The sequence below is a fragment of the Cricetulus griseus genome, chromosome 2, assembly GCF_003668045.3.
Source record: "Cricetulus griseus strain 17A/GY chromosome 2, alternate assembly CriGri-PICRH-1.0, whole genome shotgun sequence".
NCBI lineage: Eukaryota > Metazoa > Chordata > Mammalia > Rodentia > Cricetidae > Cricetulus > Cricetulus griseus.
The window spans coordinates 99,256,515-99,400,693 of NC_048595.1; the positions used below are offsets into that span (position 1 = coordinate 99,256,515).

Sequence of the window (144,179 nt, forward strand, 5' to 3'; positions counted from 1 at the left end):
CCCTGTACCCACTGAACCATATTGTCACCCCTAAATGATTATCTTTGAAGAATTTATTCTTTTTTTTCTCCATTTTTTATTTAAATTAGAAACAGGATTGTTTTACATGTCAATCCCAGTTCCCTCTCCCCTCCTCCCTGCCCCCCACTAACACCCTACTTATCCCAGACCATCTCTGCTCTCAGGGAGAGTGAGGCCTTCCATGGGGGGGGGGGGTTCGGAGTCTGTCATATCTTTTGGGATAGGGCCTACGCCCTCTCCCGTGTGTCTAGGCTGAGGGAGTATCCTCCCTCTATGTGAAATGGGCTCCCAATGCCCATTCCTATGCTAGGGATAAGTACTGATCTACCACAAGAGGCCCATAGATTTCTGAGGCCTCCTCACTGACACCCACATTCATGGGGTCTGGATCAGTCCCATGCTGGTTTCCCAGTGATTGCTCTGGGGCCCAAGAGTTCCCCATTGTTCAAGTCAGCTGTTTCTGTGGGTTTCACCAGCCTGGTCTTGACCCCTTTGCTCATCACTCCTCCTTCTCTGCAACTGGATTTTCAGTTCAGTTCAGTGTTTAGCTGTGGGTATCTGCTTTTACATGCATCAGCTGCTGGATGAAGGCTTTAGGATGGCATATAAATTAGTCATCAATGTCATTATCAGGGGAGGGCATTTAAGGTAGCTTCTCCACTATTGCTTAGATAGTTAGTTGGTGTCATCTTTATAGCTCTCCAGACATTTCCCTAGTGCCCGGTTTTTCTTTAAACCTATACTGGCTCGCTCTCTGATGGTATCTCTTATTTTGCTCTCCTCTATTCTTCCCCCTACACAACCTTCCTGCTCCTTTATGTCCTCCTCTTCTCCCCTTCTCATTCTCCTAGCTGCCTCTCCCCTCCCCCAATGCTCCCAATTTGCTCAGGAGATCTCTCTTAGAGTCCCTCCTTGTTGCCTAGCTTCTCTAGTGGTGTGGACTGTAGGCTGGTAATCCTTTGCTTTATGTGTAAAATCCATATATGAATGATTGCATACCATGTTTGTCTTTTTGTGATTGGGTTACCTCGCTCAGAGTGGTTTCTTTTAGTTCCATCCATTTGCCTGCAAATTTCAAGATTCGATTGTTTTGTTTTTCCACTGAGTAGTACTCCATTGTGTAAATGTACCACATTTTCTCTGTCCATTCTTCAGCTGAGGAGCATTTAGGTTGCTTCCAGTTTCTGGCTATTACAAGAACAGATGTCATTGTTGTATGAATGTGCTTCCTTTTGGGTATATGTCTAAGAGTGGAATTGCTGGATCTTGTGGTATACTGATTCCCATTTTCCTGAGGAATCCCCATGCTGATTTCCAAAGTGGCTGTACAAGTTTGCACTCCCACCAGTAGTGGAGGAGTGTTCCCCTTTCTCCACATCCACTCCAGCATAAACTGTCATTGGTGTTTTTGATTTTAGCCATTCTGACAGGAGTAAGATGGTATCTCAAGAGTTGTTTTGATTTTCATTTCCCTGATGGCTAAGGATGTTGAGCACTTTCTTATGTGTCTTTCAGCCATTTTAGATTCCTGTATTGAGAAGTCTCTATTTAGTTCTGTACCCCACTTTTTAATTGGATTATTTGGTGTTTTGGAAACTAGCTTCTTGAGTTCTTTTTAAATTTTGGAGATCAGCCCTCTGTCGGATATGGGGTTGGTGAATATCTTTTCCCATTCTGTGGGCTGCCGTTTTGTCCTGCTGACTGTGTCCTTTGCCTTACAGAAGCTTCTCAGTTTCAGGAGGTCCCATTTATTAATTGTTGATTTCAGTGCCTATGATACAGGTGTAACGTTTAGGAAGCTGTCTCCTGTACTAATTTGTTCAAGGGTACTTCCCACTTTCTCTTCTAAGAGGTTCAGTGTGGCTGGATTTATATTGAGGTCTTTCATCCATTTGGACTTAAGTTTTGTGCATGGTGATAGATATGAATCTATCTGCAGTCTTCTACATGCCAACATCCAGTTATGCCAGCACCATTTGTTGAAGAAGCTTTCTTTATTCCATTGTATATCTTTAGCTTCTTTGTCAAAAATCAGGTGTTCGTAGGTGTGCAGGTCAATATCAGGGTTTTCAATTTGGTTCCATTGGTCTACCTGCCTATTTTTGTGCCAATACCAAGCTGTTTTCAGGACTCTAGCTCTATAATAGAATTTGAAGTCAGGGAGAGTGATGCCTCCGGAAGTTCCTGTATTGTACAGGCTTGTTTTGGCTATCCTGGGTCTTTTGTCTCTCCATATAAAGTTGAGTATTGTTCTTTCAAGGTCGGTGAAGAATTGTGCCGTATTTTGATGGGGATTGCATTGAATCTGTAGATTGCTTTTGGCAAGATTGCCATTTTTACTATGTTGAACTGACCTATCCAAGAGCATGGGAGTTCTTTACATTTTCTGGTATCTTCTTTAACTTCTTTCTTTTTTTTCTTTTAAAGATTTTATTTATTATTTATACAATCTTCTGCCTGCATGTATGCTTGTAGGCCAGAAGAGGGCGCCAGATATCATTATAGATGGTTGTAAGCGTGTGGTTGCTGGGAATTGAACTTAGGACCTTTGGAAGAGCAGTCAGTGCTCTTAACCTGTGAGCCATCTCTCCACCCCCTTAAATTCTTTCTTTAAAGACTCAAAGTTCTTGCTATACAGGTCTTTCACTTGTTTGGTTAGTATTACCCAAGATATTTTATGTTGTTTGTGCTATTGTAAAGAGTGATGTTCCTCTGATTTCTTTCTCAACCCTCTTATCGTCTGTATATAGTAGGGCTATTGATTTTTTGAATTAATCTTGTATCCCACCACTTTACTGAAGGTGTTTATCAGCTGTAGGAGCTCCCTGATAGAGTTTTTTGGTCACTTATGTAAACTATCATATTATCTACAGTGAAAGTTTGACTTCTTCCTTTCCAATTTGAATCCCCTTGATCTCCTTTTGTTGTCTTATTGCTCTAGCTAGAACTTCAAGGACAGTATTGAAGAGATGTGGAGAGAGTGGACAGCCTTGCCTTGTCCCTGATTTTAGAGGAATTGCATTGAGTTTCTCTCCATTTAGTTTGATGTTGGATGTTGGTTTACTGTTTTTATTATGTTCAGGTATGTTCCTGTTATCCCTAATCACTCCAGGACCTTTATTATGAAGGGGTGTTGGATTTTATCAAAGGCTTTTTCAGCATCTAGTGAGATGGATCATGTGGTTTTTCTTTTGCAGTTTGTTTATGTGGTGGATTACATTGATTGATTTTCATATGTTGAACCATCCCTGTATCCCTGGGATGAAGCCTACTTGATCATGGTGGATGATTTTTCTGATATGTTATTGGATTCAGTTTGCCAGTATTTTATTGAATATTTTTGCATCAATGTTCATGAGTGATATTGGTCTGTTGTTCTTTTTCTTAGTTGTTTCTTTGTGTGGCTTGGGTATCAAGGTAATTGTAGCCTCATTAAAAGAGTTTGGCAATGAACCTTCTGCTTCTATTGTGTGGAACAATTTGAGGAGTATTGGTATTAGCTCTTGTTTGAATTTCTGGTAGAATTCTGCAGTGAAGCCGTCTGGTCCTGGGCTTTTTTTGGTTGGGAGACTTTTGATGACTACTTCTATTTCCTTAGGGGTTATAGGTTGCTTATCTGTTCTTGATTCAACCTTGTTAAGTGATATCTGTTCAGAAAATTGTTCATTTCCTTTAAATTTTCCAATTTTGTGGAATACAGGTTTTCAAAGTATGACCTGAAGATTCTCTGGATATTCTCAGTGTCCATTGTTATGTCCCCCTTTTCATTTCTGATTTTATTAATTTGCATGTTCTCTGTCTGCCTTTTGGTTAGTTTGGATAAAGGTTTGTCTGTGTTGTTGATTTTCTCAAAGAACTAACTCTTTGTCACATTGATTCTTTGAATTCTTTATAGTCTTTCTTTATTCTATTTGTTTGGTGTTTTAATTATTATGTGACGAGGGGACTTTTTTTTGAGGTCCGCTCTATTTGGTGTTCTGTAGGCTTCTTGTACTTTCATTGGCATGTCTTTAGGTTGGGAAAGTTTTCTTCTATGATTTTGTTGAATATGTTTTCTGCACCTTTGAGTTGAGTTTCTTCACCTTCTTCTATACCTATTATCCTTACGTCTGGTCTTTTCACAGTGTCCCATATTTCCTGGATATTTTGTGTTAAAGATTTGTTGGACTTAAGATATTCTTTGGTTGATGAATCTATTTCCTCTAGTTTATCTTCAGTGTCTGAGATTCTCTTTTCCATCTTTTGTATTCTGTTGGTTATGCTTGCATCTGTGGTTCCTGATTGTTTACTCAGCTTTTCTATTTCCAGCATTCCTTCAGTTTGTATTTTCTTTATTGTATCTATTTCAGTTTTCAGGTCTTGAACTGTCTGTTCTTTCCTTCAGCTGTTTGATTGTATTTTCTTGGCTTTCCTTAAAAGATTTGTTGATTTCTTGAATCTTTTAGTTTGTCTTTTCTTCCATTTATCTGAAAGATTTTCTCATTTCCTCTCTTAGGGTCTCTATCATCTGCATGAAGTTATGAAGTTGTTTTTAAGGTTGCTGCCTTCTGCTTCATCTGTGTTGGGATATTCCGGTCTTGCTGGCGTAGAGTCCCTAGACTCTGGTGGCTTCATACTGTTTTTGTTGTTGTTGTTGGATGTGTTCTTATATTGTTGTCTTCCCTTCTCTTCTTCCAGTGGGTGCAGGTGGTGTCTCTTCCTTTCCTGGTGTGTACGGGTCCAAGGTTCTCTTATGGTGGGTGCAAGAGGGTCCGATACTCTGATGGGTCTCAAGGTGGGTGCAGGCGGGTCTGAGGTATTAGCTCTCCAGGTGGGTGGTAGCAGGACTAGCACAGAGATATCATATCAGCAGACTCTGGGTTGCTTGGTCCTCAGGGGCTGAGTCGACCTGCCCACAGACTCCAGGACAAGAATTCCCAGAGTGGCAGGCAGAAGTTGGACCCAAAGCAGGGCCCAAAGCAGCTCACCTCTGCCCTGAGTGGGGGCGGGAGTAGACCAGTGATCTCAGCAGACTCAGGGTTGCTTGGTCCTCAGGGGCTGAGTTGACCTACCTGCAGACCCCAGGACAGGAGTTGCCAGCAAGAATTTATTATTATGATGCACCCCATTAGTCCTAGCACTTGGGAGGCAGAGGCAGGCAGATCTCTGATTTCAGGCCAGCCAAGGCCACATAGTGAAATTGTTTCTCAAAAAATAAGAAAGAAGAGTCTGTTCTTGGCTGGGAGTATGGCTCAGTGGTAGAGTGAGTGATTGCCTGGAATGCACAAAGCCCTCCATTTATGCCCCATACAGCAAGACCAAACAAAATAACCCTCAAACAAAACCCAACCAAATGACAGAAACCTACTCTTGAATCATTTCTATATTTCTGTTTACTAATTCGTAACTTCTATTCTCATCCTTATTAAATTCACTGTGCCTTCTTAAAAGTTTATTAAAGCAGCACAACTTTAATTTTTAGCACTAGTAAGAGGAAAGCAGATCTCTGTGAATTTAAGGCCAGCCTAGTCTGTATAATTCCAGGGCAGCCAAGGCTACATAGTTAGACCCTGTCTCAAAAAAAAAAAAAAAAAAAAAAAAGTCTATTCATGGGGCTGGGGACATGGCTCAGTAGTAGAGGGCTTTGCTTGCTTGGAATACATGAGGGCTGGTGAGATGGTAGGTATATCAATTTTTCTTTTCTTTTGTGGTAAAACACTCTGACCTGCACACACATGCGTGTGCACACACATACATGAGTGCACAGTGGCATGCACACACCAGCAGCACTTACACACATCACACACATACTAATAATAAAGTAAAATTTTTAAAAAGCTTTAAAAATTTATTAAGATGTATACATTTGTTAAGCCAGGTATGGTGTCGTATTCCTTCATCCCAGTACTCAGGAAGCAGAGGCAAGAGAGCCTGGTCAATAAAGTAAGTTCCAGGACAGTCAGGGCTACACAGAAAGAAAAGCCCTGTTTCAAAACAAATAAAAGGTATACATTTGTTGTCTTCTGGCTATAAAAATTAACATTGTCAAAAATTCAGACATCTGTAACATGGAAAACAAAGGGCACCGTATTTGAATTCTGTAGCGATCAGTAAGAATGGTTTTGTGAATATTCATGTAGTGCTGTTTTTGTAAACTGTTTTTGTGTGTGCAAGTTTACAAAAAGTGGGGCCATACTATATTTGTTTGTGCTGAGGCTTGTGCTCAAGACCTTCTGTGTGCTAAGCAGGCATCATGCTATTGAGCTCAGCCTTGCATGTTGTTTTTAAACTCGTCATGTTTTTTTTTTTTTTTAATAGATCTTTTCCTAAGTTAATCTAGTTAACTGTCTAGTTACTCTTTTTTTTTTAATTGATCTATTTTTATTTTGTGTACATTAGTGTTTTGCCTTGGGTGTCAGTTCTCCTGGAACTGGAGTTATAAACAGTTATGAACTTCCGTGTTGGTGCTGGGAATTGAACCCAGGTTCTCTGGAAAAGCAGCCAGTGCTTTTAACCACTGAGACGTCTCTCTAGCCCCTCTAGTTGATCTTCATAAGAATCTTTGTTGCATGTATAATACATGCTTAGAAATATTGGCATTTTCCAAGTTTGCAGCTCAGTAAGTCACCATAATGTGTAACCAAGCAAGTGAACAAATGGAAGATTAAAAGTACCTTAGAAGCTTCCCACTGTGCCCACTGCCTCACTCTTAAAATACTTAATACTTTGGCCAGGTGTGGTGGCACATTTGTATAATCCCAGCACTCAGAGGTTGAGGCAGGAGGATCTTGGGTTCTAGGTATGCAAGGCCCTGTCTAAAAAAAGCAAGATAAAACAAAACAAAGCAAATGTGCAAACAGTAGACTTTACATTTAGCTTTAGGCTCCCACACCACACAGTTCACTTAGGTAGAGTATAATTCAGTGTTGGTGCACTTGAAGTTTCTACACCTATCACCCCTATCTAATTAGAACACATTTTCACTGCCCAAAGAAGCTCCTTACCCAATAGCTCTCACTTCCCACTCAGTGTAGTCCTAGGCTGTCCTTAGATTTGCCTATTGCATTTCTTCTGTGTAAATGGAATAGGAAAAATAAGCACTTTTATCAACAGTATCAGTGCTTTATTCCTTTTTTTAAATGACCAGACAGAATTCATTATATGTACAGACCATATTTTATCCAGCCACCTATCAGTTAACAGACATAAAGGTCTCAGTACTGTTGGACTCTTGTGAATAATGCTACAGCAAGCATTTATGTGGAAGGTTTACATGAATGTATGTTTTGTTTGTGTGCGTGTGTTCCTGTACAACCTACCTGGGAGTAAAATTACTAGGTCAAGGTAATTATATTTAACCCCAAGGAGCTGCCAAACTCTCCCAACACATTTGTGCAATTGTGCATTTCCTTTAGCAACACATGAAGGTTCTATTTCTTTTTCTTCACAGTTTTTAGAGATGGGGTTTTCTGTGTAGCCCTGGCTGTCCTGGAATTCACTCTGTAGACCAGGCTGGCCTTGAACTCAGAGATCCACCTGCTTCTGCCTCCCAAGTGCTGGATTAAAGGTGTGCACCACCACTGCCACCACTGTGCCTCCACCCCCACCCCACCACCTGGCTTTGTATTCTTTAATGACTAACGATGTTGAGGGTCTTGCCTGCTTTATTGGTTTACTTAGATGAAGGCTAAGTTTTTGTCATTGTTGGGAGCAGAGCTGAAAGTAATATTTCTATTCTTCATAATTTCAAGACAAGTGTTTTAGTGCCTCTCTATTTCTTTACTGTGTTTTATTTTTGTACCTTTGTAAATATCATTTGGAGTTTTTATCTATCTTGTTTTTTCATGTTACATATGCCTCTTTTGAAGATGAATTTTTAAATGCCTCATGACATTATATAGCCAGATTTACAAGTATTTGGATTCAAATGTATTTTAATTTGCTTTGATATTTCCTTTCATTCTTGTTTGTTTGTTTTTTTTCAAAACAGGGTTTCTCTGTGTAGCTCTGGCTGTTCTGCTACTCACTCTGTAGACCAGTCTGGCCTCAGACTCAGACATCCTCCTGCCTCTGTCTCTGGAGTGCTGGGACTAAAGATGTGCTCTTTCCTCCCCTTGCTTCCTTCCTCCCTTCCTCCCTTCCTCCCTTCTTCCTCCCTCCTCCCTCCCTCCCTCCCTCCCTTCCTCCCTCCTTCCCCTCCCCCCCTCCCTCCTCCTCTCCTCCCTCCCTTCCTTCCTTCCTTCCTTCCTTCCTTCCCTCTATCCTTCCCTCCTTCCTTCCTTCCTTCCTTCCTTCCTTCCTTCCTTCCTTCCTCCCTTTCTTCCTCCTTCCGTCCCTCCATCCCTCTCTCCCTTCTTCCAAATTAGAGCCAATACAAAGCAGTCCATTTGGTAAGTACTGCATTTTCCAGGATCTGGTTTTCACAGAATCTTTATTATGGGTTACATGAAGAGTGATCTGTATGACTCATAATCCAATGCAAACACAAATCCCTAAGATATGATTAAGGTTTGTATTTCAACCAGGTATGGTGGTGCCTACCTATCAGCCAGCACTCAGGAGGCAGAGGCAGGTGAATCTCTTGAGTTTTAGGCCAACCTGGTCTTCATATTGAGTACCAGGACATCCAGGTCTACACAAGACCGTATCTCAAACAAAAAGATTTGTGTTTCAGTGACATAATTGAAAACACCAATTTCTCATAATTTGTCTGGTATTACAAGTTAACATATTTTTGGTATGGTTGCCCTTGGAAGAACAGACCAAGAAAGGCCGTTTGTAGAGAATGACTATGTGTTTCTTGGTGATTGGAGGGAGAGCAAGGCTATGTAACTGGAAAGAACAGCCAATCCCAAAGCATTAGCACATTTGCTTTTGTTCTGAGAGAATGTGAATAAACCATGGCTCCGGATGCTGTACAGCCAGGGATAGGGCTTTTACCCAGCATAAATATGGCCCTGGATTGGAGAGTGCTGTTTGAAGCATGAGGCTTGGTAGAACATGGTGGAAGTGAGATGATCTATCTGCTTCATGGTAAATTTGGGGGGAAAATTGGCTAGGTCAGAAATAGGCTGTTCATAGTCTTCAGCCCATTATCTTGACCCTTTCTACTTCCCTGAAACTGCTCATTCAATGACTGTGAGTCAGCAACTGAGGGGCACTAGTCCACTTCTCACTGAATCTCCTGTCTGTCTGTCTGTCTGTCTGTCTGTCTGTCTGTCTGTCTGTCTGTCTGTCTGTCTGTGGTGTTTCAGAGTTCCTCTGTATAACAGCCCTGGCTGTCCTGGAACTTGATTTGTAGATCAGGCTGACCTAGAATTCACGGAGATGTACCTGCCTCTGTCCCACAAGTGATGGGATTAAAGGTGTGTGCCATCACGCCCAGCTTCATCTGTCTGTCTGTATGCACATCATGCACGTGCATGTGGAAATTAGATGAAGAGTTGCAGGAGTCAGAGCTTCCCACCACATAGGTTCTGGGAATTAAATTGAAGCCATGAGGCTTGGTGTAAGACAGCTACTACTCTTCCAACCCAACCTTCCTCCTCCCAAGTGCCGGTGATAGAGGTGTTTCCCGCCACATTCAGTTACTCTCTCACTTTTGTGTAAACTTTTTGATGGTCTCTTTCCCCCATTACTTTAGGACTTGGACCTGCGCCTTCATCTCTTTTCTATGTTCTTTTTCTAGAATATAGCATTTGTTTCCAGGGATATAAATACCACTTACATGCTGAGAATTTTCAAATTTGTATTTTATAAGAAATTCATACTTAACATGTCCCAAACTATTATTATCGAGGCAGACTACCTACTTCCTAGTGTTTTTCATCAGAAAATGGCACTCAATTGCTTAAGCTGGAAATCTGGGAATTGCTTTTGGCAACTACAATTTTCTTGTCCACCTCTCCTCATCATATCATTCTCCAAGTCCTTTTCATTACACTTCCAAAGTGCACCTCACAAGCCAGCAAGATAGCTCAGTGGGTAAAGAAGCCTGATGACTTCTGTTGGATACCTGGAACCCATAGTAGTAGGAGAGAACTGACTGCCAACAAGTTGTCCTTAGACCTTTATATGCAGCACACAAGAATATAAAAACTGAAGGGCTTGGTGATGTGTGCCTGTAATTCCAGCTCTGGGAATGCCAAGGCAGGAAGATAAGATCCAGGTCAGCCAGAACGCCATGGAGACACAAAGTATCTTGTGTCCTTCCATTTCTTCCTGTTGAAGCCATTCCATTTCTCTTTCTCTCTCTGAACTACTGTAGTCATCTTTTAACTGGTGCACATACCACTCTCTGGCCCCCTCCCTGTGTTCTCTCTATAGATAGCCAGGGAAAGCTTTTAAAAGAATGAGCCACATGCGTGCTTACGAGGCTCACCATTACATTTGAACTTACCTAGTATTTTTGTTTTCTGTTGTTGTTCTGAGTTGAGACCTTAGCTCCTGCTCATTCTTGAGCTCTTACCAGACCTCCCAAGCCTCCTTTTCTCTTGCCCCCTTGTCCATTTCCCCATTTCCCTCCTTGTGGTTCTGAGGATTGAATCCAGTGCCTTTTTGCCTGCTAGACTGTGCAATACCACTGCTCTATACCCCTAGTCCTCATTTTTTCCCTCTTTTTCTTCTTGAAGGAGCAGTACCTGCGAGAGAAGTATATACTCTTAAATACAGAGTCATTTCCCCAGGCCCGGATTTTGTTCACATTTGTAACTGTTGCATGGAAACGTGGTTTTTGTTAACCAGCATACATATAAATCCTCGTTTCCTTTTCTGTTTCTGTGGTAAAATACCTTGATAAGGCAACTTAAGGGAGAAAAAGTTTATTAGGCTCACAGTTCCAGGTTACAGCCTGTGGTCAAGGGGAAGTCAAGGCAGCAGGAACTGAAGATGCTGGTCACATCATAATGAGCATGTGCTTGCTCCCAATTCACTTTCCTCAATTACAAACTTCAAGATTCTTAGCCCCAGGGTATGGTGCTACTTACAGTGGACACATCTTCCCACTTAATAAACATAATCAAGAGAATCCCCCAGTCCCACAGGTCAGTCTGTCTCCACAGTCCCTTCTGAGATCCTCTTCCTAGTTTGTTTCAAGTTGACAAACAAAACATCACACTATGCAACCTTGGAAAACTGATGCGTAGATAGAGTATTTGAGATCAATACTAGCCAGAGGTGGGTAGCATATGTAATTGTAGGTTGAGGCAGAAGAATCCTGAACTGGCAGGAGAGCCCTTTCTCTCATCCTAAATTAGAAGGATAGAGCTCCCTCTCTTCCCCATATTCTCTCTCTCTCTCTCTCTCTCTCTCTCTCTCTCTCTCTCTCTCTCTCTCTCTCTCTCTCACACACACACACACACCAGTATTGATGCTTTTATAAGGCATAAAGTTTTCCCGAGAGGTTGGTGAAATGGCTGAAAGGGTGAAGCTGCCTGCTTTAAGCTGGACCCAAGTTAACCTCTGACCTGCACCCATGTCCCATGACATGCTCACCTACACTCACCCACATATAAGTACACATGCTATATAAATAAAATATACTAAACATTAAAATAAAAAATACTTGCTAACTGGTGAGATGGCTTTGAAAAGGCTTTACTACCTCCACTGATGCAGACCTGAGTATGATACCCAGACCCCTGTAAAGGTGGAAGGAGAGAACAAATTCTGCAGAGTTATCCTATGACTTCTACATGTGCATTGTGTCATGAGTGCCCTCATCACACACACAATAATATATGAAATTAAACAAAAAGGAAGTGCTTGAAGTCATATATTTGTGTATTGCTGATATGTAAAACTGTGTAGTTTTCTAGGGTTTTAAAATGCATGTAAATCATCTATTTATGATATAGTTACATTATAGCACTTGTTATAGAAATTTGCAAATATGGTGAACACATGTTTATATGTCACCCAGGACTGAAAATTTTATTCATCTGCATCTCCACCCACTCCTTCAACCTTACTCTGTTATTTTGAAACAAATCCAGATACCATGTCACTCATCTAGAAATATCTCAGTGTGCGTCTAAGAGTATATACTTGGCTATTGTACTGTTGTCACACTAAAAATATTTGTTTTCCTACTACATACATATCCACTAGCATGGCTGTAAAAGACAGAGTAGTGTTAGCAAAGATGCAGTGAAATCAAAGCATTCAAGCTGCCTGTGGTGAGTGAAGTGACGAAGCCACTTTGGGAAGCAGTTCAGAGTTCCTCAAGAGGTTAAGCAGTTATGGTATGACCCAGTAATTTTTTTTTTTTTTTTTTTTTTTTTTTGGTTTTTTGAGACAGGGTTTCTCCCTGGCTTTGGAGGCTGTCCTTTAACTAGCTCTTGTAGACCAGGCTGGTCTCGAACTCACAGAGATCCACCTGCCTCTGCCTCCCGAGTGCTGGGATTAAAGGCATGCGCCACCAACGCCCGGCTAATGACCCAGTAATTCTGCTCATAGGTGTGTTCACAAGAAAATTGAAAGTGCAATACTATGTAAAAACAAATATTTGCAGATCATTCATTAATCATAATAGCCCAGATGTGGGGACAGCCCAAATGTCTATTAGCTAGTGACTGGGTACACAAGCTGTAGTATGTTTGTTCCATGGAGTATCACTTATAAAACACAACAAGGCGTTTGCTGCATACTACAGCATGCATGAATGTTGAAACTTGCCAAATGGAGGAAACTAGGCACAAAGACCCCCTCTATCTTGTATGCTTTCCGTAATATAAAATGTCCCAAAGAGGCAAATCTGCTGTTGCAGAAATATCTGCTGGTTCACCCACAGCTGCTGGAGAAGGCAGAGAAGACGTTGGGTGACTGCTAATGGGGTGTGGCACTTCATCTTGGGGTGATGAAAATAGTCTTCAATTAGCTGTGAGCAGTGTGTAACTACCAGTGTACGTAACAAACCAATGACACTCAACAGACTGAAGTTTATGATGGGTCAACTACATCTCAGTAAAAATTTAAATGTTAATAATGGTTAAGTCAGACTTGGTGACTCATACCTGTAATCTCAGCACCTGGTAAACTGAGGCAGAAGGCTTATTAAAGAGAATTCTAAGCCAGCTTGCAGTACAGTGTGGGACCCTGTCTTTCTGTTGGAGGGCCAGATTACAGACATGCACTGCTGTCCTGACTTTATGTAAGTGCTGGAAGTCTAGACTCAGGTCCTCATGCTTGAGCAATAAGCCCTTTACCCACGGAGCCATCTTCAGACCCAGCTGTTAGGTTTATTAGTGTATAGATGTGCTCTACTCTATTTTATTTTTTTCCTTTTTTAATTTAAATGAGAAACAAGCCTGTTTTACGATGTGCTTCATTTTTACAGTACTAGGGAATGCGTGCAAGGCCTTGCCCACGTTAGGCAGGTGCTGGACCACTGCTCTATTCACATTTACATTTACTATACAAAGCATTTTCATACATTCCTGACTGTGCTTTGATCCTCTCTACCCTCTAGTTCCCTTTCCCCTTCTCCCAGTCCCCAACTAGTTCCCTCTTTACTTTCATGGCCTTTAAACACACACACTCTCTCTCTTCATTTCACACATGAGAGAAAATATATTTCTCTGATGTTGTCTTATTTTGCTTAATATAATGATCTTCAGGTCCATCCATTTTCCCCAAATTAAATGATTTTTTATTAGGACTCCATGTGTATGCACGCTTGTGGTACCAGGGTTTATTTACCTTGGGAGCCACCGGTTACTGGAAAGCTAAGCCTTGGGATCGGTTTGTCTTTGCCTCCCTGGTGTTACCCTCCACCAGTGTTAACCTCGTGTTACATGGGGTCTGGGGGGGGTCAGACTTGGTCTTTATACTTTTGCAGCAAGCACTTAACCAACTGAACTATCTCCTCACCCATTTGGCCTTTTGGAATGATCTTAACTTTGTAGCCCATACTGGCCTTGAACTTGAAGCAGAGAATACAGGCATAGGCCAACACACCTAGCAGTCTTACTCCATAACCCAGACTGGTCTTGAACACATGGAATCATCATGTTCCAGCCTTTTAAATGCTGGGATTATAGGCAGGGCCCACCATGCCTGGTTTGTCTTTTGTGTTCTTGAGAATAGCCTTTGTGACTGGGTTGAGTTAGAATCCGAGTATCATTTTTTGAGGTCCTTTGTTTCTTGAAACAGGGTCTAATGATAGCCCAGGTTGGCCTTGAGCTTCTAATTCTCCAACCTCAGCTTCACCAGGCATATGATTCCAGGTGTGTGCTACATTGTCCTGCTCTCAGTGAAGGTTTTGAGATGGGATCTTAGCTACCTCAGTCTGGCCTTGGACTCTGGTCCTCTTGCCTCTGTCTTCATAGTGTGGCTATTACAAGCATGTGACACTGTGCCCAGTTTATATGGTGGAGTTCAAACATAGGACTTTGTGCAATTAGGCAAGCAAGCACACTACCAATTTAACTACATCCCAGCCCTCAGCAAAGTTTGTTTATTTATTACATTCCAATTCCAGTTCTCCCTCCCTCCTCTCTCATCCTGCTCTCCCCTCCTTCCTCCCATCCACCTTCAATGTGCTTCTCAGAGAGGGTAAAGCCTCCCCTAGGATGTCAACTAAGCCTGTCACATCACCTTGTTGAGTCAGGACCAAGGCACTCCCCCTCCCCATGTCTAGTTTGAGCAAGGTGTCTCTCCATAGAGAATGGGTTCCACTAAGTCAGTTTATGCATTATAGTTAGGCCTTGGTCCTCCTGCCAGTGGTTTATATACTGCCCAAGCCACACTACTGTCACCTGTATTCAGAGGTCCTAGTTCAGTCCTGTGCCGGTTCCCCAGATGACAGTGCAGTCAATGATCTCTTACTAGCTCGGGTCAGCTGATTCTGTGGGTTTCTCCATCATGTTCTTGACTCCTTTGTTCATATTATCACTCCTCCCTCACTTTGATTGTACCCCAGGAGGTCGGCCCAGTGATAGTTATAGATCTCCACATCTGCTTCCTTCTGTTTCTGGAAGAGGGATATAGCTTCTCTGGGGTTGTGGATTGTAGGCCCTCAGCGTAGTTTTAATTTGCAATTTCCCCATTACTAAAGATGTTGGACTTTTTTTTCTTTTATGGACTATTTGTATTTCTTTTGAGAAATATCTATTTATTGCTTACATTATTTATTCTTTTGAACCAAAGTTTTTTAAGGTCTTCATGTATTTTGTATATTAATTCTCTGATTTTTGTTGTTGTTTTTGCTCTTTGCTCTTACTCTTTACTCTTTTGGCTTTTTTGGGGGCCCTGCCATCCAGCTCCCAAATAAATCACACACAAGGCCTTTTCTTATAATCGGCCAGCTTTTCTTAAATGATCCCATCTACCTTTGGCCTTGGGGCTTTTTTTTTTTTTTTTTTGGTTTTTCGAGACAGGGTTTCCCTGTGGCTTTGGAGGCTATCCTGGAACTAGCTCTTGTAGACCAGGCTGGTCTCGAACTCACAGAGATCCGCCTGCCTCTGCCTCCCGAGTGCTGGGATTAAAGGCATGCACCACCAATGCCCGGCTGGCCTTGGGGCTTTTATTCTTTCTCTATTCTTGTATACCTTTACTTTTTACTCTGTGTCTGGGTGTGTAGCTGGGTGGTTGGCCCCCGGAGTCCTCCTCATCTCTCAGTACCTGACTCCTTTCTCCCCAGATTTCTCCTCCTGTTTATTCTCTCTGCCTGCCAGCCCTGCCTATTTCCTCTCTTCTGCCTCACTGTTGGCTGTTCAGCGCTTTATTAGAGCATCAGGTGTTTTAGACAGGCAAAGTAACACAGCTTTACAGAGTTAAACAAATGCAACATAAACAAAAGTAACACACTTTAAAAGAATACTCTCCAATGTCTGATGGATGAATAGCTCGTAAAAATTATCTGTCTATAGGTTGTCTGTTCACTTTTGACTGTTTCTTTTGCTATGCAGAAACTGTTTAATTTGCTCGAATCCCCATTTGACGATTCCTGCTGTTTTTTCCTGAGCTATATGGAGTTGTATTCAAAACTCATTGCCTGTGCCTCTATCTTGAAATGCTTTCCTGTCTTTGATCATTTTGAATTGATTTTGTTTTGTTTTGTTTTGTTTTTTTTGAGACAGGGTTTCTCTGTAGCTTTGGAGCCTATCCTGGAACTCCCTCAGTAGTCCAGGCTGGTCTCGAACTCACAGAGATCCACCTGCCTCTGCCTCCCGAGTGCTGGGATTAAAGGCATGAGCTACCACTGCCCGTCTTTGAATTATTTTTTATGCAGTGAGAGATAGGAATATAATTTTAGTTTTCTTCGTGTCTAATTTTCCAGCACTGTTTTTTGAAGAGACTGTTGTCTTCCCTCCAGTGTATGTTTTGCCCCTTTTGTTGGGAGTCAGAAAGCTGTAGTTGTGTGGATTTATTTCTATTCCACTGGCTCATGTGTCACTTTTTGTGCCTGTTCCATGCTGTGCTTATTACTACAGTTCTGTGATATAATTTGAAAAAAGGTATTGTGTTTCCTCCAGTGTTGTTCTTTCTGCTCATGGTTGTTTGGGTATTTGGAGTCATGTGTGCTAATATATGAATTTAAAGCTAAAAATTAAAAAAGCTGCCACGAAACAGATCTAGATAAATAATTTTCCTGCTAAAGAAGTACTTTGGAGTTGGACATATCTGTTGTTCCAGCTTTTGGGAGGCTGAGGCAGAAGGATTTTGAATTTGAAGCCAGCGTGGGCTACATCACAATAACCTATAACAGCTGGGCAGGCGGGGATGCACACGTTTAATTCTAGCATCCCAGAGGCAGAGGCAGCGGGAGGGGGGGGGTGTCTGTGAGTTCAAGGCTAGCCTGGTTTACAGAGTGAGATCCAGGACAGCCAAGGCTACACTGAGAAACCCTGACTCAAATCACAAAAATAAAAACAAACAAAATTCCCCAAACAACAAAACCAACAAGGAATGACCTGTCTCAACAAAACACAGGAATGATGGTGTGCACCTATAAGTGCACCTCTTACCATTTGGGTAAGAGGCAGAAGATGAAGATCAAGGCCAGCTACCAGCACCTCTGCCCAAAACAAAACAAATAAAAACAAAGCAGAAAGGGCTCAGTGGTAGATCACTGTCTAAGCAAACAACCCCTGGAATCAATCCCCAGTTAACTACTCCAACCCCTAAAACATTGGGGGATCATTTGGTACTAGTCTAAAACTTGTTAATTTTGAATCTTGGAAGGGTAAAATGATGATTATTAAGTCAGTGACATAGTCATTAGTTTATATTCCTTTTCTTTACATTTTCCTTAACTCATTTGTTTAAAGTTTGTATGAGTTTAGTTATTAGTCTTTATTTTTTTGTTATTTCTCTTTAGTTTCTATGGTGTTACTTAGACTGAGCCACATACTGAGCGGTTACTCTACTACCGACCCATGCTCCAGCTTGTCACAATACTTACTGTAAGCTTTTGAAGGGAGTTAAAAGTTTCATTATGTAGCTGGTGTTACTATTCTAATTTTTAGCAAAGGTAAAACTGCCTGCCCTCCCTACCAGTCATGGGCAGCCATGACACTCTCTCGCCACCTGGTGGCAGCATATCATAATTTGAAAGTCTTGAAACTAGCTTTATTTATTTATTTATTTATTTATTTATTTATTTATTTATTTATTCGAGGCAGGGTTTCTCTGTGTAGCTTTGGAGGCTGTCCTGGCACTCGCTCTGGAGACCAGGGTGGCCTTGAACTCACAGAGATCCGCCTGCCTTTGCCTCCCGAGTGCTGGGATTAAAGGTATGTGCCACCAATGCCTGGCTGAAACTAGTTTTATTTAAAAAGTACATTGGTGAGGAGAGAAGTTATTGAATGATACAGGTTTTCTGTGTGGGGTAATGATCACACACATTGTGGATATAATTAATACCCCTGTATTATGCATTTTCAGTGACTAAAATGGTAAAGTTGATGTTATATGGTGTCTCAATTTAAAAACAGGGACATAACAATGTATGATAGCATATAAATACATGAGAGGATTGAATAGTGTGGCTTTGGTAAGAAGAACTAGTGTGTCCACTGCTGTGTACTGTCTAGGGAGGAAAACAGAGCAGGCTTTTAGCCAGGGACCTTTCACAGTTTCCCAAACAGAAGAACCCTGGTACTTACAGCATGGCCATATGAGAAACCCTCTGACACAGGGAAAAGTTTGCAAAGCTTCATCGGCTGGGTAACCTCTAGTCCACAATAGGACGAATCCTAAATGTTTTGAACCATAGTTTCAGTTTCAGCAGCAGCAGCAGCAGCAGCAGCAGCAGCAGCAGCAGCAGCAGCAGCAGCAGCAGCATCATCATCCACTCCTTTGTTTGGTCTTGCCCTCCTCTTCCACATTACTTAAAGAATATATAGTGTTTTGTTATTTTATGTGTTTGGGTGTTTTGCCTGCATATATGCCTGTGCACACTAAATATACATTCAAAGAAGTCTTCCATTAACATAAGATACTCGTTCATACTACCTTCACGTGAAGGGAATATTCTTTGCACTATTGGGTATTTAGTGGTGTGCCTGACTCATTCCCTAGAAACCATCAGCATCCAGTTATGACAACCACGATGTTTCTAGGAGGATGTAGCCCAATGCACACTGCTGGGCTGTATCTTAAAATGTATCTATCTAATCAACTGATTAAAAATAATTTTCAAGGGCTGGAAGAGTGCTCAGCAGGGGAGTCTGCTACTAAACCCAAAGACCCAACTTTAACCCCCAGGACCCACAGGGTGGAAAGAGAATTGACTCCAGGTTATCCTCTGACCTCTACATGTGCAATACAGTGTGTGTGTGTGTGGGGGGGGGCGCATGCACACTTGTGCACACACATACAATTTCCAGTGCTGCATTTATGTTTCTATTTGAAAATCAATACACAAATTATATGAATTGGTCATTTTTCTTCATTAAAATTTATGACACAAAAAGTCAGCTTTGTGGGAGCCTTGAACACATTAATGAACTTTCTCCATTGACTTACTTTACTCTGTGTTAAGTGAAATATTCTTGTCTGATAAGGCATACTGAATTTGTACTAGTTTCTGTTCATGAGTAGTAGTGCTCTAGAAAAAAATAATTCTGTCAAAAACCCCACCCATCATTAACCAATTACAAGAGTAAATTCAGGTATTGAATGGTTTTTCAAGTAGTCCAGGCTGGCTTCAAATTTACTATGTAGTCAAGGATGACCTCACTGCTTCCCCTTTCCAAACTACTGGGATTGCAAGCATGTGCCAATATACCAGGCTCAGTTGGGTGCTCTGACAGGTCTGTTTCAACCCAAAGCAGTCACATGCTGGTTTGGGATGAGGAAATAGGAATGGCAAAGAAGACAGACATGCATGGTGTTGTAGATGCCCTGGTTCACAGTGAAGAACACCTTACATGTTCAGATCAGTTTCTCCCTCTACCCTCAGTTTTTACAATGGTGTCTTGCTATGTAGCCCAAGCTGGCCTTGAACTTTTGATCCTCTTGCCTTGTCCAGTGCTGGGATCACTGATGCCTCCCATCATGCCCAATGTACCTTTTCATTTTAAAGATGTAAGCTCCGAGTTGCAGAGGGTTGATTTGAATACTGTTGATCAGGTGAAGGCTAGACTGTACCATACTACCTTATGGAAAAGGTTTAGTGGAAAGAGAAAAGCTTACTCCGTGACCATCAACAGGGCTAGTGTTCACTTAGTTAACTTTCCCCTTGTGATATTTTGATTTTCTGATTTCAGTATCAATCTCTGATATCCAGAATATTCAGTCAGCCAGTATAAAGTCCTTCTGAGAAGTCTACGTAAGAAAGAAGGTTTTGCTAACATCTGCACAGGACTCTGATATAATTTATCATGGTGAATAGAAATACAGTAGTGATGGGATGTGGCCTTAGGTCTTGTGCTATCTTCACTCTGCCTTTGGTGTCCTCTGTGGACCTCCCTTGTAGTCTCAGTACAAAATAGTAGAGATAGATTTAGTAAGCTGTAAAAAGTTCTGTTTTCACACTGAACTGCAGCACTGTTGAATTGCACGTAGGCTTTCAATATTTTAGTGAAGAAACACCCTCTTCATTGCTCTCAGTTAAGAACTTGAAGATAAGGACTGTTGTCTTGATAGTAGTATCCACTCTGGGATGGAACCTCAGTGAGTCAGGTACTTGCCGCAGAAGCTTGACAACCTGAGGTTGAACCTTGGAACCCATGTGAAGGTGGAAAGAGAAAATGCAATCAGTGTTGTCTTCTGACCTCCACACATGTGGTGAATCATGTGCATATCCTCCCATTGGAAATGCACAAAAATAGTGAATTAAAAAAAAAAAAACTGGTTGGTAAGTTCAGTAGAATGACTTTAACTTTGTTCTAAATATAGCTAAAAATTTTTTTGCAGTGTTAAAAGTCTGACACTTAGCAAAATCAAGGAGGCACTGTAATGAATGGAGAAAGGGAATTGGAAAGACACATTCATTGATTTCTCTGATGATGGATGTGATGTGACCAGCTGCTTCCCACCGTGACAGATAGATGTGCCTTTGAGCTCAGTGAGACAGAACAAACTCTTGTCTCCTTTGCTCTTTCATAGTGTTTGATCACAGCATCAGAAAAGTAACTAGAGGAGGGGGAAGTGACTGGGGGGATGGAGGTTTCTATTTGGGATTTTCTTTTCTCTTTTTTTTTTTTAATTCGGTATTTTTTTAAGGTTCTTAATTGTATATGTAAGAGTGTATGGGTCAGAGCATAACTTACTGGAATTGTTTCTCTCCTTCCATTGAGTGTATGCCAGGGATTGAACTCAGGTTGTCAGACATTGGCAACAAGTACCTTTACCATTGTAGTCATCTTGCTTAACTGTTATCTAGTGTGATTTATTCTTTCCTGTGGATTTGTTGTTCTGTTCAGTACAAAAGATTCGTGTATTTTTCTGTGGCGATGGCTTAGTGGTCATGCATTCCTTTAGCCTATTTTTGTCATGGAAAGTTTTTATTTTTCTTTCAGTTACAACAGACTGTTTTGCTGGGTTGGCAGTTAAGTCAGAACTTGAAATACATCTGCCCAGACCCTACTGGCTTTTAAAGTTTCAGTTGAATATTCTGCTCTTGTCCTGTCAGGTCTGCCTTATGGGACATGGTGTTACTTGCTGCTGTTGAGATGCTATCTTTATTCTGTGTATTTAGTGTTCTAATTGTGACAAGGGCTAATTCTTTTTTGGTCTGTCTCTTGTTCTGACTCACTCTGTAGACTAGGCTGGCCTCGAACTCAGAGATCCGCTTGCTTCTGCCTCCCAAGTACTGGGATTAAAGGTGTGTGCCAAGGCCACCATGGCCAGTCCTCACTTTTTAAAATTTATTTTCTTTTTTGCATTTATTGTTTTGGTGGAGGACATTTATTTATTTGCATTTATTTGTTTGGATAAGGTGAGAGGACAACTTGTAGTCTGTTCTCTCTTTCTACCATTGGATCTGGGGCTGGAACTCAGGTTGTTGGACTTGGGAGCAAGTGTCTTAACCACTGAACCATCTCAACAGCTAAGAGTAGTTTTTAAGGTTACAGTATGAAATGATGCTAAGTTTTCAGGTTAGGGAAAAACACCAACAGCATTTGAAAGGGGATGGAATTTCTTTGTTAGTTCAGATTTTATTCTTTAGCTTTAATCTTTTTTGTCCTGAAAAATCTAAGAAGCAGCTGTCGTGTTTCTAAAGCCAGGGTGAATTGGATGTTTTAACTGGGTTATATAGATAGCTTTGTTGCTCTATCAAGAATTTTTGAGCTAGAGGTTCCCTAAGTTCCCAGTGGCTGTGTACTGCAGGATCATATTACAAAGTAGCAGCCTGCTTGCACTCTGTCAGCCCCTTTATTGATCTCTGAACAGATAGTAAATCTTCAGTCTTGTTCGTCACCAGTCTGTTGATGTTCCTCTTCCTCAGCATAGGTGAGCTGTTTCATCCTGACTGTTGGCTTGTGTCCCTTCTCTCTTGTGTTTTCTTATTTGTGTATTGAGTGAGCAGTGGCACACTGGCTGTCTTGTTTGCACATGTTTTATTTGGCAATCAGAGTATTTTGAAAATGTAGTTTATGGTAGTTGCTAACAATAAAAATATAGTAATTTATATTAAAATATTTTGGGAAAAGGACCCGACTGTATTGATGTCAGTGACCAGGGAGGGACACATACTTGCTTGGCTTCATCAGTGTACCTCACTCATTTGTTAACTAGATTAATTTTGTCTGTGTGCATTTTAGTTTATACTCTGTGTCAGAGCCAATAGGTTCTGATCTAGGACCCTTTCTCTGCACTCACTCTTCCTGAACATCTCTGTCCCCATGGAGTGAGACAGTCTGATGCCAGAGGATGACCCTGCATGCTGGATTCTCCTTCCTCATTCTCCCAAGTGCTGGGATTGTAGGTGCATGTCACCGTGCGACTAGTTGCTTTTGTAGGTTTTTTTCTTCAAGTTTAGAGATTGTCTGACTTTCATTGTTGAATTAGTTGTTTCTTTGTATTTTAGTCATTCTTTCTGGTTTATCTGGTTTGATGGCTTGAAATATTTTTTAACTTTATTTTTATTTGATATGAATTGGTGTTTTGCCTGCATATATGTCTGCGTGAGGGTGTCAGATCTTGGAGTTGCAGGCAGTTGTGAGCTGCCATGTGGGTGCTGGCGATTGAACCCGGGTCCTCTAGAATTACAACCAGTGAGTGCTTTTCAGCCTCAGCTCTGGCTTGAAAGAATTTTTTAGCAGTGTATGCTAATTAAGACTATCTGCTTGTAGTGATCCTAATTGATATTTGAGTCTTAATGTGTCTCCAGAACTAAGCTGTTATTGTATTTTAAATATAAATGATAGAGACAGAATTGCCTTGTTTCCCTTTTGATTGTGAACATGTAACAGCATTGGTATTTCCTCACACTTGGGACACTTCCATTGCTTTCACCTCTTCCTGGGGTTTGTTCTGTCTCACCCTTCACCCTGTTGCTGTCATTTACTAAAGCTCCTTGCAGGAATATTTTTCTTGTCCTGTTCCTTTCGGGTCATCACGGGTTTTGCCATCCGGCTCGTTGTTATCCCCACCCCCAAACCCCCACCTCCCAGCTGCACCTTACTGCTCACTTTTGTGCCTGTGGACAGTCCATTAATAGTCTACATGATTGCAGCTTAAAATCCACTTGGATTTAACAAACATAGTAAGTAAAAACAGCCCACCATAGGATCTCCTCCATCCTTCTTGGTAATGACACAAGTCAGTCTTATAGTTACAGAGTATGAAAACATTTACAGAGACATGTTTCTGTCCCATTACCCTTTTAAGGGTAATTACTACGAATAGTTTGTATTTTCAGTTTTTATGATTTTTTTTTTCTTCTGAGGCAGGGTCTCTCTATGTAGTCCCAACTGTCCTGGAACTTGTATAAATCAGGCTGGCCTCAATCTCACAGAAATCTTCCTGCTTTTGCCCCCCAGGTACTAAGATTAAAGGCATGCCAAGCTTGATTGTTATTATAAATAAGAACCTAGTATATTTATTGTTTTGAAGTTTGCCTTTTTTTTTTTTTTAAATAGACAATTTAGTAGTCTATTTTGGTGGCTTTTCCACACCAGTAGTTTTCAGGGGAGCTGTAAATAGTCCATAGGAAGGAACAGAGTTGCATTCAGTCATTCTTCTGTTGATGATACCAGAAAGCTTTTCCTGGGAACAAACAAGACAGTTTTGGGAAACCTGGAGAAAGGATGTTGATACTGCTAACTTTCTCTGTTGATACAGGAGTGACAACTTGGGCCTGGGAGATGGCTCAGTGTGTAGGAACACTGGCTGTGTAGTGAAGGTCTAATTTCAAATCCTCAGGGGGGAAAATCCCTAATAAAAAGCCTGGCATGTACTTATAACCCTAGTGCTGTGGAGTGTAGACAGGAGGTTTGCTGGAGCTTGCTGACCACCAGACTAGTTCCAAGTTTAATGCAAATCCTTGTCTCCAGGGCAAAGGGCTGAAGGTGATAAACATCCCACATGGCTTGCATGTGTGCATGGGAACAAGCACTGGCACCCACCCTCCAGTATCAATTTGACTATTTCCATGCTAGACAGCATTAAATTTTTACCTCATGCAAACTGTGTGACAACCTGTTTTGTAGGTAACATACCTTTTGTAGTATGTTGTATTGCCTATGTGTCATGCACATGTTACTAGCTTTTTCATTTGTTTAATCTTAACCCTCAGAAGTGCCCTGTAACTTTCATCTAAGCTGATAATATTACTCCTATTTTCCAGTGAGAGAGGCATATCATTTGTTGAACAACTTTCCTATGCTTACACAGTCTGCAAATCTCCAACCTGCATTTTGACAGGACTCCAAAGTGGGCTGTCCTCCAGAGACAACTGAAAACACCCTTCTGTATCTTGCTGGGATTGTAAAATGATACAATCACTTTGGCAACTGATAGTTCCTCATGAGGTTGAATAGAGGTGTCATATGACCTTGTTTAACTGTGGCAACATGAAGAAAAGTGTTTGGAGGAGAACTGTATCATCTGGACAGATACTAGCACTACCAGTAGGTCAAGAAAGATGAGTGTTCAGAATTGACCAATGGGTTTTGCACTCGGTCAGCAGGCTCTGTGAACATGACAGATAGCATCTGTATTTTGTGTTTCTACCATAACCCCATGGATGAAAAGGCTATCTGACTGTAATTTTTCTATTTTCTTGTCATTTTTCAGCTCTTACTTCTTTGTGTTCCCTAATTTTTGTAAATTTTGGGTTCCATGCCTGGATTTTTAGTCTGCTCTCTGTCTCCTGGGTTTTACACTTCTTTGAAGTCCTGAGAATCGAACTAGGTAGGCTTCGTGACTGAGACCTCTGGAAGAACAGTCGGTGCTCTAAACCTCTGAGCCATCTCTCCAGCCCCACGTGCTTTTTTTTTTTTTTTTTTCTATTTAAAAACTTTAATTTTCAGGTGGACCGGTGGCTTATTGTTGCAGGGCAAAATGGAGCTGGAGGAGGCCATGAGTTGGTACACTAGCCTGGTCAATCTGGCTGTCTTCCCACACCTGACTATGGTACTTCTGGCCATCGGCATGTTATTCACCACCTGGTTGTTGATTTATGAGGTCATAACCATCAAGCACACATGCAATATTTACAAAGAGCTCCTCATCTTCTTGCTGGCCTCACTCTTCATGGGCTTTGGAGTCCTCTTCCTCCTGCTCTGGATTGGCATCTATGTATGAGTTTCCAAGGGTACCCACCAGGCAGCTTCACGAAGTCCCTGCTTTTGTAAATGAATTATTTACATTGCTACAAGTATCCCACCTTCTGTTTACAATAAAGGCAGGTGTGTGAAAAAAATTTATTTTTCATTTTACATACCACCTCCCCTTCTCACACTTTCTTACTCTTTACAAAATGCCATTTGCCTTTTCTCCTGCAGTACCTCTGATCCAGGTTGTTCCTGTGGTCCCAGCATCTTCTGCTCCCTAAGATGGGATTGTGTGTATTTGTACTGTTAGACCCCCGAAAACTCAAGTATTCGGGGTCCCAGGCCACGTTCGCGGTCACCCCAATCACCAGGCGGATTCGAGAGCTTGCTGCAAACTGCATGAGGCTTTATTGTAATTTAACGAGTTAACCCCATGTTAGCTCGGGTCTTTCACCCACCCGCTGGCGGACGGCTAGAAAAGACGGCTTGAATCCGCTGCGCATAGATCTTTATAGGGCAGCGTAAGGGGAGTGTCTAGGGGTACGCACAGGCTCACGATTGGTGTGCTCCAGGCTTGGAGGGCTTGCCCTGTGTTGATTGGTCAACTGGTTGTTATGGCCCATAGGCCCTCCCAGGGTGGTTGCTATGCTCTCTACGTCATTGCTGTGCGCTTGTCTGTAAAGCACACCCAGGGTCGTAAAGCATAGCGCCACCAGCTAACCTCTGATTGGCTCCTTGTCACGAGACAGGCATCTGACTTTCTAGTGACTAGGTTCTGATGGGTTCCTTGTCACGAGACAGGCATCTGACCTCTACAAGTGACCAAGGCAGGTTTATGGCAAGCACGTGTTCGGCTGTTATGGCTGCCAAAAGGAAGCTGGTTCCTTCAGTACCTTTGACTCCTTTGGTGATTTGTGAAACATGTAGGCTCCTCTCTAAGGGAATATTCATCTTAAAATTATTATTTAGGGACTGGAAGAGTTCTCATAAAGTTAAGAATTCTTGCTCTGCAGGCATGAGAACCTGAGTTTGAATCCCTAGCACCTACATAAAAAGCCAGACAAGCTTCATGGGACTGAAACCCCAGCACAGCCCATGGGGTGGGGGGCTTGGGGGGATGCAGAGACAGGCAGATCCTGACATCTCTGTGGCCAGCCAGAGCAGTAGAAACAACTTCTAGTTCAGCAGTAGACCCAGACTTGAGGCAGTAATGTGAAGAGTGATAAAGGAAGATGCCTGGCATCCTGCTGTGGCCTCCACATGGGCACATGCACCTGCTTACTCATGTGCATGCCCCAAATACAGACAGCGAATAAAGTCACTTGTGTGTATGAGTGTCTGGAGGCCAGAGAGTGATGCTGGGGATCTTAATTGTTCTCTACCTCAGTTTTTGAGACAGGGACTTTCATTGACCTGGACTTAGCATTTCTGCTACACTGGCCAGGCAACAACCTCAGCCAGAGAATCCATTTTTGTTCTCTCAGTGCTAGGGTTACTAATGTGTGCTACCTTGCATGGTTTTTATGTGGGTACTGGGGATCTGAACTTGCATCTTCATGTTTGTTCTGCAAACACTTTACCCACTGAGCCTTCTCTCAGCCCTCATAGCATATTCACTCATCCATAATGAAGAGTGTGTGTGTGTGTGTGTGTGTGTGTGTGTGTGTGTGTGTGTGTGTGTGTGTGTGTATGTATGTGTGTATGTGTGTATGTGTGTGTGTACAGTTGCAGGCATGGATATATATGGAGTTCAGAGGGTAGCCGCAGGTGTCAGTTCTTGCCTTTCACCTTGAGATAGGGGTTTCTTTGTTTTTCCTCTGGATACAATAGGCCAGCTTGCCCATGAGCTTCTGGGATTCTCCTGTCTCTGCATCCCATCACCCTATAGGAGTGCTGGGATTACAGATGCCAGTGTTCCTTATCTGGTTTTTATGTGGGTTCTGGGGATTCTACTTCAGATTCTCATGCTTGAGTGTCAAGCACTTTTGCCTACTAAACCACTTTCCCCGCTCTGACTTCTAATTTTCAATACTCCTGTTTTATCTTCCCAACTGCCAGAATTCCAGCCTTGTTTCATTTATTTTAATACTCTCTTTTAGATGAGATTTTCTAAATCACCTGTTTGGAGTTTTCATTTTCTTCAGGACTGATGGAGCTAAGGTTGTGTTGATGGCCCCAACTACAGTCATTAGATAGTGTTCTGCAAGGAGCTTCCAGCAATATCTGATCTTTCTGTCAGGTTAAATACAGGAGATGAACTGTTGTCTGGTTTCTTTTTGAAGCTACTTGGTGTGTGTGCTCATAACTGTCAGTTCTTACAGTTCTTTTGCCAGTCTAACAGTCTCCAATATTCTGTGTTAATAATAAACTAGTTATAAGAATACTACTTAATAGTGTGTGTGTGTGTGATCTGAGGACAGCTTGCAGGAGTCCTTTCCTACTGTATGGGTCCTGGGATTGAACTCAAGATTGTCAGGCAGCAAGTACCTTTACGACTGAGCTATCTTACCAACCTAATTTTATTTATTCTTATGAGATTGTTTTCTTGTTTTGCTTTATTCTGTTTTTACTTTTGAGACAGTCTCACTATATAATCCTGGCTGGCCTGGAGCTCAATGTATAGACTGGGCTGGTCTTGAACTCACAGAGATCTGTCTGATTCTGTCTCCCAAGTGCTAGGATTAGATATGCACCACCATGTCTAGTTTCTGTGTGCTAACTTTTCATTCATGGCTTTATGTTTATACTGGCTTTTCAAAAGATTGGGACAGGGCTTCATATCTCAGTAGTGGAGCACTTGCATAGACTGCATGAGACCCTGTGTTCAACCCCTAGCAATAAAAGCACATTAACAATCCCCACCACAACATGTACACACATAGATCTTATTTTTCCTGGCTGGCCTGGAACTCCATATATAGATCAGATTTGATCTGGTGTGATTGTGGTCATCTTCCTGTTTCTGCATTCTTTCTTCTTTGAGATTATATATTCAAAACAAAACAAAAACACTCTACTTTTCTCCTTAAGAGTTGCTTCTTTTACTTCCTTTCTTCCCCTCCCTCTCCCTCTCTCTTCAGAGTCTCACTATATAGCCTTGGCTAGCCAGGAACTCTTTATGTAGACCAGGCTGGCCTCGAACTTGCAGAGATTCACTTGCCTCTGCCAACCAAGAGCTAGATATAGAGCTTTTAATTACCATTTTGTGTATGTTGTGAAGTAAGAACCAAAAACTTTAGGAAAAAAAGCCCCAGGTGATTAGACTTGTGTAGTGGTCAATGCCTATGGTCAGCTCTAGAGGATGAGCACAAGCTCAAGGCAAGCTTTGGTAACATAGAGTCCTACAGATAAACCCCACAACAATTATGTGTTCCAATATATTTGTGTTTAGAGTAACATATATTTCATGTCTTTGTGGTTTTTGTTTTGTTTTATTTTGAGACAGGGTCTCATCATCTGGAACTCACTGTCTAGATCAGGCTAGCCTCAAATGTACAACGATCCATCTGCTTCTGCCTCCCAATCGCTGGGATTAAGCGTGTGTGCCACCATGCCTAGAAATACTTGAAATCTTATTTGACATAAACTTAAAAAAAAAAAAAAAAAAAAGCTCTGCTGTTTCAAAGACTGTCCTTTGTCCTTTTGTCCTTTGTCTTTGAACTCTTAATCTTTTTGCTTCAGCTTCTAAAGTGCATGTGCCATCAAGCCTGGGTAAATTTTGTTTTATATGCTGAATTTATAGGGTCAGCTTCAAAGCTGTGTACACTGAGCAGAAATGTATTTATACTCTTCCATCAGTAAGGGTTTGTGTTACTGAAGGATGTGTTTACTTAGGGGGTCTCACTTGGAAGGTAAACCTTGCTGTGCTTCAGAGTGGTGAGGCAGGGGTTTGCTAACCAGGCTTCAGTTTCAGATACGCCTTCTCACTGTCTGATGGTTTTTGTGAACCAGTGTCTGTTTTTTTTTCCTTCTGTGAAAAAGCTACAAGTTAGGGCCACAGATTGCTAAGAGGGTAAGAGACTGCTACCAAAGCTTGACCACCTGAGTGGTGGGTAGAAGGAGAACCTGCTCCTACAAGTTGTGTGGTCTCCATGCACTTGTGTGTTTGCACATGTAACTTCTGAGAAGTCACAAATAATCTTGTCCTGCTGCTTTACAAGCTTGTTTTAAGGATTAGATGGGATAATAATGGACATGAGGCTCTTTAATTGGTAAAGCAGTTAATGTAAGGAATTACTGCTACTTAACTCTTCCTTCCTTTTTCTCGTAGGTAGTGTTGGTGCTTCTTTTCAGTGCCAGTCCATCCATCACGACCACATTTGTCATGATGACAGTGACAAGGTGAGGTCCTTGTTAATGTCTGCCACCGTGAAAATGCATGCCACCCTTATTGTACTGCTGGATTCACCTGCGTAACTCTGGACCTAGAGCTCCTGGGGCAACTTGAGGTGTAATGTTGAGACACAGAGTACAGACGGTCTTAATGGTTTGTGTATCAGATTATTGGAGTGCTCCAGAACACCTGCAGCTCAACCTTCAGAAGAGATGACCTGGCTCCTACCTAGCTCTCCAGGTCTCTTGTTGTGTCTCTGTCCTTCCTCTTTATCTGCACAGGCCAGACATAAAACAAGTGCTCTCTTAGCAGTTCATGTGTTTCTAACTGGAAATACCACAGACATTCCAAATTGTTTCACTTTGTATATAGTTGATTATACAGTTATCACCTTTCTTATTTTTTTAAAATGTGATGATGTGATGGTGTGTGTGTGTGTGTGAGAGAGAGAGAGAGAGAGAGAGAGAGAGAGAGAGAGAGAGAGAGAGAGAGGGGAAACCTGAGGTGTTGCTCCTCATCATCTACTTTATTTGAAGGAAGATTTCTTGTTCACCACTGTGTATACCCCATAGACCTCTCAGCTTCCCATCTTGTTAAAGGAAAACTTAGATTGGAGATACATGTCTTGTGTCCCAGCTTTCTGTGGGTTTGCAGATTCAAACTCTGGGCCTCACTTTTAGGCACAGCAAGTACCTTAGCCAAGGAGACATTTCCTCAACTTTTTAGTTTGTTTCTTTGATATAGGGTCTAATGCCATAGTAGTCCTCCTCATGGACCACAGATGTGCCCTCTGCACCTGTTTTCTTTTTATACTTTACCCTTACTTTGATTTACTTTGTTCCCAAAGCCTAAACTAAATCTTGTCTTGGTTATTGAGAATGTAACCTGATTCTTCAGGATTGTTCGTGTGTGTGTGTGTGTGTGTGTGTGTGTGTGTGTGTGTGTGTGTGTGTGTGTGTGTGTGTGTGTGTGTGTCTGTGTGTCTGTGTGTGTCTGTGTGTGTCTGTGTGTCTGTGTGTGCTCGAGTGCGCGAGCGTGTGTATACACGAACTCACACAAAGGCATTTACTACTTTGGATCGAGTTGTTTCATTTTAAAATCATATCCAAATTAATGGTGGGTGTTGTGGGTTGGTTTTTGTTTTAGGTCTCACTATGTGATCTTGGGACTGGCCCGAGACTTGCTATGTAAGACCTGGGGTGGCCTTGAACTCATACTTCCCAAGTTCTGGGATTAAAGATATGAGCCATCATGCCTGGCCATTGTTTTCTTTTTTGCTTGTGTTCTTTTTTATCGATAATAAAACCTGCTTTTAGGTGGGCTTAGTGGTGCATAGCTGTAATCCTGGCATTTAGTAGGTAGAGGCAGGAGGATTCAAAGGCATCTCTGCTTCATAGTAAGTTCCAAGCCACCTGGGCTATGCAAGACCTTTATAATATCAAAAATAAAAGGGGAAAAAAAGACCAGAGAAACTTGCCTTGAGGGCCTCTCTCATGCCGCTTCCAGCAGATTTCTGTGGTTTGGATGTATTTGGAATGTCTGCTGCTGAACTGGATGAGTTTAAATTTAGTTTTTCACCACCAGTTTCCAAAGGTTTTTCCCATTTCCGTGCATGGGTGTGTCATTCATTCCCTTGTCAGCTGCCAGGACAGACCAACCCAAATGCTCTTCCTTACATTGATCGAGAACCTCCTCCGCTGTTGGAGAGAAGTCAGTTAATCATGGAGATTTTCCAAATGTTTTACTGTTGGTAATCTCACTGCTTCTGCCAGCTCCCACAGCCTTCCAGAATCTCTCTTCCTGTTACAGTTACCCAGAGCCACAGGGAGGTCACTGAAAGAGACTTCCTAAAATATATACACCAGAGTTCAGTGATGAGCATTTGAAAATTAGAGCTACAAAAGCAGAAAAAAATGAAGTCACTTTGTCAGTGAGTAACAAACAGTGTAAAGTTTCTGGCTTTTGCCTCTTCATTGACAGTATAGAAACCAAAGTGAGCTTCTTGGTCTAGAGTCCAGGGATGAGATTCTGGCTCTTAAGTACTTTCCATCTCCCTCAAAATGGTTCTCATTTTCAGTCTATATGACTAATTTTGTGTTTTTTATAATTAGTATCACCCCTCCAATACATGGATGGAGGTAGGGAGAGGAGGAGAGATTTTCTTTTTCTTTGAGACGGGGTTTCTCTGTGTAGCCCTGGCTGTCCTGGAACTCACTTTGTAGACCAGGCTGGCCTTGAACTCACAGAGATCCACCTGCCTCTGCCTCCCAAGTGCTGGGATTAAAGGCATGTGCTACCACCACCTGGTGAGGAGGAGAGAATTTTAAAGGATAATGTTTGGCCAGCATACCACAGTTCAAGATTGCTGCGTCCCCCCCCCCCATGTGTACATTGTGTTTCTCAGGATTGAATGAGAGGGCTCTCTTGTCCGTGCACTGATAGTTTATTTTGTTGATTGGAGCCAGAAAATAGTATTTGATGGATAGCTATGTTTCTAAGCATTAGGGAACAATACATCAGGATACAAGATGGATTAAAAATTGCTGTATTTTTTTTTCATGATTTTCATGTAACTGGGGAAAACAGACAATAAAAAGTAAATGCCAATTATATATTATGTTACAATAAGATACAGTAAGAATTAGATAAAGGAAAGGTAGGGCTAAATGTGATGGCATAACCTTTAATCCCAGCACTTGAGGTAGAAGCAGGCAGATGGATCTCTGAGTTCCAGGCCAGCCAGAACTACATAGTTGGGACTCTGTCTCAATTAAAAACAGGTTGATTTTGGTAAGTGGGATGATATCCATAAAGAGGTGGATGATGCAGATGGCAGCTTTTGGTATTAATTCTTTCAATTTACTGGGGGGAGGTCTCTGCTCATCTCATCTCCTCTGGTCTCCTCCTACCTTACACGTTTGAGACAAAGATTCAGTTACCCAGTGTTGTGTGACAAAACTCTTCTTGGGGAGATGCAACACACATCTGTTTAGCTCCGTTAGGGAGTTCACAACAGACCAAAGTATGGATACCACCAAAATCCAACTTGGTGAACCATGAGTTTTATTGTGGTTACCTACAGGAACATGGTTGTGGGGTTATTTACAGGAGCAGAAATGACTCAAAGACATCAGCCTCACCAAGGCGCACCTCAGCTTGGGTGATAGCTCATGAAGTTGGGAACCTGGCATACACTCACAGCCTGCAAGCAGCTCAAGAAGATGTCGTTTCCTTCCCAGGCCTCTTGGTTGGTCTGAACCTCTTCTAGGCAGCCCAGGGTCTTCTTTGCAGCTCAGCTTCTTTCCATATGACTGGGAGGCTCAGTTTTTATTGCTTACTCTGGCAGGGAGGGGCCTAGTGAATCTGGTGGGCTTCAGGGACTTCCAGAAGCTCTTGAGTTGTTTTCCTTCCTGCTTAAGGAGCTTCCTGTAGGATGGAATGCTTCAAAGAAAACAGCTATCCAGTCCCCAGGCCGACCTAGAATTTATAATTCTCCTACCTGTTTCCCAAATAACAAATATAAGCCACATTTCCAATTCTTTTTCAGATTTTAAATAGTTTATTAGGCATAGAAGGGGTGCTAACACTTAAAAATCAGATTTCTCTATTTGCATTAGATTTTATAACAAATGGATATTGGTTTTCCAGGATCAGAAGTGAAATTGCCCTACTGAACTCACTGTGTCCCCCTCTGTTTTTGTCTGCCCACTTCTACCCCATTCCCCACCTCCACTACCTTTTCTGCGATGCTCTGCATTACAGGTGGCAAACACTTCTGAAATTTATTTGAATCTTCCCTTAAGCATTGTTCCAAATATTAGAGATAGTAGATTGAACAAAACAGAACATCTAGAAGTATGCTTTCTGCAAGGAGAGAGGTTAGATAAGAAATATATTATTAAATGGTTATTTGTTTATAATATACAGAATAAAGCAGAAAAGAGTCATAGGGAAACTGGAGAAGGATTAATTGTCTTCTAAAAATAGGATAGTCATAGTATTCTTTTAAGTAGGGATGGCCTTATTTCTATTTTGTAGTTGAATATAAGACACAGATTAACAATTTGTGCAACATCACATTAAGTAGACTACTGGAATTCAGATCCACATTGCCTAGTTGATGTCTGCATTCTACTATGTGAAAAACAAAAACAAACCAAAAACCCCTTTCTTCCTTTAGTTTTGCCAAGTTATTTGCGATGTGCATAGGCACTGTCTGCAAGTGGTGGAGGCCCTGTAGAGTTCCAGTGAAATGGAGTCAATTGGTAGGCAGTCTTCAGTTATTTCCTGCCTAGTCCTTTAGCGTTTGCTTTGTCTAGTGTGGGTCGAGGGACAAACCTGACTGGATTTCCAAGGAATGAGGAACAGATGGACACACAAACAGAAGCTGGGATCAGATGGTTGAGCTCTTGGATGAAGAAACTTCAGTACCCCAGAAGCACGGTGTTTGTTATGTAGAGTTGAATGGAGAAGTTATTACATACAGCTGAGCAAGGAAATGGGGTTGGAGTATACAGTTAGACCAAGGAGCCAGTTGAGCTAATCTTGGTAGGCATGGTCTCTGTAGGGGAGCAGTTGGACTTCATGCCATAAATAATGGGGGGAGCTATGGTACCTATTTTCTGTGCACACTGTCAATATCCATGCACAGACAAAAAGGGGAGGCAAAGCATTTTCCTCTGGGTATGAGGCTAGGGTCTTTGGCATGGCGGTGCCCACATACATCTACAACACACATTAGGACCTCATGCACTCAGGACTTTCTCCACTTCCACAGGTTGTTACTCCAGGCTCCCTTTCCATGACAACCTCTGAAGTCTATGCTGCTTTGTAACAAACCTCATGTCATACATTGCTGTGTTGCATCCTTCCAGATGTGACAGTCATAGAGCATTATTTTAACAATAGAAAGTATAATACAAAACTGTTACTGTTGTTGTATCTTCCTGATATTGGAGTTAACCTACCTAAACAAGTGTCATTTGGGAATAAGGAGATATTTGCAGTGAGAACATAACTGACATAGGGAGTAAGTCTGACTTAAGGATGAAACAATATCAAAACATTGAGAGGTATTGAGTTAGCCTGATGGGTTTGACCTCTAGGACCTATCAGGTAGAAAGAGGACTGATTGCTGCAAGTTGTCCTCTGACTTCACACACACACACACACACACACACACACACACACACACACACACTGAATAAATGAATTTATTTAAAAAAAATCTGGGTGGTGGTGGTGGACTTCTTTAATCCCAGCACTCAGGAGGCAGAGGCAGGTGGGTCTCTCTGAGTTCGAGGCTAGCCTACAAGGAGAGTTCTAGGACAGTCAGGGCCGTTACAGACAAACCCTGTCTCAAAAAGCCAAAACCAACAAAACAAACAAACAAACAAACAAACAAACCTCTTTTCAAATGAGGTGAATTAACTTGTAGCCTCAATTATGCACTTTACATAGCATTGCTATGTCACAAGGAATCTCGAGTGACAGAGACAGAGACACAGAGAGATGCTTGTGTGTGAATGGTGACTTCTGAACAAATCTCTTACAGTAAACCTGATACATTGTCCTGGGAAGAAGCATCCCTACAGACTGCCTTCAGTGAGGGGGGTGGCATTTCTTCTGTGGCTACATACTTCCTTTTTTTTTCTTTTTCTTTCTTTTTTTTTTAAATTATTTTTATTAGTTCAAATTAGGAACAAGCTTGTTTCACATGTCGATCCCTTCTCCCTCTCCCTCCTCTTACCCCATCCCTCCTTCCTCACCCCAGACCTACCCCCCACCCCATCCACCCTCCACTCCCCAGGCAGGGTAGGGCCCTCAACCAGGGCTCCGCAAAGTCCACCACATCATCCTGGGCTGGGCCTAGGCCCTTCCCAATGTGTCCAGGGGAAGAGTGCATCCCTTCACATGGGATGGGCTCTCAAAGTCCCTTCTTACACCAGGGAAAAACACTAATCCACTACCCGGGGCCCCCTAGAGTGCAGAGGCCTCCTCATTGACATTCATGTTCAGAGGTCTGGATCAGTCCTGTACTGGCCTCCCAGACAGCAGTCTGGGGTTGATGTGTTCCCCCTTGTTCAGGCCAGATGTTTCTATGGATTTCTCCAACCTGGTACCAACCCCTTCGATCTTCATTCCTCCCTCTCTTCAACTAAGTTCCAGAGTTCAGTTCAGAGTATATCTGTGGATGTCTGTCTCTGCTTCCATCAGCCACTGGATGAGGGCTCTTGGTATGGGACAGGTTGGTGGAGCAGGAAAGAAGAGTGAGGTGTTTCCAGACTCAGGGTCATAGTTCCTTTTTTTTTTTTTTAAAAAAAACAAAAAACAAAAAACTTCCAATTTTGTTAAAAGAGATGTAGGAACCCCTTCAGTTTCTCCAGAAATAATTCCAATTGGAACTTTATATTATCAGGATTTTGAAATACATAATATATATTCACACAAATATATACATATATATGCATATACACACATCACACACACACATACATGTTACATGTATCTTTTTATTTTTCTATTTATTTATTTTTGAGACAGGGTCATACTATGTAGCCCTAGGTAGCCTAGTGCTCATTATATAGACAAAGCTGACCTCAAACTCAGAGATCCATATGTCTCTGTCTTCCAAGTGCTGGGATCAAAGTTGTGTATCACTACACTCAGTTCACATGTCTTTTTATCTGTTTTATTTTATTTTCTGTGCAGGATCTTACTATGTAAACCTGGTGGCCTGATTATCACTTTGTAGCTCTGGTTCATCTTGAACTCATGGCAGTTCTTCTGCTTCAGCCTCCTGAGTGCTGACATAGATGTATGCCACGATACCTGGTTTATATTCCTATGGGCCATCACTGATGTGGCCTGGTCTGTTCCAGATCAAGAACCGCTAGAGCTGTTACACAGACAAATCCTGTCTTGAAAAACCAAACCAGCCAGGCAATGGTGGCACATGCCTTTAACCCCAGCACTCTCAAGGCAGAGGCCAGCAGATCTTTATGAGTTCGAGACCAGCCTGGTCTTCAAGAGCTAGTTCCAGGACAGTCTCCAAAGCCACAGAAAAACCCTGCATCGAAATGCACCCCCCAAAAAAAAGAAGGAAAAAAAGAGAAACCAAACCAAAGAAACAAAGAGTTTAAAAACAGATTTCAGGAAATATTTCTAGGAAATACTTTTCATTTTGCAGACTAATTTGTGAACAGAATGTATAGCTTTAAATTCTTCTGGGTTTTTTTGGAGACATGGTATCTCTGTGTAGCCTTGTCTGTCCTGGAACTTACTCTGTAGACCAGGCTGGCCTCAAATTCAGAGATCACCTGCCTCTGCCTCCTGAGTGCTGGGATTAAAGGCCACTAGCATTAAAAATGATTTGCTTAGTTTAAAGATACATAACCTGTTAGCTTCTTTGAGCCACGTTGGACCAAGAATTGTCTCAGGCCACCCACGATATACGTAAACACTGTAAATGACTTTCTTGACATTGGGTACACCTAGAAGCAAAGAGGTCTTCCCATGGTAATGTGACACCCTATGGAAGAGTCCTTTAAAATTGCCAAGCAGGTCGTAGTTATGATCACTATTAAGGACATGAGCATAACCAAGTAGCAAAATTTCACTGATTTTTAAGTATATCTTTATTATAAATATGAAAAAGGAGAACAAAATAAAAGTAATAGCATGTTTGACACTATTTTAGGACTACACCATCAGTGTTCCATGGAAGTAGTTTATGCATTCCCACGGTGCTCCTCAGATGCTTTGCTTTAATCCTGGAAAACAGTTGCTCACAAACCTAAGGTGCTGCCAGAGATCATTGCCATCCATAAGATGTGCTGTGAGGGATAGCTGCTGCTGCAGCAAAGGGTGGGCTTGGGAAAGCATAGCCAAGTTGAGTGTCAAGTTACAGCTCTGCATTTCACTTGGAAACTAGCAAGTAACAGATATGCCAGAATTTGATTATTTTCCTGGAAATATGGAAAACTGTTTTTAAACTCTCTGGTTTGGTTTGGTTTCTCTTTTTTCTTTCTTTTTTGGGGGGTGTTTTTTGAGGCAGGGTTTTTTTGTGGCTTTGGAGGCTGTCCTGGAACTAGCTTTTGAAGACCAGGCTGGTCTCGAACTCATAAAGATCTGCTGGCCTCTGCCTTGAGAGTGCTGGGGTTAAAGGCGTGCACCGCCACTGCCTGGCTGGTTTGGTTTTTCAAGACAGGATTTGTCTGTGTAACAGCTCTAGCGGTTCTTGATCAGGAACAGACCAGGCCACATCAGTGATAGCCCCTAGGAACTTCAGTCTTGATGACAGTCTGCATGATGTTATCACTTTTTATCTAGATTTATTTATTTTTATTTTATGTGTATGAGTGCTTTGCCTGCATGTATGCCTGTGTACTACATGTGAGCCTGATACCCACAGAGGCCAGAAGATGGCATCAGATCCTCTGGGACTAGAATTGCAGACTGTTGTGAGCCACCATGTGGGTGCTGGAATCTAACCCAGGTCCTCTAAAAGAACAACCAGTGCTCTTAACCATTGAGTTCTCTCTTAGCCCCATACATTTACTTTTACAATAAAATTAATTGGCAAGAAAATAACAAAGTTTGGGCCTTCCACATTCAACTGTCAAAGCGGGACAAAGTGGAGGGCCGATCATATAGTTGAGTGAGTGACTCATGGAGTTAGGGCTGAGGTGTGGTAGCACCTTTAGTCATCAAAATGGAACACTTATGTTCTATGAGGTTAAGTGCTAATAGTTTGCAATGGTGGGTTAAAACATTGTTGCTAATTGATGTGCAATAAAAGTTAATGTTTTAAGTAAGTTTAATTTTGTGTTAGACTACATTCATTGAAGCTGGCCTAGGCCATGGTTTGGATATCCGTGATTAGTTCTTAAAGATGACAGAGCATGTTTAAGGCTCAGTAAAAAAACATAGCTTCCTCACACCCCCACTGTCTGTGAAGTGAACTTAGAAAGCAACATGAGGAAAGTATGTTGGTTGGTGTCTAAGACCCAAGTTAAAATTCCCACTTTCACCTGCTAAGCAGTATACTGTAGGCAAATTCTTTAAGTCAGACTTTCTTCATTAATTAAACAGGAAAAATAGCCACGGTTCATGTTGGTAAATGATGTGTAATGTACAGTTGTTACAATAAATCTTTCCGCCAAAGCCACCTGAGCCCTACTGCCACTTAGGCAGTCTCCGCCAAGCCACCTGAGTTCTGCCCACCATGTGGATGGACAAAATAATACAGAGACATATTAGGTACAAATGCTGCTTGGCCAATGACTAGGATCTCTCATCTGTTAGCTCAGTCTTAATTATAAATCTATATATATTATAAGACTTATCAGATGCCTTCCATTGGTATTGCCCCTTGCCGGTGGATCACATCATGCCTCTGGAGGAAGAGCAGAGGGGAAAAAAGGACACTTCCTGTTTTTCCTTGCTTAAATATGAGTCTCCTTGGTACACCTGCCTCGAGAATCTTCTTTGACTCCTAGTCCTGTCTAACTTGCTGCCTCATTGGCCAAACAGAACTTTATTCAACAATCAATAAGATAAACATACACAGAAGTACTTCCCCTATCATCTCTTCTATTCTGTCTAAATAAAAAGGATAACTTATCTTTTATAATAACTGAAGAAAACTATAACCATAACTATCTGTCTTCAACTCTATCAAAGTCCACAGAAGGATAATATATATACTCTAGAATTGACAGACACATCTCATTCCCTGGATAGTCACCCAAGTTCCTCTGTAATGTTGGGGCATCCATCTTCTATAGGCCACAGTGTGTCTGGCACACTTCTCCATTTCAACAGGAACCCTTCATACAGTTATGCTATTTAGGTCTTTTCTACCTTCCATGAACTTCTCTAAGCACTGAGTCTTCTATCTACCTCCTTAGGAGATGTGGGCACTGTTACTATCCATATTTCAAGATAGGGAAGAAACTATTAGGCTAGTATGATGATTTGCCTATTGTCATTGACTGGTAGATCTTATGCTGAGACTGGAACTCAGGCACCTTGTGTGTAATTGCATGATAATGTCTTGTCTTGTTCATGAATGGTGTTTAATAAATGTAATTGTTTTTAATATGGTGCTTAAACAACTTAATGAACACTTTAAAATTTTTAAATGGTGTTATTTCTTTTAAAGAAGTTTGAAAATAGAAAGCAAAGTAAGTATATATTAATAGGCTTTGTGCATTTTAAAAGCTGCCAAATACTATTCTTGACTCTCTGTTTTAGTTTCTGTGGATCTGACCATGCCATTTCATTTCCTTTTTTTTAAAAAAATCACTTATTTTGGGAGATTATGATATAATTACATCATTTCCCACTTCCTTTTTTCTCCCTTCAAACTCTCCTTGCTGTCTTTCAAATTCATGGCATCTTTTTTTTTTTATTAAGTGTTGTTATATTCTCTCTCTCTCTCCTCTCTCTCTCTCTCTCTCTCTCTCTCTCTCTCTCTCTCACACACACACACACACACACATGCCTCCTTTTCCATTAATAGTTACATGAACACATACTCATGGCCTCTTTTTTTTCACTAATTATTGTCACACACACAGATACATATGCATACAGATACATAGTCCTAAATACATAAATACACCCTTCTCAGTCTGTGTAATGTTACTTGTGTATGTTTGGGGAATTTACCATTTGGTATGGGATAACCAATTTGTGTGTTGCTGGAGTTTTCTTTTTCCTGCCAGGTCCCACCACCCTTCCCAGCCCCAAATAAACACACAGAGACTTGTATTAATTATGAAATTGTTGGCCAATAGCTAGGGATTCTTATTGGCTAGCTCTGTTTTAATTATTAACCCATTTCTGTTACTCTGTGTATTTCCATGTGATCTTGGCATACCGGAGAATGCCCGGACCTGTTACTACTTTTGCGACTACACAGCGTCTCTTTGCTGGGCCTCTCTGTCTACCTTTTCCAGAATTCTCCTTGTCTCCTAGCCCTGCCTATCTTTCTGCCTCTATTGGCCAAACAGTGTTTTATTCATCAGCCAATAAGAGAAACATATATACTGAAGGATATCCCCCATCATATGTGCTTCTCTGCGCTCAACATTCCTTAGTTGCCTACAGTTTTTGGTCTAGGATTGAGGCCTTGTGCACTTTCCTCTCTCTGTTATGTCTGTTGTCCTTGTATAGCTTCTGGCATTATTAAAAGGCACACTCAGGGCAAGCGTTCTTACCCTCTGGATCTTAAAGTCTTTCTGCCCATTCTTTCACAGTGATCTTTGTGTCTCAAGTATAGGAATTGGTTTGGAGACTGGGCTTCACAGCTCTGCATTTTGATTGGTTGTGGTTTTCTGTAATGATCTGTTGCAAAGAGAAGTTTCCTTGATGAGAGTTGAGGACTACACTTACCTGTGGGTATAAGGACAAATGTTTAGAGTGTAGTTAGTGATTATGCTGGGTTAGTAAAGTGGCAGCTGTAGGTTTTCCTCCAAGATCCATGACTTCACTTGCCCTGGGTAGTTGTCTAGCTCTCTAGGGCCAGGTGTGATGTCCCTCTTGTTGAGGAGTCTTAAGTCCAATTAGAGAGTTGTTGGTACTTCCAGAATATACATGCCATTACTGTGCCTTAGGTTTATTTTGCCAGGTTGGTTGTTGTGGTTCTTAGGCATCATAGCTGGGTAGGACCCTCGATTGTTTCCCTCCTTTGGAAGCTTGCATGGTGCCTTCTGGTACCATGAAAGCTAGTCCTCCCACGGGAGGTGTTTAGGTCAGTTCCTCTCAGGGGCCTCAGAGCCTGCATCTGAATGGCATGGTTATCTTTAGAAATAGGGACTTGCCTTCTACCTCTGGAAGGCAGCCTAGGGCAATCGCAATAGTCTGTAATGTTCGGAGAGTCTCTTGAACCAAAACTCAAAAGAGGGCTTCTCATGCCTGCAGTTGGGGGATTTGTTAAATGGTCTTTGGGTCTTAGAGAGAACACTGTCAGCCTAGATGAGAAAATTTCATTTAAACTATGTATGTATATTTATACACAGACTTGCCTGTATTAGTTTTTTTTTTAAAGGCAGATTGTTATAGTATGATTCTTTATGACTGTTTCAGACATCGTTATGTATTTTTCCTTCTTTTGTATTTATCTCCCTCTCCCTTCCCTCCCCCATCTCTCCCATTTCCTGATCAGATCATTAATACCCTGTTATTCCCCTCTCTGTTGCTTCCCTCTCCACCTCCCCAGGCAATGGTCCCCTTTTGCTTTCCTGGTTTCTGCAGTTACTCTAGAATATGCACTCACGTGTGAAGTTTTGGAGCTGGATAGTCTCAGATGAAAGAACATTCAATGTTTGTCTTTCTGGGTCTAGCTGTTCTGGAACTTGCTCTGTCAACCAGCTGGCCTTGAACTCAAAGATCCACCTGCTTCTACCTCCCTAGTGCTGGGATTAAAGGCATGCGCCATCTTTTCTAATTCCATTCATTTACCTGCAAAGTTGATGATTTCACTTTTCTTTACAGCTGAGTAGCATCCTGTAGTGTATATGTACCACATTTTTATTAGCTATTTGTCAGCTGGAGGACTTTGAATTGTTCCATTTCCTAGCCACTGTGAACAGGTCAGCAGTGAACATGGCTGAGCATCTGGAGTAGAATGGCAAGTCCTTTGGGGATATGTCACAGAGTGGTATAGTCATGTGGCAGGTTTATTTTTAGTTTCAAGAGAATTCTCCACACTGATTTCCAGAGAGGCTGGACCAATGTATGTGAGTGAGGGTTCTCTTTTTCCCATACTCCCTTTAAGATTTGTTGTCAGTTATTTTGTTGATCTTTGATATTTAGACTCTGGTAAGATGAAATCGCAAAGTTGTTTTCATTTGCGTTTTTGTAATTTCTGGGGATGGTGAAAAAATTTTGAGATATTTATTAGCCATTTTTTTTTCTTTTGAGAACACCTTGTTCTGAAAAGTGTATAATATTTAAATATAACTTTTTAAGTTTATTCAAAACACTATAATGTGTGAACTCATTAAATAAGCTGTTTTATGTATTCCATCTCATTTATCAGTACTTTATTTCCTTCTTCTCTCCTCTTGTACCTCCCCACCTTAAAAAAAACAAACAAACAAACAAAAAAAAACAGGTTAAATGAAATCACTGTTTGGTTGGGGACAGCAGTGAAGCCCTGTGTCCCATGGAGCTTCACTTTTCACTTTGTTGTGTATTTAGGTTCTTTACTGTGTTTGAGTTTGTGTTTCTTTTCAGGTTATGCCATTTCTGTTTTTTAAAAAAGCTGTTACTTGTCTAACATTCTAGAAAAACAGGATCTGTGTAACCAAGTGTGACTTCCAATGCCAGCTGTTCCATGGTTTGGCAGAAGTCACAGGTGGGTAGGTGGGGGTGTGGGAGAAGGAGGGACGGAGTAGTAAGGGCTCTTGATCTGGGACAGCAATAGTAGATTTGTTACATGTGGGGTTTAGTATTTCCCTTTTAATCATCAGTATCCAAGCTTACTGACCCTTCTTGTGGGAACAAAGGGCATGTTTCCAGAACACAGTCTAAAAACTGATGAGCTGCCATGCTCTCATTCTTCATTGAAGATCTTCAAAAGTCTCCCATGTTTTATGCCCAAAGCTTAGAATTGTGCCCCACTTTCCTTTACTTTTATATCCATTTGTCTTCTTCCCTAGGAGCATCCATCCCCTGGTCTGACCAGTGCAAACGCCATGTACTCCAGGGTCCCAGTCTGAATACCACTCACACAGCTTAGACTTAGAAACCTGATTGGGGTGACCAGGGGACGAAGAAAGGACAGACACAGATGGAGCTGGTGGGCTGTGAAAGGCACCAACTATGCAACAACCAGGCACATTAATGCTTTTATTAAGGGAGGAGTTAGCTGGTCTCATTAGGAGGTTACTGTAGGGAAGCTGTCTCAGGTTGCAGTCTTGTAGATGGAGGAAGCCACAGCTGATAGTTTTTTAGATATGCTGGTCCATCTCCTAAGTCCATGCACTTGGGACAGAGGAAGGCTTTGCCATCCCTTGGAGGTCACCTGGGGAAGGCTTTGTCTATCAGTCTCATGATTCTGAGGCTTTGGAGTCCTTGACATGGCTGTGTTCATGTCAATAACAACATTTACTCAGTTTCATCTATGTTCACTCAGAACTCCATCCCCTCCTTACACATTCACTAAAGGCTTCCTCCACTTTCTATATCATTTTGCAGATAGCATTTTTGTTGCTAATTAACACAGCCTCAGAAATATTCTTAATGTGACTTTTAGGGTACTCATGATCAAAATAGGTTGATACTGAGAAAACCTATTTGGGTTAGATGGCATCTGAAGTTCACTCTACGTGTAGTAGTTCTAAATGAAAGGAACTGATGGTATCTGACCATGAGGCCACCAGTAGACTGAAGTACCAATTTCAACACAAAGAAAGTTGTTTTAGGGACTGCTTCTTAGGGACATGTGTGTTGGTCATTTATCTTGATGTCCCTTGATTATTCATTAATAGAGAAAGTTCCATTAGCTTAAAATAAATAAATTTTGAAAAATTTGAACAGTGTTTATCTGTTTAGAAAAGCAGTTAGGAGTAGGGTATATCCCTTATCTGAAGTCATTAGGACTGGAAATGTTTCAGATTTTAGAATATTTCATAGATTTCCTACTTGTTAATCCAAAATTAGAAACACTGTAAACTTTGTTTACATTTTATTTTATTTAGAGTGTGTGTGTGCATACCAGGGCACATTTGTGTGCCAGATATCTTTTCCCAGTAAGCCATCTCGCTGTCAGACCCTTTTGTAGTACATCAAAAAGTTTGTGGTTGGGCATGGAGAGATGGACAATGAAAACCTGAGTTTGTTCCCAGACCCATTTAAAATGACTGGTGTGGTAGTGCATGTCTATAATTCCCTCCACAGGAGAACCCCAACATTTTCATGGGAGAATTGTCCAAACCCACTGGAAATAAAGTGGCAGAAAAGAGAGACCCTACTTCAAAACAATATGGAATATAAAAACTGAATCCTGAATTGTTCCCAGGCTCTACATGTGTACCTTGGCATGAATGCACAGGTGTGTGTGTGTGTGTGTGTGTGTGTGTGTGTGTGTGTGTGTGTGTGTGTGTTGGGGGGCAGTCACTTATAGCACATATCCTAATCACTCACACACAACCAGTCACTCACACATACCACACCCAATCACACACATTCACATAATCTCACACACAACAACCACTTACACACCAAAACACACTCTTAAATACATACATACATACACACACACAACACACACACACACACACACACACACACACACACACACACACACACACACACACACACCCAAAGTTTCTGATTTTAATAGTATTTTAGATTTTTTAATTTAGAGCTGCTAGATACAAATTGTAGAAATAAAGTGTATAATTTTAAGTCAGAAGAGGAATAGAAAGCCTTATAGCATGCAGTAAGGGTTTAAGAGGTGTGTAGGACATGGGTAAAGGTAAACAAAATACTGGAGTAGAGTTAATTGGTTATAGAAAATGTGAATGTTAAAGTTACTTGTGAAGTAACAAACTTGGTTAAAGAATAACTTTTTAACCCTATGTTTTATACAAGAAACAGACATATAACAAAATGGCACAAAAACTGAAAATTAAAGGTAAGCAAGGAGTCAGAGATGGTGACACATGTAAGATCCCAGCGCTTGGGAGGCACAGGCAGGAAGACTGGGGACTGAGAAAACAGCCTGTGTGACATGAGACTATGGCTCACAAAAATAAGCAAAGAAAACAATGTGGATGTGAACACACAGTAGAATTGATTTTTTTTTTGGGGGGAGAGGGGGCAGTCTCATGTAACATAGGTCAATTCCTGAGCTTTCTGGAAACCTCAGTCTCTGAAATGCAAGAATTAAAGGTGTCACCTGACCCAAATAGAGGTGACATTTTTTAGTAGAATTCAGATCATACATTATTAATCTGTACAAGAGAGTCAAGAGGTATGTGTAGTTAATATAGGATCATGAACAAAAATATATTTGATACTATGGTACATACTTTTTGTTCATGGTTAGTGGCTCATAACTAACTCCCCAAGGCATGTTAGAAAATTCTAATTTTGTTTCTGCCTTGGAGCTGTCCATAAAGAAATTTTTTGACCTACTTTGTATGATACAAGTGGCAAGAGCCTTCACTCTCCAAATCCACGAGGAAGGGAATACTAAAGAATCTGGGGTAAGTTTTCAATTAGTAATAGTTCCTCTTTAGACATACCTCACTGGCTATGGTACTGCTTCTGCACAAAGTAAGGAGCACTAGAGAATCTGAACAACTAGGCCTAGACCCAGTAACAGATATGATTGCCCTTGCCTCAGTCATCCCTCTACAGTGCTATCCCTGTGAGAATCCAGTGGCCAGCGTTGGAGTGCTTCCATATAGAATGTTCTTGTAGAGGGTGCACCTAGAGAGGGCAATGAAACTCTGTGTCCCTTCCCTCGGCCTCAGCCTGCCATCCATCTCTTCATCGTATTCTTGGTAGTGTCCTTTATGGAGGGCAGCTAAGCATGTGTTTCCCTGAGTTCTATAATCTGATCAAGTAAATTTAGCAAACCTGGGAGGTGTGGGAAACCTAGTGTATATATAGCTAGCTGTTCAGAAGCACAGGTCACAAATTGAGGCTTGTGCTAGCATCTAAAGGGAGCCGAGTGTGGTGGTGCACACCTGTCTCAAAACAATCAACCCCTCAAATGCCAAACAGACATCAACAAAACGTGTAAAGAAGGGTTCTATGCTGGGGGCTGAGCACTAAGCCTGTGGGATCTGCCTCTTTCTCCAGGTAGACAGACAGAACTGAGGTGAAGGTCCTCTAGCCAGTGGCTGGACGGACATCCAGGTGGATGGAAGGACATCCATCAAAGGTTGCTGCAGCCTTGCATATTTGTTGGTAGGGAAACGCCTTACCTTTTAGGAAGTCTTCTGTGTTAATATTTGTGTTATTTAGAGCAGAAAACTATTTAATTGTTTTTTTCCTTACTCAATTCCCAATATTTAAGCCAAAAACCATTAAGAATAAGAAAGAAATGATAAAATCCCAGGTATAGAGAATATTCTGATGCTGTAGGAGGATTACCACTCTATTATTGTGCCGACAAGTAGATATAGTCTATGAAATATATTGCCTAAAAGGCTCTTTTTTTTTTTCTTTTTTTTCTTTTTTTTCTTTTGAGGCAGGGTTTCTCTGTGGCTTTGGAGGCTGTCCTGGAACTAGCTCTTGTAGACCAGGCTGGCCTGGAACTCACAGAAATCCACCTGCCTCTGCCTCCCAAGTGCTGGGATTAAAGGCTTGCACCACCAACGCCCGGCCTAAAAAGCTCTTAATAATATATTTATTACCTCCTACTTTATGTGGCTAGGAAGTATAGGATGGCTAAATGGGTTAACAGTGCTGTATTCTCCTTAGGAAGCCTAATTAAGGAAGATCTGCTTCTTCTAGTGTAGCATGATGAATAAAAGAAAGATCCAGAGACTGATATTGGGGTTCAAGCTTTGAGCTGGAGATCAGAGAAGCAAAGCAGCCAAGCCAGTAAATCTTACCTCTATCCAGCTGAAATGGCAATCCTGTCTCCACAAATCCTCAGAGGCAAAAGGCTCTCAGATTCTGTCTCCTCCTCCTTATATTACTTTCTCCACCCAGCCATATACTCCTGTCTCCACCTCCCTAGTGCTGGGATTAAAGGTGTGTAATCCTAGATGCTGAGATCACCTTTGTGTGAGCAGCTTCTTTTAAGACTGGATCAATTTTGGGTAGTGAGTGTGGCCTTGAACTAACGGAGATCTGTCTACCTCTTTTTTTTTTTTTTTTTTTTTCCTTCCTTTCCAAGACAGGGTTTCTCTGTGTAGCTTTGGAGCCTGTCCTGGCACTCGCTCTGGAGACCAGGGTGGCCTAGAACTCACAGAGATTCACCTACCTCTGCCTCCCGAGTGCTGGGATTAAAGGCATGCACCACTTTGTGTGTGTGTGTGTGTGTGTGTGTGTGTGTGTGTATTTATGTGCACATGCAAGCTCGTATGAGTGTGAATTCGCTCATTGAGGTCAGAGGACAACTTGAGTCAGTTCTCTCCTTTTACCATGTGGGCACAAGTATCAAACTCAGGTTGTCAGACCTGGTGGCAAGTCCTTTACCATTGAATCATCTCACTGGCCTGCTTTTTAGTAACTATCTTTACTATTTAATTTTAGAACATCCTCAAAACCCATCCCTCCATCCCCCCACCAAAAGCCCCAAACCTGTGCCCAGTAGCAGTCACCTGCCATTTATCTCCTCAGTTCCTAACAACCATTTATCTTTTGTATACAGCACAGGACTTGGGCATCAATATCTTGGTGGCTCTTTGTAGGGAGATGTTCTGTTTTCCAGAGTTTTGTGGCTGGAACCCAGGGTTTTGTGCATACTAGGCAAATACTAGCTGTGCTCAAGCCTTCTCTCAGTAGTACATGGATTTTTATATAGTATGCAACCTTTTGTGTCTGGATTCTCTCACTTGTATGATCATTTCAAGGTTTATACTGTAGCATAAATTAATACTTTATATGGTTTAATGGGTGATTGAAGGGATATAACACATTTGTTTATCTGCTTATCAGTTGGTAGACGTTAGGATTGTTTCTATTTTGTAGATATTATGAATAATGATCTTCTGAACTTTTGCATTTTTTGCTTTTTAGTCACATGATATATTTTTGTTTAACATTTTCAGTAACAGTTTCCAAAGGGCCATAGCATATACATTTCCATCAATAGTGTATGAGGGTTCATGATTTTTCCCTGACATGTTTAGAATGTGTTTTAAGTTCTTGTAATTCTAGTGATTGTGAAGTAACATCTCATTATAGTTTTATTGTATTGCCACAGTAATGAATGATGCTGAGTGCTTTTCTGTTTTTTTCTTTTTTTCTTTTTTTCTGTCACTTCGATAGCATACATTGACAAAAACAATTTAAGGGAGGACGGATTTATTTTGTCTCACAGTTGGAGGTGTAGCCTACCGTGGTGGTGAAGTCACAGCTGCAGGAACATGAGACAGCTGGTCATGTTGTACCCGTAGTCAAGAAACAAAGAGGGATGAATGTACCTGCTCAACTGATTTTTTAAATTTGTATACAGTTCAGGATTTCAGCCCCGGGAATGGTGCCACCCACAGTGGGCTCTCCACCTGCATTAACCTAATCAAGATAATTGCCCACAGGTATGCCCAGAGGCTAATCTCCTAAGTGATTCTAAATCTTATCAAGCTGATTATTTTGTGTGTAGAGGCATGTGTGTGCTCTGGTATACATGTAGAGATTAGAGGACAATTGTCAGGAGTCAGTTCTCTCCTTTACCTTATGGATCCTTAGATGCAAACTCAGCTTGCAGATTGGCAGCTTTATCCTCTGAGCCATCTTGACAGCCCTACCTGTATTTTCTTAATGTTCTGTTAATTTTGCATCATCTTTACTGGTCTACCTGGAATTTATTTGATATTTGGCATTAGGTGTGTTTGATATTTGGCATTAGGTGTGTCTTTTACATGGACTCTTTCCTTGTTTTATTGTTTAAAAAAAAGCTGAGGTAATTGGAAGTATGATATATCTTGAGATTATTATTGATATTTTGTTGGCCTTCAAACTGTTATTTGTCATGTGATATATTTATTATTCTATTTATAAGACACTGTTGGAACAAGAAAGCAAGGATAATGCTGTTAAAATACTATGAACAAAAACAATTTGAGGAGGAAAGGGGGTTTATCTTACCATCTAAGTCAGAGCAGGAACTCAAGACAGGAACTAAGCAGGAACTGCATACTAGCTTGCTCCTCATGGCTTGCTCAGCCTGCTTTTTTAATAGTACCCAAGACCAGCAGCCCAGGGGTTTTACTGCACACAGGGAGATGGGCCCTTCCACATCATTCTCATCAAGCAAGGGAAATACACCATAGGTTTACCCAGAGGTAGATCTGGTGGTGCATTTTCTCAGTGGAGGTTCCCTCTTCCAAAATGATGCTAGCTTGTGTCAAGTTTTCATAGACCTAGCCAGAATACTTTTAATTTTTCATAAAAAGAAAACTCCATTGTTAAACAACCATCACCACCAAAAAAAAAAAAAAAAAAAAAAAAAAAAAAGAAAAAGAAAAAAGAATACTAGCCAGAACAGGGGAGCAGATTTTTAAATTTTTTATTTACCCCATAAAAAGTTACACTATTTTAAGCACTTTTTTTTTAAGGTTTTGATTTGTGCTGATTAGAATTCTGCTCAGGGCACATATTTCCTGAGCTGGAGCCTGGAAAGGTCTGTAGAAAGTGGCATAGACAGGAAGCTGCTGGCTTTGTGAAGATGTCTCGTGTATCACAAATGTCCGAAGATGTATCCGTAGCAGTAACTAACTACTGCCAGTTCATTAAGTGGGTAACATTTCATACATACACGATACTAGGAGTCTCCAGAGCAGTGTGTGGCAGTTGGACTAGTTGTGATTATGCAGATACATGAAGTGCACTAGGATTCCCTAGAGAAACCTTATTTTCTTCTCAAACACAGTGCAGTAACAAGGTGTTCATGTGGTCCAGTCAGCCAAGATGATGTAGTATGCCTTTCACTCAAAGTCTTCTAAGGCTCTCATGTCCATATATTCCTTTCCAGTGATTGCCTTTTTCTCCTGGTCATCCCTGAAATGAAGGAACTTACCTGTGCTGTTCTGGTCCTTATTTTATTTTATTTTTGGTTTTTCGAGACAGGTTTCTCTGTGTAGCTTTGGAGTCTATCCTGGCACTCCCTCTGGAGACCAGGGTGGCCTCGAACTCACAGAGATCCACCTGCCTCTGCCTCCTGAGTGCTGGGATTAAAGGGGTAAACCACCAACGCCTGGCTTAATTTTTTAAAGCATTTTTGTAAGTAAATTAATTTTACTTCCTATTTCACTGGCTTTGATTACACTTCTCCTTAATTTCTTGTTGCTTCTGTTGGCTGCAGCTGGCTAGTTTTATCTCTCTCTCCTCCCCAGATATTTCTGGAACCCTGTTTGTGTCCTAAGGATTGTCTTTTCAGCAGGTCTTTTAATCCAGGCGTCTTTTGGTCACTAGCTTTTACAGCAGACTGCTATTTGTGTTGGTCCCATGAGTCCTTTTAGCTTAAGTATGGGTCCATTTCCTAGGTTACTACAGTCCATATAAACCATAGTAAAGCCTTCGGGATTTAACAGATGGGCATTATAACAAAGAAAACTTATAATTTGACTATGAAGTGTCGCTGTTCTCAAAGTAAACTGGCCTAAGTTCAGCCTCAGGGCTTATCTTTCCCTGCTCTAGTGCTTGGCTTGCTGCTGTCCCTGGAGTTATCCTTTCTTTCCAAGACAGTACCCTTAAATAAACACTGCTGTTTTCTACGTCAGAATAGACTCTAAACTATTTGCATTTACTCTTGGTTGCAGGAGAAAAAATGGCAATCTTTTAGGAGCAATTTAGATTATATCTAGAAAAAAAGTAAAGCACATTCTTTGCACAAGCAACTCCACAGCTACAAATTTGCTCTTACGGATATATTTTCAAATATATGCCAAACTACATTTTACAAGAATTTTCGTGATTAAAAGACCATCCCTAACAATAAAAGTATAGGATTTGTTGGAAAGGATAACAGATCTGTGCTTAGCTTTTTCTTGTGTCTGACTGTACAGTGAACTGGGCAAAGCTATGCTGTTATGATAGGAGGATACTCCTAAGATTAGGTTTATAGAGTAATATATAGTGAGAGTTATAATTACAGTTATACCCAAGATGCTCTTTGTTATGTAACAGCTCTGTTTTAAAAGGTATAAAAGGGCTGGGGAGATGGATCAGTGCCCAAGCATGTGGACCTGACTTTGAATTCCCTGAACCCACGTAAAGCTGGACATGATAGCATATATTTGTAATCCCAGTGCTGCAATGAAGAAATAAAAGGAGATAGGAGAACCCCTAGAAGCTCTTGGGCCAGCTATCTTTGCCTAAGCAGTAGCAAAAACAAGAGACCCTATCACAACACCTGAGGTCATCCTCTCACTGCAGCATGTGTGCTGTGGCATGGGACTGCTGTGTTCTTGCATACAGTCAACTTTGCACAGACACTCACAAATGGATTTCTATTTTTAAAAGTACAGGCAGACACTAGAGGAAACCTTATTGCTTCAGGGTCCATTCCTGCCTACATATCCTGTCCTAGAGAGGAGTATGCTGCACCATGCATGCCTGTGCTCTTGGCTCCCTGCGTCTCATGTCCATCTCAGACATCCTGTTCTGAGTCTGTTGGTCCTGGGCATGTTTGGAATTCCTTGGTTGATGACTTTTCAGCCTAGGTTTTCTTTCACCCCTTCTCATCTCGCTGGCATGTTTTTCCTCCATTATGCCACAGTCTGTAGTCCTACCACTGTAGTCTCTTACTTGCACAGTGGGAACAGCCACTTAACCACTCAACTGCCCCAAAGCCCAGTAGGTAACTGCTGCTAAGGGAGACTTTCAGTGGGCTTGGGTTTGGATGGGCCTTTGCTGCCCCCTTCTGGTTCTTAGCTGCTGTAATTGGAAATTGGTGCTGTGGACAGGGGTCTGTATTTCTTGTGAAACTGCATTTGTGGATTATTTGTAGTGGATGCAGTCTTGGCCTACTTGTAGATGGGCTAGGCTGTTCCTGTTCTGATTTCAGTAGAAAAACACTTTTAGGGAGGAGAGTTTATGAGAAGTTTTGAAGTATCTTGTTGTTGTTGGGTTTTTTTTCCCCACCTCTTTTCCCTTTTTCCTTAATTTTTAAAAGAAGATCTATTTATTTATTTATTTATTTATTTATTTATTTATTTGTTATGTATACAATGCTCTGCATGTATGCTTGGAGGCCAAAAGAGGGCACCAGATCTTATTATAGATGGTTGTGAGAGCTGGATCACCGGTGTTGGCAGAGCCGTCACCATGCCTCTGGCTAGAGACCTATTACATCCTTCCTTGGAGGAGGAAAAGAAAAAAACCTAAGAAGAAACTGCTGGTTCAGAGCCCAAATTCTTACTTCATGGATGTGAAATGTCCAGGTTGCTACAAGATTACTACAGTTTACAGCCATGCTCAGACAGTGGTTCTTTGTGTAGGTTGTTCAGCACTGCAGTGCCAGCCCACAGGAGGAAAAGCCAGGCTCACAGAAGGGCCATCTTGAAAGCAGTGCTATTGAGGCCAACAGACTGCATGTTGCATATGATAGAGATGATTATTCCTCGTGGGGTAACCTTGTTATTTATGGCCTCTGGGTCCAGTTCTTCAGGAAGGACCAGCAGGACACTGCTGGCACCCATTGCACCTCCAGTGTGTGAGGCATAGTGCTGCTGCTTCCTGCAGGAACTGTACGTTTGCTTCTTTTCTACAACACCCCATGCCATTGCCTATTTGCCCTCTTTATCCCAGGACATTTCGGTGTTAGGGACTGGGGTCCAAGTCATCAATACCGTTTCTGGCTTGAGATACCCTGGCGAGAGATTTTTTCATTTGAATTCTTAAACAGCCCTACTTGGTAACCATACAACATTGCATCCCCAAACTTCAGAAGGTCACCCACTGTAGACAGAAATCCACCACCAGCCCATTTATAGGAGTTATCCACGTAAGGTGTGTTGACATTTCTTTTTATTGTAATCATTATACGTGGTTGTAAGCCACCATGTGGTCGGTGAGAATTGAACTCAGGATCTCTGGGAGAACAGCAGATGCTCTTAACCGCTGAGCCGTCTCTCCAGCCCCCAGGAAATCCTTCCCTCCCTCCCTCCCTCCCTCCCTCCCCCTCCCTCCCTCCCTCTTCTTCCTCTCTCACTCCCTCCTTCCATTTTTATTTTTTCCTAATCAAGAGTGTATTTTCTGCACACCAAGCTGTTTCGTTTAGCAGGATAAATTTGGTACCAGCACAATTAAAAATTGCTTAACATTTTTTTTTTTCAGGGAGGATACACCACACTTCAACTTAAGAAAAAACACTTTACAGTCCAGGTTCTTTATTTCTTTTTATACATTAGGTCATGACTTCATATGGAATGGGCTCCAGCAGTTCAGGCTCTTTCCTGTTAGTCCTCACAAAGTGTGCCTCTCTGGGTGGCACAGGCTGACGCTTCAGCTGAACCCAGGTGCCTTCTCTTTGACTTCTTTTTTCTTCTGATTGTTTTCCTTCACCTGTTTGAGGAAGCTGTCTCTGTTCTTAGAATGCTTGATGTACTCAGTCATCACATTAATTCTCTTGGCAAGAATCTTGTCCTTAACTTGTTTACAATGATGCCCACATCATGCTGGGTGACATTGTAGACCCCTCTGGTTTTGCCATGGTAACACTTATGGGGCATTCCTTTTGAACAGTGGCCCTCCCACTGATGGCTACAATATCACCCTTTTTGCAGATTCACATGTTTGTGGCCGAAGGAGCAACTCCCAAAAGGCCTAGAGAACATAGCAAGTGCCCCTCCTCTTTCCCTTTGGCGAGTTACTGGAACAAGGCTGCTGAGGCCAAGACAAGTGATTCTTCATGTGCATTTTTCTTCTCTTTTCTTCCCAAGACAGGGTTTTTCTGTGTAGGTTTGGAGGCTGTGTTGGAACTAGCTCTTGTAGACCAGGCTGGTCTCGAACTTATAGAGATCCACCTGCCTCTGCTCCAAATTGGTAAGATCAAGGGAATGTGCCACCACCACCCAGCTGCATTTCTTAATCAGCTTTTTAATGCCTTAAAATAGGAAATGACATTCTTTTTCATCTTTGAACCTTTTTTGCCTTCCAGTATACCTCCAACATGGTCATCTGTGATAGACAAGCAGAAATATGAACTGCCTTCAAAGAGTTTACAGTTCAATGAGGGAAATAGGCATTTAATAAGCATTGCATTATTTTATCATAGAAGTGTTTAAACAGATAGGAAATACAGCCTGAAGCCTCATAGCCTTCTTTTTCTTATTACTTGAGATAACGATTATCTTGATAATCCTTAGTATGTAGTAAAACAAATTAATATGAAAAACAAATTTTACAGGTGTGTGTGTGTTAGGAATGCAAGATAAAAGAGTTTTTAAATAATGTAACAGATCAATACCAAACCATTAGCTATAGTTAAAAACTTAAAGGTGGAGAAAACTAATGGTGTGTTAGTATGTTAGTAATGTCCCAATACAGAAAGAAAAAATGATGGCATAAAAAGAATTGTTAGAGTAAACCCTTGAGAAAATGAGACTAGACTCAGAATTGGAGTGGTGTGAATTTTCTCACTTGGTTGTGGAGTGTAAAATCTTTTATGGTTCCCCCTAACCAAGGTTTTTAATGACTGCTGTTACTCCTTTGCATTAGAATGTGGGGCACCTGGGCTGATGTCAAAAGTAACTACCAGACACATTTGAAGTACTTTCCTGTTTGATAGGCAGTGATTTGATAATTTTTTTTCAGTCCATTATTACCATGGCAGGGAGCATGACATCGTGCAGGCATGGTGCTGACTACATTTTTTTTATTAATTGATAAAGTTTTTAAGTAAGAACTTAAATGCCTTGTATACTTTAGAAGTTTTGTTGCCATTCACAATTTCCACCTGTCACGAAAACCAGTTGTTAAAAGGATGGCCTTGGTGTCAGAATTCTCAAAGTTCTTGCCACAGCAACTTTTCTTTCAGGTGCTGCATGTACTAGTTACATACATTCCTAGTGCCATGCCAGAAGCTGATACTTTCTGGGCTGTGCAGTTGTAGAAAATCCCCATTACAGAAAGTTTTGTTTTTTGTTTAAAGCAGCTCTCCAACGGGTCTTCCTGCCATTGTGGAAAGACAGCAAGCAAAGCTTTGGCTGGACTACTGTTAACAACTACTCAGATATAGTTTCAGCCACATTAAGTGTCAGATGTCCCTTATCAAAAGCATGCCGCTTACTGTGCTTTTATCAGTATTGGATATGGGGGCTAAGAAAACATTTAGAAGCTTTGTGTAGTACGGAATGCCTCTAATTGACTTTAATCCTCCAGAAGCAGGCAGATCTGATTTTGAGGCCAGCCTGGTCTAAGTGTGAGTTCTAGGACAGCAAGGACTACATGGTGAGAACCTGTCTCAAAGGTTGGGGGGATAAGAAGGGAGGAAGGGAGAACTGACCACCACCACTCCTCCCCCCCCCCGCCCCCCCGCTCAGGGCGGTGTGTGTGTGGTGTGTGTGTGTGTGTGTGTGTGTGGTGTGTGTGTGTGTGTGTGTGTGTGTGTGTGTGTGTAGGGAGGGAAGGATTCAGAGAAGGTGCATCCACTGTATGCACCCAAAGGCTTGTTTGGGCTCTCTCTCTCTCTCTCTCTCTTCTCTCTCTCTCTCTCTCTCTCTGTGTGTGTGTGTGTGTGTTGTGTGTGTGTGTGTGTGTGTGTGTGTGTGTGTGTGTGTGTAGGCAGGGAAGGATTTAGAGAAGGTGCATCCACTGTATGCACCCAAAGGCTTGTTTGGGACTTACAAGTTTCAGTGTTGTGTCCAAACTGGGGAAACTTCACGGGGGCCTGCTATTTCATTCCAGCTTCTTTGTGTTAGAATGATTGCTAGAACTTTGATTCAGTAGTTGCTAAGCACCTGAAATTGTGGGCCTTGGAGTTAGGGTCACAATAGAGCACTGGTGTTCAGTCTGATACTGGTGACAAATGTACACAATTACTATATCGTGTTATTAACCAGCAGAATGAATAAGGTCCAAAAAAGATGCTGAAACATTTTAGTTTTGTTTGTATTACCTGAAGTCACTGAGACTCGATGGAGAAAGGTTTAAGCAGTCTAAAGAAGTGGAGTCTGGGTTTGATTGCTTTCCTTTCTCTGTCCTCTTTCCTCTCCTCCTTCCCCCACTCTAGGTTTTTAGACCGGATTTCAACACAGTAGACGAGGCGGACCTCAACCTCTCACAAGTCTTTTCTCAGCTTCCCCAGTGTGTGAGCCCACCACGTCCTGTTGGGTCTGGGTTTTCTGCTCATTGTTTTGTAGTTTCACATCACCTTTTAAAACATGAACTTTTGAAGACTCGTCTAATTTGCTTAAAAAGTCCACCGCTTCCATAATTTACAATGGCATTCTGCGATCTTTTTCCTTGTGTTTATTGCGCCGTTATAGGGTTTGTCTTCTCTATTGGGACTTGAATTCAATCATGAGCCAGCCGGCTTCAGCATTCGAGCTTAGGAAATACCAACAAAGTCAGAGAATCTCAGATTCGTCCTGAGGGGTCGGACAAGTTAGATTACAAGCCTGATTGTTCTGTTGTTCTATATCAGTAAAAATTCCTACTTCTTTGGTCATGTAAATCCATATTATATTGTGAGGTTTACTGCTCCACTGCAGAGTTCTTTGGCTGGAGCGTTAGGTACTGCCTGCTCTGGAAGGCGCTGCCCCACTTCCCTACCTTCGCTGCTAGTCCTGGCCGAGCGAGTGAGCTGGGCGGGGCTGCGCAGTGGCGCTGCGCACCGGCTCTGTTGCCGGAACTGGCCGGAGCCGCCTGGACGCGCAGCCCCGCCCCCGCGGGTGGAAACAAAGGGGGCTCGGCGCGGGGCAAGAGGCGGAGCTCCCTGGCGGTCCTGCTCTTGGCTGGCTAGGTTTGTGCGGGCGAGGGGAGGGGCGGGCGTTTGTGATCCAAAGGTGGGCGGCCCTTACGCTCCTGGGTATCGCCTGCGCGCGCAGCGCAACCTATTGCGCTGGCGCGGCCAGTGCGGGTCCGCGAGCGCTGAGGCGGGGTGCAGTGGGGCGGGGCGGGGCCCCCCTCGTGCGGCGGGCGGGCGGGCCTCCGGAGGCCGGGGCGGTTGGGACGCTGGGCGGAAAGGATGGGTCTTCCGAGGCGCTAGCCGGCTCCTTCAGGGCTGGGCGTGGAGCCGTGGTTTCCTGGCGAGGCCCGTGTGATGGTGCCAGGAGGAAGGAAGCGCCGTGACAGCGCCTCAGTCGGAACTCAGGTTCCGGGGGCGAGGAGGCCCGGGGACGGCGGCCCTGGCGAGCTGGCCGCTGGCGGGAGGAGCGGTCACAATAGGAGAAGGCGGCCCGGCCCGGAGCGGCGGGAGCAGCTCCGCAGGGCGGAGCCTCCCTTCGCAGGTACTGGCCCCGGCGGCCGTTGGCTTCCGCGCGAGGGCCGTACTGGTCGCGGGAGGTTGGGAGTCGGCAGGCGGCGCTTGGCGGTCGTTTCCCGGCAGCCCGGCGGTCTTTGTCCCCGATGCGGCGGGGAGCCGGCCCGCCCCTGCCTGGCCGAGACGCAGGTGAAATGATGTCACGTAGGAGAACTCAGAACCCGGTCGGAGGGGTCCCCTCTCGCGGCCTTCTGTCTCCGTGGGTTTCTGGACGGGCTCCGTTTTTGTTCTCAGTGGATGGAAGTTTTTCCTTTCAAGGCTGAAGAATGAGAGAGGTTGGTTTTTGAAACTGGAGTTTTTCGGGTTATTGAAGGCAGACCAAAGAGAACTAAGTTATTTTTCTGTATGCTCTGGCGTGGACAGCGCTTTTTGTGTTGCAGAAATGGTGTGTGCTATTCAGTAAAGTTGAACACGCTAATTCTACCACACATAGAGTTGAATACTTAAATATAGTTAACGTATGAAATGCGATTTATTTTTTATAAGCGGTGAATGAACATTGACATGTATTTCGGCGCTCACACAATAATACTTTATTAGAATTTTTAAGCCTGCGGTTCTGCCTGTTTTCGCATAGTGTTGTAGTAACACTTAACACAGTTTCAATAACAAACAGCTTTGTAACTAGATTTTTAAGAATTCCAATCACAACCGGGCGGTGGTGGTGCACTCCTCTAATCCCAGCACTCGAGAAGGCAGAGGCAGGTTGATCTCCGTGAGTTCAAAGTCAGCCTGGTCTACAGAGACCCTATCTTGAAAAGAAAGAAAAAAAAATCAATCACATTTGAATCTTAGTCGGAATAAAGTAAGTTTGTTCATTTTGGGAAACACTGACTAGTGGATAAATCCAACTTAGGAAAGAAACAGAGGTCAAAACGTGTCAGATCTGGTGCAGAAATGTGGACCACTTAAAAGATGACAACTTTGAGTGGTAATTATTCTCACTGAATTGCCCATTTGTTGTAGTGTACCTTCTGGTTTATAAATGTAATAATAGTATAATGTATTTTTCCTTTTGAAAATCTGCTAGTCCTAAGCCTATTTTTTTAGGCATCTACTTTAAGTTGATTCTTGTGATTTTCTGTATGAATTACTCCTACAAGAACTGGAGGACTTAGAGGCTGCTATTAGGTTCTGCCCCTAACAGGTCTTTTGGGCTTCATGTCCTCTGTAGGCTATGAAAGAATTTTAGTTAAATACTGATTTTTTTTCCTCCCACCAGTGGTGTCTTAAAAGGTAGTTTGTGTTTTTACACTTGTTAAAGTTTATGATTTATGCCCATCTTGATGTTTTAAAAATACTTTAAAAAATAATTGAATGTAGACAACTTAACTTAGTTCTGTGCTTCTGCCTCGTGGGTTTGGGAAAGTTGATAGGTGTGGACTTGACAGCAAGCATCTTTACCTGCTGAGCCATCCACCGTGCCCTATTCTAAACTAAGTTGGCAAATGTAAGAAAATCTGAGTAGGTACAAAGACTTCATTGGAGAAGATTGAAACAATGCAGTGCTTAAGGAAGTTTGCAGGCATCATAATGGAGGAGAATATAGATCTATTGTCTCTCCCTTTCTCTTAGCATTGGATAGGGCTTCTCATTAACTTGAGTGAACATTGCCAGGTTATCTGTGCTTATGTTTTTGCTTAGGTTCAGAAGGGAATGTGTATGAGAAATCCTCAAAGTAAAAATCTCAAAAATGGTTAAATACTTGAGTGTTGTAGAAAGGCCATTGGTCAAGATGTTTTGTGCTGCCTTTGGTTTGGCAGCACTGTTTTGTAATCTTTTTTACTAGGAAGATATTTCTTGATTTGTTTTGATTGTTGCATGATGTCTAGGGCTCCTTACAAATATTCTGCTGGTTTTCCAATTAAGTGCATTTATGAGTATAGTTTTGACTTGTAGTTTGCTTTATTCCTAGCTTGCTTTCATTTTCTCTATAGGGAACACAAGCATTGTAAGTGTTCATTTGCATCATATAGTTCTGGTCCTATTCCATCTATCAGTAGATATTGAATTCCTATTATGACATTGTTTAAAGAAAATAAGTGGATTCTGTGTAGTAAATTAAAGAGAAATTAATATAGATGAAGTACAGGGGTGACATACACAGTCTCATTTTCTGCCAGCTGGCCTGTACATGTTACTTAGTTGGATGTGTCTCACTTTCCTCTTATCGTTGTGCTGTGGAACTCTGGACTGGGGAAAGGAAAGGGAGCAGTCTTCAGCTATTTTTTTTTTTTTAAACAATCTTGGTTTTGAATGTTTCCAAAAAACCTAGATCCACTTAGTTTGTCTTAATTCAAGAATGGGAATAAGTTTTACTTAATATATGAATTTCAGTGCTGAACAATAGTGATCACCCTCCCTGAAATAGATTATTTATTGCTAGTTTTAACCCAATCAGTGCCTAGTGGCTTTTCAAAAACAAATGTCCCATATAAATGTGCAGAGTTCAGCAGACCACCTTAGGTATTCATCCTTAACTTCCATCCTGAGACAGGGTCATTTACACCCTGTTCCATACACCAGGCTTAACTGGCTGATGGGTTTCATGGAGTCTCCTGTTTCTGCTGCTCATTTCACCACAGAAGCACTGATATTACAGATGTCTGCCAGGCTTTATGTGGGTTCTGGGGATTGGTACTCAAGTCCTCGTGCTTGTGAGACAAGTGAACTACCCAGTGGGCCATTTCCCTAGCACCCCAAGTTGTTATTATCCTGTTTGATTCTAAACAGATGCATAATAATCTTGTGACTAGTTTGGGATATTATTCTCTCAGTAGAGTGTGTCTTGTGATACACACTTCTAGGTAATAGTGACACAGTGCTAAACATAGTATATGTGTTTTCTAAACTAAAAATTTATCTCAAATTTATGATGTTCCACATATTTAACCATAATTTTTTGTTTTGTTTCATTTTATTTTAACTTGTTTGTTGAGGCAGGGTTGCTTACAGACCAGACTGGCCTCATTTACCATGTAGCTGAGGTTGTTTGCACTTCTGGTCCTTCAGAGTTCTACAGTTATAGTTATGTGCCACCATACTACAATTGTGACATAACATTTCAGGTTTCCATAGTTTTGACCCCTCTCCCCTCACTTCAGAGTACATATTTTATTTTCAGTATTTGTTTTGGTTTTGGCCTTTTATTCTACAATTTATTACATTTGTTTATTTCCAGGGAAGTTGGTGGAACTGGGGGGGAAGATCATAAGAAGCAAGTTAAGTCACAGAGACAAGTATGGCGTGCTTTCTCTGGAGAGAGACCATTAGGGAAGGAAAGCAGAGTGGAGAGGTGCAGCACAGTAGAAGGGAAGGCAAGCATAAAGCATAATTATACACAGATAAAAATGCCATAAGCCTAATTTGTACAATTAATATGCATCAGTGATTATGATAAAACAACTTATTGAAATGATTTCAGAAAATAAAATTCACCAAGGAATAAAAAGTGATTAAGGAAAGAAATTGCCAATACAAAAATATTGTAATTAAAAAAAAAACATTTATTTTATATATATGTCTCATCTGTACCAGAATGCACATGTGAATCCTAGAGACTGAATTTGTGTTTCAAGCAACTTAATTTGTAAAACAAAATTTTATTTTGCTCTACCTGGCTGACTATTGTGGGTATACATCCTTAATCCTAATTAATCCCTACTGAGGAATCTGAGGCAGGGTGATTGTGAGTTTAAGGCTATCCCTGTTTTGAAAAAGGAAAGGGGGAGGGGCACAGAAGACTACCAAATCTCCCTTATTCATTTTTATGAAAATAAAAACCAAAAATAAAACTGAATATAGTAGGAAGTTACCATTAGAAACAATTTTAGAAGGAATAATGTCTCCTTAAATCCTATTATTTTAGCACAATAGCTTACAACTGTGTTAATCTCCAAGACAAGGATTAAATTGTTGATTATTGATGTTATAATTACCCCAACAGAGATGGGCCCCATTAAACAGAAAGTATCATAAAATACTAGTGCATTGTGCTTAGTAGGTATATGTAAACATTAGTCTTACTTCCCAGTTACACTCAGTGAATTAGTCATGTAGTTACATGTAAACAAACATCAAAAAACAAGAAGTTGTAGTAAAGTTGCAGATTTATTCCTGTCTCCTGGGTAGCTCTGAGGCAGATACAAGCTGCATCCTGAACATAGGCTCCAATTGCCAAATATCGGTAATACTTAACACTTGCTGGCTAGAGACCAACAGAATCGTATCAGTTTAGGACTGTGGTACAACATTAGGGTCACCCAGGAAAAAAATCAGTGAAATTATGCCTAAAACAGTTTTTACAACGTAACAGTTGATTTTTTTTTAATTGATTAATTGATTTTTTTTTTCAAGACAGGGTTTCTCTGTGTAGCCCTGGCTGTCCTGGAACTCACTTTGTAGACTAGGCTGGCCTCAAGCTTACAAAGATCCACCTGTTTTTGCCTCCCAGGTGTTGGGATTAAAGGTGTGCATCACCACCATGTTCGTTGAATTACAAGGTAGGTTAGTGAATTAATCGATTCTAAGGTTGAAGGTCCTGTTTGGTTTTTCTGAGGTGCATGGTTTTAATCAATTCAGTTAAACCTGCTGTACATGTATAAAGATCAGAGACCTGTGATAGTTTGCTTCCTATTTCTGTGATAAACACCGTTACCAAAAGAACTTTGGGAGAAAATGGTTTATTTGACTTATATATATATCTTATAGTCCATCATGAAGGGAAGTTAGGACAGGAACCTGGAGGCAAGAACTGAAGTAGAGGATATGGAAAAACACTACTTACTGTCTTACACAGCATGTTTTTTATTGTAATCCTGGACCTCCTGCCCAGGGATGGTACTGCTTGCTTATATCTTGCAGGACCCTTCTACATCAGTCATTAATCAAGAAATTGCTTTACCTAGGCCTTTAGAAATGTATATATTTGTTTTATTTATTAGCGATTGAGTCTCATTGTGCAACTCTTACTACCCTTGAACCCACTATATCGAGCATGCTGGTCTTGATCACAGATCTTTCTGCTCTATTAAAGGTGTGTGCCACCTTGCCCACCCTATAGGCCAATTTTATAGTACATTTTCTCTATTGAGGTTCCCTAGATGAGACTCTACCTTGTGTCAAGTTGACAAAAACTAGTCAGCACAGGGCCCAATTTCATTTCCTGGCATGAAGTTAGCTACTATCAGGTTGAGATTTTATTTAATTGTTGTATTGTTTAAATACAAATACCCTTGGATTGGGGAGGGAGCTCTGAGGAACCAAATATAAGTTCCTGTGCAAGCTATGCAAGCCCTACCACTGAATAATATCCTAACCCTATAAAAATGTCTTAGTTTATGCTTTCCTAAGGAAAGTTTGAGTTTTGTACGTTTCCTTTTAAGTTGTGTACACTCAGATGTTAGCTTTCTGTTGTGTATATCAGACTACCTGGAATCATAGTTACCAAGTCTGTTATCTTAAAATTAACTTGTATCAAGGCCAGGCATGGTGTCACAGGACTTTAATCCCAGATTTTGGGAGGCAGAGACAGACAGGTGTCTGAGTTCGAGGCTAGCATGGTCTACTTATGAGTTCTAGGACTGCCAGAGCTACACAGTAAGACCCTGTCTTGAAAAAAAATCAACCAAGCAAGAACCTTGTATGAGATGTCTTGGTATGCAGTTGCTACTGGGTCTTCTGTTCTTATCTTACCTGCTGGAGCTCAAATGGATAGAATGTGGTATTCCCCATCTACTCATTGTCAGCTGGTAACTGCTCCAGTACCTAGGCTTGCTGTCCTCAGTTCCCTCTGCTCTATGGCTCCCGTCTCTTTCCCTCACAGTGCTGCAGTTTAGTTTGAAAAGACTACAGGAGAGTTTCTCAAGGATGGCTCAGTTCCGTTTTTTAGAACTTCTTCTGATTAATTCAGGTCCTCTTGTGATGATCTACCTCCTGGCTAACTTAAAACCCACCATTGGAATCTTGATTACTCTGAAAAGCATTCCCACTTTGCTCCCCTCCCCCATATCAGTGGAATCTGCTCTATCAAGTAGAATGGGGAGAATTAGAGTAGTGAGAATTTACAGTGATATATAGGAAGCTTGCTTATCATATATTACAAATAAATATTTCTGTGTACTAATGTGAGGTTTTGTGCTGGTTTTGATCAAGCCCAGCAGTGGTTTTTATCATAGATATTATAGGACTTAGTTTCTGACAGAAGGAAACTATTGTAAATAGGAAAAGAATACATGAAAGCTATTTTTATGACAACAGGAGCCAAGAGTGCCAGTTTCTTTTTTGTTACTTATGATGAAATTCTATTATTTTTTTATCTGCATTGGTGTTTTGCCTGCATGTATGTCTGTGTGAGGGTGTTAGATTCCTTGGAACTAGAGTTACGGACAATTGTAAGCTGCTGTGAGGGTGCTGGAAATTGAACCAGTGTCCTCTGTAAGTGCAGCCAATGCTGTTAATCCCTGAGCCATCTCTCTATCCCTGATGATGGAAATCTTAAAAATCTCCAAAGGATCAAAGAATAAAGCTGACTCTGATTTCTATTTTACCAGCCAGGTACTTGTACTTGTGATTTGTAAGACTGTTTAGGCATGGTTGTTGACAGTAAGTGACTAATTAAAATACACTGCAGTTAAGAGCACTGTTTGCTCTTGCAAAGGACTTGAATTCAATTCTTAGTACCCACATGGCAGCTCACAACTTTATGTAATTCCAATTTTCGGTATCCAGTGTCCTCTTCTAGCCTCCAGGTTACTTGGTATGTGTGTGTGATGTGGGATAATGCTCTTGTATAGTATAAGGTTTTTTACTCATATTGGTTTAATGAAACTCTTGATTGTCCAGTAGCCAGGCAGGAAGTTTAGGTGGGGCTACCAGACCAGGAGAATTCTGGGAAGAGGAAGTCTATCTCAGTTGGTAGAGCATGAGACGCTTAATCTTGGAATCTTGGATGTGGGTTCATGCCTCACAGTACTTATTTGTGGAGCACTCACACAATGATACCATAACCACCCTGGTCTTCTATCCTGGAGGCGCAGGGTCTGCAATTCAGAATGCTGAGACCACAACCCAAGAGAGAGCCTCGGTGAGCCCTTCCTCTTCTTTACAAGGGGTCATGTCCATACACCTAAGCCACATCCTAAGGAAATTACTTCAATTCTATTGGTGGAACAACATGCCACTACATACGTGGTTCACAGACAGCCACAGACAAAACATCCATATATTTTTCTTTTAAAAAGGAGAACACTGCAAAGTTTACTTACTGTGGAAATAAAAGGCCTAGGAGAATTAATTATAGGTAGAGTACAAATCTGACAGAAGGAACAGCTCATTTGGGGAGACTTTGTGAAGTTCCTTATTGAATGGCAAGAGTGGCAGATACACCTCTAACCTGCTTTGGATTTGTTTTGTTGTTGTTTTGAGAAAGGGACTTGCTCAGTTCCGTGCTGAGCTCAGTTCTTGCTGTGTAAGACTTGTCTGGAACAGCCCTATCTCAGCCTCTAGAGTGCTATGACTATAGGCATAAGCTACTTGCAAGGCTGAACTTTTTTTCTTTCGCTATGCTGGGAATCAAATCTATGTTTTACTTTCAGATCAGTTATGTTCTAGTATTTGTTTGCTTTATAGCATTTAAATATCAGTGTAGTTGGCAACTTGCTTCTGTTTCATCAATGCCTATTTTCACATTTATGCTTATTTTCACATTTATTATCTATTGGTGGTAGTGTGTTGGTGTACATTCTAACCATGACACACGTGGAAGTCAGAAGACAAACTTTGGGAGTAGGTTCTCTTTCCCACCCACCAGATGGGTTTTAGGGATCTAACTCAGGTCATCAGGCTTTGTGGCAAGGGCCTCTATTCTCTGAATCATCTTGTTGGTGTTTGTTTCTTAATTAAAATAAGTTCATTGCAATTTTTTAAAAAATCTTTATAGCTTAGTTCCTTAGCCTGTGTGTGTGTGTCTTAGCTTTTAGAATACAAAAAATATTCCTTTATTCAGCAGTACATGCTCACAGGTGAAGAACATTAGCACATTGTGGTTTCAATACACAGATAAACTATATCCAAAGCATTTTGTGTAGTAAACAAGTACTTTTAACTTCTGGGTGGTGGTAGTGGGCCTTTGGCAATATATTATATTATTATTACATAAAGTCTTCTACCTGCATGCCAGCAGAGGGCACCTGATCTCATTCAAGGTGGTTGTGAGTCACCATGTGGTTGCTGGGAATTGAACTCAGGACCTTTGGAAGAGCAGTCATTGTTCTTAACCGCTGAGCCATCTCTCCAGCCCCTTTGGCAATATTTTTGTTCTTATCACTAATATGTATCAGGTTTATGACACACCAACAATGAAGTTACACATGGTCTAGAGATGACTGCAGCACGTTTTATAGTATTCAGTGTCATGATGCCTTTGCTTTCCTATCTAGCATCTTCTTGTAGTCCACCCTGAAAATTGTCAGTTTCCTTGCCACAGTGCTCTCTGCCAGTTATCAGATCATAGTGCTCAGTGTCTACTGTTATCAAAATACTTGCTATGTAATGATTTACTTGTTTCTTTTCTTTCTTCCCCCCTTTTCCTCCTCCTCTTGTAGCATATACTTCTTGAAGGTAGGAGACCATGTCTTTCTTTTTGTTTAGTGCCTGTCACCAAGGAGACTCTTAAATCTAATGCTGAGGGAAGGAATGAGGCAATGACTGTAAAAGCCAGACAGTGTTAAGGACATGATTTTTAGTGTGAGGACAAGCAAGTATTTATTTAAACTTGGAGTCCCCAAGGAGAATTTCATTGCCACAACATGGTGGAAGAGTGATGGTCATGCTTCTAAAATGCTACAGATTAAGTATATTCATAGAAGTTTAAGGATATTTAACTCACAGTCTAGCATTTTTAAGTAGCAGTTGTACTTTCAGGCTTAAGAGTTTGTCTTTGGTTTCTTAGGAAAGCCTCTAGTTTTCCATTGTTTCTGTTCTGCACAGTCCTTTTGTTACTGTTTGAGGGCCTTCCTTCCTTCCTTCCTTCCTTCCTTCCTTCCTTCCTTCCTTCCTTCCTTCCTTCCTTCCTTCCTTACACACACACCCACACCCACACACACCCACCCACCCTTGAGAACTGGAGCTTGATTTCTAGCTCAGGCTGCTTAGAACTTGGGATGTTCTTGCCTCAGCTTCCCTAATACTAAATGAACATAGCTAAAGTTTGTTGAATACACTGGAGATGCTATCCCCAGTTAAACATAAGGTTACTATATGTTATGTTATGCAGCCTTACAACTGAGAGTATAGAAATTTTACCATAAATATTGTCAAATCTTATATTTGTTACCATGGTCACTTGTAAGGTTTTAAAGTTGTAAAAATAAACTGAGGGGAAAAAATAGAGTTTTTTTGTTTTGTTTTTTTTTTTATCACTATCCTTAGGTGATTTTTTCCTCAGGTCTTCTTACCATGAAACCTGACCATTAGGGTTTTAGAGTTGATACCAATGAAAGAGATTATCAGTAGAAATTTGAGGAACAAGAACTTAAATTCCTGAGCTGCTACGTTTATCTCAAGTCGTTTTGTGTGGGAAGCTCCATTGCTAGAGGCAGTGTCTGCCTCCTGTATGTTTTGATGTTTAAAGTTACTTCCCCCCCTAGTCTTTCTGCTGACAGAATTATCAAATGCTACAAAACCCAGACTGCCCTTCATAGGCTTGATTCTCCTTATTGGTGTGGCTAGCCATGAACTATCCTTTTCTTCTCCCTCTTTTTCCCAGATATCTCCCGGGGCCAATTCATCACCTGTGCCTGGCCATCCTAACAAGGTGATTTGTGAAAGGGTGAGACTTCAGAGCCTGTTCCCTCTTCTCCCAAGTGATCAGAACACTACCCTTCAAGAGGATGCTCACTTCAAAGCTTTCTTCCAGGTTCTTATATGTTTACCCTTTCCCTACACAGGGCTGGAAGTCACACATTCTAGCTAGTTTCTAGGAAGCTTAACCAGACTTCTCAGTTGCCTCTTAGTTTCTTTTGTATGTGGGAATAGATGCTCTTCTTAGAGGATGCCTTCAGTATAACTTTTAGACAACTTTTCTGAAAATGTCTTCTCTTGAGCTACTGTTCATTATTTGACCACTTAATATTCTGTTTTTTAAAAAATCTTTTTTTGTCTTAATCATTTGTCCTAATCATTCAGTTTCTGTAGGAAAATAGAATATACTAAAATATGTGAGGTGTGTAAGAAAGGAAAAAATGAAAGCATGTGTTTTAAGCCATCATTACTTACTCGCTTGGTGCCCAGAATTTTAGTGATACATATTTCTGAGCAAGCACATAGGTATTTGCTTTCTGTACCTCTTGATGTTAAAAATTTTAATGTAAGATGAAAACTAGTACACATATTTAAACCATCATTGGATTAATGAGATTACTTCAGTCATAAGTCACTGGCTTCTGAACTTTGACTCTGTACTCCTAGAGAATCACACTTTAATAATGCAAACCATTATTACTGGAACTACAGAATAAGCAACATCTACAGAATGCTTTTTGGTTTTTCGAGACAGGGTTTCCCTGTGGCTTTGGAGGCTGTCCTGGAACTAGCTCTTGTAGACCAGGCTAGTCTCGAACTCAGTGACCATATGCCTCTGCCTTCTGAGTGCTGGGATTAAAGGCATGCACCACCACTGCCCGGCTTACAGAATGCTTTTGAATGGTGTGCGTGCGTGCGTGCGTGTGTGTATAAATCCTGTTCAAAGTACTGACATAGTTGATGACCAAAACTAAATGTTTTCAATAGAAGCACTAATTTTATTTTTTTTTAAAGATTTAATTTATTATGTATACAACATTCTGCTTCCATGTATGTCTGCACATCAGAAGAGGGCAGCAGATCTCATAATGGATGGTTGTGAGCCACCATGTGGTTGCTGGGAATTGAACTCAGGACCTTTGGAAGAGCAGTCATTGTTCTTAACTGCTGAGCCATCTCTCCAGCCCTCATTTTTTGTTTTCTTTACAAGTGACAGGTTGGCACCTAAAACTGGTATTAAAGGAATACATTAAGTTTGTCATGTGTTATTTCTGTTAATACCTGTAGGTGATCCAGGGTGCTTTAGTCTGGTATTTGTCTTAGAATTTGTTCTGGATTCTCTGTTGTGTATTATGTTATATTTTTAACTCTCAGAATAAACTAGAAATCTTGTTCTAGTTAAGGAAATAGGCTTTAAAGAAGCTCACCAAGATGCACAGTTCATCTAATTACTGTTAGAGCAAGGGACTCACCTGATTCTTGCTGTGTTGTGTTTTCTGTATCATACTACCTTTAAATATCTACATGCATTTCTATAAACACATTTTATAAGCATTTAACAGATAACTGTTTGAGGAGGCCTAGTTGTCTGTGAATTGAATGTCATATGGACTACCATTTTATCTGTACACAGGGTTATCTGTACACAGAAGTTCTGTATTATTGGTAGCTGACCGATACTTAGAAATTTAAAGGCAGATTTGGTAGGAAGCACCTTTAATCCTAGCACTCCTCGGGCTGAGGGAGGTGGATTTCATCTATACTTACACACGCACACACGCACGCATGCACGCACATGCTGTTTGGTCTACATATCGTTTCATCTATATATTGTTCCCGGACAGCCTCAAAAAACACTGCCTCAAAAAACAAACGAAACCCAAAGGAAGGAAGAAAAGAAAGGGAAAGAACTGACTTAAAGTTGGGCATAGTCTCACATGCATTTAATCCCAGTTTGGGAGGTAAAAACAGGTTGATCTCTGAGTTGGAGAGCAGCCCGGTCTACATAGTGAGTTTCAGGCCAGTCAGGGCTCTTTTCTACCCAAAAAGAAAAAAGTCTCTAAACAATACACTTTAACTACTGCCACTAGTAAATAGTAATTTTTCGTTTTCTGTGTTCTCCCTTAAAGGTTTGGGGTATTAATAGTATTAACTTTAAACTTAGTAATTACAAATGCAGTAGATTAAACCCACATTTTAAAAATAAAACAAAGTTAGAGCTGACTGTACTTAGTGTTTTTTTTTTTAAGTTGTTCGCAACTGAACCTAGAGTTTTATCCATGCTAGTCATATCCTATAGTCTCTAATTAATCATGATATACCCCCTAAGTAGTCATATGTTATACCCTCAAATTAACTAGTTACATTACTCACTCTAACTAGTCATATGGTATACTCTCTAATCCCCAAGGTTTATTGAAAAGTAAAACTTTGAACAAGGTTTATTGAAAAGTAAAGCATTATAACTTTGGTTACCATGCTTATTTAGTCTGTCCTATACCTTTAGAGAAAGGCCTTCACTGTGTTTTCTCCAAGGGAAGACCAGAGATTTTCTCTGCTTAGTTACTGCCTGTAGTTTTTCTGGGTGAGAAAGTATATTGATGTTAGGAAGTCCTGAGGAGATACTGATAGATTAGCTAATTCTCAGGTCAAAATGAGTGTCATTTGTTAGTTCCAACTATACTTCTCCCCTAAAAAACCTGGCTGGCTGCAGACATTACTCAACATTCTCAGTGTTTAAGAACATTTACTGTTCTTGTGAGCAGTGGAGTTTGGATCCAGTACCCACTGAAGACAGCACACAGATGCTTGTAACTCCACCTGTAAGGGACTTGAACTCACACTTCAATAAATATAAATAAGTAAATATAAAATCTGGTTACCACATGAGAAGGAAATCCTCAGAGAGTCATTCCCTTACTATGTTCTCTTTTCTTTCTTTGGCTTTTCTTAGATAACTGCTTTGTAACTTTTTTTTTAACTTAATTTTTTTTTTTGATTCTTTGGGAATTTCACATCATGCACTGAAATCCACTCTTTCCCAGCCCTTTCATGTCCTACCCCACCCTTTTAGCCCCCCCCAACAAAAGAAAATTTAAAAATAAATTTCCCTCTATGTTTCCTGCCTCTCCATATTGGGAGCTGCAGTGTATCATGCACTATACCCTTTTGTCCAAACAGCTTTACTTGCAAATGTTCCTTGCAATGAATTGTTGTCTTGTTCTGGTGCATAATCAGTATTGGACCCTCACCAGAACTTTTCTCAGATGTCCTGCTGTTGCCCCAGTCGTGGAGAGCCTGTGGCTATGGTTCTGCAGGCCCAGTCCCTTCATGTGCTCCAGCAGGTCATAGATAAGGGGTAGATGTTGGGGTGGGCCAACTCAAAACCCTATATGTGTGCCTGGGTGGTCAGTTCTGGCTTCCATCAGGACCACCTTATTTGCTTTCTTTCTAAAAGCTATGTTTTGTTTTGTTTTGTTTTTGTTTGAAGATTTTATTTGTGTGTGTACAAGAGTGTGAGTACGTACATGGCCCCTGGATCTATGACAGGGTTACGAGCCACCTACCTGGGTAATGGGAGTCAAACTCTGGAAGAGCATTTTGTGCTCTTAAGTGCTAAGCCATCTCTCCAGTCCTACCTTTCTTTGTTGTTGTTGTTTGTTGTTGTTGTTGTTGTTTGGTTGGTGGGTGGGCTATATTTTGTTAAAATTTTGAGACAAGGACTTGCTATATTGTTCAGACTAGCCTTGAATTTGTGGTGGTCCTGCCTCTGCTGCCAGGCTCAACTTTTTTTTTTCCTTTTCCCTCTCTGTTTCTATTTATTTATTTATTTATTTATTTATTTATTATGTATACAGTGCATGCCAGAAGAGGGCACTAGATTACATTACAGATGGTTGTGAGCCACCATGTGGTTGCTGGGAATTGAACTCAGGACCTCTGGAAGAGCAGCAGTCAGTGCTCTTAAGCCCTGAGCCATCTCTCCAGCCCCTCCCTCTCTGTTTCTAAGAACTCCCCTATAGCCTCCTTTAGGTGAAAAATAATTATTTTTATTGCAAGCATGGAGTTGGGTATATGGTTCATTATAATAAAATAATTGAGCAGAGGAAGTAGTACTTTGATTCCTTACTCTTGTTTCTAACAGTTTTCACTAGCCTAGAGACAAGGAGGCTTAGGTTGGCAGGGGTCTCCAGAGTTCCACTGGTGTCTGCCTTCCAGGCACTGGAATTCCACATGTGTGCACCATACTTGCCCTCTTAAAGTAGTTCTGGGGCTCAAACCCAAGTCCTAAGGCTTATACACTAACACTTTAGTGACTGGGCTGTCTCCTTAGCCTATCACCAGTGTTAATGAACAAAAGGCTTTACTAATTTTGTCATCTTTGTGCTTGTTTTCATTGTGTTGATGCAGAGGTCAACCTTAGTCCTCTAGTGCCTTGCCCCTTATCTTTTGACTTGGGTCTCAGTGGCCTGGAACTCAACACAGTAGGTTACACTGGCTAGCCAGTGAACTTCAGGGACCTTACTTTCTCTATGTCCATCCTCAGTGCTGGGAATCAGCCTTGCTTCTTATGTGGCTTTTGTGGATAGAACTCAGGTCCATATGGCAGGTGTTTAACCTACTGAGTCATCTCCCCAACCTGCTTCCTGTTACCTTTGCTTGTTTTATACTACACCTTTTAGTTGCAAACAAAGCAAAGAAAAAAACTTCATGCTTTGAAGGTAAAACTTTAGATTTTTTTGTGCATTGTTGACTTTTTGTAATTATGTATTATCTGTTTGAGAACTAGGGCTATATAATGAAATCTGTTTTCATTCAAGAGTATCAGAGCTATACATCAAAATACAACCTGTTAGGTGAAAGAGAATAATTTCATACACCATGTGTAAAAATAAGGGATAGTTAGCCTCACCAAGAAAAACATATTGTAAGTATATCTGAGCATAGTTTGACTTGAGCTTGTACAGCATTAAATGAGATAATCTGTAGAAGTCATTTTGTAAACTGTATTGTGATCTGAATAGAAAATTTCCTACTTTCCCAGGCTTTTGTTTCCATCCATCTTAAAATGTAAAACAAAATAATAAGTAAATAAGTTACCCTTTACTGGAAAATTACTCTTCTGTATTACTGTATTACTTTTCTGCAACTCTCACATTTATGTAAAATAGATAAAATTGAGTGAGTTTGTTGTTCCCGGGGTATGTTTTTTTTTTTTTTTTAGGTAAAACCAGAAACCTCATATTTTGTTAAGTATCAGACTTGTAGAGAAAGTCTGGGAGTTTGAAGGAGAATTAGAGACTTTTAGATCATGCTCCGCTTGATTTAAGATAAAGTTCTGAATAAAACTGGAAGAAGCCAAAGTTTATTTTCTTGTTGCTTCAACAAAATACCCGACTAGGTCAGGCAGGAAACCTGATTTTAGCTCACAGTTTGAGGTTAAGTCCATTGTGGCAGTGGAAACAGGAAGCAGCGGGGTGCCCCGAATTCAGAAGTGTCTCCCTTTTTTGGTTCAGTGTAAGACCCAAGCCCATGGAATGGGGTCACCATAGTTAGGATGGATCTTCTCACCTCAGACATGCTTACAGGCTTGATTCCATAGTCATTCTCTACCCCGAAGCAGTCAAGATGAACCTTCACACCTCTCCCAACACAAGCTGATTCCTTCCTCCCTTGGAATGAAATCTATGAAAAGTAGAGTGGTTGCTAAAGTCAGGTGCATTTTAGTCCTCAAGTAGAATGTGGAACCTGTAGCTTCTGTTTGATGTTCATTATTAAACTACATGTATGCCCTCCTGCCTCCTTTTCTTCCGTGGATTCCTAATTTGTACCAATGTTCTGTACAATAACATTTAAATTGTTGACATCTTGTACATTGAAAAGTTAGCCCACTGTTACAGTAAAGAATTTTTCAAAAAGACAGTCCCTTCTATCTTAATTCAGTATTTTGTGGAGTTTGGTTCTAGTAGCATCAAGTATCACTGGGAATCATTTCAGAAATAGCAATTCTTTCTGGGTAGGTGGGGCACACCTTTTTAATCCCAGCACTTAGGAGGTAGAGGCAAGTGGTTCTCTGTGAGTTCAACGCCCAGCGTGGATTACTTAGACACTGCCTTCAAAAACAAAAATGTCTGTACTGGGGTACCACATAAACTGCAGCACAGGAGGCAAGAGGACTAGAAGTTCAAAGTCATTCTTAGCTACACAGCAAGTTGGAGGCCTGCCTGGGCTACTTGGCAGTAATCTTGCTTTTGTGCATGTTTAATGTTTGGGGGCTCTCGGAATATAAAAAACTGGCTCTCGTTGTGAACATACTGTATTGTGTATCATAATTGTGCATGACCTTATTTATGAGCTAAATAAATGAATGGAAAAGAAAAAACTGGCTCTCTTAATGAAATAAAATTAAAACAAGTATATTTAAATAATATCATTAAGAGAATGTAGGTTAGGTGGTATTTTGGTGATACACCTGCTAAATAATTGGAAAGGTCAAATGTAACCTTATCTCTTTCAGAATATGACATTGTTGGGGCTTGAAAGGTGGCTCCCCAGTTGAAAGCACTTGTTGCTCTTACAGAGGACCTGGGTTCAGTTCCTAGCCACCTACATGACTGCTAACTATTTAACTCTGCTGTCCTCTTCTGGTCTGCACAGGCATTGGATGCACATGGTGCACAGCCACTCAGACATAACACCCATACACATAAAATAAAGAGAACTGTTTTTTAAAAAGTTAATGTTGTAGTATGTATCCCTGTATATTTTGCTAATGTTTGGTGTATTTGTGTTTACCACAAATAAAACCAACTTATTTTGTAAACCACCTGAAAGTATTCTAATGCCTAATAATTAGAACTTGGAAGTGTAGATCAGAAAAAGGAACAGTTCTTCCAAAAAACATAGCCCTGTCAGATTTCAGCTAATTTGGAATTTTGTCAGTTTTAGTGAGACTTAATTGGGAAATTAATTGGTTGGGGAATCCTGAAATTAGAAACAATTACATGACCATGTGACTTTTATAGCTACAAATTTTATACTGTCATCTTTGAACATTGGAGGATACTCCCAAAGTGCTTTGACATTCTAAAAAGGATCATTGATCTTGATCAGTTGACTCTGCTCTATATAAACTTTATTTTGCCCATGTAACTGTCACAGAAGAAATAACTATTTTAACAGCCCCCAAAAGAATGGTAGAGATGTGTGATTTAGCATCGAATTTGGGGCCTACTCAGGAGGAGGTGAGGACCTGTCCCTAAGCAAACTTGATGACGTTGCTACCTAAGGGATAATGGCATGTCTCAGGTGGGTTAGGACTTCTAGAAAGTTAGGTACTATGTAAAAGTCAGCGCCTCTGTTCTAGACTCTATATGTTGTTATCTAACATGTTGGTTTTCAGACATTTCATTTTTCATTTATATGTATTATCTGTGCAACTCTTTTCCTTTTGCCCCTGCCCCTACATTTCTTAATTTAGGATTTTTAATTTGGATTGGTAGTGCAATGTATATCCTTTATTTTTTCATGGCAAATATATTTTTAAATACATATAGCATATGCTGTAATGTGAAATTCTTACCTCATTTTATTCAGTTGATCATTTTTGTTGCGTTGGCAGAGTGAAGATAGTCCAAGTCCTAAGAGACAGCGCCTCTCTCATTCAGTCTTTGATTATACATCAGCATCACCAGCTCCCTCACCACCAATGCGACCATGGGAGATGACATCAAATAGGCAGCCCCCTTCAGTTCGACCAAACCAACATCATTTCTCAGGGGAACGATGCAACACACCTGCACGCAACAGAAGAAGGTTAGTTGATTACTGTTTATTTCTCTACTTTCCTTCCACTGGTAGTTTTATGGATATTCTTTAGTGTCAGAAAGCATAGTTTTGTAGACATTTTATAAGCATATTAGTACATGCACATGTGTATATTCATGCACAAAATCATTACAAATTGTTTAGGTGTTTATCTTCGTTTATAAAGAGTTTACTAAGCTCTTCATTAGTAAGTGAAAAGACTTGAGAGTAAAGTTGTCTAAAATTAATCTATGCCATTATATATACATTTAGCTATCTTATGATTTAGGAGTGATTATGAAGCTAGACTACAATTTAAAGGTGGATTATTTACCCAGTATCCACAAAGTCCTGTATTCAGTACTCCCCAACACACAACACACCCTTCTTATAGGCTAGTCTAAAATCCAGATAACTGAAAAATGAGTTGTATACTTCAGAACTATAAGAATACATTAGAGCATAGAGATGACCTACTTCTGCCCTTCTAGTATTCTCATATCTTAACAGCTGTTCTTTGTTGGATTTTTGTTTTTGTTTTTGTTTTTTACAAAACAAGTGTGACGATGTTGGGATGAAATTCAGTTCACCTTTTCAGTAGAGCTTAGTCCTTGCCTTTCCTTCTCAGAAGAGTTCATTTCTTCCTCAGCTCCTTGTCCTTTAGTTGCCAGAGATCACTTTTATTCCAAGGAAATCCGTGTCTCATTGTGCTGAGGTACCTGTTTCCATGTACACAATAACAATAATCAGAGGAACAAATAAGTTAGGAAAGTGTTATGAACTAAATGGTTCTTGTCCCTACACAGAGAGCTCATGTATTGAAGCTTTAACCCTCATTATAGTTGTCTTTGGAAATGGGACTTGTGAGGAGGTTGTTGAGGTTGACTGAGGTCATAGGATGGGGCCCTTGTCTAATAGGGTTCATATTCTTATAAGTAGAGGCATCAGAGAACTCACCCTACCATGTACAGACATGATGATAAGGCACAGTGTCTACAAGCCAGGAACAGAGAGAGCTCTCATGAGAACACCATCAGTTAGTTACACCTCGATCAGAAACTGGTAGCCCTAGAACTTTGAGATAATAAAGTCCTGTTCGAGATATCAGGTTATGATTTGTTACAGCATTCTGAGATTAAATAGATCTTCAAACCGCCATTGACCTCCCAAATCAGTCAAAATAAATCCATGTCAGAGTTATGTATAGACACCTTTTAAATACCCAGTACTATACATTAGGCAATTACATGGAACTATTTAAGTAAAGTGATGAGTGGATACCATGCAAATTATTTTATAGCTATTAAATATAAGTATGAAGAAATAGGATTGTCTATAAGCATTATAGCTTAAATACCTGGCTGTATATAGTCTTTTCCTATTTTATGGTGTACTGTTTGTTGTGCATTCAGAACATAGAAACAAATGTACAGTCAAAAGGATAACATGTACCAATTCCTGGGTTAAAAAACTGGCCTCTCATAAACTGCCCACCCACACTGCCATGTCATGCCATACTATGCCATGCCATGCCTTCTTCCTTCCAAGGGACTAAATTGTTAGTTTATGGATCCCCATGTTCATTGTAGTTTTTAATATATATATACCTTTTTTTTTTTTTTCCTTCGAGACAGGGCTTTTATGTGTAACCCTGGCTGTCATGGAGTAGACCAGACTGGCCTTGAACTCACAGAGATCCTCCTGCCTCTGCCTCCCCAGTACAAGGATTAAAGGCATGTGCCATCACTGCCCAGCAACCAATATATATTCTTAAAACAATACAGTTTGGGATTTTGTTTTCATTTAGATGTATTCTTCTTTGACTTTGTTAAGCATCCTGTGTTTATTGTTGATGGAAACATACTATTTTTACTGTGGTATAATTTTACATTAAAGTATGACAATTTATCCACCTATAGTCATATCTAGATCATTATTACTATAAAGAGTACTATTAGGAACCTTTGCACACACATCTCATTTAAAGGTACAGAAGTTGCACCAGATAATAACCCAAGATAGGAAATGGATGTCAGGGTGTGTCTACAGATGAGATAGTAACTAGTTTTTGTTTCTAAATTTGCAAAAAAAATCATGTTCTTTTCTCATGGCAATACAGAGGAGTGGGAGACACTTAACACCCATAAAAACAATACTATGAATCACAACCCAGCAAGTACACATGATAAACACTATGAATAGATGAGAGGAAAGTGCTTACTTGGGTTGCCAAGAAAGCTCAGAGTAAGAGTATTTGTTGCCAAGTCTGATAACGTGAGTTTGATCCCCAGGACCCATACAGTAAAAAAACGACCCATGAACTTCGAAAGGTTGTCCTCTGATCTGCACAAATACACTGTGAAATTCGGCACAACCCCCACCCCCAATAAAAAAGAGAAATGGTAGCTTTTCTTTATGGAACAATTCCATTAATAAGTGTAGAAATGAAGGTAATAGGAAATACCCATGAGTAACATAGTGATCCTGTCAGAACCATGCATGTTAAAATTTACTGGTGAAGTTTATATTTAAATTGGTTGATTTTTAAAACTGATGGGGAACCATAGCAATTTATTACCTCAGCTTACCTTAGCATATATTATTTATAGGTAATAGATAATACAGAATCCTGATTAGTAAACATTATAGTAATGACCTTCTTTTTGTTGTTTACCCTATTATAGTCCGCCTGTTAGGCGTCAGCGAGGAAGAAGGGATCGACTATCTCGACATAATTCCATTAGTCAAGATGAAAATTATCACCATCTCCCTTATGCACAGCAGCAAGCAATAGAGGAACCTCGAGCCTTCCACCCTCCGAATGTATCTCCCCGTCTGTTACATCCAGCTGCTCATCCACCCCAGCAGAATGCAGTCATGGTTGACATACATGATCAGGTATAGTAACAGAATGCCAGTTTAATGGGATTCACTGAATTTTTTTTGTTGTAGGTTTCTTTAATTCCTAAAATGTAACTAAGTTCTCCATTCTTTTTAATAAAGGAAATTTAACCAGATGTTGTAGCACATACCTTTGATCCCAGTACTCACAAGCGAAGTCTGTGTTTGAGCCAACTGGGGCTACAGTGATACCTTGTCCCCAAAAATACATGAATAAATGAAAAAAAATTTAAATTCTACACAGGTTAAAATTAATATGAAAGAAGAATCAGTCTTAACAAATGCTTCAAAGAAAATCATAAAATTGTTGAGAAATTTAAAAGAAAACTTATGCAAAAGGTAACATTTGACTTGGAAGATCCATTTTTGTTAAACTTGTTGGTTTTCAGTTAAAGCATAGATTGTGTGTAGTTACAAATACAATAGATTTTCAGTATAATTTGAAAAGTTGATTCTAATTTTTATGCCCCCCTTTAAATCTCTAATAATTGATAGCAGAAAGAAGCAAACTGTTACTAGTTGTTTTTATACCCCCCCCCTTTTTTTTTTCTTTCTTTGAGATAAGGTTTCACTCTGTAGGCCAGGCTGGCCTAACTCACAAGAGATTCACCTGCCTCTGCCTCCCTAAGTGCTGGGATTAAAGGCATGCGCCGCCACCGTAGGCTTGTTATTGTACTGCTTTCTTCTTCTTCTACCCCACATGTCTGTACATCGCATAACCACTTTCTGCTTTGCCTTTTAAGAAAAAAGTTGATGGACTTACCCCTTGGCATAAAGCTTCAAGCAAATGGTTCTCTCATATGATTTTGGAAAAAAATATTAATTTTATATGTATGGATGTTTTGTCTGCATGTATGTGTATATACTGTATGCATGTCTGGTGCCACGGGGGCAAGAAAAAGGTGTCAGATCCTCTGGAACTGAAATTACAGATGGTTGTGAGCTATCTATGGGTGCTGGAAATCAAACCTGGCTTCTCTGCAATAGCTCTTAACCACTGAGCCATCTCTGAAGCCCCTGAAAATGATTTTTAATTGGCTGAATAGAAACAGGTAGGCACATGAAGCCAAGCCCGACCATCTAAGTTCAATCCCCGAGACCACATGGTGCAAGGAGAGAACCAATTCCTGCCAGTTGTCCTCTGACTTCAGAATGTACCTTGAGCATGTGTGTTTTCAAACATAGGCACATACAAATGTAATAATAATAATAATGAGATGGCTCAGTAGATACTGACCCTGTCCCACAAATTTGAAGAATGGAATTAAAATGTATATAAAAGTTGGTTGAGCAGAGTGGAGACTGCTTGCAATCCCAGAGGTGGAGATAACAGATTGCTGGGAAAAGCTAGCTAGCCCAAGTTGAATCAGTGAGCTTCAGGTCACCAAACATGGTTATGAGAAGATATAAAGAAGATGGGTCATGAGCAAACAGTGGAGGCTATGGAAAACAAACTCTAAATGTTAGTAACCTATGCCAAAAAATGTTTAACCTCTCTAGTTAGAGAAATGCAAATTTAAATCAAGCTTACTATCTACCCATTTCCCACTCTGATTTGCAAGCATGTTAGTATTACAAATCTGAAGAGAGATACTACGAATTGGGTCCTTTACTGTTGCATTGTGATTTACTTCATGCAGCCTTTTAGGTGATTAGATGATAACTTTACATTTTTGAGCATGGGCCTAGAGAGATGGTGGAGGAGTTGAGTGCTTTCTGCTCTTACAGAGGACTTGAGTTTGTTTCTTTTGCACCTAATTTGGATGGTTTAAAACTGCCTGTAACCCCAGTTGCAGGAGTTTTGACAACCTCTGGCCTTCACAGACACCTGCACATAACCTCAGACAGGCACACATAAATACATACACGCATTCAAAGGATAAACAAATCTCTTTTTTAAAAATCAGAAATATAGTCCCATCTCTTTCCCAGTATGATTTTTTTTTGTTTTTTTTTTTTTTTTGTTTTTTTTTTTTTTTTTTTTTTGAGTTGTGTTTGTATTGGCAAAAGTGTAATGACAGTTTGAGTACCTACATCATGATGACTATTAACAAGCAAGTATGCTTGAAATATCTGGTTATCCTCAAAAAAAAAAAAATGAGGGGAAGGTATAGATGGCTACAATATTTGGTGGAAAGGGAAGATTGGCATTACTTATGTTTATGGGGTGCTGATAATTGAATACAGGGCTTTGAGCAAGATAATTGAATACAGGGCTTTGAGCAAGCTTGCTTACATTAAGCTCTGTATCCCCAAGCCAGATTTAATTTTTTAATATCACCCTTGTTTCGACTGTCGCAACTAAATAAAAATCTTTTTGTATTGGATATGAACAAACACACACACACACACACACTCACTCACTCTTGGGCTAGAGAGAGGGCTCAGCAGCTAAGAGCACTGGCTGTTATTAGAGAGGGAAGACTCAGGCTCAGTTCCTGTGTCCAGATTGACAGCTCACAGCCATCTGTAACTCCAGTTTCAGGGGATCTGTTGCCTTCTGGCTTTAGTGGCACTTCACTCACATGGTCCACAGACAAATGTGCAGGCAAAACACCCATACACATAATTTCAAAACAAAACGGAATAGATCTTTTCAAAAACCACAAGCTTTTAAACTTTTTGGTTTTTCGAGACAGGGTTTCTCTGTGTAGCTTTGGAGCCTATCCTGGCACTCGCTCTGGAGACCAGGCTGGCCTCGAACTCACAGAGATCTGCCTGCCTCTGTTTCCCAAGTGCTGGAATTAAAGGTGTACGCCACCAACACCCAGCCAAAAACCACAAGCTTTAATTTTTATAAAAGATTTGTTTTGAGGATTTTTGCTCTACAGGTAGGCTGAAAGAGTTAATATAGCAGTCAGTTGGTATTTTTAGATTTATCTATTTTATACACAAGTGTTTTGCCTGCATATATGTATGCACACCGAATGCATATTTGGTGCCTGTGGATGTCCGAAGAGAGTGTTGGTTCCCTTGAAACTAAAGTTACTAATGGTCTTGAGCTACCATTTGGTGCTGGACACTGAGTAGGAGTCTTCTGCAAAAATAACAAGTGCTATTAATCACTGAGCGATCTCTAGTCCCTCATTTTCAGTCTTTGTGAAAGGGTTTAACTCTAGTTCCGTGAGGATAATGTATAATCTTCATAAATTATCTTTCCTATACAATATTCTGGTTGAAGCTACTAAAGGAAGCAGAAATGGCATCACAAACCTGTAATCCCAGCACTCAGGAGGTGAAAGCAGGGAGGGGATCAGGAGCTCAAGGTCAAGTTGGCAACATAGTGAGAGCTTAACTTGGACTACATAAAGATTGTGTCTCAAAAAAGAAATATGGAGAAAGTACATTGTGAAAATCTGTATAACAGATAAGGGAATTAGTAAATGTTTGTTTGGGCAGGGTCTCATTTGGCCCAAGCTTTCTTTTAATATACACTGTATGAGTAAAAAATGACCTTGGATTTCTCATATTCTTGTCTCCGCCCCCCAATGCCAAGATTACATGTTTGAGCGACCATGCCTATTTTATGTGGTGCTGGGGTCAAACTCAGGAACTCATATATGTCAAGGACCCTACCAACTGAGCTTCCTTTCCATGCCCTAAATGTTAATTTTTGTTTTATGAAACAGGGTTTCTCTGTGTAACAGCCCTGGCTGTCCTGGAACTTGCTCTGTTGACCAGGCTGGCCTTAAACTCACTGAGATCTACCTGCCTCTGCCTCCCAGGAGCTGGAACTAAAGGCGTGTGTCACCCCACCTGGCTTGCTTTTTTTTTTTTTTTTTTTTTTGACAAATATTAATTTTTAAAATAGGTAACATTTTCTCAAAAGTTCTACTTTCTCTGCAAAAAGCTCCATCAAGGAACAGTTCCTGTCTCCTACACGGTAACCACAGTGGCACCCCATGGGATTCCACTCTGCACAGGCCAGCACATCCCTGCTTGCAGTACACAACAAGTCCCAGGCTGCTCTGTGGTCTTCAGTGGACAACACCTCCCTGTCTGCAGTGTGCCTCCTCCAGTAAGTCTGTTCCTTTATTGTCACTTTATCTTATTTAAAATAGCATGCAACTGGGTTTTGTTTATGAGTTAAAGTTCAGCAATCCTCCCTTAGGATGGCTAACAGATATGATTTAAGAACTGTCTTTGTAAATTCACTTCCAAGTAAAAAGTTTAATTTTACTGTCATGAAAATCTCAACACAATTAAAGCATTAAATAAAGTTATCTTTATATTTTGATACACTATTTATAGTGATTAAAATATACCCATTTAAGTGTCTTAAACCATATTTCTTTCTATATAAACAGTATAATTAAACCTTAGTAAAGATTGACTTTAGGCTTAGTGCTGTAATATTCAGCAGTTAGCAATCTTAGCTCTCACTGGGGCTTCAAAGGGTACTCTGAGTGCCAGCCTTATTTTTTACCATGAGAAACCTGTTAATAAAAATGTGATTATCCCCAATTTCTATAAACTTGATCTAGAAGGTAAAATTAATTTCTTAATATCATACAGACAATGAGATTCAGACTACTAATTTTTCCCTCTAAAGCTTTATGTTTTATCTTGTAATATTCTGACCTACAGTCCAACTTTCTTACAAAACATGAAGGTGGCTGAGATCCAGAGGGTCTCTGACTGTCTTCAAAGGAAAGCACTCGGAAATACTCAGTATAAGTTTAATAGCCTGGTCTAGTCTACCTGTGAGGTTAAAGCACACATGTACATGCCGATAGCAGTTGAGCAATTCAGTGACCCAAGCTGGTTTCTCAGAAGAGGGTGAAGCATTATATTGTATTACCAACTGACATGAGAAGATTGTGAGGAAGAGGTTCTTTTCCTGCATAGTGCTCCCTCACCTTCATTTTGTTCGCTTTAAAAATATTTTACCTGATTTGGAAGAATTACCAAGTACACACTATATTGTTTGCCGATTTTTACTGATAGATACAGAAATATTCTAGTACTTAATATAAGTTAGATATTTTTGTATGAGTTTGTATGTCAATTTGATTCATATTTTTTTGTCAAGAAATTGTATATTCTGACATTTTTAATCAAAAAGTCATGATTTTCTCCTTACAGATGCTTCAGGCATGTTCAGTTCAGCACTTGCCAGTACCATATGCTGCGTTCCCACCCCTTATTTCTAGCGATCCATTTCTTATACATCCACCTCACCTTTCTCCCCATCATCCTCCTCACTTGCCACCACCAGGCCAGTTTGTCCCTTTCCAAACACAGCAGTCAAGATCGGTAGGTATTTATTTTATTCGTGTTTCTAGTTTCTCAGATGTGTAGGTTAGGGTGATGAGTTTAGTAAATGTGAGTAATTGCCATGTAAGCACTATAACTTTGGTATTCTTACAGCTCTTAAAAGAGTGATAGCAACTTAGATATGTAAATGAGTTTAAACATAATTTAGAGTTACCTTTTTTTTTTCTTATTTTAGCATCACCTAGGTAAATTTTATTCCTTCATATCTGCAGTCTTTCAGACAGTTAAAGCAAAGAAAACTTCCTACCTAATTGGTATTAGTTTTTTCCCCCCATTTTATGTATTCTAATGATTTTTTAAATCTATTATGTGTGTGTGCATTCTGTAATTGGGAGTGAGCATGACACATTGAAGTCAGGACAACTTTGTGGAGTTGGTTTTCTTCCACCTTTTATGTGCATTCTAAAACTTGAAGTCAGATTGCCAGGGTTGCTCAGTAAGCACCAGTACTTCTGAATTTCTAAATTGAAAAATGGAAACCTTATAATTGTCAATATTTCTTTAGAAAAGGGTGGGGGGAGAAAGGAGGTGTGTGTGTGGGAGGGAGGGAGGGAGGATTTACCATGTGTGAAGGACTTCTAGAGACCAGAAGAGAGCATCAGAGCCTCCTAGAGCTGGAATTTCAGTTTATTGTGAGCCAGTTTAATGTGGGTGCTGAGACCTGAATTTTGCCTGGTAGAGTAAATCTTTTAGTTTTCTCCACAGTCCCAAAGAGCTTGTTTTCTTCTTCCTCCTTCCCACCTCCTCCCTCTTTCCTTCTTCTTTTCTTGGCTAGTATGGGTGTTTTGTTTTGTTTTTAAAACAGGGTCTCCTTTAATCCAGGTTCATGAGACATTATATTCAAAAGAAGCTTGGAACGAGGCCACTTACTACACATTTATTTTAAGAAAACACACCACATGCTATGAAGTACAGTGTGCTTTATAGTCGTTGTTGACTCAGTGTTTACGATACATTGAGTTGGAGTCTCCCTGTGTGTCCCAGGCTGTCTTCAGTCAGTCAGTCCTTCTGTCTTCACCGCAAGTGTTAAGATTATAGGTATATGTTAACATGCCCAACCACGGTACATTCAGAAGTAAGAGTATGTCAGTTTTGTACTGATACTTACATTATCTAAAAGTCACATGTTGGCACTAAAACTCATGACTTTAGTATTAGAGCGAATTTCCATTATACCATATCCTACTGTTCCTGCTTCTGACTTATACACACACCATATGCTATTTCATCAGGGGAGGCTCTGTGTCTGAAAATTCTGTTGATCAGGGTGTTGTGACAACTCAATCTTGAACTTCCATATAATCGATTTACTGTGGTTTCTTCTTTCCTTTCATTTTAAGAGAGTTTGAGTAGTAAAAGACATATATACTATAGTGGGTAATGGAAATGCTTAATCTGTAATTAACACAAACCAAAATTCAAGGTAGGAAATTTTGTGTTCACCTGTATTTTAGTTTGATGTGAGTATCAACACAATCTTGGCCTTGAAAATATTTTTCATTGTTTTATTATTTGGAAAATCAGAAGTATATTGATTTCTTTTTCCCCTCCACAGCCTCTGCAGAGGATAGAAAATGAAGTGGAACTCTTAGGAGAGCATCTTCAAGTAGGCAGTTTTACTTACCCCCCTTCAGCCCATCCCCCAGCATTACCTCCGTCTGCACCTTTGCAGTTCCTGGCACATGATCCTTTGCATCAGGAGGTGTCCTTTGGCGTAGTAAGTCTTCATGCATTATTATATTCATTTATTTGTTTGACAGTTGTTTTCAGTATAACGCTGAAAATGTTCAAAGCTCATGTATTCTTAAAATCACATGTGTGTGTGTGTGTGTGTGTGTGTGTGTGTGTGTGTGTGTGTTGTTTTATCTATATTAATGTTAAAGAGCTAGTTAATGACACTAGAACAGTAAGTTTAAAAAAAAAAAAAACAAAAACAAATAAGTGGCAGTTGGGTGTGGTGGCATAGACCTGTAATCCCAGCACTGAAAAAGTAGAAGCAGGAGGATTGTTGCAAGTTCAAGGCCATCTTAGTCTACAAAGCAAGTTCCTGGTAAGTCTGAGCTAGATAGCAAGACCTATCGTAAAAAAAAAAAAAAAAAAAATGGGGAAACTGAATGTTCTGGCACACGTCTTTAATCCCAGCACTTGGGAGGCAGAGGCAGCTGTGTGTTGGAGACCATCCAGTCTACAGTGTGAGTTCCAGGACTATTAGGGGTATGTAGAGAGACTGTCTCAAAAAATCATGAACAACAAAAACAATAACCCGTGCTGGGACTAGCAAGGCAGCTCAGAGGGTAAGGGTGCTTGCCTTGTAAGCCTGGCAACTTGAGTTCATCCTAGAATTCTCACAACTCCATAAACTTGTCCTCTGATCGTCATATGCATGCTGTGACACACACACCTACACACATCATGCATACACAACAATTTTGATGTTAGTTTTTAAAAAGTAAATTATTTGACATTGTAAACAGAGGATGGTCATTCTCAACCTTTGCTCTCCTACAGCCTTATCCTCCATTTATGCCTCGGAGACTCACAGGACGTAGTAGATACCGATCCCAGCAGCCAATACCACCTCCCCCTTATCATCCCAGCTTACTGCCATATGTGTTGTAAGTTCCTTCTACTGAATTCTCTTTGAGTCTACTTTATGAATGCTTTCTCTACAGCCTGTGACTTAGTGTGTGTTAAAAGATGTAAGTGGTTGTGTGGCTAGAAAGCCAATTAAGGGAGAAGTGGGGGAGGAAAACAATCTGAAACAAATTGTCTAGCAAATTGTAAGGTGAAAAAATTTGAAATATTTGCCACTTGCACAGTTATAATCACTTTTTTTAGATTTTATTTTGTGTGTCTTGTCTACCATGTGTGCATGTAGTGCTTGTAGAGGCCAGAAGAGGGCATTGGATCCCTGGAACTGGAGTTACAGGTGTAAGAAACTATATGGGTAGTGAGAATTGAACCCGAGTCCTCTACAAGAACAGCAAGTGCTCTTAACTGCCGAGCCATCTTTTTAGCCCCTATAGTCACTTCAAAACAAACCTCTTTCTTTACATTTATTTATTATGCATGGTGTAGACGAGCATATGCATACAATGGCTTGTGTGTGTAGTTCAGAGGACACCTTGGAAAGGTCTGCTCTCTCTATCACGTGAGTTCTAGGGATCAAACTCAGGTGATAAGGCTTGCTGGGAGGACCTTTACTGAGCCATCTCTTAGGCCCTAGAATCACTTTTGATTATCCACCTTCTGATGGGATTTTCTTGGAAAAGACAAGTCATTTCTGCATTTAGAACTAGGCTGTTAGGATTAAGTTTACCTGTAAAGAACATTGTGGTTAAGCGTGGTAGGTTTTTATTATTATTATTATTATTATTATTATTATTATTATTATTATTATTATTATTATTTCTACCATGTGAAGCATGGAAGTAGGCCAAGTCTAGAGTGGTTTGTTAGCCTTGTATCTATGGGAATGGGTTTGTCTGTCCTCAGTCATAGGGTATGGTATGCTCATGACGCTCAGGCGCTAGCCATCATGTCATTAAACTAGGTAGTGGAATGGGAAGCTAAGTGTGGAAGGTACACTGTAATCCCAGGAGTCAGGAAACCAAGGCAGGAAAGCTATTCTTAAATTCAAGGCCAGCTGGCTACACAGCTAGGCAGGGTTACATAGCAAGACCCCCATCTCAAAGAAACGAAAGTTAAAAAGAAAAGAAAAAACAGGTTCCTCTGCCTGCCTGCTTCTCTTAATAACATTTCCCAGAATGGAACATATTACTATTGTTTCTACTTCATTGGCTGGGACTGTAATTACTTTCTAAGACAAATGTCTTAGATCAGATGTAATCTTTAAATTGCAAGTTATTTTTCTGATCATTTTAGGTTCTCCTCCTCCCCCTTTCCGCATACCTCCCTCTCCTGTCTATTTGTCTTAAAATAACCTCCCAACTTAAAATCAGCACCAATTTTGTACTAAAAGACATAAAAAAGCTTAATGGAGTTTTGTGTTCAATCCATAGATCAATATGGAGGAGGAATACTGATAACTAGTTGTTTTTCTATCTATCTGTATATTACTGTTTTTCCTAGCAATTTTTATAATATAGGTCTTGCGTGTTTTATTAAGTCTATCCTTACATTTAAAATTTTTCTTTACATTGCATTTATGTGTCAGTATGTGCACATATGTGTGTGTGCATGTACATACCGTGGCCCACTTGTGAAAGTCAAGGCAACTTGTGGGAGTCAGGTTTTTTCCTTCCTGTGTGGGTGCTGGGGATCAGGTTCAGATTATCAGGCTTGAGAGAGCTCCTTTACCTGCTGAGCCATCTCTGGCCTTCACATTTATCTTGTTATGCTATTGTAAAGAGTTGTCACTTAGTAAACACTGATCATTCTTCATCCATGTAATTTGGCCTTTTTTCTTCTGCTGTTTATTTGTGTTATTGTACTGACATATTAAAGTTTCCTGGTGGTTTTCTTTGTAGATCAATGCTTCCAGTACCACCTGCAGTGGGCCCAACTTTCAGCTTTGAATTGGATGTGGAAGATGGAGAAGTAGAAAACTATGAGGTTAGTAAATGAGTGTGGATTAGTTTAGGGAGTATTGTGTGTAGTTGTCCTATACTTTCACATGAACATTTCTTAGTTAACTTTGCATTTTAAGATACAAGTAAGTCAAAATTGTTTCACATTCCTAGAATATGTGGACATTTTCCACATACCTGTTACAGTAAGTAGACTCTGTTCTCTCAGGGAGAAAATGCAAATGATGGGTTTTGATTAGGTGTTCAGAAAAGATTTGTGGAAGCAAAGATGTTTGAACTAAATCTTAGGGATTGTATTTTATTTTTGCATAAAGTTGAGGAAGGAAAGTGTTGTACATTGTGGTGTATAGATTGTGATGGAGACTAAAGTGGAAGGGTGAAAGTGGACCTGTGGGGTGACACATGTCTGTGATGCCAGCACTCAAGAGTTGGAAGCAGAAGTATAGCAGGTTTGAGGCTGGCCCAGGCTATGTAACACCTTGTCTTAAAAAAAGAAAGGGAGGAAATGGAGACTTGAGACATGATAATGAGATTGGTGCTTGATAGTCTGAGTCAGGAGGATCTTGAGTTCAAGATCAACCTGAGTTGTAAAAAAAAAAAAAAGGCAACTTAATTGTAAGCTAAAGCAGATACGTAATGAGCCATTAAAATTTCAAGAAGAAGATGGGTGATGGTGGCGCACAGCTTTAATCCCAGCACTCAAGAGGCAGAGGCAGGCGGATCTCTGTGAGTTCAAGACCAGCCTGGTCTACAAGAGCTAGTTTCAGGACAGCCTCCAAAGCCACCTGTCCTGAGGGGAAAACAAAATTCTAGAAGAATGAGATACTAGTGTAAAATCAGTAAACATAATTGTAACGCCCTATGATACATCAAGTGTTTTAAATACGAATTTATGTTAAATTCTTGTAAAAACCCAATTTATTGGTCTTTTTTTTTTATCATTCCTTTTCTTTATATACTACTGGGTACAATTTGGTGTGGGGAAGGTTTCTCATTATAAGAAAATTTATTTGAATAATGATGAAATTGACACCATAGGTTCCTGAGTACCTGGTGATTGAACTATTGGACAGGACAGGCCTGATGAGCATAGAGAAGAGTCAGATCTTTTTCAGTGTACAGAAAGTACGGTGGGCAGGAAATGTGCTGAAACAAATAGGTCAGAAGTGGAAAGTCATTAGTCACATTGGGAATGTCTGTATTTTTGTTTGTTTTTTATTTTGAGACAGGTTCCTCATGCTGACCTTTAACTTGTGATACAGCATTGCCCTTCTGGCTATTCCTGCCTCTGTCTTTTAAGTGCTGCCATTAATGGTTCCAGCATACCTGGTTTGATGTTGTGCTGGGGCTGGAACCCAGGGTCTTGTGTATGCTAAGCAAGCACCCTGCCAACTAAGCTATGTTCACAACCACACATTGGGAATTTCTACAGGTCTTTGACCTGGTTTCTTCAACAAATATAAGGATAAAAAGAGACTTGAGGGACTGGAGAAATGCCATACCATTGCTTTGTGCCTTGTCAAAGGACCAGAGTTAAGATTCCGGCACCCATGGGGTGGGGGGAGACTCATAAACAACCTGTAACTCTAGCTCCAAGGGATCCAACATCTCACTCCTAACCTCCATTGACAAACATACATACATGTGTACACATACATGGAGTAAAATAAATATATTTTTAAAAGGTTTGACATATCAAACCGTGGTAGTATTGCATCCCAATTTGAATAACATACCTGTTTTGAAAATAATCAGTAGTATTTGAACATTAATTGGATATTTGATGTTAAATTAATTTTTTTGACACAATTTTATGGGTATAGATGTTTTGCCTACATGTGTGCTTGTGCACCATGTATGTTTCTGATGCCCTTGGAGGCCAGAGGAGGGTGTCAGAAAATTGTGAGCCCCATGTGGATGGCTGGGAATTAAACCAGGATCCTCTTGAGAAGCAGGTAGTACTCTTAACTGCTGAGTCATTGTCTTAGGGATTCAATGAAGAGACACCATAACCATGGCAGCTCTTATAAAGGAAAACATCTAACAGGGGAGACTTACAGTTTTAGAAGTTTAGTCCATTATCATCATGGTGGGACATGGCAGCATGCAGGCAGACATGGTGCTAGAGAAGGAGCTGGGAGTTCTACAACTTGATCAGGCAACAAGATGTGAACTGAGTCCACACTGGATGTAGCTTGAGCATAGGAGACCTCAAAACCCACTCCCACAGTGACACACTTCTCCCCAAAGAGCCACACCTCCCAATAGTGTCACTTCCTATGAGCTTTTGGGGGCCAGTTACATTCAAACTACCACAGCCATCTTTTCAGCCCTGTTGTATTCTTTTGAAAAGTCTTGTCTTTAATAAATTATGTAGTAGATGTAATCTACATCCCTGAGGCTCATATAAGTCAATCATATCTAAACTATTATGTGCATGTGTCTGTCTGTCTGTCCGTCCATCTGGGCACGCACCTTTGCCATGAGATAATTTATGAGAGTTGGTTCTCCTGTCTGGAGATTAGAGCTAAGGTTGTCACGCTTAGTGGTAAGTGCCTTTATCTGTTGAGTCAAAGCAATTTTGATTAGAGCAGCTGGCTCTGTTGCATATTCGTCTCTGTACTGTATTATAAATTGATCTGTCTTTGATAAAAGCACTCAGTAATTCTTAAGCAATTGGTTATCATTCCCATGGTAGCTGTGCTCTTCCTTTCCTGAAAAATACCATGTAAAACAGATACAGGAGGGATTGACTTCCAGACTGGACATGACTGTTCTTGTGAGCATAGAAAGACTTACTGAAAGCAAATGTGAAAAATCTTAAAAAGTCAGGGTGTAGTCTCAGAGAAATAGGACAGGAATCAAGTTAAGGTTGTTATCCCAGGAACCCCACTCAGTTTTATTGTAAGTATGTGGTTTTCTTTGTAAAATAAAAGGTGTAAGTATGGGCATATTGGCTCACACCAGTAATCTTAGCACTTGAGAGGCCAAAACAGGAGAATTGCCATGAGCTTACAGCTAGCTTGAGCTACATACTGAGTTCTAGGACAGCCTAGGTTACAGAGTGAGATCTTGTTTCAAAATTAATTAATTAAAAAAAAAAAAACATATAGAAGTTACTTCAGTGGATGACCAAAGAGAAGGCTCAGTGGATAAAATCTCTTGACCTCTACATGTGTTCCATGGTGTTGTGTGTGCATACATGTGCACATACATGAGTAATTGTCTTGATATTACTTCAGTAGAAAATGTAAAGAAAGATAAAAATCTGTCTTCTTTTCCTTCCTTTAGGCCCTGCTCAACCTGGCAGAACGACTGGGAGAGGCGAAACCTCGGGGCCTGACTAAAGCAGATATTGAACAGCTTCCTTCCTACAGGTTCAATCCTAACAACCACCAGTCAGAGCAGACTTTGTAAGTATGTTTCTGTGATGCTCCTGTTCACGGTTTTCTCTTACCTTTAATGAAGTACAAGTTTGAGTGTCAGGTAATGTGATAAAGGTAAGTTGCCAGTTCTGGGTCTGTGTTGGCCAGTAAGGTAGTTATTAGTCATATGGACAATTTATATTTCTTAGTCACAATAGCAAGTGACTGTCATTAGGAGGTTTAAAAATGGAATGAGCTGAAATTCATAAAGTTCACCTGTTCATTGTTTTTAGCATGTTTGTGAAACTGTGCAGCATCACCACTTAGACCATTTCATTGCTCCACAGAGTGGTCTCCTCTCACTTGCTAGTAGCTACTCCCCATGTTTTCTCAATCTTCTTACTTCATGCCTTATCTCCTCTGTCTTTAGATAGCACATGTCTGGACTCCTATAATACAGTGATTCTCAACCCTTTAATACAGTTCCTCATGTTGTGGTGACCCCTACCATAAAATTATTTTGTTGCTACTTCATAACTATAATTTTGCTACTGTTATGAATTGTGATGTGAATATCTAACATTGCAGGATATCTGATATGTGACCTCTGTGAAAGTGTTCTTTGAACCCTCTCCCCCAAGGGGTCACAACCCACAGGTTGAGAAACGCTACTATAATACTGTAATCTTCGGTCTGCCCAGAAAGTCAATGTAGCATAACTTGTTCCAGGTCCATGTAGTAGAGTAGCTTGTATCAAGTGTTCATTTGTTTGTTTGTTTTTTTTGTTTTGTTTTGTTTTTCAAGACAGGGTTTCTCTGTGTAACTTTGGAGCCTATCCTGGCACTCGCTCTGGAGACCAGGCTGGCCTCCAACTCACAGAGATCCGCTGCCTCTGCCTCCCGAGTGCTGGGATTAAAGGCATGCGCCACCAACGCCCGGCTCAAGTGTTCATTTTTATGGCTAAAAATACTCCATAGTATAGATATGCCATGTTTATCCTTTCTATAGTTGATGGACATTTAGGTTGTTTTCATTGTTTGACTCTTAAGAATAATGTTACTTGGAACATTTGTATAACATTTTTCTGGGTTTATGTTTTCATTTCTCTTGGGTGGAGGTGAGTTGCTGAGTTAAGTTCATAGCTCTGTGTATAACCTTTTGATAGTTGTCAGTTTTCCCATTTTACATTCTGAGAAAATGCACAGGGATTTCAGTTTCTACATTTTTAGAACATTCTTGTCTTCTCTGGGTTGTCCTGCTGGGTTTAAAATGTTAGCCTACTGAGGTTTGACTTTCCTTTCACTGGAGGATACTAACATTAAGTGTGTGTGTGTGTGTGTGTGTGTGTGTGTGTGTGTGTGTATGTATGTATGTATGTATGTATGTATAATTTTTTTGAGAAATGCCTTTTTCCAATCACTATTTTCAAATTGGATTGTCTTTTTTTTTTTTTTTTTTTTTTTTTTTTGGTTACCAAACTGAAGAAGTTTCTTGTATATTAAATATAAAAATTCCTTGTGGGATAAAAGATGTTCAAATAATGTCCCCCATTCTGTGGGCTTAGGAGATGGTTTTGTCTTAAAAGTACTTGTTGAACAAGTGTGAGGACTTGAGTTCAAGCCCCAGCACCCATGTACAATGGCCAAGTGTGGCAATGGACACTTATAATCCCAGTGTTGGGAAGGCAGTGGTAGGCAGTTTGGAAAGTAAAAGACTCTGTCTTTGGTTATGTACTACAAATTGGCCGTCTCTGACAACATGCATATAGGTAACATTTAGACTGAGTTTAGACTGAGCCGGTTGTATTTAGGGATGTATATGTATATACATATATGTATGCAATAACAATTAGTGAAAAAAGAGGCCATGGATTTGAAAGAGCAAGGAGGGCTATATGAAAGAGTTTGGAGAAAGAAAAGGGAAGGTGGAAAGATTGTAATGATAATCTTAAAAAACAAACAAGGTTTGACTGAGAGATAGTTCAGTGGATAAAGTGCTTGCACGAGGACCTGAGTTCAAACCCCCAGAACCATTTTTAATTGGGGTCAGGGGGCCATGGGCTATGCACTCGTGTAATCCCAGCACTAGGGAAGAAGAGACAAAATCCCTGGAGCTTGCTGACCAGCCAGCCTAGTTGAATCAGCAAGCTCCAGTTTTATTAAGAAGTTTTTTCATAAACATGTTAGATCAGGGCTAATGAGATGGCTTCGGAGGTAAAGGTGTGCTATAGGCCAGCAGCCTGAGTTCCTTTGCAGGAATCCACATAAATGTGGCTATAGAACTGAAGTAAGTGGAGGGAAGGTGGAGAGCAATTGAGGAAGAACCTGATGTGGATTGTATGCCTTTAATCCCAGCACTGGGAAGGCAGAGACAAGTGGATCTCTGTGAGTTTGAGGCAGCCTGGTCTATAAGAGATAGTTCTGGGACAGCCTCCAAAGCCACACAGAAACCCTGTCTCAAAAAACCAAACAAACAAACAAAAACCACATTTCTTAAATTTTTGGTGAGTTTGTTTTGTGATGTTGGGGGGCTTAACATATGCAGTCAAGCATTTTACTACTGAGGTGTATCCCCACCTAATTTTGATTAATTTTGTTTTAGTTGTTTTTATTGTTTGCTTTTTTGTTGATGATGGTATTTTCCTCATGTCAAAAAAAATTTATCTACCTTTAGATCACAAAAATTGACTTCCCTCCCAATCTAGAATTTTGATCCGTTGTTTTAGGTAAATTATTTTGCATGTGTGTGCGTGTGTGTGTGTGTGTGTGTGTGTGTGTGTGTGTGTGTGTGTATGCAGGTATACATGTATGTGTATACACATATAGGTCAGAAGTTGATTGATACTAGGTGTCTTTTCAACCATCTCCACCTTTAAGGCAGGGTCTCTCACTGATTCATTCAACCTGGTTAATTGACTAGCCAGCTTGGCCCAGAGATCCCAGCTTTTTTATGGGAGTCCTTTGGATCTGAACTCTGGTCTTCATACTTATGCAACAAACTTTACCCACCAAGCCACCTCCCTAGCTCTGGCTAATTTATTATACGGTGTAAGATTTATGGATCTACTTTTGCGCTTTTTCATGTGAATATCCTACATTCTAGTACCTTCTCTCTCTCACCCTCCCTCCCTCTCTCTTTCCTTTCTTCCTTCCTCCCTCTCTTCTTCTCCGCTCCCTCCCTCTCCCTCTCTCTCCCCACCCCTCTCTCTCTCTCTCTCTCCCTCCCTTCCTCCCTCTTTCTTTCTTTCTTTCTTTCTTTCTTTCTTTCTTTCTTTCTTTCTTTCTTTCTTTCTTTCTTTCTTTCTTTCTTTCTTTTTATAGACAGGGTTTCTCTGTAGCTTTGGAGTCTGTCCTGGAACTCACTCTGTAGACCAGGCTGGCTTCGAACTCAAAGAGATCCTCCTGCCTCTGTCTCAGGTACTGAAATTAGAGGTGTGCACCACCATGCTCAACCTTGGTATAGTAGTTTTAGTTTTCAGACTAGATGTTAATTAGAAATATTTTTTTGTTATTTCTGATGAATGTGTGTGTTATATTTTAGAATATAGACTGTAGACCTGCATGTGAATGGCGCACTATCCTGTGCGTTCACAGAACAGTAGGTGTTCTCTAGTTCATTGTCTCTCACTAAGCTCCCTTGCCGTTGCTTCTAGACAGGCCAACCAGGAGCTCTCAGACTTCCCCGTCTTTGCCTCTGGTTACCAGGGTTACAAGCACACATAGTCATGCCCAGCTCTTTACATGGATGCTGGGGCTTCAGACTTAGAGTTTTATACTTACAAGTGCTGTTAACCACTGAACCATCTCTCTAGCTCCTTAACTAGAGATGCTTTGATAATCTGTTAGTAAAGCAAAGAACTCTCAGTAAATCCCTTAGCAACATTATTTTCAGGAATAGTGGTAATTTAAACAAAATTAAGTAATATTTTGATAACTGAGAGTGTCTTTGTAATCATAATAGTCATAACAAATATAAAACCAAAACTGACCTTTTTGCTTTTTTCCAGGTGTGTAGTGTGCATGTGTGATTTTGAGTCAAGGCAGCTTCTTAGAGTCTTACCCTGTAACCACGAGTTCCATGCCAAGTGTGTCGATAAATGGCTTAAGGTAAAATGATCACACAAGTATAAAGAAAATAACTGTTTTGTATTCTTATTGACCATATCTGACTAAGGCCATGGTTGGGGGGGGCGGGTTTAGGAGATAAATAGAAGCATAGCTTTTAGAGGAAGCACTCTGGAAAGTCCAGTAAAGAGTAACTGCAGAGACTGTAGGTAGTGGTTTTGTGTGCGCCTAGTATGGGTGATTTCTGGGTTCAACTTCCAGTATTGTTTAAAAGAAGAAAAGAAAACTGCAGCCATCAGCATGGTAAAAGCAGGGAGCAGACTGTTTGTCCCTATTATCTGTGTGCTTGGATTTTATCCTGGTGTAGTCCAAGACCTGGGCTCCTTAGGATTGAGATGGTTTTTTTTTTTTTTTTAATCAGAGTTTGGATGGAACCTCATCGGGGCTTTCTTTACCAGAGATTTTTATGGAAAAATAAGCTTTTTACTTAATTCTTACTAGTCCTTCTCTTGAGCATATGGAGAAGCTCAAAGATTAAGAATAGCATAGCAGTGTTTGGGCTGGAGAGATGGCTCAGCAGTTAAGAACACTGGCTGCTCTTCTAAAGTTCCTGAGTTCAATTTCCAGCAACACATGGTGGCTCACAACCTTCTGTAAATGAGATCTGGTGTCCTCTTCTGGCCTCTGGCCTGCAGGCAGAACACTGTATGCATTAAAAAAAAAAAAAAAAAAAAAAAAAAAAAAAAAAGACCTAGAAGTGGTCTGTGAGGCTTCTTGTCCTTTTCAAGTATTTCTTTGGATAGTCTTAATTATGTGAATAAAATATAAATAAAATAGAGAGATCCTGCCTTTATTTAAAAAAAAAAAAGATTCCTGTAGGCTAGAGCCAGGCTCTTAGGATACACCTGTAGTCCTGTCTCTAAGGGAGAATGAGATCAAAGTCCTGTTTCAAAAAAAGAACTAGATTAGTGTGTATGACAACCCTGAAGTTAATCTTCAGCCCCATTCATGTTGTTCTCCTGGGTTGGGGGTGGGAGTGGGGACACGAGGAAAGGCAAAGTTTTGATTTTAAGTTAGTTACTAAGTTTTTCTAAACTAGTGATAGCAAGTCATGTTTAACAAAGTCTGTCTTGGAGATTTGTGTAGTTTGTTTTGCTTTGTTTTGGTTTTTGTTGTTTTGTTTTGTTTTGTTTTTTAAAAAGCAGGGTCTCCGGTAGCTGAGGCTGACTTGAAAATCTTGATCTTCCTGACTCCACCTATTATCCCATTGTGATAACAGGCTTGCACTGCCACCCTGGTTTAGGAGGTGTTTAGTTTTGGGGGGTTTTGTTTGTTTGGTTTGTTTTTTTCGAGACAGGGTAGCTTTGTAGAGCAAGCTGGCCTTGAACTCACAGAGATCCACATGCCTCTGCTGGTATTAAAGGCCTGTGCCACCACTGCCCTGCAGAGGTGTTTGTTTTTAAAGGAACAGAATATAAAGACCATATGGAAGTAACTGTAGACCTGGGCACTTCACTGTATGAGACATGACTCCAGTGAGCTTCCTCTTGTTTTTCAGGGAAATCGTACTTGCCCAATTTGCCGAGCTGATGCTTCAGAAGTGCATCGGGATTCAGAGTGACCAGCCTAAGAGCACAGATTTAGTTTGGGTGTTCCTCATCACGTGTATATATGGACTATCCATTGAACTTAACCTGTGTGGCTTCCAGCCCTCCCTTTACCAAAAGGGTCAATGGACCTTTCTTTGCACTGTGTGACTTAATCAACTATAAAAGCTTACAATTAGTCTTCACAATTATGGGATTGTTATACTAACTGTGTGATTGGAACTCCAAAGATCTTTTCTTTAGCTTAATTTCGTGTGTGCACTAACATTCCCTGGTTTTTGTGTGATCATTCCGAGTGTTGCTGCAAGATTACAGTGGACGTGATCTTTTAGCATGTGCTTTTATAAAAAATGGTAGCCCCAGATGATATAGCAATCTACCTTATATAGAGCCTTCAGAAACTGTGAGTGGAAATGAATGCAGTGTATGACTGTTGGTGATAAGTGAATCTGTGTGAAAGAGTGTGTGCAACTACATGTGTGGGGGCATGGTAGCTAATGTGTGTATGAGATCCTATATACCAGCATGTACCAAGAATGTGTGTGTAGTTTTAATTATGCTGCAATGTATAATCTGGTGTGTTATTTAAACAGCACTAGTACTGTACACTGGTTTTCCCCTTGTGTTTGCTGTTGCACACTGATTGCTAAGGGTGCATCAATTCTAAGCATTGAATACTCCATCCCCTTCCCTCCCAGTGAATGGAATGAGAAAAGCCTTCTTCCTTTGCTTCAGGCAGCTGTCCCCTTCTCTTCTTTTGTGATCCTAAGTGGGTCACTTAAGAAAGTGTCAGATTCTCACTCCATGACCTAATTTTTTTTTTTTTTATTTTTCAATTCTGTTGTAAAAGAAAATTTTTAAGTCTCCAACTTGCTATTTCCAAAAAGAAGGTGCAATATCATACATCATCATTAGCAATATTAGCATTTCAATCAGTGATCTGAGTGTTGATACTTATTGTTTTTCCTTTACATTTCCAGTAGTGTCTTACAGAAAGGACCTGTGATTTTATTAATGTGTAGATTTGTAGTCTGTTCCCGAAGATGTTCAAGTAATATATTTTCAAAAATACCACTGGTCCCATAAGTCTTGCCTCCTTGACTTGCACCAGAACAAAATCTGTTACCTAACTCAGCTTGGTTTCTGGTGTGTGTTCTTTGCTCAGGCCCCCAAGGGCAACTAAATTGTTTTAAGAGAACTACTTCACTTGGTGTTTTCCCCCACTGCAGTCCTGAAGTTCTCATCGAAACCTTTGTTTCTGGGTGGATCAAGCGCTGTGATCCCATTCCTTGGGCCTGATTTGTTTTGATGTTTTTCTTTTATGTTAGAATGAGAAAAGCTTAGTACCACAGGTACCCAGAATACTTGCAGTGTAAATGAAGATTGGATTTTTGTATAAAAAGAAATAATGCTGTCAAACAAGGAATTGACCTTTATTTAATCTGGAATGATACTTGGCTGTGTAAAACAAAACAGATTCATTGAAACTAAATCAGATTGTTTGAAGTTGTTTATCAGCAACATTGGATTCCTTTCTCCTTCTCTCAGTGTGCTTAGCCTTGTCTGCCTCTTCGTGAGTTACCGGTATCTGTTTGCAGCCTCACATGCTGCAGCCTTTCGGTCACTATGTGACATCTCGCTGCCAACCTCACTCAACTCGCAATTGGCACTGGGCCTATTTTTTTATTCTGATAGGGAGAGTGTTCAACTACTTGTTACTGCCATGATCCTTACCCTCCCTCCCTTCAAGTCTCTAAGCTCACCACAGCCTAGAGTTCAGGAAAGTCAATTCACACAGAAGCACAATTTTGTCTTCTTCCAGACACTGTTGCCTCTATCTAGTCAGACAAATAGGATTTGACCTACTTTCTGTTTGCTCCTAGATTTGTGTTTATGTCAGAAATACACTTAGTGGTAAAATGCACATGTTACTTTTAAATCATTAGGATACCCCCTCCTGTTCCTAATGAATAAAATGGTGTGTTAAAAACCAAAATTATTGACATATAGCAGTCAGCTCCAAATCACATACAGTTTAATCTTTTCTTAATTTAAAGAAATCATGTTTAAAATGGCAAGTCCATATTATATATACACTTTTATATAGCTGCAAAAACTTTATACCTGTATAGCTCTAGCATAACACTGTCCACTCAGTATTTGTTTTATTGATGCACACAAGTGAAGCACTTTCCTATTTATACAGAGATACTGAATCCCAAGGCACATTGTGCTAATGACTGGAAAGTAGCCTTTCTTTATTCTGTCGATGTTTGCCATAAAGTCCCCTTTCCAGTAGGTTTTTTTTTTTTTTTTTTTTTTTTAAATAGAAGTAGTTGGCAATTTAGAAGGCATCAGATCTGTCCTGGTGAAATTCTGTTTTGTATTTCTGACTGCTGTCTCCTTGGGGGTGTCTTGTCTTAGCACAGCACTCTTAGAGATGGTTCAGACTTCTGTTCACTGAGTGCTTAGTGTATTTTGGGAGCACGCTTGGTGTGATATCCAGGTAGCCATGGTGGGCATCTTGGTGGCCAGCAAATGAGAAGGTGCAGTTGGTTCCTGCCCAGCCATCATTTTGGGAGATGCACCAGGTGGCAAATGGATGTTGGTAATCTTCATCCTCTCTCCTAGAACAATATTGGCCTTTACTGTCTGAACTCAGCTGTGGGTTTTTGTTTGTTTGTATGTGTTTTTTGTTTTTGTGGTCTTTAGTTTTGGGTGTTTTTTTGTTTTTGCAGGTTTTAGTTGTGGGGTTTGGGCTTTTTGTTTGTATTTTGGTTTGTGTGGAGTTTGGTTTTTTTGTTTTGCATGAATCACCATATGTTGTATTTTTTTTTTTTTAACTCCAACCTCCACAAAACAACTCAAGGCCTCCAAGTATCAAGATAATCATACTAAGATTTTTCTGTCCATTTTTTTTTAAGCAGAATCTGAAATTGTGAAAGCATATTAGATTTTATACTCCCTGAACTGTAATTTGCTAAAATTCTCAAATTTGGGCCTTTTGTGATAATTGCAAGTGTGATCTGCCTGCCAGCTTCTGAGAATATTTTTCCCAGTATCTCTAGGCCTTCTTTAGAAGTCTGTCCTCCACAGTGCATCTGGTTACCTCAAGTTGCTGTTTGTTAAGATTATGAAAGCTCACAGGGGTGTTTGTTGGAATCATTTGCTGAGTCATTTCCTCAAATCATATTCCATTGTATCAGTTAACATAGTTTTAAATGTATGTATTATAAATATCTGTAACCAAATCATTTGAAGGCTTGATAAATTTTTAACAAAGTTTGTACATTTTTTATGAAAGTTACTAGTAATGCTTTACTAAGTAGTGCAATGAATTTTTATTTTTAATCCCTGTGCCCAATTTTGGAGTTGAGAGGGTTGTTGGTAATAAATGTATGATGTACACTTAAAGTATCTGTTGTGTTTCATGTTAGGTGTGTTTTTAGAAGCTGTGTTTGTAAGGGGTGGAGGGGTGATGGGATATAGTAGGGTAGTAGAGCTGGGTTGAGGTGCTAACCACTAAGCTTAATCTTCCACAGTGTATTCTTTGACGCATGTGCCACCATCCCGTTTTTGATTTTGTTTTAATGTGGGTTCTCGGAATCAAAACTTTGGGTCCTTGTGCTTGCAAGGTAGGTACATAACTGGCTATCTCCCCTGACCCAACTTGCTTTTAACAGAATAAATTATATTTATTGTTACAGTTTTATACATGTAAGCAATGTATGTTGGTCATGTGCATACCCAGCTGCCCCTCCCACTCCCTCAGGCACCTCCAATAGGTCTCCATCCCCCAGTTTTTAAACCCACTGTGTTAATCTGTTTTTTGTTGTCATCTTGACTGCATCTAGAATTAACAAACCCAAGCACCCGTGTATACCTATATGGGATTTTCTTCTTGATTGAATTTTTTTTAATATTATTGAAATACTGAGTTTATTTTACATGTATATTTTTGTCTCCCTGCCATTTCCACATCTGAGCACCACTATTACTGTGTCCTCTCATAACATTGCATACACACTGAAAACCAAGTTAAGGGTGGGGTTCATCCTTGAAAACTAAACAGGCATTTTAGACAACACATTCTTGGCAATGGAACCTGGACAACGTTTATCAAAGTAGGGAAAGTTCTCATTCTGCATTATAAAAAGGACAGCCAGGTTTATCAGCTGTTACAGAAATTAAGATGGAATATTTCAAACTGTTTAAACCATTTTCTTAAAGAGACTTCCTCCACTGCCAGAGATCTTGAATAGCCTCCTGGTCAGTCATCCAGAAGCAATTCACACAATTAATGAACTTGGCTTCCATTTTGGGAAGAGAACCACCTTTTTCTATACTTGCTTGCATTTTTTTTGTTTGTTTTTGTTTTTGTTTTTTAAGACAGGGTTTCTCTGTGTAGCTTTGGAGCCTGTCCTGGCACTCACTCTGGAGACCAGGCTGGCTTCGAACTCACAGAGATCTGCCTGCCTCTGCCTCCCGAGTGCTGGGATTAAAGGTGTGCACCACCAACACCCGGCTACACTTGCTTGCATTTTTGCCTTAATGTCTTCTACAGAACTAGGTCCTTTTGGGGTTTTAGAAGTTTTTGAAGGACTCTTGACCTTTTGATCTTGGTGTTGATGGTTTTAAGTCTTTTCCATTTTGGTTTGATTTTTGTGTGTTTTTGGCTGGGGTATCTCGTACAGATTTCTTCACTGGAACTTTTTCTTCAGTTTCTTCATCAAAATCATCATCTTCTTCATCATCAACGTCCTTCTCATCTTCATCAATTTTTACTTTTTTCTGTGGAACTTTGTTAACACCTCCAGGAGGAGATTGCTTGCCAGACATAACAGTTTTACATCCTCCTTATCTTTATCTTCTGACTCTGCATCTTCCTCTATAGCTACTAGGTGCTGTCCACTAATGTGGACAGGCCCCCAACCACACCTCAACTGTAAGGCCACCGGTGGTGTAATTTCAAGGCCCCCAAGGGAAACTGTTGGTTGTACAGACATTTTCAAAGTTGCCAGTGTTACTTTAATGGACTGCTAAATTAAAGTGATAATTTTTGTCAGCTTTTAGTTCACAACCGAAAAGGTAGTTCTAAGGCCTAAGAGGGCTCATGTCCATATCCATCAAGTCTTCCATGAGGTGGAGGCTCGCACTTGGTATGAGAGAAGTCAGATGGAGAAAACAGCCTACTGCTCCTCAGAACAGACACACAGGACAGAATCAGGCCAGGTTCTTGGTTGAATCTTTTGAGATGGGAAGATACACCTTTAATCTGGGCCATGCCTTTTGCTGGCAGCCTATCTAAAGGACATAAAAGAAGGAAGCTTGCTCTTGATGACAAGTTCATTCCTTCATTGGATTAATGCCTACTTCTTTGAGATTCCAGTGTATACTGAAGACGAGCTATGACATCCAACCTCATGTACTGAACAAACTACTGGATTCTTTGGCCTTTTCTATTGGTAGACAGCCATTGTTGGCCTAGCTGGACCACAGCCTGTAAGCCAGTCTAATAAATCCTTTATATCTATTCATTCTACAGGTTCAGTTCCTCTGGAGAACCATGACTAATAACACTGAGTCCAATCAGTTGTTGCCTGTTGGAATGTTGACTGATGTTGGCTTGATTTTTGTACAGGTACCCATAGCTGCAGTGAGTTCTGGCATGTCCTGTCAGAAGACAGCATTTCACAGCGCTTCTTTGCTCCTCTTCCACATGGTCCCAAGCCTTTGAGGAGAGAAGGGTGCAGATTCAAACTTCTAAATTTTATCATTCTTAAACCATGGTCAAATTAAAAAGCACTTCACTTTGAATAGCTAATGTAACTTGTTAACCTTGTAAAGATTCTAGTAACAATGTGCTGCCCTGGTACGCATGAGGATCAAAGGTCCTAGGCCTGGGGTTATAACTTGAGTGGTAGAGTGCTTGCCAGGCATAAACCCCTGGGTTTATTCCTAACATCACAGACTGGATGTGATGGCACCTGTCTACAATCCCAGCACTTGAGAGGCAAGAGGATTAGGATAAGCCTTGCCTACATAATTAGAGGATGGCTGTATGATGTCTTATGTCAACATCAGGGTTCCTTGTTCATTAGTAAATTCCCAAGTCATGTTTGCTTAGTACCTTCAGAATCCCCAGCTGTTTAAATAAATATATAAGCTAGAGAGATAGCTCCGAGGTTAAGAGGCTACTTGCTCTTCCAGAGGTCCTGAGTTCAATTCCCAGAAACCACATGGTGGTTCACAGCCATCTATAATGAGATCTGGTGCCCTCTTCTGGTTTGCAGGTATACATGCAGTAGAATGTTCTATACATAATAAGTAAATAAATCTTTAAAAGTAAATATATAAGAGAAATAAATAGTGGTCAGGGCTGGAGAGGTGACTCTACCCTTGTAAGAGGTTTCTGTGTTTGCCAGGATACTTGAGTTTGGTTCACTTATCCAGCATCTTACAAGTGTCTAACTCCAGCTCCAGGGCCCCCAGTATCCTTTTTTCCCCCCTCTGGCATCCACATTCATGTGTGCACCACCTTAATATAAAACTACATCAAGTCCTTGGTTTTTGGCCTACATATGAAAACAAAGTAAAATGATATGGTGGTTGGACAGTAGTCTGTAGCTCCTTTCCCCTTTCCTAGTGGACTACCTAGACTCACCAGTGTACACAGAAGACATCAACAAACTGCCTTCTGACCTTTCTCAGCAGTAAACACTGGCAATGTAGAAGACTCCCTTTTCCCATTGCCCTACATAGAGCTGTGTCTTGTTTATTTTTGTGGATTGGAGATTGTGCTTACTAGCAGGTAGAGATTAGTGAATCCTGGATTTGATTCTAGGAATGCATAAACTGGGCATGTCATGCACAGGGTAACCCTAATGCTAGGGAGGTGGTGGCAGGAAGATCAGAAGTTAAGATCATCCTTAGCTACATAAACGGATTTTGTAGTACATGGGGTACATGTAGTCTGGGGTACATGAGACCTTGTCTTGGAAGATTACATCATGAAACCTAATACTAGTGTATGCCTTCTAGTAAGTATTGTTCCAAGGTATAGAGAGCATTTCTGTAGTAAGTGGAAACTAGGACTCACACATTGTACTTGGCGCTACTGATTTTGGACAGTAGTATCAGATGTCTGCTACATCAGAAGAAACTGTTCTGTCAATATTAAGCTAGCCTTACATACATATGGTGTACACACATACACACATGGTGCACAGACATGTATGTAAGGAAAGATAGGCTATTATCTCTCACAATTCAGTGTTAGAAAGCTCTAGTATGGTCACTGGCAGGGAGGGAAATGGACTGGCTATGTTAATTTCAGTAGCCCAGGAGGAAATGGGTTTCCAGGTCCAAACTGCCAAATTTTACTTGGGGTAGACAAGCCAGAAAGGAAAAAAATATCACTTGAGCCTTGACCTTCTGAGGCAGCCTGGGCAATATAAAAAGGTGACCCACCTCAAAAGATTTAAAAAGCATCATAGTTCAACAGGTATAAAGCACTTGTTACGCAGCCCTGTGACCTGAGATTGATGCCCAAATCCATCTCAAAGTATAAGGAGAGAATCAACCCCACAAAGTTGCCCTCTGACCATTTACATACCTGCACATACACAGATGATGCACAAGCATAATATAATTTATTAAAATTGCCTCTAATTTCAGCACTAGTTTCAATAGGATTATAAATCCTACGTAGGAGGATCCTGTCTCAAAACAAATCAGTAGGTGCCAGTCCAGTATGATAGCATTCAGGCCAGCCTGCTTACACAGTAAATTCTAGGTCAGCCAGGGCTTTCAAAATGAGACCCTGTTTCAATAAATACAAATTAAAAATAGGTACTACTCACCCACAAGCACTGTTAGAAATGACCAAGATGAAAGCAGTCCCAAAGGCTGCAGAGACAGCTCAATGGCTAACAACACAGCTCTTGGAGAGGATATAGGTTTGTCAGCACCCACATGAGTCTCATTACCATCTGCAACTTCAGTCCCAGAAGATCTGGCCCCTATGGGCACCAAGCACACACATGGTGCACAGACATGTATGTAAGGAAAGTACTTGTACACATAAGTGAAAATCTTTAATTTTTTCCCTTTCATTCCAATGTATTTGTGCTTCAAATTTAAAATATGAGAACATTCTGCAGCCAAGGAAATAGGCTAACTGCAGATCTTATCTCTCCCTCCTCTCCAAATCCAATCTCAACCCTAGCTCTGTAACAGACTGTAACAGGGCCCCAGGCCCTAGCACAACTCACCCCATGATAAAAGTACCATTAAGGACATAGACAGCTCAACCTTCCAAAATGAGAACAAAGACCTAATCAAAGTTCATAGTAATGGGAAAGTCTCTGAATTGCTAACCTTTCTTTTTGGCTTCTGTAGTTGTGTTTCTGGCTAACTATTCTTGTTAACTCAAGTATGTCAACCCAGAATGTATTTTTATGCTTAAAAGCTGACCCTGAGAAAGGCTTGGGGCTACATTGGGATCTCAAACACCCAGTGTAGTTGCCAGCCAGCTAATAAAGACTTTTTATTGGCTCAAACCCATGTCTTCTCTGGTAGATATCCAGATATCCAATATTTCTGGAGGCCCCAGCTAGATCTCCAGAGACCAGAAATTGAGGCACTAGGAGTCTCAGATTTCACAACGGAGAAGAGTGTGGTGGTCATGGAGCTCCCAGGGGGTACATGACCTGAGATGTTCCAGGTCCCAGGATTCCCTTTGAAAAATTGCCTAAAGCTTCACCACAAAAGGAAACAAGTTAAAAAGTCGCAGGATTTGCCACCTCTGGAGGTAAGTCTGGTTAAGGCACCTTCTGTTTGGAAAATAGAGGTCAGACACAGCTGCTGAATTCCCTGCCGCAGGTATATTATGAATGTGTGGTGGCCACCCTGGTTATCTTTACTCTGTGTGTGTGTTTCTGCTAGTTCTGTTTTCCTGTATTGATCAGAGGCTTTCTCTGGTGTGAGACCCCACCCCCGGTTTAAGACCTGTACCTCATCCTGTTGTCTCAAATACTAGAAAAAAGTTACAAAAAAAAAAATAGAAAAATTTACAGGTTTAAGTAGAGTCCAGTTGTTGAAGGTAGCTCAAAGGGTGTTTAACAACAGAGAACTGATTGGGACAAGGCCTTTTGCATAAACTGAAAGTCACCATCACCTTCTCTGATATAGGACAGATTAGACTTACAGATAACCAGCAAAATTTTGATGTCTTACTCTGTCAGAAGAAAATATCCTGGCTGAAAGTCCTGCCTCCAGCCAGAAGAGATATAGTTGGACTATCCCTCAGATTGACAACAAAGGTTCCTGGGGGTATAGGCAGAAATCACCCCCATCACCAACCAGGACTAACCCAGCACCAACCCCCATCTAGATTAAACAATACTCTGGAAACAAAAAAGGAAATGAAGTTCATATTGCCTGGCTTGTAGAGACAGGCATCCCAGTGCTCTGCCATTCACCCTGGAATACAGCTCTCCAGCCTGTGAAAAAACCTGGGAACTCTGATTCTCATGAGTATGATTCTTCCAGAGAAACAGGGGCATAGTGTCATGGGCCAGAAAGATGCATTATTCAGCTTCCCTTTTTGCAGAGGTGAGTCAACCCATCTGGACAGACCCAGAGAGCAGTTGGGCAACTTACATGGGCCAGGTTGCCCCAAGGATTTAAAAATTCTACTGTTTAATGAGACAATAAATGCTGACTTCCTACCCTACTATCAGAGGTTTTCTGGGAAAATAGATTATAAAAGGGCCACTGAGGAACTGCTCTAGAGTCAAAGACCTTGGGCTATAGAATGTCAGCTAAGTCCAACTTTGTTCATCAGAGGCTATGTATGTTAACTACCAGATGAGGGAAGGCAAAAGGAGCCTGTCTATGCATAGGACTGCTGCCATCCTTCAGATCCCAACTCCAGAGACAGGTTCAAGAGTTCCTAGGTACACCTAGGTATTGCTGCCTCTGAATACCAGTTTGTGGAAATAGCAAGGCCTCTCTAAACTAACACAAAGAGGGGCACTGAGACTAGACAAAAAGCACTTGAGGCTTTAAAAACAGCTTTGACATTGGCTCCAGCGCTAGTCTAGATGTCTCAAAACCTCAAAGGGGGTTTAAACCCAAACTTTGGGGCTGTGGAAGCACTCTTTGACATGCCTGTTCAAATGATTGGACTCTGTAACAAAAGGATGGTCCACCTGTCTAAGAAATATGGCAGCTACTGCTAGTCTAATAAAAAGTTATCTCTGGGTCAAGATCACTCACAGCACCCAATGCCATTGAGGCCCTCCTCTGAGGACACCAGAATGCTGGCTGTCTAATGGCTATGTGACCCAGTACTAGATCCTACTCTTAGACCCCCCTTGAGTCTGATTTGAGAAACCCACTTCCATCAATCCTGCTACCCTCTTGCGTGATGGTGACCTGTAGGTGCTCATCCATAACTATCACAAAAAATGGAACCAGGTATGTGGGAGCTGCAGCAGTTGCTTGAACTGAAACGATGTGGGCCCAGGCCAGGGACCTCAGTCCAGAGAACAGAACTGATTGATCTGACCTAGGCTCTCAGATGGGAAAAAGAAAAGTCCACCACCATATACACAGACAGAAAGCCACACACGTCCACAGTATGATCTATAGAGAAAGAAGGCTTCTCACCATGGAGGAAAGGAAAAGGATATTAAGAACAAAAAAAAAAAAAGTTGGCCCTCCTAGAGGTTATTTGGCTTCTCCTAAGAATGGCTATCTTCCATTGCCAGGCCTCTGACCGGGATGCCTCACAAATGGCCCTAGACCAGTGGGGCCTATCAGTATTCTGATGACATTTATGATCTGGTGCTCCATGGTAAAGAAGAAATGGACAACTCAAGCCCACAGGCTGACAGAAGACACTAGAAGGAAAGAAACATCAGTGTTCAGTGTTGCACTGGTCAGTTGAAGAGAATCACTCTTACTCCAGATGTTTAATGCCTTTAACAGCAGCAGGAGAGCCAGTTTCTGATGTACTGACTCCCTTGTGGCTTCGTGAAAGCCTCAAGACTAAGTTATACAAAGGCTCTGAAATTCCCTTCAGGAAGAGCAACTCAGAGAACAACCACTGACTGTAGACAAAAAGTTAACATCAAAGCCTAGGTCTCACCACTCCAGAATTCATGCCAGATGGAATGGCTCTGTGGAATCTCTCACTACAGGCAATGGTCATTCTCCCAGAAACAACCAGCAGCACTCTGGTAACTGGCCTACCAGGCTTCTTTCTCATCAGGGGTCCACAAAACTTTCTGAGTTGCTCAGGCCAAGGTATGCTATACCTAGACTGGAGAGCCTGGTGCAGAATGTCTCAGCTAGTTGCCAGGTTTGTGCTCAAGTGTATCGAAAGCAAAGAGCCCTTACCCATGAAGGGGTTGGAATGAGAGACCAATACCCTAGTAAACTCTGGGAAAACTGATTTCACCGAGATCCTGCCTGCTATGGGAGGATACAAGTACTTGCTGGTTTTTATAGATACCTTTTCTGGGTGGATAGAAGTATTCTCCAATCAGACTGAAAATTCCCAAACAGTAGTTTAAAAGCTCCTCCAGGAACTGGTCCCCTGGTTTGGCCGCCTGCCTAGCAATGGGTCCAACAATGGCCAGCTTCCATACCCAAAACCTCTCAATTAATAGCTAAAGCTTTAGACATAGACTGAAAGTTTCATTGTCCATTCAGACCTTAGAACTCTGGCCAAGTTAAAAACAAACAAGAACAATAAATAGGCCATTAAAGGCACAGGAACTTTTTTCAACAAAATCATAGAAGAAAACTTTCCAACCTAAAGAAGGACATATCTATGACAATACAAGAAACTTGCTGAACATCAAATAAACTGGACCCCAAAAAAGTCCCCTTGCTGCATAATAATCAAAACATTAAGCTTACAGAATAAAGAATATTAAGAGCGGCAAAGGAAAAAGACTGAGTAACATATACAGGCTTCTATCAGAATTACACCTGACTTCTCAATGGAAACAATGAAAGCCAGAAGGTTCTCGCCAGTTGTTATGCAGACACTAAGAGACCATGTATGTAGCTCAGACTACTATATCCAGCAAAGCTTATAATCACCATAGATGGAGAAAAGATATTCCATGACAAAACCAGATTTAAACAGTACCTATTCACAAGTCCAGCCCTACAGAAAATACTAGCAGGAAAACGCAAATCCAAGGAAGTTAGCTATATCCACAAAAACACAGGCAGTAGATAATCCCACACCAGTAAATCCCTAAGAGAAATGCACACAGAATACCACCACTACCACCAAAAACAAAGGAATAGGAACTAACAATAACTGGTCATTATTATCCCTTAATATCAATGGACTCAATTCACCTATAAAAGGACACTGGCTAGCAGATGGGAAACAAAAACGGAATTCATCCTTCTGCTGCATACACCTCAACTACAAAGACATTACCTCAGCATAAGGGTTGGGAAAAGATTTTGCAATCAAATGGACCTAAGAAATAAGCTGGTGTAGCTATCCTAATATCTAACAAAATAAACTAAAATTAGTCAAAAGGATGAAGGTCGTTTCATATTTGTCACAAGAAAATTCCATCAAGATGAAGTCTCAATCCTAAATATGCCCCAAATACAAGGGCACCCTCATTTGTAGCAGAAACTTACTAAAATTTAAATCACACATCAAGCCCCACCCACTTATAGTGGAAGACTTCTATACCCCATTCTCACCACTGTACAAGTCTGCCAGACAGAAATTTAACGGAGAAATAAAGGAACTAACATGTTATGATGATTCAAATGGGCCTAACAGACATCTATAGAACATCCACCCAAACACAAAAGAGTATACCTTCTTCTCAGCACCCTATGGAACCTGCTCTAACATTGACCACACACTTGGTAACAAAACAAACCTCAATAGATTTTTTAAAAAAAAAGTGAAATAACACCTGTGTCTTATCAAATCACCATGGCTTAAAGAATTCAGCAACACTAATTGTAGAAAGCCTACAAACTCATGGAAATTGAACACTGCTCAATTGAATCACCACTGGGTCAAGGAATAAATAAAGGCTTTCTAAAATTCAATGAAAATAAAGCACAATATACCCAAACTTATGAGACACAATGAAAGCAGTCATGAGGCAAATTCATAGCACTAAATGCCTACATGAAGAAGCTAGAGAAATCCCACACTAATGAATTAACAGAACAACTGAAAGCTCTAGAAGAAAAAAAAAAAAGAAGCCAACTCACCCAGGAGTAGTAGATGGCTGGAAATAATCAAATTGAGGGCTGAAATCAATAAGATAGAAACAAAACAATACAAAAAATGAGACAAAAAAAGGAAGAATCAATGAGACAAAAAACTTGGTTCTTTGAGAAAATCAACCAGATAGACAAATCTTTATCCAAAATGAGCCCAAAGACACAGAATATTCCAATTAATAAAATTAGAAATGAAAAGGGGGACATAGCAGACACTGAGGAAATCCAGATAATCATCAGGTCATCATACTTTGAAAATCTGTACTCTACAAAATTGGAAAATTAAAAGAAATGGACAGTTTTCTAGATAAGTACCACATACTAAAATTAAATCAAGACCAGATAAACAAATGAAATAGACCTATAAGCCCTATGGAAATAGAAAAAGTCATCAAAAGTCTCCTAAACAAAAAAATCCCAGGGCCAGATGGCTTCAGTGCAGAATTCTACCAGGACTTCAAAGAAGAGCTAATGTCAATACTACTTAAATTGTTCTACACAACAGAAACAGAAGGAACATTGCCAAACTCTTTTTACAAGGCTGATACCCAAACCACTCCAAGACACAACTAAGATAGAGAACTGCAGACCTATACCCCTCATGAACATTGATGCAAAAATACTCAATAAAATACTGGCAAACTGAATCCAAGAACACATCAGGAAAATCACCCACCATGACCAGGTAGGCTTCATCCCAGCGATGCAGGAATGGTTCAACATATAAAAATCTGTCAATGTAATCCACCATATAAACAAACTGAAAAAAAAAAACACATGATCATCTCATTAGATGCTGAAAAGCCTTTGACAAAATTCAACACCCCTTCATGATAAAGATTTTGGAGAGAGCAGGGATACAAGGAACATACCTAAACGTAATAAAGGCAATATACAGAAATCAAACAGCCAACATCAAACTTCATGGAGAGAAACTCAGAAATCAGGAACAAGACAAGGCTTTCCACTCTCTCCATATTTATTTAATATAGCACTCAAAGTTCTAGCTGGAGCAATAAAACAACCAGAGGAGATAAAGGGGATACAAATTGGAAAAGAAGTCAAACTTTCACTATTTGTTGATGATATGATAGTATACATAAGTGACCCTAAAAATTCTACCAGGGAACTCCTACAACTGATAAACACCTTCAGCAATGTATCAGGATACAAGATAATGCAAAAAAAAAAATCAGTAGCCCTCCTATATACAGATGATAAATGGGCTGAGAAAGAAATTAGAGAAACATCACCCATTACAATAGCTACAAATATAAAATATCTTAAAGTAACTCTAACCAAACAAGTGAAAGACCTGTATGAGAAGAACTTTAATTCTTTGATGAAAGAAATAAGAAGACATCAGAAAATGGAAAGATCTCCCATGCTCTTGGATAGGTAGGATTAACAGTAAAAATGGCAATCTACCAAAAGCAATCTACAGATTCAATGCGATCCCCATCAAAATCCCAGCACAATTCTTCACAGACCTCAAAAGGACAATACTCAACTTCATATGGAAAAACAAAACAAACAGGATAGCCAAAACAATCCTGTACAATAAAGGAGCTGCTGGAGGCATCACCATACCTGACTTCAAACTCTACTATAGAGCTACAGTAATGAAAACAGCTTGGTATTGGCACAAAAACAGACAGGTGGACCAATGGAATCTAATTGAAAAACCCTGATATCCACCCACACACCTATAAATACCTGATTTTTGACAAAGAAGCTAAAATTATAAAATGGATAAAAGAAAGCATCTTCAAGAAATGGTGCTGGCATAACTGAATGTCAACATGTAGAAGACTGCAGATAGATCTATATCTATCACCATGCACAAAACTCAAGTCCAAATGTATCAAAGACCTCAACATAAAACCAACCACACTGAAACTCATAGAAGAGAAAGTGGGAAATAGCCTTGCATACATTGGCACAGGAGACTACTTCTTAAATGTAACACCAGTAGCACAGACACTGAGAGCAACAATGAATAAATGGGACCTCCTGAAACTGAGAAGCTTCTGTAGAGCAAAGGACATTGGCAACAAGAGAAAATGGCCACCTACAGAATGGGAAAAGATCTTTACCAACCCCACACCTAATAGAGGACTGATCTTCAAACTATACAAAGAACTCAAGACGCTAGACATCAAAAGACCAAATAATCCAATAAAAAAAATGGGGTACAGTTCTAAACAGAGAACTCTCAACAGAGGAATAACAAATGGCCAAAAGACACTTAAAGAAAGCTCAAGAACCTTAGTCATCAGAGAAATGCAAACAAAAATAACTCTGAGATATCACTGTAATGTGAAAAATAAAAGACTCAGAGATTGATATTGGGGTTCAAAACTCAAGCTGAAGATCAGAAAAGCAAAGTAGCTGGTCATTAGCTCTTATTCTATCTCAGAATGAATAAAACCATTCAAGACATGAAAGTGGGAATAGAATCAATAAAGAAAACCCAAACTGAGGGAAATCTGGAAATGAAAAATTTAGGAATTTGAACAAAATTCTCAGAGGCAAGCTTCATCAATGGAATACAAGAGATAGAAGAGACAGAATCTCAGGCATAGAAGACACAATAGGAGACATGGATACATCAGTCAAAGAAAATGTTAACTCTAAAAAATCCTGGTAAAAAGAGTGTCCTGGGAAATCTGGGACACTCGAAAAAAGACTGAATATACAAATAATGGGAATAGAAGAAGAAACCCAAGTCAAAGGCACAGAAACAAAATCATAGGAGAAAAATTTTCTAATCTAAAGAAGGACATGCCTGTTGAGGTACAAGAAACATAAAGATCACCAAAAATAAACTGGACCAGAAAAGAAAGTCCCCTCAGCACATAATAATTAAAAAAAAATACTAAATGTATAAAACAAAGAAAGAATATTAAAAGTTACAAGGAAAAAAGACCAAATCACATATAAAGATAGACCCATTAGAATAACAACTGACTTCTCAATGGAGACTCTAAAACCCAGAAGTTCCTGGATAGATGTCCTATAGACTCTAAGAGAACACAGATGCCAGCCAGCCCAGACTACTGAACCCAGCAAAACTTGCAGTCACAATAGATGGAGAAAATAAGACACTCCATGATTAAACCAAACTTAAGCATTATCTATCTACAAAACTAGCCCTACTGAAGATACTAGAAGGAAAACTCCCACCTAAAGAGGTTAACTGTGCCCAAGAAAACCCAAGGAATAAATAATCCTGACTAGCAAATCAAGGGGAGGGGCACACCACAGCAAGAAAACAGCAGGAATCAACAAACACTGCTCATCGACAACTCCCAACATCAATGGTCTCAAGTCCCCCAACAAAAAGACACAGACTAACAGAATGGATGCAAAAACAGGATCCATCCTTCTGTTGCATCTATGAAACACACCATAACATCAAGGATAGACATCATCTCAGGATAAAAGGATGGAAAAAGATATTCCAAGCAAATGGACCAAATAAGCAGCCAGTATAGGCATTTTAGTATCTGCCAAAACAGTCTTCAAACCAAAATTAATCAGTAGAGAGAGGGAAGAACACTACATACTTACCAAAGCAAAACTCTGCCAAGAGGACATTTCAGTTCTTAACATCTATGCACCAAACACAAGGGCACCGAAGTTCATAAAAGAAACACTACTATAGCTTAAATCACATATCAACATTCACACACTGATAGCGAGAGACTTCAATACCCCACTCTCACCAATAGACAGGTCATCCAGACAAAAACTAAATAGAGAAATTCTAGCTCTAACAGATGTTGTATAACAAATGGACCTAATATATTTACAGAACATTTCACCCAAACACAAAAGAATATGCCTTCTTCTTAGCACCTCATGGAAGTTTCTCCAAAACTGACTGCAGGGGAAAATGGCCAGCTAAAGAAACCCACCCTGATCCTAAAACCAGAACCAAAGAAACGCAGCCTGACTGTGAAACCAGAGCGAAAGAAACACTTTGGCCCTAGATCCAGAGCCAGTAAAAGAAACACACCCTGGCCCTGAAACCAGAGCCAAAGAAACACACTCTGCCCCTGACCAACTGAGCACAAAACCAACCAAACCCTGAGCAGGAAAACCAACCAATCCCTAAGCACAAAATCTAGCCAGTCTCTGAGTTTATTCAAATTTAGGGGATTGAAATATGACCAATTTCCATCCTCAAAATCTCCCTTGAAAAACCCCAACTGTAAGAAGTCTTATATAAGCTCCTCTGCCTGTTCAGTTGGCAACTGCTCTTCTCCACTCTGGCAGAGGCAGCCACTCTCTTGCATTCCTCCCTCCCAATAATTCTCTTGAAAGAGTTTTGGGTGAAGACCTCTCCAGAGTGGAGCAGAATCTCTTTTGGAACCTCCCTTTGTGGAGTGGGACAGAGCTCAGCTGTAGTGGCTCTCTTCAAGAGAAGCAGGATTTGGGGCTGGAGAGATGGCTCAGTGGTTAAGAGCACTGCTTGTTCTTCCAGAGGTCCTGAGTTTAATTCCCAGCAACCACATGGTGGCTCACAACCATCTGTAATGAGATCTGGTGCCCTCTTCTGGCCTGTAGGCGACATGCAGACAGAACACTGTACACATAATAAATAAATAAATCTTAAAAAAAAAAAAGACTATGTTTTTTTTTTAAAAAAAGAGAGAAGCAAGATTGCCACATCCTGCAAGGAGACCATCCTCCACCAGAAACCAGCTTCGGGTGTAGCCTGACTTCCTGACAAGTCAGGATACTTTTCTCCCCACAGCTGTCCAGGATACTTCCTCTTCACAGCTGTAGGTATTGCCTGACTTCCAACCATCGGGGTACCTTTCCTTCCAGAGCTGTAACACTTACGTTGACCATATACTCAGTCACAAAGCAATTCTCAACAGATAGAAGAAAACTGAAGCGTTACCATTGACCACTGTGGATTAAAACTGGATATCAACAACAGAAAGCTTACAAACTCATGGCAGCTGAACAACTCACTACTGAATGAAAAATGGATCAAGACAGACATTAAGAATGAAATAAAAAACTTTCTAGAATTGAATGAAAATGAAACCACAGCAAACTCAAACTTATGGGATGTTGTGGAATATTACTTAATGTGAAGGTATGTTACATTCGTTTATGCTGCATTATTTTAAATATGTAAAGACGTGTTGCCTTTGTTTCACCTTGCCTGCCTAAGGCACCTGATTGGTCTAATAATAGGCTGAATGGCCAATAACTAGGCAGGAGAGGGATAGGTGGAGCAGTCAAGCAGAGAGAATAAGTAGGAGGAGAAATCTTGGCTCGAGAGAGAAGGAATGATGAGGGAGAAAGAGAAGGATACAATGGAGACCAGAAGTCAGGCAGTCACTAGCCAGCCATGGAGACGTCAGGAAATAAGATATACAAGAGGAAAGAAAGGTAAAAAGCCCCTAGGCAAAATGTAGATGAAGAGAAACAGAATAATTCAAGTTATAAAAGCTAGAAAGAAATAAGAACTAAGATAAGGTTGAGCATTCATAACTAAACTAATAAATCTTTGTGTCATGATTTGGGAGCTGGTTGGTGGCCTAAAACAAAAAGTCTGTTACAATGGGACATGATGAAGGGGGCTCTAAGAGGCAAGTTCATAGCACTAAGCATCCACATAAAAACTGGAGAGGTCTTATTCTAGCTACAGCACACCTGAAAGTTCCATAACAAAAAGAAGAAATCACACCCAAAAGGATGAGATGTCAAGAAATAAACTCAGGGCTGGAAGTCAGTTCAGTGTTGTTATGGGATTCCTGAATGCAAATGAGTGTGTCTGTGTTTCTTTTGCCTTTCCCTTCTGATTGTTTTGTTCAATTCTGATATGTTAGATTTTGTTTCATATTATATTCAATTTTACTAATTCTTAGATTCCTGTTTTCCAATGAGAAGCAGAAAGGGGATGGACTTGGATATGAGGGAGGTAAGGAAGAACTGGGAGGTATAGAGGGAGGAAAACCATAGTCATTATGTACTATGTGAGAAGAAACATCTATTTTCAATAAAGGGGAAATTATTATCATTGTTAGCCCTGCCCCTAGTCCAGTTAGTGCTGGCCACATGTGAATGGATGGGGGCCGCACACTGGGGCACGAGCAACTGACCTGTGGCCACATCCCCCAACTTAGCCACTCACCCTTCCTTAGCAGCCATCAGTTGCCAATAGCTCCACAGTCAGAAGCAGGGCCTTGGGTTAGTATTTCTCAACCCATGTTAAAATTCCAACTGGCTAAATCAGGTGGTGTCACACACCTTTAATCCCAGCACTCAGGAGGCAGAGGCAGGTGGATCTCTGAGTTCCAGGACAGCAAGGGCTACACAGAGAAACCTTGTCTCAAAAATTAAATAAATAAATAAATAAATAAATAAATAAATAAATAAATAAATGAAATCTGGCTTGCTTCATGTCATACACCCCTTCTGCAGAAGCCAAAGCTGGTGTGCACCTGCCATGTCATGTCAGGAAGACAGGATTTCACATCCTTCTCCTATGGATTTTACATTTTTTCTGCCTATTCCTTTGCAGTGTTCTCTGAGCCTTGGGTGGGAGACCTTCGGAAGGGGGGATGCATCTGAAGTTGGGCACCTGCAGTTTTTATTATGAGAAGGTTGGGATTGATGTCATGGAGTGTATGTTGACAAATTAAAAATAGCTGTATTTTATTTTGAAGAGTTTCTTTTGAATTCTGTAACTAATGCCAAAGATTTGAATAAACTAATGTGGAAAATGGGGGAGGGGGTGAACAGATATTTCTAAGTGCCCAGGCTAATGAAAGATACTAATTCATGAAGTACCACCAGGGAGCACAATTATACACTGCCGAGTGCCAAGAATAAACTGCACAGGTCAGGATTGATGTGGTTTTAAAAGTCTAAGTGGGGTGGGGCATTGTGGTGCTCCACCTGTAGTACCAACATTTGGGAGGCAGAGGCAGGAAGATGACAAGTTTCAAGGCAGCTTGGGCTACATGGTGTGAGCTGAAGTTCCAGGGGTGGGGGGAGCTGTACTTGTGTCAGATTCTACAAGTCTGACTGAACTTTCCAATTGTGGAGAGCTGGTATGCTTCAGAGCTGGAGCCAAGTTATACAGGGCTGTCCAGTTCCCTTGATAGGTAGCCATTCATTGCCTACGCCTGTGTCTGACCTAATTCTTGTAACTATCAGGTAAAACTTATCGGAATGTACTAAATTCACACACCACTACCTTCCACCAATCCAAATCTTCCACCAAACAAAAGTGGAGACTATCCTAACATAGCCCTGAAACCTACAACAGAGACACAACCACCTGCTTGATGTTTCCACCTATGTATATGAAAAGTGATTTATGTTCTTACACAATGGGACTGTAAGAATGTCACAGAGCCACTTTCACAGAGAAATCGATACTCTGGGATCTCTGAATCTGGGGTCCCAAGTCATCCACATTTGTCAAGAAAGAATTAATTCTGATTTCCTTTAAAGTGAGAGCTAGTTTTGTCTGGAAAGGCCCAATGAGGCTCGGCTGGCAATATTGTTTGTCTGGCTTGCACAAAGCCCTGGGCTCCCTCTCTGCTGCTGCACAAGCCAGGCATGTCTGTCACAGGACAGAATCCAGCCTTCAGGAAGTTCAAGCAGGAGGATCAGAGATTCAAAGTTATCCTTGGCTACACAGCAAGTTTAGGTCAGCCTGGACTACAAGGGATCATTTTCAATCACAACAAAACCCAAACCCCAGAGGGAGGTAAGGTGGGGAGATAGACTGCTCAGTGAGTGAAGGGCTTACTGTGCGCCTGTGAGGACTGACATTTGGATCTCTAGTTCCCATGTAAAAAGCTGTGAATGGAGGCTGCACATCCATAATCCCGGTGCTGGGAAGGCCCTGGAGGATCCCAGTGCCCACCGGCAGCTGGTGTGGCTTCATCCACAAGTGCCAAGTTCAGAGAACCCCCTATCTAAAACATTAAGACAGAGTGATAGAGATGGATGCCCTGCTTTGACTTTTGGCCTCCATGATGCGTGCTCGCGCGCGCACACACACACACACACACACACACACACACACACAAATGCACACACACACACACACACACACACACACACACACACACACACACACACAATTTCACAAACATCCCTCTCTGAACATCCTGCATACCCAAATTCACTCTGAATATGAACTGCTTCTTTTGCTAGCCAGCCTACCTCACACCCAGCTCCCCAGGCAGATGGGCATCATCCTAGGCCTGCTCATCTCTCGTTCTTGCCCTCTCTCTCTCTCTCTCTTTTTTAACACTTACTTACTTTGTATGTGTGTGTGCTGGTGTGTACTCGTGTGTGTAGTGGGTAAAAGAGGGCACTGGCAGGAGTTGAGACCTAAGGATCAAACTCAGGTCATGCGCCTTGTTTTTTGTTTGGTTGTTTTTTGTTTTTTGTTTTGGTTTTTGTTTGTTTGTTTGTTTGTTTTTGAGACAGGGTCTCATGTAGTTCAGGTTAGCCTGGAATTTACTATTGTAGCCCAGGCTGGCCTCAAACAATGTTTCTCCTGCCAAGTGCTGGTGTTACAGGCCTGTGCCATCACCTGTGGGTGAATGGGCCTTTGCTACCATTCTTCCATAGCTCTAGTGCTGGTTCTGTCTTCCAGGCTGTCAAATTCCTGCTCCCCTACTTTTCTCTTCAAACAGGGCTCACTATATAGCCCCTGCTGGCCTTGAAAACTTCGTGTAGACCAGGCTGGCCTCAAACAAAGATAACTGCCTCTGCTTCTAGTGTGCTTAAATTAAAGGTGTGTGCCACCACACCTGGCTGTCCCTGTACTCATAGCCAAGCTTTTTACGGCCTCCAAAATGAGCCACTTCAACCCAAACCCCAAGTCCTTTCTGTCTTTCTACTATCTACAGGACAAAGTCCCCTTGTCTTAGATGTCCTCTCCTTGTCTAAGTATCTAACCTGCTCCAGATGCCTCCAGTCTCAGCCCTTTCTTCTCTCATGACTCAACTTCTGACCACCTCTTCCTGAAAGCCTTCCCTGACTGCTGCCAGCCAGCCAGCGGTCTGCTCCAACCCTTCTGACTGAAAAGCCCTTGCTGAGCATGGCTTCTCTCTGCACACGTGTGTGCTGGTGTGTTTTGTACTAGCCAGTGAGGCCACTTGAGCCTGAGCACGTCTTTACTCTAGAGCCTACCAATAGAGCCCAACTCAAGGTAGGACTTAGGTGGATGATTCTTAGATGAAGGAATGAGGAATAACTCCTGGGCTTGAACGGCTAAGCTGGTGGGGACAGTCACCCGAGGAGTGAATATTGGAGGTGGAGCAGGTGGTTTTGAAGCAAGAGGAAGGGCAAGGGGAGTGCGCTGACAGTCCAGTGTATGTGGGGCTGGTTCTTTTGTTTTCACTCAGAGCCTCGCTGTAGCCCATCCTTAGCTTGGCCTACCAGTTGAGATCCTCCTGCCTCAGCCTCTCAGGTGCTGGGATTACAAGCACTACCATGCTCATCTTCCAGCAGACAATTTGGATGACTGATGGAGTTCAGAGAAGTGTGGACCCTGGGTGTTAGGAGCATTTTCACGGTGGCAACAAGGCTAACTTTGAGACACAACATCACTGCGCCTTTCCCTCAGAAAGACATTCCTTCCTGCAGGTTGGATCCCAGGCCAAGACTTCTTAAAAGAGGCCCTCAGGGGTGCCGATGGGTTCATGGGAGGATGGCTGGCTCAGGCCTGGGGCAGCCCTGCCTTCCGCAGGAACTGGAGCGTGCTGTTCTGGACAGGGCTTCATGGCGCTGGGTGGGTCCATGCCTGACTGAAAATCAACAAACATTGCTTAGGTGGATGGGAGAGAGGCTGGGACTACAACAGCTGCAGGCTTGGGGGCCTGTGGCCTTTCTCAGATCTGTGGGACCAGCACTTAGGTCCATGTTAGTGTTAATCCAGGTGGGGTAAGAGCCACACCCAAACACTGAACACAGTCACAAAGGCACCGAGACAGGAGTCAGTGTGGCCTGTGCAGAGGGTGTTACTGCTGTCAGCTCTCTCAAAGCCTGGGCTCTAGTAGAGGCCACTGCCCCAGAGACCTTGTATATCTCAACCCCAAAGTGGTTTCTTGTGACTCTTCCTAGGATACACCACCCAGATCCCAGCCGGAACCACAGCCGTGCCAGAAAAAAAATCCCAGATTTGTTTCACAAAGATGGAGTTAAAGTATGGGCCTCAAATGGCTACTTAATCAGTGTTTCTCCGATCACTTGGTGACCTGCACAGTGAACAGCCTGGGGCACTGCCTGGACAGATGACCATGAAGTCAGGGTGGGGGTGGGGAGGATAGGCAGGCAGGAACTGCTGCCTCTAGGCTCCTTTGCAGTCATAGCTACAAGTAGGCAAAGGAGCTCACATGGCCTTGTTCCCTGCTACTGGCCTTCAGAGTCAGTACTCTCAAGGGTTAGCCATTCCGCTCTTACTGTCAGCTCAGAACTGGGCCAGGGCAGCACTCCCACACTTGGGCACACATGGCTAATAGGTGTCTCCTACAGAATGTGGAGAAGAGGAAGAAAAGGCAATGACTTTAGTGAGCATTTTCTCCTACAAATCAGAAAAGCTCCCCGTGAGAGAGAAGGAAGCAAAAACAAGAGGGGTGGGCAGGCATGCCTGACTTTCAGGAATGTCTGGCTTCAACCCCCAGTAGCGACAAATTTTTTGAAAGGCCTTTTCTGGCTGTTTATCGGAGTTTGGTGGCTCATCCTGTAATTCCAGAAGTTGGGAGGTAAAGGCAGAAGGGTCAGGAGTTCAAGGTTCACTTCAACTACATAGAGAGGTTAAGGCCAAGATGGGGTTATAGGAAATCCTCTGGAGGCAGGGAAAGAAGGGGAGAGCATGAGAGAAGCAGAGAGAGGCACAAGGCTTGGCCTCAGTCTGGCTCCTGTCTGACCTGCATCCCTACCCTGAAACTCCTTGGATCCTAGCACAAATTCCCCATGTATGACTCAGCTAATTTCCATATGGTGGGAGAATCCCAATTAATCTCGTTGTGAACACGCCTGTATGAATTTGCTGAACTTCAGGTACCATTGTCTCAGACTTCCGTTGGATGTTGGCGCTCTGTACAGCATGATAGGGCTAGAATTAAATTGGTGCAAATGACAGTAAGCTCCGGCTGATGTCTACCAGTGCAGACACTCCCTAAGAGGACAACATCAGACCCTGAAGGTCGGGAGAAAAGATTCAGGAATCATGTATCAATGACAGATGGTCGAACCTCAGCAATGAGTGAAAAATTAATTCCCCCATCCCTAAAAGAGATGAGAGCATTCAGTTTCTTCGATCACTAGGAAGATGTGGTACTGAGGACAAAGTTCTGTTGGCAGAGTGCTTGTCAAGATGCATGAAGCCCTGGGTTTGCTTCCCAGCATCTCAGGAAACCAGGCATGGTGGAACACAGTTACAAAGCCAGAACTCAAAAGGTGGAGTCAGGTCAGGAGGGTCAGGAGTTCAAGGTCAGCTTCAGCTACACAATGAGTTTGAGGCCATCCTTAGCTACATGAAACCCTGTCTCTAAAACTAACTGTATAAATAAATAAGCAACATCTTATTTGAAGGATTCTTTCATTGCCTATCATGTATCCATCCCCTGCACCCCTCTTCCTAAAAGTTCCCAGACACTTTGCCCAATGCATTACATGTTAAGAGGAAATGTACCCCAAGCCTGGTAGCTAAAGACAAAGAAGCACGTCAATTGCCCTGGGCACAGCCAGGGCTTGTAGAGAACCCTATGAGCTACACAGAGCAAATGAATCTTCTAAGATTTACTAAGAATGTTGGTCCAGAATTCTTCTCTCTCTACATGCAAACATGATCTTATATAATCCTGATGGCTTCCTATAGTCATCTTTCATGAGAGATGCTGGCCTCAAGATGACACTGCCAGCATGAAAGCACAGAAGAAGGGGAAAGGATGGACCCAACATTGCTCCAGGCACTGAGAAACACCAGCATCTGTGCTTCATCTGACTCACGTGAGCCCGAGGAGCACCTGTGTGGGTACTTCTATCGGTCTAGCTTTCTGTAACAGGCAGAACAAAGTGTCATAACTGATTTACATAATCATGCAAATGTCCCTGCAGGCTGGTACTTTCAAAAGTAGAACCCACCTGGTTAAACAGTGCCCAGTTTGATGGCACAAAGCCTAGAATCCCAGCATTTAGGAACCTGAGGCAGAAAGGTCACATTGGAGGCCAGTGGGCTGCACAGCGGGCCCCTCCCTGTCTCAAAACAACAGCAACAACAACAGGGCCTGGTATTCAACAGAGCAGCTCTACTCTGATATAGACAAGCACTTGCTCGGGGCTGGGGATGGAACCCTGTTGGCAGAGTGCTTGCCTGGCACGCTGGAGGCCTGGCTTACATCGGCAGCACAGCTTAAACCAAGTGTAGATCTGTAACTCTAGCACTTGGGAGATAAAGGCAGGAGGAGCAGCTCAAGGATATCCTTGGCTAACAATGAGTTTGAGGACAGCACGAGCTACATGAGATACTGTCTCAGAAGGGAGAGAGGGAGGAGAGAAGGAAGGAAAAACAGTCTGTCAAGATGGCTTAGTGAGTAAAAGCACTTGCAAACAAGGCTTACAATCCAGGTGGGAGCCCTGGGATCCACATGGTGAAGAAGAGGACCAACTCCCCACCGTCTTCCCACCTTCACAGGCACACGGTGGCATACACATATAGACATGGGATGGATGGATGAATAAATAAATAAAATGTGATAAAATAGAATCAAAACCTTTCTACAGCCAGGGTCCTTTCTGTAAGGTGACTCCGCTAAACATTTGGCTTAGCTTAATAGGTCAACAATACCCAAATCTCCGGCCCTGCAGCCTCTGACTGGAGGTGAGCGCAGCCCAGCTCAGCATGTCAAGACCTGCACTCAGGCTCTTCCCCAAACCCAGCCTCCATGCTCTCATTAGCTCACCCACTACCTTGCTGAGACAGTCAAGTCTCATGATGCATCATTTCCCTCTGGCCATGTATTAAAACTATTTGGGAAGAAATCCTGTTGGTAGCTATTGTTCCCTTCCTTCCTTCTTTCCTTCCTTCCTTTCTTCCTTTCTTTCTTTCTTCCTTTCTTTCTTCCTTTTTATAAAACAGTTGGGTGTTGTGGAGAATGCAGCAGCTGGATTTACTTCACTATTATGTTTTTTAAGAGGGAAAAAGAAAAAGAGGGAGGGAGGCCAAGAGAAAAACAACCTGTGTCCAGTTTACCTGCCCTAAGCCAGAAGCCCTGTGACAAGGCAGAACTCATGATCTCGTTGCAGAACAAATCACTTAGCAGCTTCTAGGAATAAACAGTGCACCACTCTGTGCTGGGGTCAGCTCTAGGGGTAGCTGGAGTGGGTCATTCTGTCCAGGGTCTCTGGGGAGCATCTTCTCAGGCCCTCAGTTGGGCCGCATGCTTCCAAACTCAGTGAGTTTTTAACTTATGGCCTCTTGTAAGGGTCCAATCACATCCCTGCATTCATTCCCCAAAGCACATTATCAAAAATAGAAAACTGCACATGCACACACACACAGGCACTCATGAACACATATACACACTCTGAAGGGACCAGCTCCCCATTTTGGCAGCCATGACAGTAACACATGCTTGCCATGACCTTGTCCTAGTCACTAGAAAGTCAGATGCCTGCCTTGTGGCAAGGAACCAATCAGAAGTTAGCTGGTGGCGTTGTGCTTTACGGCTCTGGGTATGCTTTATGGACAAGTGCACAACAATGACATGCAGAGCATAGCAACCACCCTGGGAGGGCCTATGGGCCGTAACAACCAGTTGGCTAATCAACACAGGGCAAACCCTCCAAGCCTGGAGGCACACCAATCGTGAGCCTGTGCGTACCCCTAGACACTCCCCTTATGCTGCCCTACAAGATCTCTCTGCAGCCGGTTTGGTCTGTCTTTGCTAGCCATCAACCATGGCGGGTGGGTGAAAGACCCGAGCTAACATGGGGTTAGCTCATTAAACAACAATAAAGCCTCATGCAGTTTGCATCATGCTTTCAAATCCGCCTGGTGATTTGGTTGACCGAGGTCCTGGGCTGAGACCCCGGAGGCCTGAACTTTCCGGGGGTCTTACAGCACCATGCCTGCACACTGCCATGTCCCACTGTGAAATAATGAACTCAACCTCTGAAACTGTAAGCCACCACCTCAATTAAATGTTTCCTTTATAAGAGTTGCAATGGTCATGGTGTCTCTTCACAGCAATAGAAACCCTAATTAAGACAGGGAGGAAATTAGGTTTAGTAAAGGCATGGTAATGGGACCCCACAATGGCTTTAGTAACTCTGTGAAAAGAGAAAAGACCCAAGGTGGCACACTTGATGAGCTACCCTGTGTCATGTTATGATGTAAAGAGAGGCCTCACCAGAGCCTGGCACAGGCCAGGGCCATGCCTTCAGCACTGTGAGCTAAGTAAACCCCCATCCTTTATCAACTACCCGGTTTCTGCTATTTGCTATAGCAGTGGAAATACAAAGACATCCCTTTGACAAATGTTACTGGTCACACAGACCACCCTGGTGTGGACAACAGAAGACTGGAATCATCGGGGCCATCTTGGAGACTGGCTGCCATAGTAACACATCTCAAGATGCCCTACCAAAGCATCCCAAGAGCACTGGAGAACGGCATGACATCCACAGGGGTAGGAGGGTACCATCTGTCATCAAAGTGGCAGCCAGAAATGAAGAAAAAGCAGACAGATAAACCCCAGGGGAATTGCATTCAGGAACAGAATTGCTCAACAGCTTGCAATCACTGTCAGAGATCAGATGCTCTGTGAAGATCCTGTTGGAACAGGCAGTAACAGCAGGAGGACAGCTCCAGATGGAGATCCTGGCAGCCCAGTGTGCAAAGGTGACCAGAGCTTCTCTGCAGAAGTCAGAAAGGGCAGCCTGTCTTGTGAGAGCCTTCAATGGCTCAGTACCTGCTTCTCTTCTACCCTGTGGCAGGAAGGGTAACAGAGCATTTGACTAAAATGAGACCCTTCCCTTCCGGGTTTGAGAGCTACTGCCTGCTTGGTTCCAGTCTGCACCTCATCTGTGTATACACACAGCCAATCAGGGCTTATGTGGGTCTATATAACAGGTTGCCCAAGGGCTTCTCACAGTTCAGGTGGCTGAAGGTGAGGTGAGGCTGCTAATGTACTCTCGGAAGGAATAAGACACAAGACTTATTGGAGGGCTGGGGAGATGACTCAGCAGTTAAGAGCTCAGAAGCTCTACAGAGGACCTGGGTTTAGTTTCCTGCACATTCATAGCAGCTCACAACTGTTTGTAACTTTAATCCTAGAGGTTTGGACAACCTCTTCTGGTCTCCAAGGTCACGAGACATGTGTGTGGTTCAGAAACATACACGAAGACAAATACACTCACACATAAAATATGAATGAATGAATGAATGAATGAATGAATGAATGAATGAATGTTTAGAGACTCTCCAGAGAAAGCCCCCTGGAGAAACCAATATCTGCAGCTTCAACTTCAAGAATGGAGGGATTGCCCCAGCCCTCGGGACCTGCCAGAGAAGGGAAACTCAGCTCTACCCTTTGCAGATCTGCACACTTGCTCTTAGGGACTGTCTGTGGGTGGAGCTGTATGTAACCTGTGCCTCTTGGCTAGGTATCTTGAAGCCTGCTGAAAACACTACCAACCTCTGTTGGTTGGTTGACATTCTGTATCGGCTCTCCTGTTGGACTCTTTCCTCTCTTGCTTAAATTGCTCCTGTTGAAATTGAAGGGGCAATTGAAAAGTCCCCTTTTTGTTTTCCTTACACTGCCAGCCCACTTACTCCATTCTCAAAGTAAGGGCAAGGCAAGGACCTGATTGGAGGATCAGCTGTCTCAACGTGAGGGTGAGATGGTGTAGGAGGGGCCCCCAACAACAATCAGAACCGGTGGTGGCCGCAATAGGACAGCCTCTAGAAGGAAGCAAGCAAAGCTCTGGCTGGTCAGGAACAGGTGAACACTGTCATCCCCCCTCCCCTAGTCCTGACAGCCAAGTACCCACATCCCTGCAACCACCACAGCATCAAAGGAAATAAAGCCACTGATTTGTCTGAGAATCCACCCCAGTTATGAATGGCTTTAGCGTTCTCATCTGGGGCTGACAAGTTCTCTCCTGATTGGTTCTTATTCTTCACCTCATTTGCATACACAATCTAACCAAGCAGCTCCGAAGAACACCCATAAACCCATGAGCAGAGCAAGCACATCATCAGTTATTTTGGCTCTTGGCCAGACTCAGACTTCAGCCAGTTGGGGAGAAGGAAGATTCTCTCTTGATTGTCAGTCAGGCTCTGATGTGCTCTCATTGGACAAGAAAGAGGAAAAGACTTCTGTTTTTGAGACCCTCTAGAAATAGACCCTTCTGAGACCTGCCATTCCTGCTGCAGGCAGGGGACACATTCCTGCTTTGGGGAAAGACCCTACTGCTCTTGCCTTGGCAACCTGCTTTCCAGACTTGCTCTTCAAGGACTACTCTCAGTTGCACCCCCAGACCTCCTGGGAGCTTAGAACCACAGCACTGTCAAGTTCTTAGCATACCATGGCTTCCAAGAGCTCAGGACTTCTACTCTTCCACTCCTGCAGCCACTCCCGAGTGGTGACCTTCTGTTTGCACGTTTGAATTGTTCTCTCCTGTCAATGAAATCCTGCTCGTTTTTTCACCCTTAACTCTGTACTCACTTCATTATTGAAGAGGGCAAGACAAGAGCCCAACCTGAAACACGAGAACCAAGAGTGTGTGGCCTGGAGGGGGCGGAGGGTCTGGCACCAAAGACCTAAACTAGCTCTCCAGCTTGTTGGCTCCTGATTTTTCCTCTTGAATTCATCGATTGCTGCATTATCCCTTTCACCAAAACCATTAAGTAAACGTGACGCTCTCATAGCCCTGAGGCCTACACTGAGCTGTGCAGTGGCAAGCTACTCCAGTTTGATAAATGGGGCTAGGGAATCTGTTCAGGGATTAGTTAGATAATTCAAGGAGGACAAGGTGACAGAGCTTTTTAAGAATGAGCAGCTCAAGTAGAGAGGTTCAAGAATGAGGAAATGCTTATTTGTATCCTGTTGAACTTAGATGTCTGAGTCCTCCATTTCAGCTGAGCCCTCAAGACTGAGGATATCTAATAGGTACTTAGCTCCCCTACACCCTAAGGAAGGGGCTGGGCCACATTTGCAGGACGTGCCAAGGTATACGAAACCAGATCTGCTGACAGTTCCATCCCATCTATGAAACCACAGAGGATTGGGTGGGTTGATAGAGAGGAAGTGCCTCTTACCCATCCTTGGGTAAGCTCATAAAACAGAAGCAGCTACAGAAGTTCCAGGGCTTGGGCTGCTGTAAAGTTTACTAAGTTCAGGAAGTTTCAAAAGCTGCAAGATCCCCAAGGCCTCTCCGCAAGAAGAGCTGTAGCAAACCACTGGAGTGGGACCCTGTGGTGGGGCTGCCTGCAAACCATGCAGGCAGGAGACAGACTAGGCTGGCCTCCAACTTGGCAATCCTCTTGTCTCTGCCAAGCACCAGGATGCTGTAAGCACATGTCACCACATTCAACTTTCAGATTTTTTTTTGTTGTTGTTGTTGTTGTTTTGAGACAGGGTTTCTCTGTGGCTTTGGAAGCTGTCCTGGAACTAGCTCTTGTAGACCAGGCTGGTTTGGAACTCACAGAGATCCGCCTGCCTCTGCCTCCTGAGTGCTGGAACCAAAAGCGTGTGCCACCACCACCTGGCTTTTTTTTTCTTTCATATTTTTTTAAAGTTTGAATTTTCACTTACCATATTTCATTTTTAGAATCAGAAAAAAAGTGTGATAACATTTTAGAAATAAATGGACTAATACTATCGTGGGATCAACTTTCCACTCCTTTCCTCCCAAGACTTCAGCCCCACACAGACCTAGGCCCACAGCCTCCAAGTCTTCTCCCCTAAGGAAAAGCCTGAACACAGGAGGAAGTCTTGTCCTTGGCTCCCCATGCTAATGTGTGACACACTCAAGCCAAAAACAAGGGAACTTAAACTCACAAAATTCAAATTAGAAGGCAGGGAATGTGAAGAAATAAATTCCTTAACTTCAGTGAGCCTTGTTTTCCTCTTGTGAAAAGTGAATTTAGTATTCCTGCCCACTGTCACTGGTGTGGGGGTTAGTCCTGTCCATTGTCACTGGTGTGGGGGTATTTCTGCCCAATGACACTGGTGTGGGGGTATTACTGCTCTCTGTCACTGGTGTGGGGGTATTCTTGCCCTCTGTCACTGGTGTGGAGTATTCTTGCCCTCTGTCACTGGTGTGGGGGTAGTCCTGCCCACTGTCACTGGTGTGGGGGTATTCCTGCCTGCTGTCTCTTGTGTGGAGGTGTTCCTGCCTATTGCCACTGGTGTGGGGGTATTCTTGCCTTCTATCACTGGTGTGGGGGTAGTCCTGCCCTGTGTCACTGGTGTTGGGCTTAATAGGATGAAAGTCTCTGACCTACAGTCATCACATGAATGTTCTGTTATGATGGCCATTGTGACCACCAGTCATTCAGGAGCTACTTTGAAATGTTGCTGGGTGGAGGGGAGCATAGGTGTGACATCTTTAACTCCTCCACCAGTAATATTATGTTTGCTTTTCAGAAAGTCAATGGCTTTTTGTTCTTTTACAACCCTAGATTCTGGAGGGGGGAACAGGCTTATACTTCCTCTTTACTATGCCCCTATGTAAATATCAGCTTCACCAAATAATCCCCGGGGGCTCTGTTCACAGTGCAGTTGTCTCCCTACAACCCCTGCTTCTCCTTCAGATCATCTTGGGGTTTCTAGGCAAAGTTATCTGGTGCAGGAAATCTGGCAACAGAGCTCTTGGGCTAAATTTTTCCCTTTCACCTCAGGTATAAGTCAAGCAAGCCAGCTCAAAGTCTGCATCTGGTCCAGCTTTGCTCCATCCTCCCATCACTCTGACCCACTGGAAGACACAGGGCTGTCCTAAGAGTCAACGTGTTCTTGACATATGGCTAAACTCCACAATAGCCTTTTGTTGCTCAGTACAGACTCACATGCATCAGATCAGGCTAGCCTCCAGCTTGCTATGTAGCTTAGGGTGACCCCGAAGGGCTGACCTTCCTCTGTCTCTCTAAATCCTGGGATTATAGGCAGTGGTGGCCACACCTAGTTCACAATAGCTTTCTTTTTTTGCTGTGTGTGTGTTTGTGGCATTTGTGTGTGGACATACAGACCTGTGTAGGGTTGCTTTTGTCCTTGGAGGCTAGAAGAGGATACTGGCGTTCTAGTCTGTCACTTTTGGCTTTATTTCCTTAAGATAGGGTTTCTCCTGACTCTGGAGCTAAGCCAGTGGCCAACAAGTCCCAACAATACTCTGGTCTCTACCCAGCACTAGGGTTACAGGCCAACAGGATGCAGCCACACTTAACTTTCTTACATAGGTGCTGGGGATTGGAACTAAAGTCTTAATGCTGTGTGGCTGGCATTCATACCCACTGAGCCATCTTTCCAGTCCCCACAGATCCTTCCTAATGGCACAGGTATCTGCCTGTGATGCTCAAGAGGGAGTGGGGTGCTTGGCTGGCTCACCCTGATAGCATCTCTGTATGGCCGAATCATCAAGGACTGCCAAAATGCATCTGTACCATTTGGAGGGCAGCTTTCCATAGGAGATGGAAGGCTCTGAGGTTGGAAAACACTATTGGGGTCAGTGCCTCCTGGTCCAGGCCTCAGAGGGAGGGTCTTATACTCCTTATGCTTGGTGTTAGGGGTGGGACAGCAGCAGCCGAGGCCCTTCAGCCTTCCTCCTCCACAGCTTCACTTTTTTCCAAATTGGCTCTTGATCAAATCCAAAGGGCAGCAGAGATGAGAAACAAAAGGCTTGTGTCTTCTAAAGAGGATGTGGAAACGGAGCTTCATCTGCCTCCTGTTTTTAGAACCTTTCCTTAGGCAGCTGCCGCTCTCGGCGATTAACGGTCTGTGTGCTGTGAACTCAGACCTTCCACCAGCTTTTAAGGCATAAAATAAGCACAAGGGACTCTAGCTAAGGCCAATTATGTTGAAACACAGTTACCCCAATATAAGCAGCTCTAGTGTGGAGGAGAAGTAGTGACTGCCTAATGTATTCAATGACAATAGGTCTAACAGCAGGTTCTAAAGAAATAAAGGTAGATATTTTGAGGTTTATGGAACACACAAAGGGGGATGTGAAAGTGTCTGAGCTGTGGCAAAGTTGTGGGTGCCTCTAACAGGCAAATTTCTTGCGTATACTGCTTTTGTTCATTTGGTGGTTTTGTTTTTTGTTTTTTGTTTTTTTGTTTTTGGCTTTGTTTGGTTGGTTGTTTTTGGGTTTTGGCCCAGGATGTCATGGAACTCACTATGTAGAGCTGGCTGACCTTGAACTCACAGAGATCCATCTGCTTCTGCTTCCCAAGTTCTGGGATCAAGGAATGCACCACCATGCCCAGGCAAGCTCTAATCTGGAACCCAGCCCACTCTTGCCACCCCCAACATAACAGATGCAGAATGACTCCGAGAACCCACATAGCCAATCCAGCACAAGTGAAAATGAGGAAACAGCTCTCAATTGTGGAACTGGCTTGTCCAAGGTCACACAACTTGCAGGTGGTAACTGCCATGCATGCAGTACCATCTTTGTGAATTCTAAGAGGCTGGGCAAACTAGATCAAGAGGTGGCTATGACCTCCACCCAGAAGATAAACACACCCAAGATGATGTGTGAAGTAAAGATCCTGGAGCTTTAGCACAAGGTGAGTACTAACCAAATGTCACACCACAGACCAAACTGATGCCTAGGAATGCAAGAGTCACAGAGTGGGTGGTTTTAAAAGATTTCATATGCCATGAGCAAAATGCCTGACTTCGTTGGTTTTTTGTTGTTGTTTTGTTTTTCATTCTTTATTTTTGAGACAGTGTCTCATTCTGTAGCCTCAGTTGACCTCTGATTTGCAGCAACCCTCCTGCTTCAGTCTGCTTAGGGATTACAGACATGAGTTACTGTGTCTGGTTTTTGAAATGAGCATGTGGAACTCTGTGAGTCACTATCGAAGAGTGACTCCAAAAGAGTGACTCGGATGCTCTTTCTTAGAACTCACCATGTTTCTGCAGCTTCTCAGGCTTTGCATGTACCAGCTGTTTCATCTATGATGTGAGCAATACCTGCCCAACACACACAGTTGATATTAGGAAATCAGGCATGGATGATTTAACATAGGGGAAGAGAAAGAATTTTCTCTCTATCCTGCTTTGGTTTTAGTCACATGGGTTCCCTAATAACAAAAATCAGTCAACCACAGAAAAAGGACCAGGATTAATAACACAAACACTTAGTGTACAAATGGAAGATAGACAGATATGGGTAAATCTTAAAGGAATGGCTTTGGATTTCAGTTTAAATACCATCTTTCAATAACACAGAGAGGAAGGTTTTGGGACAAGTTGGTAGAGGGAGGTGACCAGGAGTGCATAGTCAGATATGTGGTGCAGACCTGCCACTGCCCTGGTAAGGGTTTGCAGAAATTTGGAGTTATCTTTCTCTTTATGGTACATAAAGGAGGACCCTTACAAATGGAAACCTCCTCCATAGATTAAACTTGCCTTACTACCTCATTTTCAGAACCCCTCTTGTGTGTGTTTTTAAAAACAATCATCTCAAAGCAGTTCTTGTGCCAAACAGTTAGATTTGGGGGTGACATATTTTGATCTCCTACAGTGACTTGGTAAAAATCACAAATCAAAAAGTGAATTCATACAGCTCATACCTAGTGCCACCTCCCTGGAGCATTTCACTGTGCAGAGGGCAAGTATTGTGGTGCTTTCATAGGAAATTTATTTATTTACTTATTTATTTGTGTGTGTGTGTGTGTGTGTATGTGTGTGTGTGTCTGTCTGTCTGTCTGTCTGTCTGTCTATAAGCTATGGAGATCCTGTAGGCAGACAGGAATTTCTTTTCTCTTTCTTCTACATGGGATCTGGGAGTTGGATGTAGGTCATCAGGCACAGCAGCAAGCACCTTTACCCAGGGTGCCATCTTGCCAGCCCATGGTAGCTTCTAAGTTCAGGGACTGGGGAAGCTTCATAGAAGAAATGGCAGTAGAGTAGAGTTAGGCCCTGAAGGTGAAGTAAAAGACCAGCTGTGGTTAGAAGAATCCATATTGCTTGCATTCCCCCTGGCAGGAGCCAGACCCAGCAGGGGGTGAGGGAACTGGGCTTTCTTTAGCAGGCTGTCATTATTCTAAAGGAAGGCAGAAAGAAAGAACTCTATTCTGAAGCTCCCTATTGAATTAATTTGGGGAGGGGACTATGTTTCGGTCCAGGTTGGCCTTGAAATCCTGATCCTCTTGCCTCCACTTTCCAAGTACTGGGTGGGATTGCAGGCATGCGCCACCATGCCCACAGAATAAGGTGCTGAGGGTCAACCCAGGGTTTCATGCATACTAGGTAGGCCCTCTACCAACTAAGCTACAAGCCCAGGATGCTCTCATCTCACCACTCAACCTAGAGTCTGATGTATTCCAAGCCAGCTTCAAACTCACTATGCAGTCAAAGATGACCTTGACTTTCTTTTTTTTTTTTTTAAAGTGTGTTTCTATGTCTGTCTGTCTGTGGGTTTGTGCTTGTGAATGAAGGTGTCTGCAGAGACCAGAAGTAGGTGTTGGATTCCCCCAGAGCTGGAGTTAGGGGCAGTTACGAGCTGCCTGATGTGGGTGCTGGAAATCGAACTCAGGCCCTCTGCAAGAACAATACATGCTCTTAACTACAGAGCTATCTCTCCAGCTCCAACCTGAATTTCTGATCCTCTGGCCTCTACTTCCCAAGTGCTGGGATTACAGGTTTGTGGCATCACTTCTGGTTTAATAAATGTCTTTTAACAGCCACGTCAGTTGGTGGTAGAGGAAAATGGTTCCTGCTTCCAAAGACATAAGAAATAAGGACACTTCATAACTGCAGAGAAGCTGAAAACTATAAGATAGCCCCGAGGCAGAGTGTGATTATAACAAGCCACATGGTTTGCAAATTGAAGGTTACAGTGGCTTTCTTTTTCTGGTTTGTGTTGAGGGCTTGCAAAGGTGAAAGGTGAAGAGTTTGCAAGAGAGAAAGAAGTCCGCATAGCCAGTTGGGGCAGTTTCTGGTGGAAGGCTTTAAATCCTGGACAGCAGCCTCCAGGCTACCTTATATAGGAATGAAATAGTAGACGCCCAAATGGCTGCCTAAGCACCTTCCTTAATCCCCATAATGTGCTAATGAGAAAAGTGTCATTAATGTCACTAATGTCAGTGACTAGGAGCAATAAACAATTAGGACAGACCCGGTGTGTCTGGATCCAGGCAGCACTAGACTGGTTTCATGGCCCTAAAAGAAGAGTATTTTGTTATCAGAAGAAACAAAACTGTCCAAGACATGGAAGCTAGCAACAGAGATGAAGAGTTCCCTGTATCCATAGGAGATACGTTCCAAGACTCCTTGTGGGGGCCAGAAACCACAGAAGGTCGTGACTTGTATGTATTCATTCCATGTACCTACGATCAAGTTGAGTGTGTGTGTGTGTGTGTGTGTGTGTGTGTGTGTGTGTGTGTATTCAGACACATTCATGTGGAGTTCAGAAGACGACTTCTACCTTGTCTAAGACAGGGTCTCTTTGCTGGTTTTCTGCTGTGTATGCCAGGCTAGCTGCTCCATGAGATTTTGGAGATTCTCTTGTCCCTACTTCCCATGTCCCCACAGGAGATGTGGGATTCAGATGCTCACACTACTGGCTTTTATGTCAGTTCTGCCGATTTGAACTCACATTCTAGTTGTATAGCCAGCACTTTTATCCATAAGTCATCTCTCAGTCTCCTCTTCTCCAGAGTCTTGCTAAGTATCCCTGGCTGGCCTGGGATCTACTATGTTGACCAGGCTAGTCTGGAAACCATGCCTCAGGGATCCTACTGCCTCAGCTTCCAAATGCTGGGGTACAGGTGTGGGCCACATACCTAGCTTAGCTTCTGGGGGAGTGCTTTGAATCAGATACTGCCCTAATTTTGCAGATGGATAGGGAAGCACAGATAGTCATGTGAGTGGAAACTTAGAGTGTGTTCGAGAGGTTAAAAGGGTGTGCTGAAGGCAGAATATAAAATACAAAGAGCAAATGAGTAAAAGGACCGTCAGCAAGATTAACACCATAAACCAGAAAAACCAGTGCCAAGGCTTGGGTGGTACTCTTAATTGCTTCCTTTAGAGATCCTGTTTCTAGAGCCCTCACTTCAGAGTGGATCTCCTCCTTCCACCTACACACCCTCCACTGTCTACCTTCCTGAACAAGACAGCAAATTTGGAGTACCCATCAGAACCTCTTCCTCAGAACCCCCAACCCTCTTAAGACCTGCACCCCTGTGCTCCATGGCCAGAAGGCAACTCCGGTGTCGAAGCTGACTGAAGTGAAGAGTCCTCTTAGAAACAGAAGAGTGGTTCAGGAAAAAGAGATTTACTCTGCCTCTCCTGCCCTGGTGTCTTTGTCTAGAGAGCTACTATGGTAGCCTTTACTTCACAATCCTCTCACTCCAGGGGCCTCTAGTTTGCATGGACCCATGACCAGCTGGCTGCACTTGCTGGTCAACAGAAAGCACGGGAGAGGCTCTGGAATGCCTTCCCCTCCACATCTCTTTGTTCTGAGCCAGAGGCCCCACAATCACACTGCCTCTGGAAACCTAAACTACTCCCACTGGCTTTCCCAGAAGCCTCAACATAAGGCTTTCCACTTCCTATTTTGAGCTCTGGACTCTGAGAATGAAGATGAATCATGCTATTGTCCTTCTAACTAGAAAGCAGATGGTATGTCATGCTGCTGAGACACAGGATGACACACAGAAGCCTCTCTGAGACAGGATGAGTGTAAGGAGATAGGAAAGTAGGTCAGAGATATGGTCCCATGACCTCACAGGGGCGAGGGGAGAAGATAAGTTAAGAACAGCCTTGGAAAGCCAGTGTAAGGCTGTCTGGGGCCATCGTTAAGTACACGAGAGGCCACCACTACTTCTGTGGATAGTAGTATCAGGAAGGCGGTGGGGCTGAACTCAGTCTGGAAAAATTTTGACTTGAATAGCTGGCAAATGTGGAGGCTGCAGGAAGCCTGTTCACTCTGTTGGTGTTGTGGGAGGAGGGCAAGAGCTGGCTCCCGCAGGAGAAGGATAGGATAGTAGAGAGAACTGATTCGGGTTGGTGGATTTTGTTTTTTGCTAAAGAAGGCCATGCTAGCACACAGAAGGAGGAAGGAAATGCTAGCCCAGGGAGAAAGGAAAGTCTTGAACATGTAAAAGACAAATAAAGTAGTTGACAGAGGCAAAACCCAGAACGGGGAAGGCTTGGAAAATCACACTGAATTTGGAGCCACTGGGGTTAGCTTAAGGGGAGTGTGAAGCTCTAGGGTTACAGGGTCTGGCAAAGCTGCAGGGCCATCAAAGCTTAGCCGAATGGTGATGTAGTAGTGACTTCCAGTCCCTGCAGGAAACACCCGACTAAAGCAACTTAAAAATGAAGGCTTTGTTTTGGTCACAGTTCATTATGGTTAAGAAGTCATGGCAGCAGGAGCTTCAGGCCACAGACAGGCAGCAGAGCAGAATGGAGGCACTCAGCTTGCTTTGTCCTTTGTATGAGTTCTGGGACCCCAGCCCTTGGGATGGTGCCACCAGCATGGACCTTCCCAGCTCAACTAAGCTCATCTAGAAATTCCTCACAGACACACCCAGAGGACTGCTTCCATGGTGCTTCTGAATCCCAGTGAGCTGACCACCAAAATTAACCATCACAGTTGGTGTCTCCTTCACTCCTGTCTTCAAGTTGCTTCTTGTGATTTTAAGGCTCATTATATGAGCCTAGACACCTGGGATAAAAAGAGGGAAGGGCAGCCAGGAATACAGCAATGGTCAGTGTGACTAGCTTGCCAGTTCTTGCAAGAACTGAACCATTGAGCTCCTTGGAAAAGGGACCTGAATGGACAGAACGAACACACACACACACACACACACACACACACACACACACACACGATGGGGGGAGGGGGAGAGAGAGGCAAGGTGTGCAGGGGGCCTCAAATCCATTTCATTTTTAATCATTTTTCTTTCAGGAAGAATTAGATGAAGGAGCAAGAACAGATGCTTTATTTTAATATTAGTTATAATACTGCAGAGGTCCCCCTTGGCTTAGTCTCTCTAACTTACTCCACTCCCCTCCACATGGAGGCAAAGAAAGAACAGGAGCAGGATTCCAGCCCAAAGCAGAGGATCTGGTGCACTCTGTAGAGGCTGCTTGGTAAAGACATAGGAGAACTCCCTCAGCTGTCAGTATTCCCACCTACAGGGGCTTGGAGATTAGCCTGTGCACTAAGGGACTTACAACAAGCTGGGCCTGGCAGCACACATATATAATCCCAGTACTTGTGAGGTGGGAGAATCATGAATTCAGTGTCTGTCCAGGCTGTATAACAAGTTTCCCAACAGTCTTAGCCACACAGAGACAGCCTGACTCCAAAACAAAACAAACATAAAGCAAACAGAACTTAAAGCCAAGCTGTTATCTAACACAAAAGACATGCCAGGGTCACAAGAGGGCTCCGTGGTAAAAGTACTTGCCACACAAGGCTGGCAACCTGAGCTCAATGCCTGAAACCCACAGTAGAAGGGGAGAAATGGCCCTTCAAAGTTTCCCTCTGGCTTCCACACGCTCACCATAGTCTGTGTGTTTGCACACACGCATGCACATTACTCACACACATGAAATAAACACATGCTACACGTATGCTGGATGCTTGTCAATGTATTTGTTATAATTTTTTCTAGAAAAAAGTACACAACTAACCTCTTAATCTCACTAAGCAAACATCTGTCTTGAATGAGTAACTAAATGGATCTAGTATGTACCGGAAAACTAGCATGTCAAACATGATTTCACAAATGTTACTGGTTAAAACTAAGTTTAATCATTTAAAATTACATTTTTATTTATTTCTTGTGTGTGCATGTGTATGTCTGTGGTCAGGTGCCTGCCATGGTACACACATGGGGGTCAGAGCCAGTTCTCTCCTTCTGCCATGTGGGTTTCAGGGATTGAATTCATGTCCTCAGCCTCGACAGTAAGCACTTTCCCTTAACATGCCATTTTGCTAGGTCAGGTTTTTGTTTTTATTTTGATGTAAGGGCTGGAGATAGCTCAGTTGGTAGAGCATTTTCCTAGCATACGTGGAGCCCGCTTTCAACCACATAAAACTGGGCTGGTGGTGTGTTCACTACACCTGAAAGAATGATGCCTAAAAAAAACGAGGCAGACTAATATCTCATGCAATAGCCAACTTTATTCAGAACATCAGACAGTCTATACACTGAGGGTTAAGTTCTCATGAGTTCAATCTGCTAACAATCACAAGGATAAGCTGCACATGGCAAAAAAAAACCAAAACCAACCAAACAAACAAACAAAAAGCAAAACCCCAAAACCAAAAACCAAACTAAACCAAGCCATGTTTTTCCATAGGGGCATATAAACAAATAACAATAGCGAGTTGTTATGAATAATCTGAAGTAAACTGACTCTTATCCACTACCCCTGGGAGGGGCACAAAAGAATAACCCAAGAATAATTCCATGTTTTTGAAGAAACTGGGGTCACAAGACTCCTGTTTTTGTTTGTTTGTTTGTTTGTTTATGTGTGTGTGTGTGTTTTCTCACAATTACTCAGAATTCACTTTCCACCACTCCATTCTTGGACAGTTTCCTGAGAGTGGAATACCCCTGTGATCATAGCTCAGGGGTAGAGAGGAAGGAGGCTCAGAAATTCAAGGTCTACCTTGCCTATATAGTGAATTCCAAGCCAGCCTGGGCTACATGAGACCCCATCTCAACTGAAAATTAAAATAAAAATACAAGAATTGATTTTAAGAGAGATACAAAATGAAAATACCACAGATAGTGTTTAGTACAGGCAGACATGGAGACCCAGTATCGTCGTTCCGGCTAGTGGAAAGGAAGGAAACTCGAGCTTCAAGTCAGAGTGTGCTCTGCATAGGCAGCCATTCCAGCTAAGTTCTTTACAGTGATTGGTTCAGGGACAGGGTGGACCTTAGAAATGTTAAATTGCCCAAGATCATTCAAGAGTAACTGGCAGAGGCAGAATCCAAGCACAGCAGCCTCATTTCTTCCTTTCACAGCCTGTGGACCAGGAGAAGGGGCAAGTCAGCACACAGAATTCTGACTCCCAAAGGGAGGGTTCTGGGACATCAGTGATGTCAGTGGTGAGTGTCTGATGAGAGATGTGATAAAGGAATCTTCCCACGGAAGCTTCCTCTAAGATAGAAAACTCAAAGAATTAAAGCTCTGGGAAAAAGAAGTCCACAGAGATTGCCACAGCCTGTACTGGTCAGGGCTCACCAGAAACACAAATCAATCGTACCCACTTGTAAAGAGATTTATCTCAAGGTATTGATCATAGTAATTTGTTGCATCTAAAACCTGATGGCCAGAGGTGGCAGGATGTTTGGACTCAGAAAAGATTTGTGGTTCAAATTCAAAGGCAATTGGGCCAGAAATCCAGGAAGTGTTCATATTGCCGACGGATATGAAGCCTACTTACAGACTCCTTCCTGCTTGCAGGAGGTCAGCCCTTTCTTATATTCAGGCTAGGACTGACTGGATGGAAGCTACCCATGCTATGGAGGGCAATCTACTGTTCTCAATCCACCCTTTTAAATATAAATAGCATCCCCAAACACCCCAGGAAACCACCTTGAATAATGTTTGAGCAAAGATATTGGAGTTAGGGTTTACCCCAATAATAGAACACATGCCTAGAAAGTCTACAAGCCTGGGTTCGGTACCTAGCACTGCCCCCCCCCCCCACATTACAAAAACCTGGGTATGGTGGGCCAGTCAAACTAACATATTAAATCTCCACACTTACCAACAGATAGGTCTGTATAATCCAGAAAAAAAGTGTCCACAGATTTGACAAAGCCTCCATTACTGCAGTCGACTGCCAACCTGTCAGGATCTAGAACCATCTGGGAGCTAAATCTTGAGCACGCCTGTGAGGGATGTCTAGCCTGGGGTGAGATGAGAAGATCCATCCTAACTACAGACAGTACCATTCCATGGGCTGGAGTCTCGGACTGAATAAACCTGAGCTGAGGATCAGCATTCATCTCCTCCCGCTTTCCAACTGCAGATGAATCATGACCAAGCTGCGGCAAACTCCTGCTACCTTGGCTTCCCCACCGTGATGAACTGTGAACCCAAATAAATGCTTCTTTTTAAGTTACTTTGCATGATCGGGTCTTTGTCCCAACAATGAGAAGAGTAACTAATTCCCTAGGTAGTTCTTAAATCCAGTGACTAGTGTCCTTGAAAGCCACACAGAGGGCTGTATAGAGGAGAAGAAAGCTTTTTTGGATGCCGAGAAGAGGCTGGTGTGACAGGGCACAGGCTAAGTAAGCCAAGGAATGTCTACAGCCACCAGCAGCTGGAAGAGCTAAACAGAAAATGTCCTCTAGAGCCTGCAAAAGGAGCACAGATCTGCTGGCGTTTTAGTTTGGGACTTTGGATATCAGGACTGTGAGAATAAATTTTTGCTGTTCTGCTTTTTATTGATTAATGTTCCTGAGGAAGCTGACACAACTGGAGATGCCGAGTGGCTCACCTTCCTCACTACCCTGCCTAGTCACACTAAGGACATATGTGGGCATGTACTTGCATGCACACACACAAGGCAAGGGCAGGTGAGCTTCTTCAGAACCCTTCACCTCTAGTCTCCTCTACCTCCTGCCCAAATACTACTTTGCCAAAAGAGCCCTGTTCTTGCCCACTGTTGGCTGGCATTTCTCACTTGCTCAGCACCCCAGTTCTACTGTCTCCACTCTTCTAGCTGCTAGTTTTCAATGATTGGTCCTGATTCTGTCTTCTGGGCCTAAGAAGCCTTAAGCTTGCTCAGCCCTGGACACACTCGCTGTCACCATCTCCCACGTCAGAGGGCATTTGTTGTGCCTTTACACCAGTCAACACTCTGCAGTATGGAAGCACCTAGAAATCCAGGCTCACTGTCTGCTCCGTGATTTCCTGTCCCCTAACCTCTTTGAAAGCATGGTGTGCCCCAGGGTTCTAGAAGTCTGTTCAGCATTTGTTTCTGCTTGCAGGGGTCAAGATACATCTGTTTGGCTATTAGAACCTGGACCAACTGCAAAGCCCCTTTCCAGTGTGCAGTCCCATTTGTTGGTCTTTACTGTGGAAAACACATTATGTTCAGTGGAAAGCAAGGCCAGGGCTAACTCTGGCATGTGGAAGGAAGTACAAATATTACTTTATTGACAGTATAAAGCTAAGGCCTATCCTTTATGTTTCATTTTGAGGCAGTCTAACTATGCATCCCTCACTTGCCTATAACTCAATATAATAGACCAGGTTGGCCCTGGGTAATACTCCTCTCTCTACCTCCCAACTGCTGGGGATTCAGGCAGGCACCACCATGCCTGGCTAAGGTATAATTATATTTGTATAAGAAAAGATAGAGAACAATGAAGTTATATATACATAGGATATATATATATATATATATATATATATATATATATATATCCTAAACATTGAATCTACAAAAATGTGAGGTTAAGTCTGAATTGAAATCTTACTCCTTTTTTAACATTTATTTATTTTTTACATTTATTTAGTATGTGTGTGGGCATGAGTAGGTCAACTTGCTGATTTTCTCTACCATGTGGGTTCCAGGCTTCAAACTCAGCTCATCAGACTTCATGACAAGCACCTTTACTTGCTGAGCCATCCTATTCAACATTTTTTTTTAAAGTAGGGTCTCATTTAGCTCAAGATGTCCTTGAACTCACTATGTAGCTGAGGCTGAGTTTCAAATCCTAAGTCTTAAAACAAATTATACTAGTGCTGGTGTAGTGGTGCACGCCTTTAATCCTAGCACTGGAGAGGCAGAGGCAGGTGAATCTCTGAGTTTGAGGCCACCCAGGACTATATAGTGAGACCCTGTCTCAAAAAAAAAAAAAAAAAAAAAAAAAAAAAACAAGACAAAACAACAAAAATTACACAGAAGCTGGCATGATAATTCTCTCCTTTAATTCCAGCATTTGGGAGGCAAAGGCAAGATTATTATGAGTTTGATTCAGCCTTGACTATGGTGCAAGACCATGTTTCTCAAAATGTACACTATAAAATATAATTCAGTAAGCTAGATACTGAGCCAGGCAGGGTGGCACACACCTTTAATCCCAACACTGGGAAGGTGGAAGCGGGAGAACCAGAAGTGTAAGACCAGACTAAAAACAAATAGGTATTCCTCGTTTGGACCTGGAATAATTAAAACTCAGAAGTTTGAGAAAACTGTGCAGCTGGTCTATCAAGGAGCCAAGAATCATTTACCGTCACTATAATTCCTTTCCTTCCCAGACCGAAGGTTGTAGTATCTGAGGATCAGGAACGTAGGTCCAATAATTCTCACCCCTACACTTGTGGGGTGGCACCAGCAGCCACAGTACCACCAGGGCTGGCACTCCTCTGCTCCACACACCACACCAGATGTTTAGGCAGCCATCAGCTTCATTTTCTTCCTGTCAAAAAGAACAAACATTCCCTCATCCCCATAGTAAAACAGGGTCGGAGCCCTTCCATAAGCCAGCAGATGGATTTTTCCCCCTGTGGTGCCTTCATGCCAAAATCGATCAGCTGCAGATTTTCCAGCAGCATCCACATTTAAAAAATTTAAAACAAACAAGGCATGATTCAGTGCATTATGTGGTGACTGGGGGTGTAATTTCCCAGTTTTTATTTTTTGAAGTTGCACCTTCAGAGTGCCATGGGCCCATTCCACAATTCCTTGTCCTTGAGGATTAGAAGGGATGCCTGTTTTATGCTCAATTTTCCATTGAGCACAAAATCATTGAAATGCTTTACTAATATATCCGGAGACATTATCAGTTTTTATAACTTTTGGTCTTTCCATATAGGAAAAAAATTTAGACAGTGGGCAATTACATGTATAGTGGCTTCGCCAGATTGTGCACTTGCCATCAGGCATCCTGAGTAAGTATCAATTGTCAATGCACCTATTTCAATTTTTCAAATTCCATGAGATGAGTAACATCCATTTGCCGTAAGTGATTACGAAGAGGACCTCAAGGACTTACTCCATAAGGAGCCACAGGCAAATGCTGGGGGCACACAGCACAGTTTTTCACATTTGATGAGCAGTTTCTCTTGCTAAACCAAACTGCATCTTTAGGCTTTTACTATTTTGATGATATAAAGCATGTGGTTGCTGAGCAAGCTCAACTTGAGATAAAGCAATCAACCGAGTAAACTTATCAGCTAAAGCATTACCTTCAGCCAATGAGCCAGGAAGAGTGTATGTGCTCTCGTATGACCCACATGGTGACTTTCTTCAATGAATGCTATCCTGAATTTGTTGAAATAATGTTTTAACCTGAATATTACTAGTCCCAATACATGGAGAAGTTTCTATAACTTGAAGGGCTCTAAAAATATAATGACTATCAGTATATAAATTAAATTAATTATTCACAAGAAGTTTAAAAACTGTGGCAACAGCTCATACTCAACTATTTGAGCTAAAGCTGGAGTTGTTTGTACTACCTACCCTTTACCATTAATAACATAAGCTGCTCTTCCATTAGAAGAACCATCAGTAAAAACTAACATAGCATTTCTCATAGGATCTTTCATAATAACTTTAGGAAAAATAAAAATAAAAGAATACATCTGTGAAAACTGCAATAACCTATTAGCAGGAAAATAATTATCAAATCGCCCTGTAAATTGCACAAATTCAATGGCCCAAGAATCATTATTTTGAAACAACCAATCAACTTGTTGTTTAGTGTAAGGTACATTAACAGTGCGGGGCTCTTTTCCAAAATATCTTCAAGATTCTACCCTGCATTTCTTGCACAAGACATGCTACAGAGTCATAATATGGAGTTAATGCTTTAACTGGTGAAACAGGAAGATGTAAACGTAAAAGAGGGCTGTTTTGCCAGGTACTGCTGTAGGGGTAAGTCTTGGCAAAATAAATGCTTGCCAAGGTTAATTATGATCAACATAATGCTCCTGCTGTTTTTGAGTAGCATTTTCATCCTGTAAGAAAACCATCCACCTTGTTCAGTCAATTGTCTGGGTGAATTAGGATCACCATCTCCTTTCAAAATTTCACTTAAAGGTGCCAAATCTCCAGTAGAGAATTTTAAATAAGGCCGCAACCACTGAATACCCCCTAACAACTTTTGAAAATCATTTAACGTCTTCAACCCATCTTTTCTTATTTCTGATTTCTGAGGCTTTATTTCCTTAGTATATAATACATGCCCTAAATATTGAAAACATGGCTCTTTTTTAATGTTTTCAGGGGCTATAATTAACCCTGCATAAGTTAAATCTTGCTGCAATTGATGGTGGGTAGCCAATAAAAATCTTTCATCTTTATAAGCAAGCATAATATCATCCATATAATGAGTAATATAAAATTGTGGAAACTGAGTCCTGGTTCTTTGTATGGCTTGAGCCACAAATTTTTGACATAATGTAGGGCCTCCCTTGAGGTAAAACTCTCCACTGATATCTTTCCATGGGTTCTTTAAAATTTATAGATGGAACACTAAATGCAAACCTTTGACAATCTTGAAGAGCCAAAGGAATTGTATAAAAGCAATCTTTTAGATCTAATATAATTTTATATGTATTATCTGGAATAACAGTAGGGGAGGGTAAACCAGGTTGTAAAGCACCCATTAATTGTATTGTTTCATTTACTTTCCTAAGATGTTCCTAAATGTAACAGCCTCCATTTGCCTGATTTCTTTATGAC

The 144,179-nt window shown here is 41.5% G+C and overlaps 2 protein-coding genes and 1 pseudogene across 11 annotated transcripts; 2 read left to right on the top strand and 1 right to left on the bottom strand.

Annotated features, from left to right (window-relative positions):
* Positions 1–24,780: 24,780 nt before the first annotated feature.
* On the top strand, positions 24,781–25,535 carry LOC100774680 (transmembrane protein 258). Its single transcript, XM_027403611.2, has one exon. The coding sequence runs from the start codon at positions 24,955–24,957 to the stop codon at positions 25,195–25,197; it is 243 nt and encodes an 80-aa protein (XP_027259412.1). The 5' UTR covers positions 24,781–24,954; the 3' UTR covers positions 25,198–25,535.
* Positions 25,536–29,440: 3,905 nt separating this feature from the next.
* On the top strand, positions 29,441–100,407 carry Rnf38 (ring finger protein 38). 10 transcript variants are annotated; one of them, XM_035439895.1, is made up of 12 exons: positions 29,441–29,507; positions 67,389–67,538; positions 75,045–75,238; positions 77,914–78,127; positions 81,942–82,148; positions 83,216–83,386; positions 84,963–85,124; positions 85,916–86,022; positions 87,898–87,982; positions 91,249–91,370; positions 95,329–95,428; positions 96,945–100,407. In XM_035439895.1, the coding sequence occupies exons 3-12, from the start codon at positions 75,132–75,134 to the stop codon at positions 97,005–97,007; spliced, it is 1,338 nt and encodes a 445-aa protein (XP_035295786.1). In that variant the 5' UTR covers positions 29,441–29,507; positions 67,389–67,538; positions 75,045–75,131; the 3' UTR covers positions 97,008–100,407. The 10 variants fall into 10 exon arrangements, with proteins under 10 accessions (XP_035295786.1, XP_035295788.1, XP_027259004.1 ...); XM_035439898.1 differs by lacking the exon at positions 29,441–29,507 and adding an exon at positions 57,282–57,590 and having other exon boundaries at positions 67,389–67,436; XM_035439899.1 differs by lacking the exon at positions 29,441–29,507 and adding an exon at positions 57,410–57,590.
* Positions 100,408–101,199: 792 nt separating this feature from the next.
* On the bottom strand, positions 101,200–102,132 carry LOC100759270 (annotated as a pseudogene).
* Positions 102,133–144,179: the final 42,047 nt, after the last annotated feature.

What these genes read in the sequence shown, in the direction of transcription:
- Rnf38 (XM_035439900.1), top strand. Translation starts at nt 57,404, where the DNA reads ATGGTGCCAGGAGGAAGGAAGCGCCGTGACAGCGCCTCAGTCGGAACT. An exon ending in CCTGCACGCAACAGAAGAAG is followed by an intron (nt 75,239 to 77,913) that starts GTTAGTTGATTA and finishes ACCCTATTATAG; the next exon opens with TCCGCCTGTTAGGCGTCAGC. An exon ending in GAGAAGTAGAAAACTATGAG is followed by an intron (nt 87,983 to 91,248) that starts GTTAGTAAATGA and finishes TCCTTCCTTTAG; the next exon opens with GCCCTGCTCAACCTGGCAGA.
- LOC100774680 (XM_027403611.2), top strand. Translation starts at nt 24,955, where the DNA reads ATGGAGCTGGAGGAGGCCATGAGTTGGTACACTAGCCTGGTCAATCTG.